At 47.0% G+C, this 144179-nt stretch overlaps 2 protein-coding genes across 5 annotated transcripts; one reads left to right on the top strand and one right to left on the bottom strand.

The window, feature by feature from the left end:
* Nucleotides 1-48302: 48302 nt before the first annotated feature.
* On the bottom strand, nucleotides 48303-138369 carry ADD2 (adducin 2). Of its 4 annotated transcripts, none has more exons than XM_081101356.1 (16): nucleotides 138073-138369; nucleotides 86128-86243; nucleotides 82572-82787; nucleotides 80829-80967; nucleotides 74061-74212; nucleotides 73536-73616; nucleotides 70558-70707; nucleotides 69010-69153; nucleotides 66801-66899; nucleotides 62955-63131; nucleotides 61175-61432; nucleotides 60298-60417; nucleotides 59093-59182; nucleotides 57089-57236; nucleotides 55627-55752; nucleotides 48303-50644 (listed from the first exon to the last, which is right to left on the bottom strand). In XM_081101356.1, the coding sequence occupies exons 3-16, from the start codon at nucleotides 82752-82754 to the stop codon at nucleotides 50337-50339; spliced, it is 2175 nt and encodes a 724-aa protein (XP_080957482.1). In that variant the 5' UTR covers nucleotides 82755-82787; nucleotides 86128-86243; nucleotides 138073-138369; the 3' UTR covers nucleotides 48303-50336. The 4 variants fall into 4 exon arrangements, with proteins under 4 accessions (XP_080957482.1, XP_080957480.1, XP_080957481.1 ...); XM_081101354.1 differs by having other exon boundaries at nucleotides 137962-138294; XM_081101355.1 differs by lacking the exon at nucleotides 138073-138369 and adding an exon at nucleotides 137683-137911.
* A 3735-nt stretch (nucleotides 138370-142104) lies between these two features.
* On the top strand, nucleotides 142105-143322 carry LOC308525974 (short transient receptor potential channel 2-like; the record flags this gene model as incomplete). Its single annotated transcript, XM_081100868.1, has 1 exon — nucleotides 142105-143322. One exon carries the CDS (start codon nucleotides 142105-142107, stop codon nucleotides 143320-143322), a length of 1218 nt encoding a protein of 405 aa, XP_080956994.1.
* Nucleotides 143323-144179: the final 857 nt, after the last annotated feature.

Genomic DNA, 144179 nt, shown 5'->3' with positions numbered 1-144179 from the left:
GCATTGCTGACTCACAGAAACCACCAAGGGAGATAATAAAATGATTGTGTGTATGTTTTAAGTCACTACATTGTGTTCACTGTGTTCCCCCCTCACCCCCCAAAAAACTATTAAGGTAAAATTGACCTGTAAAGAGCTGCACATATTTAATGTACACAACTTGAGTTTGGGGATAAGTATACACCGAGAAACCATCATCATCATCAAGGCCATAGACATGTCTATCACCTCCCAAAGTGTTTTTACACATGCTTTATTGTGTGTGTGTGTGTGTGTGTGTGTGTGTGTGTGTAAGAACACTTAACATAAATCTACTCTCACCAACTTTTAAATACACAGTATTGTTAGTTATAGGAACAATGCTGAGCAGTAAATTTTTAGAACTTATTTATCTTGTGTAACATAGGCTTTGCACACTTTGACCATCGTTTCCTCATTTCCTCCTCCCCCAGTCCCTCAAAACCACCATTCTATTCTCTGCTTGTATGCATTTGACCATTCTACTTGTAAGTGAGGTCAGACATTATTTGCCATTCTGTGTCTGGTTTATTTTACCTTGCCTAAGGTTCTCACATCTATCGTGTTGTCACAAATGGCAGGATTTCCTTTATATTAAAGGCAGAATAATGTTCCATTCTATGTGTCTTAGTCTGTGTGGGCTGCTATAATAAAATACCAGAGACCGGTAGCTTATAAATATTGTAGAGGGAGGGAAATCCATGATGAAGGCACTGGCAGATCCAGTAACTGGCTAGAATCCACTTTCTAACTCAGAGCATTATTTTCTCTCTTCCTCCCTTCTTTTCTATAAAATCAATAAAAACATATCATCGGATGAAGATTTAAAACAAAAAAAGCCATCCTAGTAGGAGTGAGGCAATATCTTATTGTGGTCTTGATTTTCTTTTTTTAAAAATATATTTTATTGATTTTTTAATGAGAGGAAGGGAGAGGGATAGAGAGTTAGAAACATAGATGAGAGCGAAACACCAATTAGCTGCCTCCTGCACACTTCCCACTGGGGTTGTGCCTGCAACCAAGGTACATGCCCTTGACCGGAATCGAACCTGGGACCCTTGAGTCCGCAGGCTGACGCTCTATCCACTGAGCCAAACCAGTTAGGACTGTGGTCTTGATTTTCACTTCTCTGATGATTAGTGATGCTGAGGACCTTTTTATATACCTGTTGGCTATTTGTATATCTTCTTTGGAAAAGTATATATTCAGGTCTGTTACCCATTTTAAAATCTGGTTATTAAACACCTCTCTCTAAAAACCAATGGAGCTTGTATTCACAAGACCCACAAGCCTAGAGCAAACAAAAACACAGTTCTTAATAGGCTCCTGAAGGCTCACTGTGGCTATCGAGAGAGCAGACAGAAAGGCCAGGCCTAGTCTGTCCCTGAAAGAGGCCCATTTGCCTACTTCTAAAGCTGCTGCTTGAGTGCCTGCCTTCTAATTTAGCACAAATCTAAGGGCTCTGTGTCCCATAGAGGCTGGGGAGACTGGTATGTAGAAAGCTCTTGTAATAATGCAGGCAGAAGAAGATGGTTACTTGGAATAAGTGATCTTGTGAGGTTGGTGAGAAGGGCATTAATTTTGGGAAAATTTTGATGATGGGGATTAGCTGGTGGATGTCTAAGGAAGATTTTTGGCCTGAGCAACTGAGAGGTTGGAAATGCCATTTACTGACACGGGGAAGACAATGACAATTATGTACCAGGCATTGTTCTAGTTGCTTAGGAACAAGAACAAGTTTTTTGGGGGGATGGGGGTGGGGGAGGGGAAAGATCCATTTTGACCAAGCTAAGTTTAAGAATAGATAGATATCTAAGCAAAGATGTCATATAGACAGCTGAATATACAGTGGGGCCTTGACTTACGCGTGTAATTCGTTCTGAGACCGAGCTCATTAAGGAGCTCGTTAACTCAAATTACTCTGTCAACTCAATGCAAAACATCTGCTGAGAGACAGCTGGTATCTCAAAAAACTCGTTAGTTGGGACACTCGTAAGTCAAGGCCCCACTGTACCAGTCTAAGCTGGGGGTATAAATTTTAAACCTTCGTGAAACAAGGTCTGCTTCATCAGCTGGGATTTTGTCCTACTCATACTGAAAACAAGCAGGAAAAGACAAATTATCACTGCTGTAATTAAAGCTTTTAGGGTCTGGCTGTTTAGTTTCCATCACACAGTTGTAAACAACAGATTGCTCCCATCTGGGGCTCCGCCCGTGCTTCAGACCACAACTGTGTTCACCTCAGCATCCACAGGAATTGCTCTCTTGCTCTGTAACACTGAAATGTGTTCTAGACACACATCAGTATCCAGTTTGCAACTAATGGGATTTGCAACCTGGCATATTAGTGAGTTACGTCAGAGTAATGTAGCTGAAGCCGACAAATATCCTTCAGACCAATGTATTCTGGGAAGTCACCATAGATGTTATAGGCCTTTGTGATAGCACGGGGACCATCAAATAAAGAAACTGAAAATTTTAAAGTATTATTCATCTATTCTAGAATTGTTTCTATGCCTTTCTGAAACCTTTAAGAAAAAAACATGAGGGTCAAGTTAAGGTCAGAGGACTTCCAGCAGTCTGTGTTGGTTCTGATGTGTATGCCTGTGGGTATCTCCAGTCTGTCTTGCCATCTCTGGCTTCTAAAGCCTGTTTTGTGTACCATGGGCAATACTAGGGTTTCATGAACACAACTGCAGCTCGTAATTAAGGGTGACCCAAATGACAATTGGGCAGTCATGGAGGTTGTGCTGCCACCTGACACTTATGAAGAATTACTTTCTATAACTTACCCACACTCTGCAGTCTGTCCACTCTTTTCACCTTTGTCAACTTTTAATTTGCATTTCTTTCAAAGAGTTTGCAGAAGTTGACCATGTCTTCCATATAGTCACTGGCTGTTCTTATTTCTTCTTTATATCCTGTCACTTTCAACCAAAATTCTTGATACCCATAGTCTATTGGTTTTACTTCTAGTAGAGCGTGAATTGAATTTGTCTTTCCTGAACAGGCTTCACTGTGTTCTGTCCTGTTCTAACTGGTCTATGAATACACCTTAGTACTCTCTTTATTTCATTTCTGGTGGCAGCAGACTTACGTGTGTCCCGATGTTTTAAACAAACTAACTTGTCATGAATGGCCAACTGGAGCACATGAAGAAGCCTTTTCCAATCTCCTCCATTGTTGATGCATTGGCTCCATTTTTAGGGTTTGTGTAACCCAACCAAGATACCCGTGGTCAGATCCTTCTGTGTGGCCTCATGACAAGCTGTATCTGTGCAATGCTATTTAACCTTATCAACTTTTTTACATTTAGAATTTTGCAGTCTTCAAAAGTAAATGCCTGAACTCAAACACCTAACTCACTGTCTGCACACCTTCTGACATCTTCTCTGCATTTGAATGGGTGGACGTGGACTGGATGGTGAAGAAGTGACTACGAGGAGGTAATAAATGCTACCAAACTCAGGATTTCTGGAGGGAAATATAAAGCTATTTAAGCAGACCAATCACACCCTCGCTGTCACTGTAGCATAGGTATTTCCTGAACAGCGAACAGCAAGCCATCACAAACCCCACAAGCTCTTTTAGAGTTGTGGCTGTCTTTGTTCAGCTGAGATAGTTGTAAAAATAATCTGGCCTCCACCATCACACAGAGTCCACACAGTGCTGCACTGTTTCATATCAGCTCTGCAGTCCTTTTGGGGTTATAGATACCGTTGCCTTGGCGATTGCAAAAACAAAACTATTTCAACTGAAGGCGCCCTACATAATGCCATAAATGGTTCAAAGATAAATGTAGCCTTCTTTATAAGCTCTCTAAAATGTCCGTGATAATATGCTTGATAGCATGTAAGGGTCAACTGAAGAACAGCAACAAAATCCTGCTTTGAACACTGCAGAAGAAAGGATGAAGTATTAGACTCTCTAATAGGGAATAGTGCCATGTTAAACTGTCAATCTGACCATCTGGTGTTAAGAAAGAAAAAAAAGTGGTTAACACTTTAAATTCATAAAGTCACTTTCCAGTTTTGGGAGCTGATGCTTAGAGACGCCCTGATAGACATCAATGGTGCCCAGTAAGTAAGTCCCATGATAAACTCTCTCCCATATTCCCCCCACCCTTTCTGTTGTTTCACAAATAATGCCACTTACTTCAACGGCAGAGAGTTGATCTCTCTTAGTGTGCAGCTTGAAAACAATTCTCCTGCTATTCATCTCTGCATCTCTGCCAACGAAAGTACATATATACATATATGTATATATATTTATAAACATTCATTATGCTTATTGTATACTAGAGGCCCAGTGCATGGATTTGTGCACTGGTGGGGTCCCTTGGCCTGGCCTATGCCCTCCCGCAATCTGGGATCCCTCGGGAGATGTCGGACAGCCGTTTTTGGCCTGATCCCCGCAGGCCCGATCCAGATGGGGGGAGCCCAATCCTGTGCATTGAGCATCTGTCCCCAGGTAATTAGTGTGTGTCATAGCGATCGGTTGACGGGTCGTTTGGTCATTTGGTTGTTCAGTCACTTAGGCTTTTATATATATAGATATGCATGTGTATGTCCATATAATAAGATGATGTCTTCTGCCAAACTTTAAGCCAATATCTAAAATCTGCAACTATGCTTGGGTGATGTTTGTTATCTCCAAACATCACCCAAGCATAGTAGTGCAACAGGAAGCATAAAGCTCATAATTTCCCTTCCTATGATCAAGCTGATTCAGCAAGCTGGGGAGAAGAAAATCTGAAAATTCCAAATCGGAAGACAGAGAGTGAGAGCTTCTTAAAAACTTTCGGAGTTTGCCCCGGTCAATGCCAGCTTAGTTGGTTGGGTGTCATCCTGTGTTCTGAAGGGATGCCCATTTGATTCCCGATCAAGACACATGCCCAGGTTGCAGGCTCAATCCCTGGTGAAGGTGTGTGCAGCAGGCAGCTGATCATTTACATCAATGTCTCTCCCTCTCTCTCTTAAAAAAAATCAACGAAAAATCTTTTTTAAAAAGCTTTCTGAGTTTATGTGCATCTTTAGATATGTCTTTGGAGAGTAGCCCCAAGCCTGACAGTGGAAACCCTGGGATAAGTTGTTTGATGTTTTTAAAGAGGCTGTGATGTCATAGAGAATGAGGCAAGTCTACGAAGCACATTTCTCTGTCTGAATATCCTGGGCAGGAAAGGGGTGAAGAGTCGAAGGTTCATTCTGACTCTTTTGTTTCTTAATAAACAGCTTCGAGTCAATATCCCAAAAAAGGCAGCTTAAGGATGGCAAACGTTGGTTCCCTTCAGTTGTTTAAAATTCTCAGTCTGATAATTCCAAAATCCCTGTCATGTCTGGTTCCGATACTTGCTCTGCCTCTTTGAACTGTGCTTTTTGCCTATTGCTGCACATGGCAATTTTTTTTTGGTAGCTGGACATGATGTCCTGGGCAAAGGGAACCCTCTGTACACAGGCCTCTGGCAGCCTGGTGGCGAGGTGTGGGGGGAGGAGGCATTCTACTGGTACAGCCCTATGATTAGGTCTCAACTTTTTAGTGAGCCTGTCCCTCTGATGGTGAACTCCACAAGTGTTTTAATGTCTTCTCTTTCCCCTGAGGTGCGGGAGGATGTCTAGAGCTGACTGGAGTTGAGTAGTTCCCTCCCCCCAGGTTGTTAGGCTCTGATTATGCTCCACCAGGGCACACCGACCAACTAGTTTCCCCTGGTGACAGGTTTGTCAAGAAGAACAGAGTGCTCTCTGGCTATTTCAAAAATGGCCATGTTCCTCTGCTGGAAGCATAAGGGTATCTTTCTCCAAGATTTACTCTGGGAACCTGGTTGAGCTCCTGGAGGAGGTATATCTCCAAAATTGTGTCCCCTCCCGTGACTGGCCCCCCGCCCCCCCCCCCCCACCCGGAGTCTTTAACTCTCAGGGCTGTCCCCCCTGAGCCTCCGGCAGTTTGTCAACAACAGTGCAGGTTTCCCCGGCACTGTTTCCGGGGTGTTTCTGCTTGGGAGCCTGTCCAGGAAGCTGAGCCTCCCTGCATCACCGGCCTGTCTCCCCAGCCTGCGGGCAGCCGGTGCCCTGTGTCCTCCTCTCTCTTAAGGATCCAAGAAGAGTTTATTTTTTCCATCTGTTCAGCTTTTGATTTGTTTGGATGCAGTAGCTACTTCCAGGCTGCTACATACACAACTGAAAGTCCCACACTTCATTCTTAGAAACGATAAAGAAGATACAGTAGGAAAATGTGTGGGGAGTGTGTGGGTAGGTGCTGTCACACGTGTGTGTGTGTGTGTGTGTGTGTGTGTGTGTGTGCCTGCGCCAGGGCGCCTACTAGAGATGGTCCTACCAGCTAAGACCTTAAAGTAAGATCCCAATGGTTTAAAAATCCCTGAGGGGCTAGTAAAATTGTTATTTTTACTTTCCTGAGCATTTTTAAAAAAATCAATCTGTGGCTTCACATTAGGAGTGTGAAGTGGTTTTCTGATCTCTTTGGGAGAGAGGGTGCCTCTGAGGGTGCCCACGAGCAGCGGCTGCTGCAGGAAGCAGAGGGGTGGCCGTCTGAGTGTGATACATGTTTTCCTGAGAGTTTTGGACCTACCATTTCCTATTTTTCAATTCTGTTAGAAGGCTCTTTATTTTATTTTTGTAAAAAGAAAAGTCATCAAGCAGCTAAGACAAGAGTGAGAGAGAGGCAGGAAGGGAAGGTGGTTTGAGGCTGGTGACACTGGTTCAGATGTAAACCTCAGAGGAATTTTAAACCTGTTCTTGGGCTTTATGCCTACATTGTGGAGCCTTTCCTCCCACTCCCCTCCACGACTCTCCCAGAAATAGTAATTTCGGACTGGGGGAGGGGTGAAGTGTTTTCTGAGAATTAGGTTGGGTAATCACAATTTTGTGTAAGATCTTTCAACAAGTTAGGAGGGTAAGAGACTTTGAATGTATTCATTTAGTTTAAACATAATGGCTGCAGGCTTACTTGTGGAGTAAGAATGAAAAATCATAACCAAAATCATCTGTGGTGGTGGGCTAAAGTGGGTAGTTGATTAAGGGACTTGTTTGATGATGTTAACTTTGGGTGTGGGGCAACAGAATTAATTAGAAAGATATGGCCAATGTAGTATGCTACAGATGTATTTTCACAGTTTTAAGACTTCTGTTCCTGGTTGGAAAGTTAAGGTGCAAATAACTCTTTGGGACAGAGTAATTCCTTCCGTGGCTCCTGGCTTCCCTTTATGCATTCAGCAAACAGGACACAAGCCTCATATCCTGAAGGAAGGGGAAAAGCAAGCCCTGGCTATGTCCCACGTCTCCATGTTAGGACCCACCCCAATTGTTGCATCTCTACAAAATTCTCCACTTATCCACAAATGCCCTGGACATGGACTTGGGAAGGCTTTTGTTGGCCTTCAATTGCCACTCAAAGGGCTTCTGCCTAAGACACCAGGACCCCTCACAACTCAGTGCAATGTGGGGCCGATGTGATTCTCAAATCATCATGTCTGAGGAGCTGAGTAAGAAGCAAGGGCTGCTTCTTCTCCTTCTCCTTCTCCTTCTCCTTCTCCTTCTCCTTCTCCTTCTCCTTCTCCTTCTCCTTCTCCTCCTCCTCCTCCTCCTCCTCCCCCTCCTCCTCCTCCTCCTCCTCCTCCTCCTCCTCCTCCTCCTTCTCTTTCTTTTAATAAAACAATCTATCTGCAGTGTTCAAAGGTGAACCATGGGCCCCACTCTCTCCTAGGCTTTGATGACCCCTAGTAAATGGAATTAAATCATATCAAATACTCATTCAAGAGCACATTGGCCACCTTATTTAAAAGATGCTTGTGAAGTGTGTGGGTGCAAGTTGGCCTTGCACAGTAGCAGCCAGGCATAGCAAGGGCATGTTATCTCCTTGACCTTCAACCCTCTGTAGTCTCTAAACCTGGGTTAGCCTGGATTCTTTAGAACTGGGCTAGAAGGAACAAAAAACAATGTTTGTAAATAAGTGTGGAGGAAATGCTAGCCTCAAAGATGATCAAGAGACAACCTACCTGTAGACCCCTGTATAAAATGGAAACCTAGCCCTGCTGGTGTGGCTCAGTGGTTAAATGTTGACCTACGGACCAGGAGGTCATGGTTTGATTCCTGGTCAGGGCACATGCCTGGGTTTCGGGCTCGATCCCCAGTAGGGGACCTGAAGGAGACAGCCAATCAATGAGTCTCTCTCATCATTGATGTTTCTATTTCTCTGTCCCTCTCCTTTCCTCTCTGAAATTAATACAAATATATTTAAAAAATAAAATAGAAAACTGGGGGCAGTTAGGAAGGGGAGAGTGTGTGTACGTGGGATGATTGCAAATGGATACAGGGTTTTATTGGGGGGTTGATGGGAGTATTCTAAAATATTAGATTATGGTAATAATGTTTGTACAACTTTGTAAATTTACTAAAAAGCATTGAGTTGCACACTTATGGTATGTGAATTCTACCACAATAAAGCTGTTAGAAAGAAAGAAGGAAGGAAAGAAAAGAAGGAAGGAAGGAAGGAAGGGAGGAAGGAAGGAAGGAAGGAAGGAAGGAAGGAAGGAAGGAAGGAAGATCACAGAGAGCTATTATAGAGGCAATGAGTGATTGACAGCTTCTATTTCTCCTGCAGGATGGTGACTCCAGCAGAACCAAAGCTGCAGCAGAACAATTAAAAACATTATTTTTCTCTCACTAAGGCCAGTGAATGGAATCGAGGGATGCAAATTTTGCCTTGATATTAGGAGGGGCCTGCTGACAGTTACACAGGCCCCATATGAGAGACAGTGCACTCCCGGCCCTGGGTTCAAGCACAGAGCTCTACAGGGCAGGGTACCTGGGACTGAGAAGCCCGCTGGGGGACTTGCTTCCTAAGATGGTTTCCATCACTGAGCTCCAGGGACTCCACTACTGGGATGGGAAATCCTTTCTCTCCGAAGCTGTGCTTGTTCATCTAAAAGTCAGATGTTTTTTGCCCCATTTCTAATTCACCCGGAAGGGGATGTTTGTCTACTGCTCAGAGATTTGCTGATGAAAGAGACCAGAGGGGCACAAAGACTCCCTGAAGACTTAGATTCACATAATAACAGGAACTGGGTAACTGACAGACTGCAATTGTGCCTCCATAATAATAGTAATTAATGCAAGAATAATAACTTCATTTTCAATTTCCTATTGCCTCTTTTGTCCTGGGCAGCATACAAACCCAACAGAGAGGATTTTAGCCACCTCCGTGGTGTGACCTAGTGTTTGTATGTTTGTTTTTAGCATTTATGGGCGGTTTTTAGATGATAAAAGTTCTGTTGCCTGTAAGAAATTTGGAAAAGGCAGAAAGCATAATATAAATTAAATATATTATGAAAGATAATATAAATTAAATGGGAATGTCACAAGCCAGAGATAACCACTATTAACATATATCTCATTATATTGTGGTATAAAAATAAAAATATGATACATGTTGTTTAGTAAACCAATTTCTAATTTAACAATATAAATTAGAAATAAATTTTCTAATTTACTAAGCATAAATTTTCCAAGTCACTAAGTATGCTTCTAAAACATGGTTTTTAATGGTTGTATAGGGTTATATTATACAATGTATATTAATATATTTAATCCACTCCCTATTGTTGTAATTTTAGATTGCTTCTGATTGTTTTTGCGTTGATAGTGTAATTTTTGAAGTCAAAGCCTTTTTTGAAGCCAAAGTATATATTCTTCATATGAAAGTCTAGACATGGGCCCCAGATATAGAATTTCTGGTTCAAAAATATATAAACATGATTTGGGGTTTTTTATATTTATTTCCAAATTGTCCTTCAAAGAGTTTGTGCCTATTACTCAAACCAACAGGTCATGAGCATACTCATTTCCCCATATGTTCTTTCATTCTAGTTATTATTATCATTAATACATTGTATTTATCAAATTGGTAGGTATACAGTAGCATCTCATTTTTCAGAAGCTTGAATTTTGCTGGGCATTATTGATCTTGACCATTTTTCAGTATCAGCATTTGTTTGTATTTCTTCTTCTGTGAGTTGCATGCTCATGTCCTTTGTTCATTTTTCTGTTGGACAATTCATTTTTTTCCTATTGGTTTAGAAGAGTATATGTATATTAACAATATCAATTCTTTGCTTCCTTTACAAGTTGCAAATATTCCACCCCAACGTTGTTTGCCTGTTAATCTTATTTTAGAATTTTTAATCATATTTTTATATTATGAAAATTTAACGATCTAGTTTCCTATAATTCCTATCCTTGGTATAATTATTAGAAACTACTTTCCTACTCAAAATAAATATATAAAAACAATTTCTTTATTTTCTTAAGGGTTTTTATAATTTCACTTTTTTCATTCACATCTTTAGTCTACCTGGTAATGATGTTGATTTATTGTGTGAAGTAACCATTCCCACCCCCCCCCCCGCCCCAAATCATTAACCATTTTACCAATTACTGTATCCTTTATCTAACTGGTTTTTGTTGTATATTGTATTGTCTAGTTGGGCAAATTGCCGCTTATTTTATATGAAGTTTATTCTTAGACACTTCACAGTTTCTGTACCTCTATCATTGGGAACCTTTTTCCATCAGATATTTTAAACTAGTTATTGCTGATGTACAGTAAAACCCTTGACTTTTAAATATATGTTTTAGAGCATCATGACTAACTAACTCTATTAGTTCAAGAATCCTGCTAGAGAAAGCAGGAAAATAATTTATTCCCAAAGATTTCAGACCAATGCTGAAGATGGAGTTTGGTGTAATTCCATTACACAGGGGATCTTTCCTCCAGACATTTCTTTTTCTGATTGTCCCACTGGAAATTGGACTAAACCTTATCTGGACACTGGGTGGCATGTTTAAAAAAATACACTGTTCAAAAAGATGTTCTAATATTTTATGTAGTAATTATCCCCTTGTGTTGATAAAACAAATTGGTTTGTAATTTTTGTTGTTATTTTTGCCTTCAGGGGTATATTAGTTTTATTTTATAAATTGAGTTTTATACATCAGAAATCTTTTACAGTTTGTATTCTCTAGAGCAGTTTAAAAATTTTTTTCCTTAATTTTTATTTATCAATTATACCTCAATAAAGCTGGGAAAAAGTATATACAAACTGTGAAGGCTGTTGGGTAGAGGCTGGTGAGTAAAGAGGTGAAAACACCTTTCTAATTACACAGAAAGCAAACAAACAAAAAATAAATTTAAAGAACTTTCCTCCTTCAGATAAATACTTAATTCATTTATTTTCATTACCCCTTTATAAAAATAACAATAATCTCATTTTAGAATATGATCTTTTTTTCTGCGTATAACTTTGTCACATGTCAGAAGTTTTGAAACCTAGTGTTATTATTGTTATTTTCAAAACACTATGTAATTACATGTTTTATTTCCTTTCTTACCCAGGAGTTATTTAGAAGAATATTGCTTAATTTCCTGGGATTTGGATTTTACTATTGAGTATTTTTCTTACCAATTCTTGGTTGTGCTGGATTATAGTCAGGGAGTTTGCATCTAAGAATTTATGGAAGTTTCTTTTATGATCTAATATATTAACTTTGTTTATAAATGCCATATGGCCATTTTAAAGGACTATTAATTAGGTATTTGTGGACGATAAATCATGAAAAACTTAATTCCTTTGTCCACTTGATTCATCAAAGTGCATGAAAGAAATAAAGATTACCAGTAAGATTACAGTTCTCTCAATTTCTTTCTGATTTCTAAGACTTGTATTTTTAACATTTAGATGATATTTTATGTAGAACATCAACATTCATGAGCTAAAAGGTTCTTTGTGACTTGCACCTTGTATTGATATAATATTCCATATAATGTTTTCTTAAATTCTTTGTTTGATATTAAATCACCATCCCTACTTTAGTTTTTGCTTTGTTTTCATTCATGTACTGTCTTTGTCATCTCTTTGGGAAAGAAAAAAAAAGGTTTATGGGTCACTTTGATTTAGGCCTGCCGTTTTGTAAACAATGTGCAGTAATCAGATTTCTGCGATGAAACAGAAATCACCTTATGTGTTGAAAGTGGAAAGGGATTTAACGCAGGCAATTCCGCGCTTACTGAAACGATAGGGGCGGCCGGAGGAGTAGAGATTGGGGGCCTTCGCTGGATTATTGACTCCAAGTTACTGTATGGGGATCAGGAAGCTAGTGCTGCTGAGCCACCTCTCACCTCTCACCTCTCAGCTTGCCGAGTTAGTGACCAGACACAGGAGCACACTCTGGCTGTGGCCAATGCTCGCGTCTGCTCAGACTTGTGTCCTGTCAACCAGCAGCAGGCAAGCGGGCCTCCACCTCACCTCCATCTACCAAATGCATCTTCTTCGCGTGCATCTTCCTCAAGCGCAGCTTTCTGGCGCAATCTGATTCACACCCAGCACCCTCACCTCGAAGGCCTTTGAAAAAGGTAATTTTTAGTTTCGCAACCTCTCCAAACTGAAGGAGGACGGAGTGGGAGTTCAGAGAGCCAATCCAACAGTCCACCACACTCAGCAGCCTTGGGTTGATCCTTTTGAATCCTGAGAGCCCTTCTGTTTCAAATGGGGAGTACAGCCCAGGCAGAGTTACTATGATAACTGGCAGTATTGATTTAACTGTTAAATTGTATGCTAACTTGCATTTCTCCTCTTCTTTTCTTATCTCTTCGTGTATTGGTCAACTTTATTTGCTCTTTTTTTGCTTTGTAATTTGTAAGTTTTAGATCCCATTTTATTCTACCACGGATTATCTTTAAATTAAATCTACATAAAGGACTATATATTTAGGCTACATATGTAATTTTAAGTTAAATTTATATATTTATACATGTACATGTACATATATATCTTTTTCAAAGTCAGGCCTAAATTAGCATTTATTGACAAGTGATCGCTTCTCGGCCTTTTGGCTAAGATCAAGTGTAGTATTGACAAGTGTGCAGGGCTCTTGTTCGTAGATAAGAGAAGCCCTCTGCTAATTCTTTTTATTTTAGTAGAAGGATATTTGGTAGATTATAGAATTGGTGGGAGGCCTGGCCAGCGAGGCTGGGGTCAGGGCGTAGGGAGCAGGAGACCAGGAGCCTGGGCCCAGATCACACCCAGGACCAGCCTGTTCAGTGTCCTTCCTGCTGCTGCCACCAAGCCCCAGGGCACAGGCCTTCCTATCTCCCTTCCTCTAGAGCAGCGGTTCTCAACCTGTGGGTCACGACACCTTTGGCGGTCTAACGACCCTTTCACAGGGGTCGCCTAAGATCATCCTGCATATCAGATATTTACATGACAATTCCTAACAGTAGCAACATGACAGTGATGAAGTAGCAACGAAAATAATTTTATGGTTGGGTCACAACATAAGGAACTGTGTTTAAAGGGCCAGAAGGTTGAGAACCACTGCTCTAGTTAAATCCTGGGCAGGCCTTCCTTCCAGCTGAACGTAGACCACCCACCTGGGCTCTCATCATAGGGATCTGGAAGGACAGTGTTTGGCTTTTCTAACTTCAGGGAGAAAGGCGGGCCTCACGTCCACTCCCCGAACCTAGGAGGTGTGAGAGGCTGCGTCCCCAAACTGAAGCGTCTCTTGCACGCAGCCCTCACTGTGACAGATGCGAGGTTTGGTCCCTTTCCCTTCTCGCTTATCTGTAGTCGGGTCAATAAGCACTACTGACTTCTTCATGAATCAGACGCTAGTGTAGGCACAACATTTGGAAATCAGAAAGCCAATTTCTGTCTTCAAGGAATGTATAGTCTGGTGTGGGAGAGTTAGGTACTTAAAGGTGTTGTTTTACTGTCATGAGACACATGCTAGAAACATGTATGTTCACGGGTGGGATTGGAGCAGAGGAAATGGACGCTTGGCCCGTCTAAGCAGGGACTGACCTGATTTTAAAAGAGGAGCATTTTCCAGATGTGCAGGAGCGAGGAAGCCACACGGACCCAGAAGTCCCCCTCAGTGCACGGGAAAAAGGGCAGGGCATGTGGTGCCAGGCAGAGCCAGGGCAGCCGAGGCCTAGGGAGCACCCTCAGGAGAGGAGAGTGGCTGCAAGAACATGGTGGTGCCTAGTGACTCTCTTTCTCTCGGAGATCTGCTGGCTCTTTGGACTCACAGAGCTTCTAACCCTGCCGGAGCCTGGAGAGATGGCAGAGCTGCTGGACAGGTGCCCGCAGGACAGCTGCAGCCCTACCATTTGTCTCAGCAAAGATACCAAGGGTCTCCCATCAGTCAGTAGACAAAAGAGAAGGTGGCTGGGTTTGAGTAGTCTTTTGGGTAAGGGGTCCCCATGCTCATCTCTTAGGGGAGAACCACTTGCATCAGAGAACTTGCAGGGGCGGGGGGTGGGGGCTTACTGGCCCAAGAGAGGACAGCATTTGGGTGCCTGACCCTCAGGCCACCAGGCCCATCAGGGTTACCTAGAAAAGCAGCAACACCCACAGAGGAACCACAGGAGGGACCTCTTCCCTGTCTCCCCTCAGGGTTTGGGCTCACACTGGGACGGGTTGGGAGGTACGTGAGAGGCAGGCTCCATTCCCCAGCCCTCCCGCTCACCCCCCAACTCTAAGCTCCTTTACAACTTTAGTCTGCCCTGCAATTTTCAGTACTGGAGTAAGACTGTTTTAACAATTTAAAATGTTTTTTTTAAAAAAAAAAAACAAAAACTAATTCTGGAGTTTTGACAAGCTGTGGCTAGGAGAGCTGCTACCTAATGGGAAGGGGAGTGTGACACAGTTGGGAAGCAGTTACAGGAAAAAATAAAAACCCTTCGTGTCTACACCCCGATGAGCTGGGCCTTCTCAATAAACTAGTTTGGTTGGCATTTGCTGGTGGCTAATTGCTGACATGAAACACTGCAATCCTTCCTAAAAATTCTCCTTAAAACCTCTTTTCTCCTTCCAGGAGCTGCTCAAATGTCAAATGCCCTGCCCTTCTCCCCACCCCTGCCGTCCCCCCCCCCCCCAATCTTTTCCCTCCCTGTTTTCTTATGTCAAGCGATCCGCCAGCCCCACCCACCAAACCTGTCTTGTCGGGACCGACCTCAGCAGGCTGAGTCACACCGGCATCGCTGTGCATCATCGCTGCGGCCCAGTCCGCATCCCGCTGCCGCTTCCGGCTCCGACCCCACGGTGAACGCCCGCGCTTTCTCTCCCACCTTCCGAATTCGACTCCCCAACAGGAAGAAATCAGGCTCCCTGGGGAAATTTAAGTTTGCTCTTAAACTTGACCATTAATTGTTCCTCCATTGTCGGAGCCAGCTGTTCCTGCCTTTCCAAACAGCGCTCGGCTGTGCCCTGGAATGAACTGCAGCAGCCGTCCTTCGGTGCTGACCGCACACCCTGTCCCCTGCTTCCCTTCCCCTGGACAGGCAGCGGGGAGCCCTGAATTCCAGCACGTCTCCGCTCTGCCCCAGAGCCTTCCTGGGGCGGGCAGGCGTTCTGCCACACTGCTGGTCTCTGTGGCTTTGTGCCCACAGGTAATTATTAGGGCTGAGCCTTGCACACCCTCTTCACCTCCTCTCCTTCCAGCCTGCAGTGTTTGGAGGAGTGTCTAACCACAGACGGAACGTGTGGGACAGCAGGTGGTCTGCTTGATCACTGGTCCCTCTGTGACCTTCTTCTCTCCAGCAGCCGGACAGGGGTTCCAAACATGCCCAGTCATGCCTGCCATTGGCCTCCTCATCCATGAGATATCACAGGATCTGCAGAAATTGTGTATTTTATATACGAATGCCCAGTATGAGCTAACACTAATTCCCAGCCTGTACCTTCTATTTTTTATTGATTTCAGAGAGGAAGGGAGAGGGATAGAGAGAAACATCAATGATGAGAGAGAATCATTGATCGGCTGCCTCCTGCAGGCCCCACACTGGTGATCGATCCCACAACCCAGGCATGTGCCTTGACTGGGAATCAAACCATGCCCTTCTGGTTCATAGGTCAATGCTCTACCACTGAGCCATGCCAGCCAGGCCCCAGCCTGTACCTTTTGACAGATTCTCTCAGCTTAGCTTACATAAACCCACATAAGGGTATTTTACCATTTCACACATCTGGGCCCTAAAAGTCCATATCCCTCCATGGTTCTGATTCTGATTTCAGAATAGCCCCCACCTTTTCTCTCTTTTTAAAGGAGGCTTTCCAAGGATTGCACAACTCCTTTTTGGCTAACCTTTGCTCCCTGGCACTATAAGTAAAACAACTGGATGGTCATCGTGAAAGCTGATTCTTGTCACAGTTCTAGGGACGTAATTTACCGAAAGTGTGAAAACCCAGACAAGCCACCAAATATGACTTGAACATTCCAGGCTGCCTAGCATACCTTTGTCATGATGCCACAGTCAAATAAATACAAATCCCTCCCCCCCCCCGCCCCCCCCCCCACACACACACACAAAAAAGATTGATAAGTACTGCAGGTCTTACTGAAGTTTTCTTCTAGACCCAAAAGAGAGGGTTACATAGCACATCATACAAAAATACTTCTAAATCCTCTCTACACAATTCCTCTTATGCCCAAACTTTGATTTCTCATCAATGTCTTATGGCAAGTGCTCTAAATCGAAATATCTCCAGTTTTTCTCCCTTTTATCTGCCTCCCCAGCCCTTGCTAGACTTTTTTCTGCTTTTTTCTCTTTCCCTCTCTCCCTCTGTTCTGTCCGTTTCCTTAGCATTTTGTCACATCCGCTTCTCTGACCAACAAATCAAAACCATCTTCCTTGAGGTGACTTAGAGCATAAAAGACAAATGTTGTTCTGCAATTACTTTTTCAATTAATCCTTTTATTTGGAAACTAGAGGCCTGATTCATGAAATTTGTGCAAGGGTAGGCCTTCCTTCCCCTGGCTGCTGGTACCAGCTTTCCTCTGGCACCTAGGACCCGGTCTTCTCTCGAAGCCCTGGCTTCATCTGGAAGGTCGTCTGGAAGGACATCCAGAAGGATGTTCAGTCTAATTAGCATCTTATGCTTTTATTATTATAGATAATCATAGATTCACATGCAGCTGTAAGAAATAATGAAGAAAGATCCCCCGTACCTTTACCCATTTCCCCCAGTGGTGACATCTGGCCAAACTATAGTGCAAGTTCACAACCATGACATTGTCATTGACAGTCTCTAGGTACAGAATACTTCCTTCACGACAAGGATCCTTCCTGTTCCCCTTTCATAGCACCCTCGTTAGCCCCTGGCAACCACTAGACTCTTCTCCATTTCTGTCATGGTACCATTTCAAGACTGTTATATAAGTGGAATAATTTAGTATGTAACTTTTTGGGATTGGTTTTGTTCACTTAGCATAATACCCTGGAGATTCACACAGGTTGGCGCATATATCTGTATTAATAATTCCGTTTATATTGTTGAGTAGTTTCCTTAGTTAATTTGTGTTGCTATAATGAAATGTCACAGACTGCATAGCTTATAGATGAGAGAAATTTATTTCCCACAGTTCTGGAGGCTGGAAGTCCAAGGCCAGGATGCCAGCATGGTTGTGTTCTTGTGAGGGCCCAATCTCATTTATGGGGTTTCACCTTCATTGTTTCAGTACCCCTAAAGGCTCCACCTGCTCATCCCCCTCACCTCTTGGTATTAGGATTTTAACATATAAATTTTGGGGGGACACAAACATTCAGACAGTAGCGGTAGTATTCTATGGTAAGTAGTATTCCAGTTTGTTTAACCATTCATCTTTTGAAAGACAACTGGGTTGTTTCCAGTTTGGGGCTATTACAAATAAAGCAGCTATAAATATTTGTGTACACATTTTTTGTGTGAATATAATCAATCATTTCTCTGGAAGAAAATGATTGCTGGGTCATATGGTAGTTGCATGTTTAATTTTTAAAGAAACTGACACATGTTTTTCTAAAGTAGCTATACCATTTTTCATTCCCATAAGCAATGCATTCAGTTTCTCTGCATCCTTGTCAGCATTTTATGGAGTTACTATGTTTTATTTTGGCCATTCTGATAGGTGTATAGGGACATCTGGCTTCACAGGAAAGGAGGAAGCTGGGAAAGCAGCTAGATGGTGGGATCTTGTACTCATTTTTTTAAAGGTAGAAGTGATTTCAGTGTTCTTGTGGGGTGAAGGGAAAGAGCCAGTAGAGAGGGGGAGTTGGAAAATACAGGAGTGAGAGAGGGGTAGATTAGGGAACCATGCTCCCAGGTGCAAGGGGCAAACAACCAATCAGGAATGTAGCTGGAGGGTTGGCTTTGAGCCCCCGTCCAGACACCTGGTCCTCTGAGTCTAGAGGTAAAGAAGGGGCTATGTAGGAATAAGTTCACAGACAGGAAACAGGGAAGTAGTTTATAGGTGTCTACCCCAACGATCATGATAAAGTAGGTGGTAGGTTCTCTGCTGGCATAACACCTATGTGGTTGATTGAATATGGAGACGGTGCTGAAGACTTGGAAAGAGAGAAGGTGCTGACCATGGGCGAGGTAAAGGGTCATCAGTTATTCTACGGACTCAGCTCAGGTTGGACACATGGAGCCTGCAGTGGCAGCCTCACTGATAAGATCTAAGGTGATTTCCAACTGAACTCACAGGCCAATTTTCACTATATTTTAATTTGTGACGTAAGGGCTAGGACAGATATAAACTCTTGGCAAAAGGAAGAAATGAATAAGACATTTGGTGATAGTCTTTCAACACAGAAAAAAATGCTAATGTGAAATTTGGTCTGTAAGACATCCATTTGCAAATACCACTGGTAGCAAGCATGCTTGTATAGCTTGTGTAATTACTGAGAAAGAAGGAAAGAAGGAAAGAAAGAATTCCATGAATTGCCTATATTTCGTGTTTTGGGCACAGAATCAACTGAGGTCAGGTAATAATATGCTGTGCCAATGCCAGCCTTATTCATCCAATCATCTCTTATGTTGCCAGGACAATGCTTCTCTTTATGCCACGTGGAGGCTGAACTCTGTGATTGTAGGAACTTCTGCTGACTCAGCACATGGCTTGGTGACCCAAGGGCTCTCAGGCCACAAAATCAGAGACAGCTGGTGCCACGGACACATCCGCTGTCTTTCTCCCCACGCGATGGCCATTGAAAACCCCCGGGTATGGATTCACGGCAGAGCCCCTATTCAGCCTGTGCAGAGCCCCCAGGAGAACAGAGATGACGTCAGCCTGGGACCTGAAAATGAAAGGCCCAGACCCAGAGAAGGCAGGCTGTGTTCCAGGACGTGACAGTTTCCACCGAGAGAAGATCTATGGCCTGCTTTCTGCTGGAGCGTGGCTCCGGCCGGAGGAGCAATGAAGATAGCCTTCTGAGGAGTTCATGCATTTATTCAGGCAGCTGCGGGGAGAGGCTGAGATGGCAGAGGGAGAGGGAAACACATTGTATATTTTCAAGCTGAAGGCTCTATTGTGCAACCAAATTCTACTTAGATGAAGCCCTGGGAGTGGCCATCCAAGTAAATCCAGGAATGAGAGGAGCCCAGCATGGTCAGGCTGTCCCTAGTTAGTGTGAAGAGTCCTCTATTGGCCCTAAATTGGCTTGTGTCATCTCCTCCTCCCATTAAAGAATAAAAAAGAACAGCATTTGCTTAATAATGTGCCGTGGACACATTCTTGAATAGGCCTTCCGTAATCTTCACCATACCCGTGAAGCAGGTCTGAGCATTCCCCTTTTAAAGATGGGAAAGTGGGAGTCAAGTGGTCAAGGACCTTACCTGTAGGCCCACAAATCCCAGTGGTGGGGGTGGGATAAGGACCTATGCTTTGTGACATGGAAGCCGACTAATGCTCTTCCCATTATATCCAAAGAAAGCCATAAAGCATGTGCTTTGTGTTTCCTTCTGCTCAGAGTACCTATTTAGACATCATAAAATTTTGCAGTTCAAGACTGAGTGACCTCAGAGGGCAAGTGGGTATCGGCCCAGTGGCCTAGGGGTTGGGAGGGACTTTTTCGCTTTTATAGGTTTTGGACTAGGTACAGCTCACTGTCTTTGAACTTATGATGCTCACTGTCAATAGCATCCATCACTACACTCGTTCCTGCCCTGACTCGGGTGAGACCCTGGAGACGGGGCCTCAGTTCTTACATCATTTATAGAGCAGGGTGTTGAAGTATTTATTTTTTTTCTGAATCAAAAGTCAGGACACATGATCTGACCAAGATAAATTTTTCTAATTTATAAATCTGTACGAATAAAAGGAATAACAACTCAACTCACTTACTTGTACATTTAATCAAGGATTTTTACGGGAGGATTCACAATTATGAGTCATCTTGGCTGTGCCTACAGTGATAACATCATGCTGAGAATAAGGGAGTCCTCGAGACAGCTATGCTTAATAGAACTACTTTGAATTGAGCTGCACCACTGCCTACCACATGGGAATGCCCGCACTGGCTTTTCATGTGGACTTCCAGCTCCTTCCGCAGTAGAAAGATGGCGGTCTAAAACCACTGTCTATGAATAACCATGAGTGGGTGCTATCCTGGAAGTGTTTCTTCAGAAATGTTGCTTATTCTCTCAAGAAGGGAGCCTCTTTGCAGCTTCTGAGCCTCGTCTCCCAATCCCAGGGCCTGGTGCTGGCGCCCTTAGCACAAGGTCTCCAGGTATATCTCTTTGGGACACCAGCCTGACCATCCCCTGAAAGCTGCTTGTAACCCTGAGCAAAGACTTCATGCTGCTCACCAGGCCCATGACCCACGAGCCTTAGCAGGTCTCTGCTACTCCGGCCTATCCACAGCCTTGATCCTCCTCCATCAGCTTCTCCCTGCCGTGGGCCAGTCTCCTTTGCCAACAAAACATTCACTCCTGTCCCTCCCCCACCACTCTGATTTCTTCCCTGATTCTACCCTCCATGGATGATGTCCTTTTCAACCCTTTCCCATAATGGGAATAATCCCTTAGGATATTGATCCATAGTAAATTGTCTTCCCCTACCCCCATGTCTTCAGGCTCTTCACATAATGTTTTTACCTTCTTCCTTGAAAAGCTAGCTTTCTCTGGGAAAGCTGGGGCTGGGCACCTCCAGGTATAGCCTGGGAAGTGCTGTGTTCATGGCTGAGTGAGGCATCTTGGTGGGTGGACCTGAGGACAGTTTCACAGAGGCATTTGCCCTCAGTGTGGTGCAGGGAGGTGGGCAAAGGGTCAGCAGACCCAAACAGGCCCAGTCCTTGGACAGGGAATATAAAGGTTGTGTGAACCTGACAACTGGTAGCTTCACCTCAGTCGCAGATGCAGCTGGGAAGCAAGAGGATGTCAAGACCTCATGGGCAAGTTTCCTTCTGTTATTGATTTCTAATTTAGTTTCATTGTGGTCAGAGAACATATTTTGTATAATTTTAATCCTTTTAAATTTATTGAGCTTTTTATGGCCAGGCACATGGCACATCCTAGAAAAAATTCCATGCACATTTGAGAAGAGTTTATATTCTTCTGTTGTTGGGTGGTGTGTTCTACACATGTCTGTCAGGTCTAGTTGGTTAATAGTATTGTTCAAGTCTTCTATGTCCTTGATGATCTCTTATCTAGTTGTTCTATCCATTTCTGGAATGTTCTCCAACACCACTGAGGGATTCTTCAATTCTCAGTGGACACTGACTAGGCCTCCCACAAATTCAACTCAATTCTGACACTTTCTATCTGGAAATAGTGGCAGATTCCACAGGTTAAGGGCTCAGTCCCTCAAGACTGCTCTCACTTCAGCTGCCAATCTTAAGTCCAGGTTGTCACCTGTGCTTCTGACCAACCAGCTATAAATGAGAAGTTCCCATGCCCTCCTTCTCCAGTTCGATTAATGTGTTAGAAAGGCTCACAGGATGCAGAGAAACATTTACTTACACTTAGCAGTTTCCTATAAGAATGTAGATGACCAGCTAGATGAAGAGGTGCACGGGGAAAGGCCTAGAAGGATGCCGAGTGCAGAAGCTTCATACTACATAGCACTGGAGTGTGCTACTCTCCTGAATGTGGATGCATTCACCAACTCAGAAGCTCATCAAATCTTGTTGTTCGGAGTTGTTTATAAAACTGTAAACTCTAGCATGCACCTCCTTCCCTGAGATTGGTGAGTGGGGTGCAAGTTCCAACCCTAAAACAACTTGGTCTTTCCGATGGCCAGTGCCATCCTGAGAGAGGCTGTGTAGGGACCCTGCTGTAAGCTACTTTGTCAACATAAATTCAAGTGTTCTAAAATCATGCTCCTTATGATAAAGGAAACCCCAAGGATTTTACTAGCTTTGTGCCAAAACTGGGACAAAACCAAATATATTTCTTATTATACCACACCATTATTAAAAATGGGGGGTTGAAATCTCTAAGTATTATTACTGAATTGCCTATTTCTCCCTCCAATTTCATCACTTTTTGCTTCATGTATTTTGGGGCTCAGTTGTATATATATATATATATATATATATATATATATATATATATATATGTTATTTCTTCTTGATGGATTATCCTTTTGATCACTATAAAATGTCCTTCTTTGTCTATAATAACAACTTTGGCCTTAAAGTCCATTTTGTCTGATATTGGCATAGCCACTCAGGCTCTCTTTGGTTACTGCTTGCATGATATACCTTTCCCATCCTTGTACTTTGAGCCTCTTTGTGTCTTTGAATCTAAAATGAATCTTGTTTAGACAGCATATAGATACATCTCTATCCTTTTTTTTTAATGTTCACTGGGGGACATTTTTTCCATTGCTTTTAGAGAGAGTGGAAAGGAGGAAGAGAGGGGGAGAGGGAAACATTGATGTGAGAGAGACACATCGATTCGTTGCCTCCCACACGCATCCCAACCAGGGCAAAGAATTGAACCTGCAACCCAGATACATGCCCTTGACTTGGAATTAAAACCACAGTCCCTCAGTGCACAGTCTGGTGCTCTAACCACTTAGCATACCAGCCAAGGGTACATCTGTCTTTTAATTGGGAAGTTAATCTTTTTAGATTTAACATAATTGCTGATAAGGTAGAATTTATGTCTGTCACTTTGCTATTTCTTTTCTATATATCTTACGTCATTTTGTCCTTTCCCCCTCTATTTCTGCCTTTATTTGTGTCATATATTTTTTAGTGTAGCACTTTAATTCCCTTGGCATTTTTTTTTTTTACAATATATATACTTTTTGTATTTTCTCAGTAGTTGCCTTGAGAATGATAATTATCATCTTAATTTATAGCAGTCTAGTTCATATTAATACCAATTTAATTTCTTTTTTGCTTTGATTTTTTTTATTGTGGTAATATACAGTGACCCTGCCCAATAACACACTAGCCTGGCCAGTTTCCAAGGTTTTAACCAATTAAATTAGCAACTTCTCCTTTCTGGAGGAAATAGGTTCGTAGGCAGGTTGGCAGAAAAGGGGTGGGAATGCAGATACAATCATACTCATGTAACTTGGAGCTGGAGGTTGTAAAACAATGCTACAGGCCTGAACTGGACATGGGCATGAATATTTGAAAGGAGTAGAGAAAATGGTATTCCTTTTGTGGCTAGACTAAGAGAATGGAAAAGCTATTACATTAAGTAGTCATTCTTTGTCCACATTTCAGTTGTTTTAAATTTCAGAGGCTTCAAATGCTTTTTTTTTTTTTTCTTTATCACAGAAACAGTTGCTGACTCAAAGTGTGGGATGCAAGGATTTCCAGAGGGTTTGGGCTCATGATTATGTGAGACTGCCTTGTCCACAGGAAATGTCCTTTTTAAAAACTTTGCCAAATATGATAGCTATAAATTAACATTTCATTATTTTTAGTGTGTGTGTGTGTGTGTGTGTGTGTGTGTGTCTGAACAAGTGAAGTGAACAGAAGAGGGATTAAAAGCAAGGGCTTCGGAGCTAGAGCTGGCCAGCGCCCAGCTGCCATTCTTCTGCCCTGACTCATCTTTCCCCCGGAGTGAAGCAGGGCCTTCCTCCCAAGACTGTGAAGGCAAAGGGTGCAACACCTGGGAAGCGCTGCGGAGGGCTCTGAGCTATCAGCCAGGCTGGGTGCCAAACACTCACAATGAGCACTCCCTTCCCAGCCTCTGGAAAGCACAGTGCCTCTTGGGCTGTCTCAGTCCTTCCATCTGACACCACCTCTGAAAGCTGCCATTAGGTGTCTTGTCTCCACTCTCCCGCCCACCTGTGTATGCACCCGGATCTTGAGAAGTCCAGCCTAGAGGGGAGTTCTCTCTCTCTCTCTCTCTCTCTCTCTCTCTCTCTCTCTCTCAGCTAATTCTGTGGCCCTTCATTTCATACTGCAGCTAAGCAGTGACCCTGGTGGGCTGGCCTGGCCCTGGACACTCTGGCCACCAGTGCAGTGGTGGCCACTAGGCACACCCGATGAGATCAGCCCATCGGCCTCAGCACTCAGCACCATCCCCTTACAGGTAGTCCAAGCACAGTTATGGCTATAGTCCATGTTTCTAGATTCCACCACCACAAGCTTTCCCCTGCGGTTTTAGCCTCTTCCTTTCAGATGTTTGTGCCCAGAGCCACTCCTTTTGAGGCCCGGCATATGGAGCAGTAAAAACTGCTAGGGAACAGGTTGGGACTGAGTCGAGTGAGCCAGGCTGCAGTGTCTCCCATGACACCCATCATATTCACGCGGAATTATTTAAGACCCAATAATTCAGAATATACCCATCCCGTATCATTGTGTTCTAACATGACTGTCTGCTCAGGGCTCACTGCACAAGACCACACCCTTTGGTATGAGATAACTTTTTTCCCTAAAGGAAGCAGAATTTTCTATTGTCAACCATCTTGAGATAGGAAATGAGGAGGCAGCCCTCAGAGGAAAGAGATTCAAAAACCCATTCCTCTCTGGTTCTTGTGAGAGTTGGTTTGAACTTGAAGGTTCAAGTGTAGGGCTGTGGCGAGAGAAGCTTTCTCTGCCGCACCGAGGCGAGGCGTGATTCTGAGGCTGGGCCATAATTGGGGGCAGTTGTCCCCTACTCTCTACATTGTCTCCCCCATCTGCCACACCCTATATCTGAAACTGTAGTTCCTGGCTTAGCCACTACTCCAAGGAATTAAGGGATGGCTATATGCTCACACTTGGGAAAAAGTGGTTGAGCCAAGAGCAGGAACAGATTTGGGGGAATACCAGCCAGTGAGCAGTGTGCTGTGGAAGGCTCGTGTGCATCAGCCGACTGGAAGGAGACACGGGCCTGCAGCAATCAGCACCCGGGAGAGCTCTGTGAAACATGATCATCGCCGCTTGAGCCTCGGAAGTCTTGGGGGAAGGAAGACAGCCAGATAAACCCTGAACTTCCTGCAGGAAAGCATCATGGGGATGGAGGACCATTTTAATTTTGAGGATCAACGGAAATAGCCTCTCATAGGCTGAGAATGTCTGGGACATGCCAGTTACAATGATAAAAGGGATACTTGGAAAACGGATTTTTAAAGTGGTATATTCAAACAGACAAAACACGTTTGCAGCCAAACCTATGAAAGAAAGTTCAAAACCTCAAAAATTAATTTCTGGTAACGTGGAAAACTGGATAGCTTGAAAAATTCTCATGGTATATTTACAATAGCGTTGAAAAATATTAAGTCCCTCGGAATAAATCCAACCAAAGGTATGTACGATATCTATGGAGAAGGTTATTAAATTTTATAGAATGACATTAAAGAAGACCTAGAGAAATGAGGATTTAAAACACATTCATGGATGAGAAAACCCAAAATGATAAAGATTTCATATGCCCACCTAGATTCTACTATTAACGTTTTATTATATGCACTTTTTGCTTGTCTCTGCATCTAAGCATCTCTCTATCCACCCATCAATCCATCTTATTTTTTGGATGCACTGCAAAGTACGTTGCAGGCATCTCTCTATATACTTCACCCTAAATACTATGCATAGCATTACTTAGGAGGCTTGAGGATCTGTGAACTAACCATATGGATAGTGTGATTTCAGGCCCCAAGCTATATTCAGGCCAACTTTTATTTATAAATTCTTATGGGAGAGAAAGTCCTTTTTTTTCTTTTTCTTTTTCTTTTCCCTCTACCTAGAGCCAAGGCTGACAGACCTATGTTCTTGCTGCCTTCTTTTTTGTGGAATCAAAATTTTCTCTTGTTCTTTCTGTAACTGATGGTATGGCCCTTGGAAGTCACTCCTTTATTTGGGTCTCCAGCATGATGTTCCAGCCCGGGGGCATTCTGTCCTGCCTGTGGCCGTACAAACGAAGTTCCAGGTCATGGGGAATGTCATAAGCCCTGGGGCCGCCATAACTTGATTTCTCACCTCCCTGGATTCCTGCTCCTGCTCGTTTGGGGCCTCTGGAGGCTTTCCTGACAGCATGCATTTGAAAACATCTTAAATCCAGCATTTCATGGTGATTTGCATTGTGCTTTGTGTTGTACAGGAAGTTTGGTTATAAATTCATACACACTATCCATACAGCTGGGTCTATCCTAGCGACTGACCCTTTATCTGTCAGTATTTCCATCTGTTGCCATCATGAGCTTACCAAACTCAGGATTTCAACATTCTGTTTAACCAAATTCTAGAAGCCTCTCCTTTCCTTTCCTACTTCTCTGTCTCTTCCCTCTTTCTTCGTTTTGGCCTAGCACACAGTAGCAGAATGAATGAAACACATTCCAACCCTCTGCATAAGTAACACTCACAGAACCCTTAGCTCCAGAAGGAGTTATAGGGTCAGTCAAACGACACAATGCCACTAAAACTTGCTCCTAATTTGTGTGGAGGAAGGTATCTGGCCCTTGAGCTGGTGTCCAATGACCTCCACAATGAGTTCACTCAGGCATTCAAACTGTACACTCCAGCCCAGCCCCTGTCTATATAGACACTCACAGAGTGTGCCAACTACTTCACATCTTCAGCAAGGCTCAGGCATCCAGAGGTGGGAAGGACCCCAAGAATCCTTCCCTACCTGCATGTTCTGCTGATGACTCAGGAAACCCATACCGGGTATCGCCCAAGGCTCCCCAAACCCATAAAGCATATTTACACACCTGAGCTGCTTCAGCTAAACGCTCTAATCCCACATTAGCTGAAGTCTGGTGACAAAGTTTGTGAAGGGTTAATTACTCATGGGGTTCTGCTCTGCCTTAAGAAAGGTAGGAAAGAATGAGAGCAGGTGAAAGGAAGCTACCAGTAGGCACGTGGCTTTCCATGACGGTGAAATCTCTTCCCAGGTAGGCAGCCCTTGCTGAGCGTCAGGCTGGAGGTCAGGGTTCCCCTGAGACTTCCCCTTGCTTCACTAACTAAAGGTAGAGGGGTCCTCATGGGGCACTTTCCTGGGGAAGGAGCCAGGTGTGAGCTCTACCTGGCTAACCACATCCTGAGGTCATGCGATTCATCCGGTGTAAAACCTCTTCTGGGAATTTTCTATGAACTCAGTGGAGTGGAACGATTAGCTTGCTCTCAGATTGCCTGTCATAGCCGGACAGGTCAGTCTGACATCACATCTGGAAGCCGGGCAGTAAAGTCCAGGGCATGTTGCAGCCTCCAGGTTGGCAGCTGCAGCACGTGTGTCCCGGTAGACAGAATGGGAAGTGCTGAGCCCGATACTCTGCATGGCTCACTCCCTGAAGCCAGGCTGGCCTTTGGGCATGGGAGGTGGTTTCACCCCCTTCTCTATGAAACTGGCCAAGCCTGCCTGTCAGCTACTGCACCCCAGGCAGGGCAGAGCATAAACAGGCGGCCTTGGGCACACCATCATGGAAGGCACGGGGGAACTCCTTGGTTTGGGACCCTGTGCTATTTGTTCTCTGAGAACAGATGATTCAGAAAAGGAGCCCTGTACTTGTCACAGAGCGTGGGCATTTCCCATGTCTGAGCACCAAGCTCTTTGGGCCAGAACCTGGGCCCCACTAGGATAGAAAGACCAAGCCTCCCTTTTCAAAGAGAACATTAGAAGCTGGAAAGAATGGCCTTTTGTGTAGTAGTTACTGCAAAATGTCCAGGCTAAGTCTGGGCATCAAATGTCGTGAACCACTCTCTTGAAGATCACATTTTCTGAAACAGAAATCAGCAGATAGGAGCTGGCAGGTTATAATGTATCAATAGGTCAAGAGGGCAGGGCTCAGTACATCAGCACCATCCTGGAAAATTCTGATACTATAGCAGCTGGCAAAGGAACTTTCTTGTCCACTGAAAGATGATAACTTGCTAGAGAGATCTGGGGAAAAGGGTGCTAAACTGAGCTAAGTCATAGACTGGCTTAAGGCATCTGTTTTCCACCTCTTGGAAAAGGGCTCGATGATACCAACTGCTTGGATGTGTGCTGAAGTATTTAATTAATGTTTGCAAATCACTTTGAGATGCAGTTGTAGGGCCCACAGCCAAAACCAAGGCCAGCTTGTTTAGATTGGCAGTAGAAAAGGTAAGCGTTCTTTACTAATTAACACCCTATTAGTATAACAGCAATATCCATGTAGAGTTACTCAAGATCATGTTTATTTTCAACATGCTGTTTAAGTTGGTCTCCAAGTTAAGGAAATCTGAACTTACCTGATGGTGTGAGGTAATGAATAACTGAAACCTCCCTTCAAGCCAAATTCAACCAACAAAGAAATATGCTAAGATGGGTGCTTGCCAGGAAATGCCAGTCAAACAGGTGCCTGTTGGGGAAATATGATAACCAGAAATCCCAGGCTAATGTTTCTCAAACCAAAGTTCCCTTGGACTCCCGGAATGCACTTCCCAAAGAGTGAACACAATGAGGGCGCCCTCTGCTGGAATCAAAAAGTATTTTTAATTATTTGCTTGCCAACTTGACTGGTGTACAGGAATAGAATTTGAGAGGATTAGAAAAGTTCAAAGGAAGCTTATTAGACTGCCTTCATTTTTATAAATGCCGATTAAATCCATCCATTATGATAAAGTAAAATACACAAATATAGGTCTCTGTTCTGTAGTTACTTGGAAAAATTTAGAGGGGAGCAGAGGTCACTGTTTGAGGCTAAAAATCTAGCACCAGTAATGGCACATGGATCAATTGTACTTAATTTGGCACTTATGTTCTCATCTCATTCTATCTTGCAGGTAAATGTATCTTAATTTAAGGCAATGACCAATTAGAAATGTCTACTCTGGATTTAGCAGAGTAATAAATTCTGCTTACATTAATTTTCATCCAAATCCAATTTGGTGGCTTAAAACACTTTTTTGGTATAAGATAAACCCTAAAGAATTTATAAGATTGAAGGTAGGACTGTCAACATAGGCATAATCCAATAAGTAAGTAGCTAATCATTGCTGGACAACAAATGTATAAATAACGAAGCATTAAGAGCCAACATTCACATACACACACACACACACACACACACATACACACACACACACACACACCCCTCTGAATCAATCCATCCTCAACCAAGTCAAAGAAGGTGAGGAAGTGAGCCAGGCAGATACTTGAGAGAAAAATGCTCAAGTCAGAGGAATAGTCATGCGAAGGCCATAGGAGGAAGCACTCTCGAGATGTTGAGGAAGCGCAGGAAGACCAGTGTGACTATAGCAGAGTGAGCAAGAGACACACGGAGCCATCCGGAACCCAACCAGAAGTCTGCAGTCCAACCTGGCCCAGCTGACCCTGGCCAAACCATAGCCACTCTATAGACTTGAGTGCAGAAATAAATTACTGTGGTTGTAAGTCACAGCAAGCATTGTATGGCAATAGCTGATGAATAGATTAATCAAGTAGTCACACAATTAAGCATAGTAGCCTATAGATCAGACAGGTAATGGGCCAGATTGTGTAAGATTTTACAGCCAATAATGGGGGAGAAAAATAAGAGAATGGTATTTAGAGCCAAAGGAAGAAAGTGTGTGTTAAAAAAGAGCAACAAATGAACAAACCAGAAAAACAAACAAACAAACAAACAAACAAACTCATAGACACAGACAACAGTATGGTGGTTACCAGAGGGAAGGAGGTGGAAGAGATAGCAAAGGATAAAGGGAGTCAAATACATCGTGATGGAAAAAGATTTGACTTTGGGTAGTAAACACACACTGCAACGTACAGATCATGGATCATAGAAATGTACACTTGAAACCTGTATAATTTTATTAACCAATGTCACCACAATAAATTTAATTTAAAAAAATTGAAAAAATGTAAATGGAGTGGTCTTGGGAAATAAATAAATAATTATTTTAAAATATTTTTAAAACTACTGAAAGAAAAAAGCTGTTGACCCAGAATTCTACTAGTGAAAATGTCTTTCAAAAACAAAGTCAAAGTAAAAACTTTTTCAGAAAAACAACAGCTGAGAGAATTCATTGCCAACAGATCTGTAGAAATGATAGAAAGTTCTTCAGTTAGAAAGAATATGATACCAGACAGAAACTCAGACCCATAAAAAAGAAATAAAGAGTTCCAGAAATGCTAAAAAGGAAGCTAAAGTTATTCTTCTTAATTGCTCTAAAAGATAATTTCTAGAGCAAGGGTCAGCCAATGTTTTGCTAAAGGGCCAGATGTTAAATATTTTAGGTTTGCGGGCTATCTGGTCTGTGTTGTAACTACTCAGTTCTGCCATTGCAGCATGAAAGTAGCCACGGACAGTATGTCAACAAGTGGGCATGGCTGTGTTCCAATAAAATGTTGTTTACAAAAATGTGTGGCTGACCTGAGAGTTATAGTTTGCTGACCTCTGTATTGTGGGGTTTACAAAATATGTAAGAGTAAAATGTAAGACAAAAATAGCACAAGGATAAGAGGAAGGAATTGGAAGTACACAGTTGTAAGGAGCTACACCATTCATGCAGTGGCATAATATTACTTAGAGGTAGACTGCAATAAGTTAAAAACATACATTATAAATTCTAGGACAACCATTAAATATCTATTAAAAAGAGGTATGTAACTAATAAGCTAATAGTGGAGATAAAATTAAATTATTAAAATAATCTCAAAGCAAACAGGAAAAGATAGTGGGAAAGGAACAAAGAAAAGATGGGACAAACAGGAAACAACTGTCAAGATGGCCAAGTTAAACCTAACCATACCAATAATTAGATTAGATATAAGTAGTCTAAACAGCTCTATTGAAAAGCAGATTTTGTCTACAGGAAGTCCACTTTTTAATGTGAACGTATAGATGAGATAAGAGTAAAAGGATGGAAAAAGATATACTAGGCAAATACTAATCAAAGGAAAACCTAAGTGACTATATTAATACCAAAGAATTCAGAGCAAAGAATATAAGTAGGGACAATAAAGGGAAACATTACAGAACGATAAAGGGTCAATTCACCACGAAGACATAACAATCCCCAATGTGTGTGCACCTAACAACAGAATTTCAAAGGCTATGACAAGAAACTTCAGCACTGAAAGGAGAAATGGACAAATCCACAATTATAGTTGGAGACTTGAACACTCCACTCTCAGTAACTGATGGAAAAAATGAGCAGAAAATCACCAACAGTCTCTAGAAGACTTGATCAACACAAACACCCAACTTGATCTAATTGACATTGATAGGAAACTCCATCTGGCAACAGCAAAATACACATTCTTTTTGAATGACGGAGAATGTTCATCAAGATATAACATAATCTGGACTATTGAACACACTTCAACAAATGTAAAAGAATCAAAATTATAAATGTAACCTAAGTCAGCATGGTTTTCTGTTTATATCCAGCCTAAATCTGGTTTAGGTAAAGTAGGCAGAGAATTGGATTTAACTAGGTTTGGGATTTTTCCAGGTGAACAATGTGAAGAGATAGAGTGTAAGAGAGTTTTAAGGGATTTTAGCATTAGATCATGACATGTACACCAGGTAAGACACAAAATAAGAACATGAGGAGCAGTGAAAAGATAGTAGGATCAATGGACTAGAAGATCTGATAAGAATTATTGGAGTTTGAGTGCTAGAAGAAGTAAACTAGACATTTAGATGATGGTCACAGAATAAATTTATATTGTAAAAGAAAGTGAGAAAAGGACCATTGGTAGAAGAGAGGTTTGACAAGTTTCTCATAGATGGAAAGACAATGTAAATGGAGTGAAACAAAGCATCCCAGAATATGCAGGAGAAACAGCAGCAAAGGAGAAAGCCAATGGCCATGAGAAACCCCAGAGGGGCTCCAGGAAGAGGCCATAGCTGGCATGTATGATGGAGGGCAGGGATAAGAAGGAGAGTCCCAATATGAAAGGGTTAATTCAAAGTTGTCCCTTCTACCTTCCCCTTTCAGCTCTACTGCAAAGAAATAGATTATAGGAAGCTCAGCATTTTCCTTCAGGCCAAAAACTATATGACACTTTTCTAAAAATACTGAACTTACTTCCAGGGGCCAAATAGGACTGCCAGGGTGGGCCCCAGCACGGGAGAGTAAGGCCCTCCACTGATCATTAGGGGAACCCCAGCGTAAAGTCTGGCAATGTACATGCTAATCCAGTGAGTCTGCAGCTGAGCCTGCCAACACCACAGAGCAGCCAGGTAGCATAGCTACTCCTAGGAAACACCTAGGGAGAAAAATAACACGCCTCTACGAAGCAAGGAAACCCATAACTGCTCCAGAGAAAAATCAACACCATTCCCCATTATTAAGTAGGAGTTGACAATCATCAGGTAGAAGACAAACATCTGAGCATGAAATGATAAAGATATACAAATAGAACAAATCATTTCAAAAGAAACAGGTAACTTAGTGAAGAGAATTAAATATAAAAACAAACAACTCTCTTCACTGAGTTACCTGTTTCCTTTGAAGTTGAGCATTGACCCAGGAAACGAGAGGTCACTGGTTCAACTCCCGGTCAGTGCACATGCCAAGGTTGCAGGCTCAATCTTCAGTAGGGGGCATGCAGGAGGCAGCCAATCCATGATGTGTCTCTCTCTTTGTTGTTTCTATCTCTCTAACCCTTTCCCTTCCTCTATCTCTAAAAATCAATAAAAGACCTACTTAAAAAAAATAACTCTAATAACTATCCTCAGAGTTTTTGAGATATTGTATGGATGTGGATAAAAACAAGAGCTAGATGCTATTATCGAGGAACAATCAGAAAATTAATTAGGAAAAACTTAATAGACTAGCTGGAAGATAAAGCCAAAGAAATTTCCTAAGACATAAGTCGAAGAGATGGAAACTTGGGGGGAAAAAAGATAAAAAGCCGTAAAGGATCAGTCCAGAAAGTGAGTTATATAATTGAAGTTCCAGAGGAAAAAAAAAATAGAGAAAAGTGGATTAAACAAATAATATGAAAACTTTCTGAGGGCTCAAAGGAAAGCATGGTTTTCAGATTTAAGAAGTTCACAGCACTGACAGCCAAACACATCTTTAACACATTTCTACACACTGAGGGTTGGGTATATCCTAAAACAGAGAGAGGGAGAAGAGAAGGGGAACGGATAGAGGGAGAATAAGAGAGGATGAGAGAAGACGGGGAGAGAAAGTGACATTCTTTAAAAATCCAAGTCAGATTGACACCAGACTTCTCATCAACAACTGGATTCTAGAAGACAATTGATCCAATTCCTTCAAAATTCTAAGGGAAAATGATTTTGAACCTAGAATTCTATATCTTGCTAAACTGTCAATCAAATATCTGGCTGAAATAAAATGTTTTCATAGATGCAAAGCAAAGAAAAGTGTGTCTGTCGCAAGAATGCATCTTGTACAGCTCTGATTATGGGGAGTATAACTGACATGGACCCCACTTTTGTGCCTAAAATCCATCGACACATTTGTCAGCCAGTGACTGAATGTAGCAGAGATACGAAGGCAGATCTGTTTCTGTAAGACAGGGAACTCTCCAATATCTCTGCTAAACCTACCCGTTGACTAAGTGGCAGTCTACCCAACCTTCTCTCGCCCTCTCCATCACTCAAGGTTCAAACTGCCTCATGGTTTGATAGCTCTCCAGGCCTTACCCAGCTTCTTCCCTAGTTTTCCATATACAGGAGCATTTAATTCTATCTTAAAATCCACTTCTCAGTGGACCCAGACTAATAGAAAGTTTACCTCTTATGCCCACTTCTTGAGGAAAAGGTAGCAACAACAAGGAGAAAAAGGAAAAGGAAAAAAATCAGAATGAGCAATACATGAGATATAAATGGAAGGCTGACCAGAGTTCGGTAAATATGAAGTTGTGCAACAGGCCTGAAAAAGGTCTTGTTTGAAGATGGTTGGTCAAAGCTACCTTTCCCCCTCATTCCTCCTGGCGTTTATCCAAAAGCAGCAAGGAGAATGAGAAACAAAGGTGTAAACTCCATTTAAAGGGAACGTTGGAGATAGCTAAACCACCAGGCCATGTGATAGGGGAGAGGACTGCCGTCACAGGGAGTGCGAGGAGGGTGTTTGGGATGCTGCAGAGAGAAGGTGCCTTGGCCACAGCTCTCAGAAAAAGCCAGCAAAGCACCCTTCTAAAGCAGAGAGGCACCCTTGACAGTCAACCTCAGGAAACAAGCTATGCAGCAGGTCTAGAGCGCAACCAGCCCAGATATGAGAAAGCAGGTCTTCATGAAGGATGGTTTCAACAGCAAGAAAGAACAATTAGATTGCTTGATGTTGTTGATCTTGTAGAAAAACGTTCTGTTTGGGGAGTTGTGGGGTGAATTAGCAATGAAGTACCCTCCCCCGCAAAAAAAGTAACTTAAAAAATCAAGACAATTATTATCTACAGATAAAACAAAAATTAAGAAAGGAAACATAATCTCAGGGCACTGCAATGCTCAGCTGTGAATAATATTTGTGTAGGCACATCATGTCAACAGCAAACATCAAGCTAAGAACTGTAAGCTAACGACCTGGGCAGGTGCAGTGGACAGGAAACAGGATAGGATGGGGGTGTAAGCGATCTAGATCCTCATCTACCATCAGAGGAAGCCAGTAGACAACATCTAAAATTGATAAAGTAAAATATAACAGCAAATACTTGTTATTCAGAAACATGGAGATAAGTAAACGCAGGAAAACAGCAGTTGACAGAAGAGGCCTCTGGGGAGGGGAGCATGTGGAATGGGGGGCGTGGGACAGGGAATCATATTTTATGATAAATATTTTAGTCAATTTGATTTTGAAACTCTGTGTGCTGTTAAAAATTAAATGAAAAAAACGGATTAATTTCTCCTAGCACCCTTGCTTACAACTCTAGTGGCCGCCTGTCTATGCTGTGATACCTTTTCCTGGCTGCCCTGAACCAATGATAAGTCTTAGAAAAAACAACAATCCCACCTCCCTACACTCCCCCCCCCAAAAAAAAAACCACACACCTATTTTTCTATATGTGTATGTCCCTTAAAGTGTGATGTTATTTCAAAGAACTATGCCCTATATAAAATACATGGGGGAATGAAGAAAGGGATCTCAGACAAGAAAATTATAACTATAATTATTAAGTGTTTGAAGGAAACACATGCAAGTTAAACACCTTCCTGAACAGCAATTTAATTTATCATGTAGCTAATTTCCTTTTAGTTTTCCCCACTCACATCTCCTGGATGGAAGTCCAGCTCTCAGTCTGTTGATGGCCTCCCGTCTCCACAGGACCTGCTCTGGGGGACTTCGTGGGGCCCAGGCTCCTCCTGGCCTTAGCCCATGTCCAGGCCTTTCTAACACACTCATATTCTCTTGGAGAGACAAGGTCACACCATCCCCGAGAGCAGCATCCTGTTCACCACCCAAAGTGAGCAGATGGGGCTCCGGACGTGAAAGCCCACGGTCCATATCAGTGCTGAGCAGAGTTGGTGGGGGGTTAACTGGAAGCCTTCCCACTCCCCCAAATCGCCTTCTTTGTACAAAAGGCTTCGTCCTCCTATGCCCCTCTCATTGCTTTGTTCTTTAAGAGTGCAAAGGCCCCTGGGAGGGGTGACACCAGTTAACACAAAGGCTTGGGCTATTGCTTTTTTTTAAAAGTATTTTTATTAATTTCAGAGAGGGAGAGAGAGATAGAAACATCAGTGATGAGAGAATCATTGATCAGCTGCCTCCTACTTGCCCCACAATGGGGATTGAGCCCGCCACCTGGGCATGTGCCCTGACCAGGAATCAAACTGTGACCTTCTGGTTCATAAGTTGACACTCAACCACTGAGCCACGCCGGCTGGTCACGCGCTATTGCTTTCAGAAGGACGATGCAACTTAGGACACCGGGGAAGAAAGGGAGAGAGGAGGGGAAGTAGAGGCCTCAAGACAATTTCTCCTCCCTCACAATTATGGGGAAGGCTGAATCACTAAAGATGTGAATCAGGTTTGTTCTTGTGGCTTTAAAAATAAACACCAAGTGGCCAGCATGACCTGACAGCCTGTTCTTACCCACAGAGGCCTGTGGTCTCAATTTTTAAAAAGACAGCACGTTTCCGCCCAAAACATTCTGTCATTCTGAAAGGATGAGTCCATCATTCTTGCTCTGCCATGGCAAGAGAAGGACCCGTGACCCTGGGCTCCTGATTCTGTGTCCCTGTGGGCCCGGTTGGGTCATAGTAGCAACTGGAGGGTAACAGGCCGTTGGTGCAGGCCAGAGAGGGCCCGAATGACAGGACGAAGGTGAGCATTATGGGAATGTTGTATTGCCACCTGCTTTTTCCAACCTCCCAGGCATAGCTGGGACCCTGAGATATTGGGGATGCTGAGGCATGGAAAACATACCTGTGCTCTTAGATGCAGATGAGTGTTTCTATCCTCCAATAGCCGCCTTCACGTCTGAACTCATGAGTCGAGGATGGAAACTCACGAAGTGTGATGGAGGGATTTCAGGGGCACCTGTCTTCCACACGGCCCTTCCCTGAATTTGAAACTCTCTCTCTCATTTACCACTTATTCCATTTATTTCACTCTCAAAGGAAGGGGAGGCCTGGGGGCCAGCAAGAGCCATGGTGAGGCCAGGACCCAAAGGCTGGCCCCCTAGACTAGATACAGGGAAACTATCATGTTCTTCCATCATAACAAACTTCAAAGGCAGCGATAAGACAAAAATGCTGGGTAATGACATATCTGAGCTTCCTTTCATCTGAGCATCTAGGATCTACCTAAAGCATTAATTACGCCCTTCTGGTGGAGAAGGACCCATGTGGTTGTCCCCATGGCAGGACATCTCAGCTCACTGGGAAAGAGCCCTGGGCTGACGGGAACCAGGAGATGGCCTCTGCCCTGTCAAGGTAGTGGTTTTTAGGCAGATTCCCTCACCAGAATCTTGGTTTCGGGAGAAAAAGAATAATAAAAATAAAAAATAAATAAAATAGTAATAGTAATAAATAGTTGTTTTTATGAAGCACTTGCTGGGACCAGGTATTATGCAAGAGCTGCCTTATTCCGGAGGCAGGGACTACAGTGGAGCCCTTTGCGCTGATGAGAAAGCCAAGGGCTGGAGAGAATGATTGACTTTGCTAGGAAGTTGCAATGCTGCTATGTGAAAGCCAGGGCTGATAGGCAGATAAGAAAACCTACTGAGACACAGTATGTAGAGGTGTTTGGAGAAGCTCCACATTACACAGAGGTGAAGGGGAGTTTCAGGCCTGGCGTTTGGTCTGGGCTGCCCTCCTGTCTTCCATCCCAGACCGCAGACTTGTATCTCTGGATCCAGCTTCCCTGCTGCTGGTGTTTGTGCGAGATTTAGTCAGACTTCCAGTGGCTTATGTGGGAGGAACAGCCTAGAACGTCCTAGATTAAAATGTTTTGTTCCGTTCAAAACCCTCCATATGGCTTCTGAACCCTTCAGTCAAGGAAAGCCAACCCATTCTAGCCTTAATCAGTTCTGGAAAAGATATCGTCAAAGTGGGAAGATAATTGAAAAGGATGAGTATGCTGTGTGTTGCTTTCTACCCCTTCCCAGGGCTTGAGACACATTCTCTGAGAGTGGAAAAAAATTGGGAGTGGGATGTGAAATGTCTTTTCTGCATTTGTTATTGAAAAGATGGTTGATTGTGTAATTAACGATCTTTAAATTAGTGACATCAAGATTCCACAGAACCTGGGTATCCGTTCTCAGCTGAATGCCTGAGAATAACCAGCTAGGAGAAACATCTCCAGGGCCCATCGCACCCCCTGCAATGGAAAAGGCAGCACTTCTAAGCACCCTGGGCTCTCAGTTCTCCCTCCCTCCTCACAGGTTCCCTGGGCCCTGTGCTGGGTGCTGCAGTTACAGGGAATGGAGGATGGGGAGACCCCTGCTTTTGGTGGTGAAGCATAGAAGCACACATTTGCTCTGAGTATTGAAGGACAAGGTGATGAGTAGGTGAGGGGCCATGGGACCATGGAATCCAGCAGGTGATGAGGAAGCCTCTGTTCAGGCCAGATCCAAAAGGCATATTTGTAAGTCATGTGAAACAAGTGGTGTGATCCATGGGGAATGGGCAGTTTCTCTCAAGCAAGAATGTAAATGAAGGAACTGGATCCACGTGTGGTAGGGCGCCCCCTGGAGACCGCTGGGCAGTACAGCGAGCTGGGAACCGGTGGGCTGCTTCCCCCAACCTGGGTGACAGGTCTTACCCAACTCACCTGGGACCCAGATGCCGATGCTATTTTTAACATTTTTGTCAAACTTTCTGCAAAAGCAACTGCTGTAAAACTTTCTGCAAAATCAACTGCTGAACAATCTATGTAGTTAGTGAGAATTTAGGACATGAAGCAAGATTTCTTCAAAAGTAAGTCATGCCCAGCCTGTGTGGCTCAGTGGTTGAGTATTGACCTATGAACCAGGAGGTCAAGGTGTAATTCCTGGTGAGGGCACAAGTCTACGTTTTGGGCTCGATCCCAGTCGGGGGCATGCAGGAGAAAGCCAATTGATGATTCTCTCTCATTATTCATGTTTCTCCCTCTCCCTCCCTCTCTGAAATCAATAAAACAAAACAAAACATGTTTATTCAAAAGTAAGTTGTTTGTGATTGCTATTAGGGTCTTGAATTGCAAACTTGAGCAGATGAAATCAAACATTCTTCATGGGATTTTAAAATCTTTTTGAAAACATATTGTTGATGCTGTTCTTCATTTAGGGGTTCACTTGGTGATAAAATGACAACAGTGGATACTTATAGAGAGCACTTACTACATGTCCTGCTGAGTCCTAGGAGCTTTCACCAAAACCACTCATTTAATATTCACAACAGCCTACGAGGTGGCACCATTATTATCTCCAGTTGACAAGTGAGGACGTTAAATAACCACACAGATAGTAAATGAAAGACCTGGGACTTGGACCCAAGCAGTCTGGCTCCAGTGCCACCTCTCAGCCACTTAACTGCCGGCTAATCACCTGACGTGTTCAACACAGACCAGCATTTAGGGGCACTAAATACAGGTGTGTTCTTTACCTGGGAGCATATTCGCAAGGTTTTGTGTATATGTGCATTTTTCGGGAGAGAGTCTTGACTCTTGGCACCTTCTAGATCTCCATCACTGAGTAGCCATGTGACCTTGGGCAAGCTGCTTCTCTGTGCCTCCGTTTCCTCATCTGTAGAACGAGGGAGGGGCAGTAAACTGTGAGATCACAGCGGCTGCTTCCAGCTCCGATATCCCACTGCTCTGAGTTAGTGTGAGAGGTATCTGAACCTACATTACACGGGCTGGGCTGCCTTGGGGAGCCCTCGATCTCTGCAGGGATTGGCCAGTGTCAGAACACCTCTGCAGCGGAGGTCAGGCGTCCATCGGATCGTGTGGGATCTGTCTCACAGCCACACTGAGCCTCAGTAAAGTCACAGCAGCAGAAGTGGATTCATGCCTGGCTTCCTAGTGTTTGAATGCTGGGCTCAGGCCTAGTCCTCCCCTCGGGGCTGGGACAATTCTACATGTGCCGAGACAGCTGGCAGAGGCCTGAAGCACAGAATGCTGGCCTTTCTGCCAACATGGTCCTAAGTAGACCGAAAAGTCAATGGGAAACAATAAGAGACGTGATCACTCTGTACCCCGAGCTCAGTTGTGGTTTATGGGTGGTATTTACAGACAATCCAGTAAGGCTACCGTTCTAGTACTAGAGGCCAGGTCAGCAAATGCCACGGTCAGGAGTGACACTACCAAGACTTGTGATGCAGAGGCTGGGACGAGAGGCCTGCAGTGTTCTCCCTGGAGCAGCCTCAGTGCTTGGGAGACGGTGCCTCCCTTCATGTCACCAGGAAGTGGCCACCTAACAATGCAATCTGTGGGGAATAAGCTGTCTTCTTCAGCCGGATCACTCCTGGGTGATCTGATAAAGTCAGTTTTCTGGCCTTAAAACGGGGAGAGCCTGATGAATGGTGAACTAACCAACAGGCCAGTTTCCTATCTGTATTTATCATGTTTCAGTGGCCCAGAATGAGGGGGATAGACTGGACATGGCTCACCAGTAAGATATTAACACGGTGAGTGGGTTCCATGTCCCGCTCCCTTCAGTATCACTGAAAGGCTCCTCCTGTGTTTAGATCCCAGAGAAGGCAAAGGAGGCTTTGGTTCTTTCCGCCCCCGTTACCTCGGCACATCAACCAGCCACCCAGGACCAGATCTTGTTAAGTGTTTGTCTTCCCTGCTTATAACAAAGCATGTCCCACCCAAAGCCATGATCAGCTTTTGTTTCTTAGTTGTTGTGCTCAGGAACTTCACAGACGGGAGCCACTGCTTTCCAGCTCCTCCTTAGGACTTAGGACAGCTATACAGCCCTGGGCCCTGCACCACAGAGGGTTCTGCTCTGACCCTTTCTCTGGCCACACCCTCCATGGGGATGGAGTTAGCAGGGCCAAGGGAACATGCCCACCTGGTGCTGCCCCAAGCTCTGGCTATCCGGGACCCCAGGATGCCCTGCCCAAACAGACCCTCACCTGCTTCTACAGGCTCTGTACAGGCTCTTCATGGAGTTGATATTCCCAAGGACCCAGAGTGGTCCAAGGACAGCTGTTTGTATCAGGGGGATGGACAGAGCCTGGACATGAGTGCTGTCCATGCAGGTGCACACAAGACCATTTTTAGCAGGGATGGACCCCACATTGGGAACAGAGGGGTAACAGGACTCAGGATAGTGGTTAGAGGCTGGGAATCAGCTCTCCCAACTCTGCCACTCTCCTCTGTGGCACTCCAATGAGACTGGGAATTCTAAATTTGAACCTGGCCTTCCATCTCCTTATGAATATACTAGAGGCCTGGTGCATGAATTCATGCACATTGAAAGGAAATTAATTAGAAGAAATAATTTAGAGGCTGGGGAGGGACCGCTGGAGGTTGACTCCAGGGCGTGTCCAGCCTATCTCACCCAGTCCCTATTGGCCGGAACCCAGCAGCAAGCTAACCTACCGGTAGGAATGTCTGCCCCCTGGTGGTCAGTGCACATTATAGTGACTGGTCGAGTGGTTGATTGAACGGTTGATCGATCAGTCGAATACTTAGCATATTAAGCTTTTATATATATAGATATTTATAAAGGCAGGAGGATAGAACATACTTAAAACATTTAACTTGATTTAAAATGTGTCAGTATTTAGAGATACAGTATGTGAGCTTCCAAGTATACTCTGGTCCGGCACCCCCAAAGGTTTAGGCAGCCATGCTGGTCAGGGCAACCTTTGCTGCAGGCTGAGATTGTACAAGGCAAAGACCCCCATCAGTGGGAGACTCTTGCGCTTGCTCTGAAGACAGGATCTTTTGAATAGATCAAACCCTGGAAAGGGAGATAATAAATTTTAAGTTTTTTTAGAATGATGCTGGGAGTGCATGAGTGTGACTGTGTCTGGGGATGCATGTGGTTCTGTGTATGTTGATATGTGTGGGTGTGTCTGTGTGTATGTTTGGTTATATGTTAAGCATTCGTTTTAAGAATAGACGTCTGAAGCAGTGAATATTTGTATGGTGTGTCATCCCCCCCCTCATGTACAATTCAAAAATCTTAAATAATAAAAAATTAGTCCCCCCAAGTTCTGATTTTTCCCTGATGATTGATTATTTCCTCATTTTACAACTGAGGAAACTGTGTCTTGGAGATGTTAAGTGACTTACCCAAGGGCACAGAGCCCACAAACCTTGGCCAGGAGTCAGTCCAAGCAGCACGGCTCCAGAGCCCTGGAACCCTGCTCACTAACTCATATGACCTCTTGGCTGGGGGAACAGATCCCAATGGGCTGGCCATGGGGCAGGTTGCCCAGAGATGGGGACTCTGGAAACCAGGCCGGGAGTGCTGGACCTAAGTGTGAAGGCATTTGGATAGGTTCCTGGTCTTGGGTGAGTAAGGAGGCTCACTGCTCATCCTTGATCCCTTTGCTAGTGACAAAAAGAGACGAAAGTCCACGACAGCACTGCTGGGGGCCAAAAAATAGAACCAGCGCTGCTTGGGACTGTTTCTGCAAAGTGGAAGCAGAGAAGGGAAATGTCGCCTCCTGGTGGAAATCCTCGGTAGTGTCAGTAGGGTTCCTGCAGAGTGAATCCTGGCACCTGGCTCTTGAGGCCAGGATAGGTGCCCACCACATTTCCCCAGTGTCCCTGCCCCCTGCACCGCAGCCCACCCACTGCTACCGGCTGGCTCTGAGCACCCGAGTGGGAGCTGGTCTCCACTACGCTATATACTCGGAAGAAATTCCTCAGCGTTTCTGGCAGGCAGAGGGCACCCTGCTCCCATGTTTGCATCACCACCTTCCAGGGCAGCGAGCTTTACACAGGGCGTCAGCACACTGCCTGGTCGTCGGCCTGGTCAGTGAACACAGCTGTGAGATTGCAGAGCTGAGAAGTGCTGTTTACAGGCAGTTTTCTCGAGGACTTCAGGAGAGAAAAGACTGATGGCTTTGGGGCAGGGGCGGGCCTGGGCTCCTTGCCCTTAGGCCCACAGGAGCCAGGGAGCTGCAGGGTGTAGCGTCCCTGGGTGCAGGGTCTCTGGTGTAGGGAACAGGTCACCTGGAAGCAGTGGGCTGGGAGTGATGATGGGGACTACGCCTGTGGAGCAGTGAGTGGAAGGGTGGAAAGAGTGAGGGGCTTGGTCACCTGGAAGATTTGGGTTTGAATTTGGGCTTCGCCACATATTAACCTGTGGGGCATGAAAAACTCCTAGGACAGAGCCTTAACTGTAAAGCAGGTAATAATGACAGGACCACCCGCAGGGTTTCAGCGGGATTGAAATAAAGTGCTGTGTATAAGACACGAACGCCTGACCGATCTGTGTGGATCCACAGTAAGTCCTGGGCTCCTTGTTTGTGAAGAGCCGAGGGGGGAAAAATGGGCTCTTTCTTCTTTGTTCTCTCCCCAGTATCTCCATTCTGGGGGGGGAGAGAGAACCCTTTGAGGGCTCTCCCAGGCCCTCTGGTTATGGCCTGACACCCCTTCCCTTCCCACCCCCTGCCCTCCAGTCTGCCCCTGCTGCTTCCCCTCGGGACCATCTACATGTATGTTTTTGCAACTCCTCCCCCCCCCTCCCCCCTCCCATCTAAATCCTCCTCCTCCACAGAGCTGTTTGCAAACCCACATGCCAGACCTTCTCAGGGGTCTGGAGCAGTTTGTTGCCTCCCTCCCCCATCGGAACTCAATTCACATGTTCAGCTTTCCATGCGCGAGGAATGGTTTCAAGGATAAAGGTGTGATCGGATGTTTCCATGAATGGACCCCCTCTCTGGCTTCTGCTGCCCTGGGAGCTGGCAGAACTCATGGCCGACAGAGACGGGTCACACACCGGGAAGCCAAGCAAGGTAGATTTACTCGGGTCATATCTGCGGGTGAGATAACAGCACGTACATACAGAAGTCCACGGGCAGAGGCACCGCCCGGCACACAAACACCAGAGATGGGGGAGGGGGGCGGGGAGGGGGAGATCCGGAAGTGGCTTTGGGGCATTCTCTTGAAAATCCAAGGGCAGCTTTGGTGCTCAGAGATTCAAACAGAAGACGATACAAAAACCAACCCATAAATATATATATATTATATATGTGTGTTATATATATATAAAATTGCAAAATAAAAGCCCAAGAAACGAATCACCAATCTGCACATCAGTGGCTCAAAAAGTGTTAGCGCAGAGAAAGGCAAACCCATCCGTGGAGCTGCTGCGTGTGGCCGGGGCTGGCATTTCCATAGCAGGAAGGGCATGTACATGGAACCCTATTGGAACCGTCACAACACGAGGGCAAGTTAACACACACAATGTATGTACATGGGAGACGATTGTCAGACACAGACATTTCACCAAACCATCCACAGCTTTAGAGAACACCAAACCATCCACAGCTTTAGAGAACACCAGACCATCCACAGCTTTAGAGAACACCAGACCACCCACAGCTTCAGCGTACACCGCACTCTCTATCCAGACCCCACGCCCTGGCCAGGCCAGCCCAGGCTCTCCCTGTCCCTTCTCCCCGGGGGGAGGGTGACCACTACGCCCACAGATCCGGGGAATTTAAAGGTGGAGCCGATCACCGAGATCAAACAATTGCTCACAAAGCAGGCCCAAGAGGCATGAGGTGGAGTTGAAATGTGGGGGTGGGATCCCCAAAATATATTTCCCTTTTTGTAAGGGCTTTGATGTATTTAAATGTGGCCCCTCCATCCATGGTCCAACTGTGGTCCTCTTCTGATCCACTTTGAAAGGGAAGACGTGGCCTTTGAGCTTCTAAACGTTATACAAGGTGATTTGCTGGAGGGGAGAACGGTTTAGGGTTCTTCTATTGTTACTCCCCACCACCACCACCTAAGCCCTCTCGACATTTTCTTTACACGACTCAGAGACAAGGGACTTGCACACGACAGCTGGCCTCATCCCACCGCCGGGGAAACGGGTGAGCCAGGAGCCAGGGGCAACTACACGGGGACTTTCTCACACTGAGGCTCTGGCTCTGGCTGCCCCTGAACCCCTCCCTGTGTCAGTAACAGTGACCATTTCTCCTTCATCTTCAGGCTCCAGTTTCTCAAAGCCATGACCCAACTTTTGGAAGCATCTAGACGGAAAATGGCACCAATCATCATTTTGACAAAAACCTGATACCACTTAAGTATGCATCAATAAGAACCATTACCTCCGTATTTTTTTTCCGGCTGGGGGTTCTTTCTAACTGTGCCTAAAAAGAGAAGCCTGTCTCTCCATGACAATGATGAGTGGAGCTTTCTCCACTGAAGAATGACTCCCCACCCCACGCTGACTCCTGGCTGAGGGTGGCTTCTCACTGTGAGAGGCTCAAGAGGGTTGGGTGTGCCTTGGTGACAGGGCTCTACATGTGGGCTCTTATTTCTGGCGATATAGATATCTCCCATCCAAGTGGGTGTAGGTTGGTTAACAGGACATTTGTATATCAATGCTCTAAAGTGTATGCTTTTTGTATTGTAGCGTGAGTGGACCCGTGCAGATAGATAACCAAAGAGCACATTTTATTAGAGTCAGTTCAAGGCCTCTGACTTAATCTCACATTACATTATCCCTTCCGGGGTAGATGGGGGACACTGGCAGTAAGATGTGCCAGCAGGTTTTGAGTTGTGAGGTGCCCTGTCCTTTTTGTGGGTGTGCAAGGCATGGCTTTGTCTCCTCCCTCATTTCTTCTCAGACTCTTTGAGTGCTGTTGTCTTAGACCAGCAACCCCTTCCACAGGGGTCGCCTAAGACCATCCTGCATATCAGATATTTACATTACGATTCATAACAGTAGCAACATTACAGTTATGAAGTAGCAACGAAAATAATTTTATGGTTGGGTCACAGGACTGTATTAAAAGGGCCAGAAGGTTGAGAACCACTGTCTTAGACAATTTGCTTGGGCTCTATTTCCAAAGTCGGCTGTAGCTGTGCCAGCCAGCTCATGGGCTTCTGCTGGCCTGTGAAAGAAACAGGAGCTATGCATTTTCTCACTTGTCCAATAGTCAGAAACTGAATACTCCCGGCCTGGAACTAGAACATAAACATCACACTTGTGCGAAAGATGGCAGGCGTGTGGGGTATGTGTCCACCTATCCCTGCGTGTATCTGCCTGGAAAAGCCCACACTTCTTTTTCATCTTTCTGACTTTCTGAAGTGAACTGTGCCCTTAAGCAAACGGTTCTTTCAAATCCATGCAATCAGAGAAGTGGCTTTCTAGCAGTTTCCCCCGTGCTGACAAAAGTGGTAGCCATCTGTTATGACACTGACAGATGACAGCTGAGTGACTATATTGCCACATTCAGGAATGAGTGGCCCAGTATTAGACACAGGAAGCAGGCTTCCAGGCCCAGTATAAGTGCACATCAGTGGTATAAGGACAATGCTTTCCAATGGAGTTCATCCAAACACACCCAGTCCTTCAAAAGTAACATCTCTGTTTGCAGAGGAACCCTGTTTTTGTACAGAGGGGTTGAGGAAGGTTACTCTTATCTGTGTGTAACCTGGCCGAAGTAGGACAGTTCCTTGGGCCACCTGCAGGCCAAGGAGCTCCTATGGGGCCCAGATCTGGGCTGTGGCTGTACCTTGGCTGCACTTTTTGCAGTTGGAGGAAAGGTCACAGGGTGTGGATGGTTCTCCCACAGCACTGCTGGGTGCCAGCCACCGAGCACGGAGGATGGCTGGGACTACGCTTCTCTCTCTGTATCACCCCTCCCTCTGCCTCCCTCCCACTCTTGCCCATCTTTCCGTGGAAATAGCCTCAAACCCTCTCCACTTCCCATCTCAGCTGGCCACAGCACAGCAGACTGGTTCCATCATCTCATTCCTTTTCTGTGAACTATTGCCTACCGATTCTGAGCTCTCTGTACATACATTTTCTCCAGACAGATTCTGGTCCAAGATTTCAGCCAGCTTTTAACTAGAGCCAAAGACCGCATCCCCACCTGTCACCCTAAAAGCCTCTGGTTCTGTTTGGACTGAACATCTGCTTCAACAGCATCCAGTGCACAGCCACAGGCCTGGAGCTAAGCACGCCACATCAATACAGACAGGGAAGAGCAACTCTACATAAGCCAAAATAGAACCGGAAACCGAGCTACTTATTTGAATACTAGAGGCCTGGTGCACAAAATTCGTGCATGGGTATGGTCCCTAGGCCTGGTCGGCGATCAGGGCTGATCTGTGGGGTGACCGGAGGGGCAATTGGGGAGCCCCCGCTGGCACCCGCCTTGGCCGGCCTAGCACCACTTGCTCAACGGCCCCGCACCCCACCGCTGCTGCCGGTCGCCTCTCTCTGTGGGAGGCGACCGGCCAGGCGATGGGGGGAGGGGGGGCAGTGCCAACCCGCTTGCCGGCGAGCCCCACCCCCCAATCGCCCTGCCGCTTCTGCCGGTTGCCTCCCTCTGCAGGGCAACCAGTGGGATGATGGGGGAACCCCCCCTTGGGGACCCCCCTGGCACCCACCTTGGCTGGCCTGGGGCCTGTGGGCTGGGGGTAGCTCCTGCATTGAGCGTCTGCCCCCTGGTGGTCAGTGTGCCTCATAGCGACATTCTTCAGTCGATTTGACAGAGTAGGCTTTTATTATATAGGATTTCCCTCTTTTTGTCAAAAATCTTTCTTAAGATGCCTTATCCAAATCATTTGTTGGAAATGAATTCTGTGCTGGAAGCTCACTTTTTGCTCTAAAGGAAAATGTAGTGTGAGGCAGGTCACCTAACATGGTTTAGTAGTGACGTTCAGAAAGGCCTCCTTACAAGAAGATTGTCCATGCCTCCAGCCCACTCCTCTTTAAGTCCATTCTCCACTCAGCCACCAAAGGTTTCCTAAAACCCGGGGCTGATCATGACTCTACCCTGATTAGAAGTCCTGAGTGGCTCCAAACCCCTTACATGATAGCGTCTGGTTCCTCCATACTTTCTACAAGTTTCTTTATGATTCGGTCCTGCCCACCTGTGAAACAAACACCCCATCTCTGCCTCCCACCTTACACCTAGTGCTCAGTGCACACATCATGGAGTCTTATGCTTCTGGGCCTTTACACGTGCTCTTCCCTCATCCTGGAATGGCCTGCCTAACCTTTTGTCCTCCTAGGAAATTCCTCTTTTTTTTTGAAAATCTAACTCAACTATCATTCCTTTCAGGAAGGTTTCTCTGGTCCAGAGGACAATAAACCATTGCTTCCTAAAGCCACCTCTGCACCCCTGCCTGTTTGTAACTTGTCTATGTGCCTCCTTTACTTATGAGGTGCCCTCAGGCCTGGCCCATAATCCAAGCTCATACATGTGTTTTTTTAATGTACAAAGAATGGACAAATGGGTAAATATGAGGTGGACTCCTGGCATAAAGTCCAAGGACGATGCCCAAATTCCAACAAGCTCTGGCATAGTCATCTGAATGAGGCCTCTCTGTTGTAAAGGGAATAAAGAGAATTTGTTGAATGCAGAGTCAATCAACATATCTCTAAGCCACAACCACTCACACATAAAAAGCTGCATCAATGGTTGTGTCCACTCCACCCTTTTCTTAACATTGCTTGCCACTTATTATTCTAGTCACAATGATTGTTTTCTTTTAACGTCAGCATAATGCCTGACATTTAGTGGGTGCTTAACAAATATTGTGAAGGGACCAATGAATGAATGTGAAGTCTACTTTTATAAAGAAGGCATCAAAGGATTGGCGTTTAAAGGCATTTCCTATATCACAGACTTTTCTGAGGCATCAGTGCCCCTGATCATTGGGTTGTCCATCACAAGACCCAATCAGAAAGCAGAAAGGGGGAGGGGTACATGGGGGCTGGGGTAGCAGTTGGGAATCTGCATTGGAGAGACACAGCATTGGGTTTTCCTTAGTCTTATCAGTTTTCTTTTTTCTCAAGAAATAACCCAACTATGAATGGTATTTCCTGCCCAACCAGAAGTTCCCTGCATCTCCTTTGTCAGAGGTCCACACTGGCCTGGCCACAGTCCACGTTAACCAGGAACTTAACATGCACAGATGAGGGAGAACACGGGTAATTTCCTGTCTTCATTTCCCGTACTGACATTATTCAGTGGAGACCAGTCACAAAAATGGGGCCTGGACTAAAACCACCCCCCCTGGGGATTAGAGATTTTTTGATCACCACGGCTATTAAGAGCAAAGGCTCTGGACTCAGGCTGACTTGGATTTAAGTCCAGGCTCTGAATCTTTCTAGCCAAGCCACCTGGAACATGTCAATTTTCCTTTGGGGGGCTCAGTTTCCTTTCCCATAAAATGGGACTAATCTTACCCATATTATGTGAGGGTTAAAGGATGTAATGTATATAAAGCCTACACAGTGTCTCTATATACAGTAAGTGCTCAAACATGGAAAACTATGATTAAGAACTTTCAAAAATACTTTTACAATAATCAGGACAAAGAGGGAAAATATCCTTTGAAGACACTGTGCTTTAAAGAGAATGGATTGTCTATTTTTTTTAGGAGCTAACAATGCTCATTAATCAATACCCCATGGAAGAATATGAAAAGACAGGGTTAGCATTTAAAACAATAGCTGTGGCCAATACTAGGCCCCAGGATGGACATAGTGACAGGGCCAAGGACACGTAAGCCTCTCTGATTAATCCTGAAAGGTTCATCACCAGAGTGACTGAGTTGGAATCCAAAGGACCCAAGGCCAAGGTGCCTAGGGTAAGATGCCAGTTCTAGTCCATGAACCAGTGCTTCTGGGTTTGAGGGAAAGTCAGGGGACCCCTCACTGCCAGGCAGAGTGAGGTGGGTAGAGCTGCATGTGTCATGCAAAGCTAGAAAGGGATAGTATTGTTTATCATCCTCATATAACCCAAAGCCAACCGAGGACCTACCTTCCCCCAAATGTCTGCCCTGAGCATGAGACAACTGTTTTCTAAGCTAAATTTGGTTTTACTGTGGAAGCTCCTGAGATACACAATTTGAATGGGTCAAGCTCCTGGCATCTTACACTGATTAATTATCTCCCATTCCATGGACAGCTTGGCTTGCCCTGTGTCTGCCAACTTTTACAACTCTTCCATCCATAATTCAGGAGGTTCCATGAAGAAAGCTCAAGGTTAGTGGTTGGGGAAGCACAAGCTAAGCCATCAGTCCTTGGGAACAAAGATTAACTTGTTGTGGAGGGGACAAGTCAATTTGTCTGGTTACTGTGAGCAGCAAGGCAGGGACCCTATGAAAAAGAGGAGAGAGATTTCTAAACATAGTGATAGCTCCGTTAGTAGGAGATTGGGTTCCCATGAGGAAAAGGACCTTGTTCAGGGGAAGCCTTGACCTGATTTTTAGTCTGAGCCTGTGAGAGCTTGTGGCCCACTCTTGCCCTCTTGCCCGAGGTTCAGCTCAGTGGACAGCACCCTCACAAAGGCAGCCCACAACTAGGCAGTGTTGGGTAGTAGAAAGAGCACTGGACTGGAAGCCAGGAGACCTGAATTCTAGTGCAGGCTCTGCCACTAACTAGCTGTGTGACCTTGGAAAGTCACCTGATTCTCTGGGGCGATTGTAAATGAGGGGTTGGTCGGGCGATCTCTATGTTCCCCATCAGCGTGTGGTCCAGGGTCCTACTCTATCCCTCCTTGGCCCTGTGCTTCCAGGGGCGGAGATGGGAAGAAGGGAAGGTGGGAGAGAGGATGCAGATGGGAGCCCCAGGGTGCTATGAATCAGGACTCCACCTTCTCCTTCTTTTTGCTCTTTTTCAGGAAGGATGGGGTTCGGAATTTCTTTTTCTTCTTTGAGGGAGATTTGGAAGGTGAGCCCTCTGGGGACATGGGGCCGCTGGTGACCGACTCAGTTTTGTCCTTAGAGGTGTCAACTTCCGTGTCAGCATTGGTGGTCATCTGGCTCAAGCCTTTGCTGAGAATTTCCTCTGCGGTCTGCTCGTCCTCCCTCCCGTTGACCACCACCCCTTCTGGCTGCTTTGTTTCGGGCTCTGTGGTGGCTTTGCTTGTTTCTGTCTCCTTAGCACCTTCTGGAAAAAGATCAAAAGACATGACCCATAAGATGTCATTCAGGTGAGAGCTTCCACCTGGGGTTACCAGAACTTCTTCTAGGCAATTCTACAAAGTTAAGTCCAGAGCAGTGAAAGAGCAGGCTGATGTTGTAGGAGCAGAGGGTAGGCAGAGCTCTCATTCAAACCTGCACCCTTTCCACACTGCCTGGCCTGAGAACAAGCCCTTCGCAGGTCAGTGACTCTGGGCTCTTGTTGACAAATGCAAACAGGTAATGGTGTCCAAATATGGCCCAGCTAGGGGCCTTTCTAGGCACAGACAGAGGAAACAGACACAGGCAAGGACAGAGGCTGTAGGAGCGGGGCGAGCAGTGTCCTGTACAACTCAGTGGAGACATCTAAGAATTGTAACTGGTGCAGTTTCACCAGTAAATATATGGAAATTATATTTTTTCATACCATTTTATTTCCTACATGAGGGAGGAACGAACTTTTAGAAGAATGGAGAGTTGCCTTCTCTGTAGGCAGAGAGGGGAAGGCAGAAGGAGGATGGAATTCCTGAGTGACATGAACCCTGTGTTTCTAAGATAAGGATTGACCAAAAGGGGAAGAAGCTTGGTTGGCCCAGGCTAGAAGCCATTGCCCCAGTTCTTTAACCTGCCTGGAGGGAGCCTGTTAGGATTGGCACCATCTTCTAGGCCAGAACTGCCCAGACCCCATAAACAAAACCCTCCTGTGGCCCTTTCTCCACCCTCCCACTCTCACTCCACTCTGCTTCCACTGGGGCTCTGAAATACCTCAATGGGGAGGCAGGAGAGAAAATTACAAAACCATGGCAGGAGGGAAGTAGAGAATATAGGAGTCAGGAGCACTGGGGAACTCAGTAGTTATATAATGACTGGAAGTGGGCTGGACAGCAGGAATGGGAGCTGATGGCCAAGGTCTTTGCTACTAAAAGAGAGGCAGTTCTCAGAAGTTACCTGGCAGCAAACCAGCAGACACAACCTTCTCCCCACCCACTTTCCTCACTTCACCTGCTATTCGGCCTTATCAATCTCTGGTCCCTTGACCCCTCTCTGTCACCCCGGCCTTGTCTCCCTCTGTCTATAAGGACCTTCTCTCTCTCCTGTGTCCCCAACCTTCACCCCATACAATGAATCAACTTGAGTGTTATCTTTTCCTTCAAGTCTTTCCTGATCCCTCCCTACTTCCAAGTAGAATTGATCACTTTCTCTTTTCTTCCCCCACTATATAAACTTCCACCATAGACACTGTAAAACAACCACACTTTCTTTTTTTATGCTTATCTCCCCCTCAAAACTGAAATAAATTAGGGCAAGGCTGTGTCTAAATTATCTATGTAACTAGCTCATAGAAGGTACTCAGAAAATGTGGAACCCATGAATGGTCAAATGCACGAGCTAACAAATGAATGTGTGAATGGTTTTATTCTAACCAAGCCAACACTGTACCTCATCTTCTTTCTTGTCTGCCCCAGCCTGAGCCTTCTAAGCTGATCTGGACCAAGCCATGTACACAAACAGCAGCCCTGAGTGCTGGCCTTTGTCTCCTGTACCTACTCCCCTGCTCCTCCTCCTCCTCCTCCTGGGCTCATGTCCTCCCATGGTTCTACAACTTCAATCCAGTTTCTTGCTAAAGTCCACTCTTTTGGATGACCCATTAGGACATGTTTCTCAAGCCTAACCCTCTCAGATGACTTTGATACTTGCCTTCTAGCTCCATGATCATAACTGTGGATAAGAGGGACACCTACTTTCTGTCCACGTGTGCTTTCCTTCCCTCGTGGATGGGTATCCTCACCCCAACAGTGACCTTCATCCATGCCCATCACCCATACCCACCTTACTGTCAACCTCACCTAAAGCCTCAGCCCCTGGTCTGTGTCTTGGGTTAGGAGGGTGGCACTCAAACTTCTCACTATCCAGAAAATGAGGCCACACCAAGTGCACCCATCAGGATCTCAGAGCTCCCAAACTATCAATTGTTTAGGGGAGGAACAGTAAATGAAAGGGGGGCTAGTGGAGGCACAGTGGGCCTTAGACTCCAAAATGAGGTCCCCAGCCCCTTGGCGACAAGGGACAGAGACCATTGGAGAGTTTGGGTGGCCAAGAGAAGGTGCAACAGGTCAGGGCTCCAGAAATAAGCACTTATTAGGCTCCATTAGGAAAGTATCAAAGACCAGCTCTGAGAGCCCAGACTCCTCCTCTGTTAACATCTCCAAAGAGTTAAGGCTGGAACTACACAGAGCTCTCAATTGGTCTTCAGTGAATTGAGGACCAGGCTGGGAAGAGGCCCAAGAAGGAGGGGCAGATAGGAGCTTGTCTTCTAAGATCCCCTAACAACAATCACTGGCTTTCTCTCTTGGGTGAGACACTTAGAGCTCAGGGGACAGATGTGAGGGTGGGTGGAGTGCAGCAGAGGCTGAAAACTGAAGGCTCTGTCCAAGGATGGTGTCCCCAGGAAGCAGGGGATGGGAAAGGGGGATCCAGAGAGTGGGTAATTTGGAACAAGACTCAACTTGGAAGCCAAGGTCCACATCCAGACCCCTGTGAATGCGGAGACCAAGGGCTGAAAAGCTTGCAGAGGATGGAGGAGAAGAAGAGGTGCTTCTAGAGGGAGGTCCTGAGCGTGTTTGGACATTCCATCTCTCATTCCATTTCTCACCATCCCTCAGCTTCCAGATACTCATTGTCTCTTGATCTTCCTGTGTCTCTTCCAGGATGTTCACTTCCCCAGCTTTCTAACCACAACCCCTGGATAGCCCACTCTACTCCTGTCTGCCCGTCAAGTATACATCGTCCCAAGGTCTGGCTCAAGCCCCTCTTGACATTTGACAATGATCTTGCCCTCCTCTAAACCTACTGCAAATATATTCATTCTACACTTGCATGTCATTTATCTTTTTTTAAAAGCCCACACTTGGGTGTGGTCCCCTCCCACACTAAATCGGGGCTGGCCCTGTGGCTTGCCGTAACCAACAGAATGCAGAGAAAGTGCCACTGAATCAGCCTCACGCTGAAGACTTGAAAAAGCCTAGCAGCATCTGCTTTTATAAGTTGGGGAGCCCAGAGCCAACATGTATAAATTCTGACTACCCTGATGGAAACACATATGGCCTACAACCACATGGAGAGAGACAGAGAGTAGGTATGCATGCCCTGAGGGATGCTGAAGACAGAAGTCAAGCCAGGTGCTCTATGCATCCCTATAAGATAGGAGTCCCTAGAGTCATGCAGACTCTGGCCCATAACCCCAAAAGAGGCCATGGCTCCTTAGAGGTGCCCATGCATTCAGAACAGGGATATATGTACTCGTGAGGGCCAAAAGCACTCTACTACATGGAATGGCCAGGAGCTGACCCCACTGCCCATTCACGGTGGGGGCTTGTTTTTTCTGGGTGGCATGCTCTGTAAAAGTATCGGTGTGTGTTTTTGCATGTGTGTCCTATGTATGTATATCCTTCAGGGGAGTCTTGTTTATGCATAGGACATATGAAATTGATCATGACTTTTATTGTCAGGAAACCTCCCAAAGGCAGGATTGTGAGTTGCAAAAAAAAAAAAAAAGAGGGAGGGGGAATAGATTTCTTTTGAAAAAGTCCTCCCTCCCCCATTGCAAGTGTGGAGTGGGTTAGTAAGCAGCCTCTCTATACTTACTACAGAGACAAGTATTCAGAATCGGAGGAAACTCCTTTGATGAAGGCACAAATGGGAAGAGAAAGGAAGACATTGTGGAGACAGGTTGACAACACCACGATGAGACACAACGAACACAAACAGTTGGGGGACATCCACTTGGGACTCTGGCCTCAAGCAGATGGGTTTCCTCTGGCAACCCTGGGCCTGCACTTGGGCAGCAATTGGCCTCTAGAGGGAGCTAAGGGGTTGGGGCATTCTAGCAGCGTCCACAATGTGGACATTCTACCCAGGAGGGAGCAGATTCCAGCAGGTCACCAAGCTGCCACTCCCTGCATGGTGGTCCAGCCCTCTGTGGTGAGGACTCTGGGGGTTCAGGGAAGAGTGTTCATGCCCAGGTGTGATTCTGGGAGCTCATTAAAGACACTTTTATAACCTAGGTGGTATGGACTGTAATACTATTACTATCTGTCATATATATTATTAATCATAACCACTTTTACTCTTTCGAAGTATTTTTCATTTACAACTTCCCTTACACATATAAGAACCTTAAAAAAGGGAAAGAGTGGCCCCATTCGACAGACAAGGAGACTGAGGCACAGAGATGACCTGATTTTCTAAAATTAGTAGTTGAATTATTGTTAGTTAGCATTGGAGTTGGGCCTAGAACTCACTTCTCTAAACTAGTAGCTAGTGAAGTGGTTCTCAACCTGGGCTACACGTTAGATTCACCGGGGGGATCTTAAAACCCCAGGCTTCCCTCCTTCCCACCCCCAAACTATTTAACTCAGAACCTACGGGTGGGACCCAGCAGGCATCTGGAATGTTAAAGTTCCCCAGAACCCCCATGATTCCCAAGTGCAGTCAAGGTGGAAAATGACCTCATCAGCCTCACCTGGGAGCTCCTTGAAAATGCAGTCTCAGGGCCCACCCCAATTTTGCTGCACCAGGATCTTCATTTTAACAAGATCCCTAGATGGTCCCGGGGCACATGAAAGTCTGAGCCCTGGGCTGGTGCACCTAGAAAGGCACACCTGCCAGCCCAGTCTGAGGTAGAAGTGAGAAGGCTCTGAGTCGGTCGTAAACTTATTCATCATTGCTTAACCTGGAAGCTGTATGGTCACAACTTGTGAACGGAACAAGCTTCAGTGAGTAACCCCAATTTCAGATTCCCTAGAAATGGCAGAGGGGAAAGCTTTTCTGGTTGGGGGGGGGGGGGGAGGCGGGCAACACCTGTTGAAAGGCAGGTGCCTGTAGTGTGCACGCCGGCCCCGCCTTCCACGCAGATTCCTTTCTCCGCCTGTGGATGCCCCTTCCTCCCTCCTGGCTGCTCAGCTGACTCACCGTCTAAAGACTTGGAGGGAGAGACCACGGGGCTCTTTGTCTCCGACTTCACTGGACTCTGTGCTGCGGAAGCAGGTGCAGACTTGACAGGGGAGCCAGGCTCCTCTGCAGCGGTTTCTTTCTCTCCTGAAAATACAGAAAACCACCTCAGGATAGGGGTCAAGCAGAGGAGAGAGAGAGAGATAGAGAGAGAGAGAGAGAGAGAGAGAATATTTACAAAAATTGCTTTCTTCTACTTGGTCCTCATTTCTCTCGGCTGGAGTTAGCTGCTCTCCTAACCGTTTGTTATTTCTGCTACATCCTGGGGGAGTCAGAGTCATGTTCTGCTTCCTCCTCCATCAAAGCACATCCACCTATTGAATATGTTGCCCCTGGCGCAGACAGCAAGCTGCAGGAGAGTTCCCACCATGATTGGGTGGCATGCAGCTCATTTTTATTTACTGAATTTACAAGTTCAGTGCCAACAATGCCTAGGGATGGAAATCACCATATTTTTCCACCTACTTTCTCAGTTGGCACATTAGAACTCTGAGCAAGCCAGCGAGGTCCTTCTGGTGCCTGCTTGGCGCCTGGGAAGATGTCTGACGCTGGGCGGGGAGGGAGCCGGTGGAGGAAGACCCTGCCCTGAGGGAATGAAAGCTGAGCTGGTGGACAAAACCAAGACTTGAGTTCTTGGTCTCAGACCCCAAGTGCCCCTGAAGCAAAGAGAAGGGACAGCTCCGTGTGGGGGTGGGGAGAGGCAGCGCGGGCTTCCTAGCAGGAAAGACTTTGAGATGGAGCCTGAAGTGTAGATAACTTCGGATCAGGCTGGCCTGGAAGGGAAGCCATGCCAGGAAGGGACAAGGGCATGAACAAGAGCATACAAACTATCATGAGAATGAATATCTACCTGGGAGTCAACAGAGAGAGCTGGGCTTAACTAAAGATTCTGAAATAAAGGAGTGAGAGAAAGACACACAGAAGTCAGCTAGTGGAGAGTTTTGATTGCCTAAAACGTTTATGCCAGATCTGAAAGAGAATTAACTATTGCCACTGTTATAATGATCTATTATAGCCAACATTTATCTGGTGGTTATAGACCTACGCCATATCCACAGGCACTATGCTAAGCATTCTGCAAGGATTAACTCTCTCCACCCAGCTGAGAGGGTCGGATGAAATCCTGAAGACACCATGCAGCTGTTAGGCATTGAACAATGAGGGTCATTATTGTGATTAATAGTAACGCTAATAAGAATATTATTTGGTGATTGGGAAGGCAGATCGGGTTGAGGATATCATGAGAAGAGAGAGAAACAAGTGAGGATTAAAAATGAAACCAGAGGCTAGATTGAGCCCGGGGCCCTGCGGGGTGGGGGGAGGCCTGGGTTCCAGGGCTGCCCGTTACTCTGCTCCCTCTCTGGGCTTCCCCAAGCTCTCCCCTCCCCTCCACCTGAAGAGCCTGAAGCACTGGATTCTTTACCTTCCAGCTCTAGTTTCTTCCTCTCCACCTCCTTCTTGTATTCCTCCAGCTCCTGGTCAGTGAGTTGGCTGAAGGGGTTGGGCACCGTCTCTTCTGACTCATCTTTGGTGTCCGCATCGCCCTTGGCCATCAGCTGGCTGTCTGTAGACTGAAAGTTAACCACAGAGTGTGTGTTGCTCTCTGAACGCCGGGGCGGGGCCCGGGCCCGAGCTTCCTTTCAGACTCATGTGGCTGCCAGTGGCCTGGCTGGGACCGCGTGGCACGCAGCTCCTCCGAAACAGCACAGGGCCTCAGGGCAGGACTTGTGCACTCCTCCCTACAGCTACCTCACCCCAGACCCGGATTCTGGATTCTTTGCCGCTGCCTAGAATGCAGGGGATCCACCCTCTTCCCAGGAAATAAAATCAAAGGATGCTCCCAGGCAGAAGGAAGACACACCTTTATTGCAATCGTGCCTGTGGACGCTTGCAAGCCATCCCTCTGCAAGTACAGTCAGCGGCCCAAAGCCAGTCAGCCAAATCCAGCAAGCAAAGCTTGGCTCAACCCGCTTCATGCCAGCTGTTCCCACCATGCCCCCCACCCCCTCCCACCTCCACAAAGCAGCACAAGCTGCAGCACACAGCAGTGAAACACACAGCGGCTTCAGCGTTCTCGGTCCAAAGGGTTGGTCCTGTTTTGCACACAGTCATAAATGACAAGGAGACCAAGGTCCTGAATCTCGTATCTTCAACGGCCTGTACTGAGGTCCCTGTGGGGACATTGGCAAAAGCACCGTTTCACCACCTCTGGGGAGCCCCTTGCTCTGGGGCGCTCACCAGCTGGGTAAGCTTGTGTAAGCTTCAGGGACCCTTTGACCCCCAATAGCTCAGGACAGGTACTGAAGTTCAGGCTCCACACTCCTTTTTCCTAAGCCAGCACCCTCACCTTGGCCCTCGTGACTGCAGTGCTGTGACGCTGAGGAGGAGCCAAAGCAAGGAAAGCCCAGGGGAGGGGAGCCCTGAGCAGCTGGCCATCCTTCTCATGAGCTCCTTCCAACAGAGGGCAGCCCTGGTAAATCTTATGGAATCATGGGGCTCACAAGAGAGGCCAAGACAGGATTCCAAGAAGAGTGACTCCACGGAGAGCACTTGGTATAAATGGTGGAGTTTTTCACAATTTTGCTCATTGTCTTGAACTCTCACCTCCCCCCAGTGTCATGCAATATTTCCATCCTCAACCCTGTGGCACATTTTGTGTTCCTCATCTTGGCTGAGTGTGGGGGGGGGGGGGACATAACCTTCACATTTTTGTCAATGGACACCCACCTTATGGGCTGCAGCCTGACCAGAAATCACTGCCTCACCTGTTTGCTCAGCAGAGAGGAATGATTCCTGTATTTCCCCCTTTCTTCCTGCCAAGGAAGATGCCATGCCCACCGCTAGTTTGCAACGAGCAGCAATTATTTCCAACATGAGCCAGAATTCTGACCTTGACCCCCTTTGCTAAGCACTAGACAAACACTGTTCTATCTCAAGCACAGAAACGACGACTTTATACTTTCTCACTCTATGTGGGTTTGTGTGCAACTACCTGCCCCCTCCCTTCTGTAGGAGCACTGGTCCTTATATACACGCCTCCCCTCTGAGCATCGTCCCAAAGCTACAACCTCACGATGCCGTATCCATGCAGAGGCCAGAAAAGCTCAGGGCAGGCAGGCCTGGGAGCTGCCAGCCACATTTCTGTGACCCCCACTTTGCAAGAGGCTAACAGAGGGCAGAGTGGAGTTCCATGGGGGAAGCATGGACGTCAGCAGGCAGGGCAGTTGCTGCCCCACCCAAGGCCCACAGGGTGGGGCAGACACTGTCCCTGGTCCTCACAGCATCTGTTTTGCAGCAAGAGCACCAGCACCCAAGATCACAGGGGAGTGGGCATGAGGACTCAGGGGTCCTGCCGCCCAGCCCCAGGCATTGCAGACTCGGAAGGCAAACATGTCTCCCCTCCAGACAGGGGCCGCCTCTGCTGTACCGGGCTTCTGCTCTTCTCAGCGATGACGCTCGCCAGGAGCTGGGACTGGGGCCCCGCCGACTTCACATCCTGTCGGTTCTGTTCGCGAATCTGTGTGGAAAGGGAGGGGGAGAGAAGCTCAGTGTGCAGTGTCAGGCTGGGGACGTTGGGAGGGGCATCCCCAGGGCATCCTGGTGTCCAGTGTGGGCTGTGACTTGGGTCTAAGCAAGTCCTCTAGCGGTGGGGAGCCTGTCTCCCCTATTTCCAACACAGCCTGTCCACTCTGACACGGTCCCCTTGTCTGTTTCAGAGTGCATGCACGAGTTAGGGACAACACCCGTCTCATTGACTCGGAGAAGGTACCCGAAGGAGGTGAAGAGTGAAAGGAGCCATCTTCAACCCTGGAGGGAGATTCTCACATTTTAATATTCCTATGAAGCCCCTGAGGGGTTTGTTTAAAATGCAGAATCCTGGGGCCAGCCCACACCTACACAATCTGAATCTCTTGCGGGGGAGGGGACCCAGGAATCAGCATTTTAGACAAGCACTGCTGAGAGGCCTCGCCCACACACTGAAACCCAGATCTGGGAGTGTATCTGACCTACTGGGGGTGGTCAGCCACAACTGCAGTTCTTTTTTTAAAAATATATTTTATTGATTTTTTTACAGAGAGGAAGGGAAAGGGATAGAGAGTTAGAAACATCGATGAGAGAGAAACATCGATGAGCTGCCTCCTGCACACTCCCTACTGGGGATGTGCCCGCAACCAAGGTATGTGCCTTTGACCGGAATTGAACCTGGGACCCTTCAGTCCACAGGCTGACGCTCTATCCACTGAGCAAAACCGGTGAGGGCCACAACTGCAGTTCTTAACGTGACATTCGACATGTAAGTGAACTGTAAAGCCGAGGTGGGGCAGTAAATACCAAGGATTTTGAAATCTTGGCCAAAAGGATAATAGCATAAATAGTATAAACTTAACTAAAACTCAATTGGTGGGCAGATCTCTTAGACACATCTAATGCCTGAGGCGGGCACCTCTCCTGGAGGAGGGTCCGAGAGGGTCACCTAAGTACAGCCCTCGGCACAGGGCCTGGGACAGCGCCAACAAACAGCAGTTTCTTTCCTGTGAGAGGCAGCAGGGGTGTTGGTACGTCAGGCGCATCCTCACCCCACCCCCACTCTCGAGGGAGAAGGGATGGCGAGACAGCTGGCTAGCACCCTACCTTGTTCCGCATGTCCAGCACTTCTTGGGGGTCGGTATAGAGAGGCACAAACTGGTTTGGGTTTTCGATCCGTATGGGCATGCCACTGCTGGATTTCTCCACCTCGTCGGCCTTCATCCACTGAGCACACACAAGGCCAGGCGGGTGAGCAAAGAGGAAGGCCCACGTGTCCTCCCCCGTGGTCGGCCCCAGGGGATCGGGGCCCACCGGCCCACACGGGAGGTCAGCAAGCCTCTACAGACATGTGATCTCCCCTCTGTGACGTCTGTCTCCCAGAGCAGGAGGGCAAAGAAGACCCCAGGGCAAGAGCCGTAAAGAACACGTTAAGAGTAGGGGTCAGCCCCTCGGTAACCAGCGCTGGCAGACAGGTGGCCACTGCAGCTACGCATCAGATGGCTCCATGTTAATTTGCAGGGCTTCTTCTTCTTCTTTTTTTTAATGAAAAGCTATTCTATTTGGCTGCCAGCTACTTTAATGTTAATGAAAAATCAAATTACGAGTTAGGATGTGTGTGTGGCGGGGAGGACAACGTAATAGAAATGAATATCCCACCCGCCTACTGGGTTTGCATCAGATGTGCACTTCAAATGGTGGATACCCATCCTGGAACTTCCCAGGATTCCCTTCTTGATGTGGGAGCAAGAAGCAAAAATCAATTGCTCCTCGCTTTTGTGCTGCTGGGGGTGACCTGGTCCAGCCATCCTCTGGACCCCAAAACTCAGTGCAGAGGTACAAGAAACAGGTGTCCAGAGGCTCTGTGGGCACGAACAACTGCTCCATATAGTGAACCCTAAGGGGGGCTTATAGCCCATAAACGTAGCCAGGCACTCTCCCCGCACCCGTCTCCCCCAGCAGGGCCTCCCTCTGCCCGCCTTACTGTGGTCTTGGGCCGGGGGCTGCCCATGCTCCTCTGGACCTCGTCAGCCACGTTGACCCGCAGGTAGGTGTTGGGTGTGTTGAGCCAACGGGTCTTCTCCTTCTGCTGCTTCTGGGCGTGCTGCCGCAGGGCGGGCACCGGGGTGCCGTCCTCCTCGAACACGAAGGCTGTGACTGTGGCCGGAATCTCCACCTCACTTTTGTGTTTGGTTTTCTCTTGAACAAAGGGGTGGCGGTATGTGTAGCCTGTTCTGTAGCCCTAAAAAGGACAAAAAGAGAAACACTTCACGTGGGGAAATGGTGTGTATGCACCTGCGCGCCCACCCCCTCCCCAGGCCCTTCACCCCCTTCTATCTCATGACCGGGTTTAAACCTACATCTCCACAGCACAGCCTGGGCCTTCTGCTTCTCTGGTGGGTCTCGGAATTGGTCCTCTCTTGGTGCCCCAACCGCTCCCTTCCTCCACCCCAGCGAGCCCTCTGATCAGGGCTGAGAAAACTGCTGGAACCTTCTGAGCGTGACAGGACTCCTTACCTAAACACAGCTCCAACTCTGCGCGGCTGCAGTGGGTCCCAAGCCTGGCTGCACCACGCTGGAACCACGTGGGAGCTTCAAAAATGCGGATGCGGGGCCCACCTCAGCCCTGCCCGCTTCGTTGGATGTGGTACCATCTGGCTACAGGATTTTTAAGTTTCCCAGCGGGTTCTGACAGTCAGCCCTCCCTTCCTCAACGCTAAGCCTCCTTAACTATTTCCCTCTTCGAACCCCGAACTCTGACTACAGGACATTCCTGTCTCCTAAGCAAGACCATGTCCCACGAAGGCGGAACCGAGTGCCGCTCAGTGACAACGAACACCCGGGAATCTTGGCGGCTGACAGAGCAATTCTTAGCTCTGCCTGTCTTCCCTAACTCTGTTTTGCTCTTTTTTTGGATTACTAGTAAAACCGGATGTTTTAAATTACATTTAATGGCCACTCGAATCCCTTCCTTTGTAAATTGTGTTCTTGGTTCATTTTTCTGCTGAGATGTTTTTCTTTTTCACATTGATTTGTACTAACTCTTTACAGCACGTTGACCATCATCAGTGTTACAAATATTCACCCCCGTAGTTTGTCTTGTCGCTCTGCTTATGGTGGGGGGAGTGGTTTAGAAAAATGCAAATTTTGAATGGTAATGTAATCATAACAGTCAGTACTTGTCATCATGACCTCAGACTTTCCTGCCATGATTGACAAAGTCTGCCCAGGACAAGAGACTCAAGAATGTTAATCTGTTTTTTTAATACCTGTAGGAGTTTTTTATGTTTTAATTTTTGATAAATCAGGGATTCGTCTTGCTGAAAGGAATGTGGTAGCAAGCCACCTAAGTTTTCTTCTCCAAGGGGCTAGCAGTCTAGGTTTTCCCGCTGCTTTATAAGACACCTGTTTGCCCTGTTAAACGCTTCTGGATTCTCGAAGCTACCACACTGACTTGCCTGGCCGTTCTGCACTACCGCTCCTCTGTTTAATTACGCTTTACCATGTGGTGGGACGAGTATCCCTAATTTATTTTTTATAGGATTTTCTTAGACATTCTGAATTTCACCTGGAAGACCATTTTGCTACATCCTCACACATTCCCTGTTTTTAAAGGAATTACACTAAGTTTATTGGTTAATTCGGAAAAGTGACCTCTTTTCCCTATGCAAGCTTTCTAACCAAAAAATAAATTATAGCCCTTCACGGGTCCTGGGGCTAAGCCTCAACAGACTGGCCTCGGAGGGCCACGGCAGGAGACTCACCAGGTTGTCCAGCATCCTCATGAGGGCCTCGAACTCGTGTTCCCCCAGCCGGCTCTTCTGCATGGGCCCGAAGGTGCTCCCTGCCCACTGCACAGAGCCCACCTCATGGGGGCGGTGTTTCTCCTGCTCCAGGAGGATGAGGTTCTCCACTCCCCCCGCGCTGGACAGAGCGGACACCTGAGGCAAGAGCAGAGGGCCCTCAATCGTGTGTGCGCGCATGCACATGTGTATACACCCGTACACACACACACGCACACACATACACACCCCTCTGAACACTTACCTAAGCTCATGTGTGTAACGGAGAGTGGGGATAAGGGAAGATTAGGAACAGAAATGGGCTGGGAAGCTGAGCTATATTTGGCGTTTTTTCTCCCAGAGGAAAGGCCACCCCCAATTTGTTGGGAGGGCACCCATTCCAGGGAAAGAGCTATTAGAAGTTCCTTTCTTAATGCCACTTCTTAGAGATTATAAAGGACATAGCAAGTGTTAAACCTTAAGTATAAAATAGTATAGAAAACTGAGAGTGACCTGGGTTACAGACCAACTTCAGACTGTGGTTGTTTCTGGGGAAAGTGGGAGTGTGGGATTAAAAAGGGCTCTAACGATGACGTAAAGTCTTGTCTGTGATATTTTATTTCTTTAAGAGGAAAAGATCTGAAGCAAAAAGGCTGTTAATATTTGTTAAATCTGAGTGGTGGGTATCAGGTATATGCTATTATATTATGCTCTGCATTTTTCTGTGTGTTTGAAATATCTCCCATTAAAAAAAAAAAAGTAACTTGAGAGAAAAAGGCTGGCTTCCAGGCCATGAAATATGAGTGCAGCTCAATGGACTGAATTAATAGGTCAAAGGAAGAAGGTGTTGTCCACGATGGGATCAGCCAGTCAAGGAAACCCAGAGGAGACGAGGGAATGCTGACGGCGCACAGCCGGGCGCTGTGCAGGCGGACGCAGCTCACCGGCGGACTCAGAGTCTTTGTCCCACTGTCAGGCTCCATGGGGAGGGGACGATACAGGTGGTCACAGACTTTGAGTATCAGGGCAAGAGGTGTGTGTATACAGCAGGCGATTTTAGAATGATCCTAAACACATTCATCGATCTAACTAATTCCCTTATTTCTAAGTCCATGCTCGTCTAATAGTACATTCTGTTTACTCCTCATAGCTGCCACTCGGATATAATTGGTTATGATTTGGCTTCCTGGGCAAGTTCAGCTACAGAAAGTAGCTGAGCCAGGAGTTTTGTGCTGTGTATCAATACACTAGATTCTAATTGATGTTTGATATCCCATGTAAGCCTGCTTATTACAGAGGAGCAGCTCCTACTTATAAGCCTTCAGAGTTTCAGTTTTGGTGACAGTCGTATTTTTTTACTGAAAATGAAAGGAAACAGCTTGCTGATGAACACAGGTCTATGAGCCCATGAGGACCCAGACGTGCCCTGGAGTGTTAAAGTCACCAGTGTAACAAATGAGACTTCTTGGAAGCAACCAGGCCACCTTCCCAAGGAGACGCCATCACCCTGTAAAGAGGAGGAAGCTAGAACCCTAACTTTCCACGCCCTTTATATCCAAGACATGTGCCCAGTGGAAGGCTCTATTTTTAACCTTGGGAAGACGGAGACTTCAGAGGTGCTTTATTCCATCCTCCTTCCAACAGTAAGAGTCACGGTCTGATTTCCTGAGAAGGTGGCCAGCTCCATGCTTGGGAGGCACTCATTATACAGCTGTCCAAGTGTTAGAGGGTCGCCGTGAGTTGACATAGGTGACAGTGAGCTGAAATCTACTAGTCCCAGTCCCGCCCTCTGCTGCCATGTTTGCTAACTCTGAAGTCCCTCACGCCCAGCACTCAGGCTCAGCACACGGAACGAGCCCTCACAGGTACTGCACTCCACCTGGCTGATCAAGTTACCTAGTTCCCTGAAGAGAGGTCCTGTCGGCCGACCTTTCCCACCAACCCTCACTGCCCCGAGAGGCAGTGCAAGGCGGTATAAGAACACAGACTCAGGCCCCAGGCTGCCTGGGTTTGAATCCGGGCTCTGCCACTTACTTACTGTGTCACTTTGGGCAGTGATTTGCCCTCTCTGTGCCTCAGGTTTTTTTTTTTATCTATAAAATGCAAATAGTACTACCTATCTCATGGGGTTTATTGAAGGTAATATTTGTAAAGCACTTAGAATAGCACCTGCTGCAGATGGAATGCAATGTAAGAATTTATGACAAATAAAGTACGAGGTTTTAACATGGAAGGTTGAGAAGCACTATCCCCTGGTACTTGTCATTCACGGAGGAAAAGAGAACTGCCACATCCTTGCAAGAGCTGCCTCCTCCCAGCTCTCTCATCCTCCACTGGTTTCCATGGCGATGGGTAGCAGATGGAGAACTGCCCGAGCTTCTCCCCATCTGCCTGTGAGCAGAGCAGGGAGCTGCCTCTCTCAGCTGGGGATGACCCAGTTTCCTGGAACCTCAAACTAATGGGGAGCAAAGAGAATACTGTCCCAATAGAACAAAATAGGCTCTGAGTCTCGAACCACTAAAATGGCCACAATCACAGTTGCTTGTTTGCCAAAGTCACTGAGGGAGAAAACTAGACCCACAAAGGAGAGAGAATTTCAATGCTGGCTGTTCAACCAGCAATGACCCAGCCAGATGCTGGGATCCCAACAGCATCTGCCCATTGCCAGTACCTGGGATCGTCCATGTCTTACACCTCGGGGCTAACCTTGCTGGGCTCCCTCCACCCTCCCAGCCTCATTCCTCCCTCCAGAAGCCTCCCTGCCCCACCAGTTAAAAGAAGCCACGGGAGCTTCTCCAAGGTTATCTGCCTTCATCGCCTGATGCGCGTAAACAAGGTCACATCACACCAGTCTTGACTGAAAAGAAAGTGACAGCTGGCAGAGCCAAGAGAAGCAGCTAGTGAGCTGCCAACAGTGCCATCCTGCCTTTGGCGAAATGGCACAGTGCCCATTTCGGAGGGTCTGGAGCCTGGAAGAGACACCCTTCACCATGGCGGTGGGGCGGGGGTTAATTAACATGAACATCTCCCTCCATTCTTAGGGCTGTGCTATCTTTGCAAAGGGATGAGAACTGTTTCTCATGGCAGCCTCTTCTTCAGAAGGAAGGCAGGGAACTCTTAATGAGCTCAGGTGTGGGGTAGGGAAAGTGGGCATATCAGAGGCTCTGCCAGGGTCCTGCACCAGTCAGGGGTCAGAGCTCAGGGCCAGTGTCACCGGTTAGGGGGCAGGGGGGCCACCACATCAGAAAGCACTGCTTTGGCCCTATTCCACCTTCTCCTGTTCTGACCACTGTTGGGTTGGAGGGGAGGGGAGGGGAGGGGAGGGGAGGGGAGGGGAGGGGAGGAGAGGGGAGGGGAGGGGAGGAGAGGGGAGGAGAGGTGAGGGGAGGGGAGGAGAAGAGAAGGGAAGAGAAGAGAAAAAGAAGAGAAAAGAAAACCTACATGTGTGGTGTACTGGGCATAGCCAGATGTAACAGGTATATCCCAGGCAATATGTGAGCATGGTAAGAACTTTTATCGTCCTACTATGGTTTCTCCTGCTGTCCCAGTGATGAGCCCAGGCAGCTCCCCATTCTGGACAATGACCCCCAAGAGTTGGGTGTTGGTTGTTAGACAACGGTAATGCATCTTTCAAAGCTACAAAATTCTTCTAAGTGTGAAACTTGAAATGAATAAGGTGGTGCCAAAGCAAAGAAATAGGGCCAGGCTTTTAGATGGCTAGGCTCACAGACCTCCCTGAGTCACAGCTAATGGCGGGGGTGAGGGGTGGCCTTTGCCCACCGGCCACTGTCAGAGCCGCTCCCCAGAGTCCCCAGGGGACTTGCTCACCTGTATCTCACATGCAGCCTGCAGGTGGAAGATCTTGTAAAACGCCTCCTCCACAGTGTCACCGAGAGCAACCACGCCATGGTTTCTTAGCACCAGGATCTGTAGAGGAGCAAATGGCCAATTAAAACATTAAGCCTTCTAGTTAAGAGGGAGGGAGTTTCATTTTATTCAGATCAAGTTCCATATCTAATCCCGGAGCACACACCCCTGCAATCCCTTGTTCCTTCTCCCGACACACACATCCAAATGTAACATCACGTGTGATTTGAACCCTAAACAATCACCTTGAGAAATAGATGTTTTTTAATACTGAGACTAAGTAATTGGGTCGATTTCTTTGGGCAAAATCTTTGGGGTTTTAGGCTTTGGCGAGCTTAGAAGTCTAAGAACTAGTATTTGTGTTAAAGTAAATGGAATTATTTGATGTCCAGTATGAGGATTCAACCTCAGAAGCAACTTCTTGCCCTGTGAGTTGTCAACCTGGGAATCAAAACCCGAGGGGGTGGCTCTGTAAGAGGCAGCTCTGCAGAAACAGGTGGGGAACCTGAGTCCCTGATGGCCAGTCACGTGACCTCTCTGGACATTGGCTTCCCTCTCCATAAACTCAGTGAGACCTGGGCAGCTCTATGAATGAGGCCCTAGTGATCTTCTAGTCTAAGCCACTGGCTTTATGAGAGCGGAAATAGAGGCCTGAAGAAATGGAAAGTTTCCCAGCTAGTTAGGGGCAGAATGGGAACTAGAACCCAGGCTGACTCACTGTTGGTGCGATGTTTCTGACTCAGTGGGGGCAGGCAGATAAAAGGAGGGGAAAACCCAGAAGTAAATTTATCCCAAGAGCTTGACTCTCCAAGGTTCAGGTGCCAAAAATCCTTCTTGGTTGGCTTTATGCTCGAGAACTCTCTGCAACCAGCCAATGCCCATCTGGGAGCTGGGGCACAGATCCATGTACCGGATCTGTCCCTGAGGACCTGGGCTGAGGCCTGATCATCACATCCTCTCTCGCTGAAAACAGCTGGAGGTTTCCCTCTCAAGTGCCTGAGAATGGAAAGAGATGATGGCTCTGGCCCACTAAAGATGCTGCAGAGAACAAATGCCCATCATTCGCACTCTTGTAGCAGCTCATGGGGGTGAGCAGCTCATCCCTCTCCAGGCGCTGCTCATGAGGCTTTAGAGAATGTCAGGAGAGAGTGGCAGGGCTTTCTCCTCTGCATCAGAGACGGGAGGACGGGGGACTGTCAGATGGGAAGTGACGGTGAGTGCCTTTCGAGGATGGGAGCAGGAGTCAGCAACCCAAGTTCAGCTCCTGAACTTCCTGTGCTAAGCTGACCACCCCCAAATATGAACTGTTATAAAATAGGTCATTAGACTTTAACCAAAACAATAATAAGGTTCTGTTTTCCTCTATCAAGTTAGAAAAAAAGTGATAACGGTCAAGTCTGGGGAGACCACAGAGAAACAGCATTCTCATATACTAGACGTTGCAGGGCAAACAAAACAATTTGGCCAACGTGATTTGGGAATTTTACCCTAAGGAAATAATATACAAAGATACAGGGGAAAGGATTTTCATAACAGCGTTGTTCATATCAAGAGAAAATTCAGCCAAAACCGGTTTGGCTCAGTGGATAGAGCGTCGGCTTGCGGACTGAAAGGTCCCAGGTTCGATTCCGGTCAAGGGCATGTACCTGGGTTGCGGTCACATCCCCAGTGGGAGATGTGCAGGAGGCAGCTGATCGATGTTTCTCTCTCATCGATGTTTCTAACTCTCTATCTCTCTCCCTTCCTCTCTGTAAAAAAATCAATAAAATATATTTAAAAAAAAAAAGAGAAAATTCAAAAGAAAAAATAAAACCCTTCCAATGTTCAATCATAAAGGTCTGTTCAGGTAAATGGTGGCGCACTCATTCAATGAAATATATTCTAATCATTTAAAATAGTGACGTAGAAAATATTTAATATCATACAAAGGTGTTTACTGTATCTTGCTAAGGGGGGAAAAAGGAGGATATATTTTATGATCCTAGTTTTGTAAATATATGTGACCATATTTGGGGAGTGTACCAAAATCTCAGGGTAGTGCAAAAGAGAGAATTTTATTTCATTTTTTATGTATAATTTTTAAACATCATCCGATGAACATGTGTCACGTGTAACATCAGCTTTTGATAATCCCCCCCTGAAACATCTTCCCGGAACAGCTGAGCCAAACCTTGCAGGTGGGTCCAAGGCACTTCTGCAGGTTGATCCGATCCGCTTCCTGCTCCATTTCACCATTGAAGTTGTAATAGGCCATGTCCCCCACCAGCAGGGCGTTGTGGGAGACAGGCAGGAGGCCCCACTTCATGGCTGACACCTTCAGAGGGAGGACAGAATGGTTAGCGCCTGTAGCTCCCCCAGCGCCTCCCCTCAGAGTGGCACAGTCAACTCTACTGTGGCGATGGGTGCGGGGACCCTTTGACTCTCCTTGGCTCTGGTCTTGCTTTCTGGCTGCTTCCTCTAACATCCTTCCATCAGTTTTCACAGCAACCACACTGATATATCACCTTCTAAAACTGCTGCAAAGGATGACTCGAGAGAGCTATACCGCTGCCAGTGCCCTGCATTGCTCTTGTCCAAGGACTCTGGGAAGAGGCGGGGGGGGGGGGGCGGGGGGGGGGGGGGAGTTGGCAGCAGGCTGGGGCAAAGCAGGGCCCAGGGTCCCCTGGGGTGGGTTGGTGGAGACCCTCAGCCTTGAGGTCAGTGCAGAAACAGCCACAACTCCTCACCCACAGGGAGGCCCATTGCAGAGCCGCATTTTACTAGCAAGGAGGCAGTAAGAGTGCCAGGGGACAGGGTTAAAACCCTATTGCAAGCCACGCCCCACGCTCTGCCTTTTATTTAAAGCCAGAGGTTTGGAAGAGCCTCGTGGCCTCCTTCGCTCATTTTGCCCCAGGGGTAAGCCCAGGCTCGGCACACTTGGCACAAACACATCATCCAGTCTTGGTCCAAGTTCTGGAAGGCCTCTGCTCGTAATGAATGGGGTTTTGCTGAGAAAACCGAAAACCAAAAACCAAAAACCACAGGCCAGTGACAAGTCTGCTCTGCCCTGTAGGTGTGTGGCCTGTGGGGTGGGCATGATGGGGTAAAGGTTGAGAAACCAAAACTGCTTGCCTGCCGTCTTTCCAAGCGACGTTGCAGCGCCTTAGGCATACGTGGAGAAATTACCCAGAGACCCCGAGGGAACAGCCTGCTTCTTGGGGGGGGGGGGTGTCTTTATTCTACTCCCTCCCAGTTTTCCTTGCCCCACCCCCAGATCTCAGCCCACCCGGGCTATGAAAAGTGGGCAAGTCCAGGCTCCCAACATCGTGTCTTCTATCGCGATGTCTCCTCACCAGAGCCTGGGCTGGAGAAAAGGAGTGGGGGCAGGCGCCAGCCCTCAGTCCAACAGGGTGAACAGAGAGACGGAAGAGGAGGCATCACCTGGTGTGTGGTGCCAGTTTGCGTAAGTGGCAGGGTGGGGGGTGCAGTGGGGCAGACATCACACATCTTCACCTTCTTTCCCTAAACCAAGACTTCTGTAGTCAGAAAGGTGGAGAGGATTAGGAACCCACACTGGGTGTGAGTTCCAGGAAATCTTTCCAGAACTGTTTAAATGATGGGATTGTTACTAGCTTGGGGGTCTTGGGTCTTAACTCAGGGGGCCTCTCAGAGCAGCAGGTCCCATGGGTCTGCTGCCCGCCTCAGGGAGGGAAATGCTGGCTGGAGAGCCGACACTCACCGCGGCCGTGGCCGGCGTGTGCAGGTGGATGATGCAGCGCACGTCGGGTCTGGCTGCGTAGATGGCCGAGTGCAGACAGAAGCCCGTGGTGTCCACCGGGAAGCAGCTGCTGCCCTTCTCCACCACCTCTCCCAGGATGTTCACCTTGATCTGGGCCAGGGAAGGAGAGAGGCTTACGGCTACAGGACAGGCAGAGGCCCCTCAGGTCTCTGCCCAGAAGTGAGCCAGCACATGGCTACCCACTGGTGTTCATTCATCCACCACACCTGAGCAACACTGTGCTTGGTGGTGGGGGAGAGACCCTTCCCCGCCCCTTCCCTGCCACAGACTCGCCCCTGCATCTGACAGTATACTAGCTAAGGCAACACCTCCTTCTCAGAACACTCCCCAAAGCACCCAACACAAACCCAAATCCTGAAATGAATCCCCTCCTAACACCCTCTGACGGAGGTCCCCAGGGTGCAATCTCCCTGCAGCTGGTATAGCCTAATTCTTCAACAACAGGTGTGCCCTGGCGTTATTAACAAGCTAGAGTTTAGTTTCTAAAAATCACAACAGCTTGGGCCCTTGAAATTGTACCACCATGACATTCTGAATGCAGCACACTGGGCAGTTCCACAGACTTCCCACCATCCCATTCCAGAAGGCCCAGCAGACAAGGTGGTACCAAAGGAAGGGACAGACTCGTGTGGAGAAGGGACAGGCTATTGACATCATTTGTTTAAGCAGAACCATCAGGAAGATGTTCAACAATCCCCTCTTATAAAATTCATGTTCTATGAATGAACATGACTTCAAAGCGGCTGACCGCTGGAAGTAGCAGCAACACTCCCATCTCAGGTACCTCCCTTCAGCCCGGCTCCCCCATTTCCTCAGAGGTGTGGCCTGCTCAGAGTTTCCTCTGATCTCATGCAATCCTTATATTCGCCTTGGATGTGTGTGACCTGTTGTCACTTTAAGAACCTCTATAGCCTTGCCTTAGCCAGGTGGCTCAGTCGATTGCAGCAGCATCCCATACACCAAAAGGTTGTGAGTTTGAGTCCCAGTCAGGGCACATACCTAGGTTATGGCTTTGAGCTCTGATTGGGGCATGTATGAGACACAACCGATCAATGTTTTTCTCTCTCTCTCCTTCCCTCTCTCTCTAAACTCAATAAAAACATATCCTCGGATGAGGATTTAAAAGAAACAAATCTACAGCCTCATATAATAGCCACGATCCCATATAGTGCTTTCGTCCAAATGAGAACAGCCCCCCCTTGAGGACAGTACCAGGGGCACAGGTCTTGGTGTGCGGATGGCTTCCATGGAGCAAATTTGAAGCACAAGCCCAGGGGAGCACAGGTTGGTTTTCAGCCTTCCCCCTCCCACCAGCCAGGCTCTCCTGTGCAGTGCATGACCCGTACAACCATACACAACAGCACTAAGTCCACACACGCGCCCTGAACATCTCATGCCCATGACTCTCAAAGCTGTATCTCTAGGCCATAGCTCTTCTGAGCCGGGATAGCCAAATGCCAACTGACTTCTTTCCTGAACATGCCACCAGCTCAAACTCAACCCCACACCCCCAACCCAGCTGGCTGCCAGGCCCACTAAGGCTGCTGGACCAAAATTTCCTTCCTGGCTGATTGTCACAGCCCTAACTGGTTGTCGTGATGACAGTGCCTCCACACCGTTGTCAGAGGGCAATTTATACAATGGAAACCTGATTGCATCACTCGTCCGCTGACAATGCTTGAGAAGTTCTGCCTGTCCAGCAGAATAAAGCTGAAGTGCCATAAGAGGCCTGCAGTGCCATTTATCACCTTCCCTGCCTGACCTCCAGACTCAGCCACTCACCTGTCCTCCAAGTGCACTGGGACGTGGTATGCACTTGGGCTTGGTGCATGACGCCCTCCTGCTGAGGCCATGGTCCCCTCTGCCCAGTCCTCCCCTGCTGCCCTGGTCTTAATCTGCTTATCCATAGTGAGCTCCTGAGGACTCCATTCCCTCGTCACCATTTCAACCCAGGAGTTCCTCCTTTGCCACCTCTACCCCCTCCAGCACCCAGTGAGCACGGTGCCTCTTCCCGAGGCTCCCCAAGCTTCCTTCGTCCCAGGGCGCTTTTCAGTTGGAGTTTAATCACTGATTGCCCCCCCTCATCCCCTGACTCAATCATGAATGCCTTAAAGACAGAGCCTGTGCCGTCCTTGTATTCACAGTCCCTGCCTGCTCTCCCATGGCCTTCTTGGGTGGCCTGTGCAAGTCACTTATCCTCACTGGGCACCAAAGTTCTCTCCTGCCTGTAAGGTGGCCTTGGCGGTCCTCGAGGCCCAGCCCTGCCCAGATATTCTGTGACTTTGTGCTCTTTAAACTGAGTACCTGGACTCAACATCTGAGTGTCTCAAGCCTGGAGGCATCTGAGTGGCAAGCTCCTCCCCCAGGTGCACCAGCTGGTACATCAGCTGTAGCCCACGTATCTAAGAAACATGGGGCCTTTTCTGCTTCTAAGACAGTCCTTTCTAGTGCTTTCCTTCTCACACCCAGAAATCTTTCTTGATTAAAATCAGCTTCTGGAAGTTTCTCCCTAACCCACGTAAAGGAGAACTGAAAGAGGTCCCAGAAGCTGTCTCTAATGGCACCAGTGCTAGTCAGGTCTTGCATTGCTTTGGGACAAAGCATTGGCTGCCATTCTAATGTATCTCCCAGGCAGAAAGGCCTTCCTACTCCCAGCCTTTATGGTACAACCCCAGGCTCAGAGGACCGGGCCCACCCCTTCCTCCTATTGCACTTGCTGCCTGCACCTCACATTTGGTCTCGTGGTGGCATCATGCTCTGGGCACTCCATTTGTTTTGGTGCCCATGTGTCTTCTTGCCCCACTAGATTGTAAGCTCAATGAGGGACAAGACAGCAGTGGATAAATTGGAGATGACCTATCACTGTAGGAGCTGTCATTTCGATAGGAATGAGCAGTGGGATGCTGGACTGTACTCACCAGGCTGGATGCTGTGACTTCACTGCAGGAAACTCCCTTCGGGCTAATGAGGAAGTGGTCCTGCTCCTTGCTGACTCTCATCTGGAGGAAAGACACATGTTCTCAGGGGCAAGAAGGGAGTGGGTCATTTCCAATGATATTCTGCTTGAATCCCCTCTTTCCCTGAATCTGCTACACCCAAATCTTCCTCTCAAGAACCTTTATCTCCCCACCCCCAACCTCGAGCCATGAGAGAACTTAGTCTTTATTTGGAACTAAAGAAATGGAGCTATAAGAAGAATGTCTTGATGGTCAAGGGTAGCCCTAGAAATAGGATCCAGGAGTCCCCAGCTCCTCATCCAGAGAAACATCCATTGGCCAGGTTATTTCAGGTGACCACAGTGGTTAGAACCCTTGGGAGGACTCAGCATTTTGGCCAAAGGCCACCAGCAGTGCCATGTCCATGCCAACAGTCAGGAGTTCTCCCTTTGGATTTTTTGGGGACCACACACAATGCCGCACCCCACTCCAAGACCCTCTCCTCACCGTGACGTAAGTGTCACTCAGCTGGGCCCAGCCATAGAGGTCCAGAAGCCGGTAGACACTGCTGATCTTGCACCGCATGAGCCGCTCCCCCTTGGCCAGGTTCAAGGGGTCGGCTGTGTGGAGGTCATTGATGGGCGTCATCAAGGAGAAGTCTGCACGGGGAGAGGGTGAGGACACGGTAGCTCGCAGGGTCAGGGGCTCCCATCTGCCCCTCCTTCCTAGCCCTGGTCCTTTCCTAATCCTCACTGGCACTACAACTGCACGAGATACTTCAACAGGCAGGGAAGTCAGCATTCTTTCACCTTTACCCAGGTGAGAAAATCCAAAAGTCCTCTGCTTATCTGGGTAAAAATTGTATTGCTTTAGGTAAAAAAATCATGACGAGGCTTAAGGTCACAGAATGAAGAGTTCTCAGAAAGCCAAGCTTACCACACATCCTAAAGATGGGCATTAAATAAAAGCAAGAATAAGTTTCAGGGTTCAAATATGGGTATATTTCATCAGTTAGTTTTCATGAAGAAGTTACTAATCCTTAGACTTGCTATTATTGTACTATTTTAACTATACTATGCAATATAACTTTTTCTCTGATTTGGAAACACGGCAAATAGAACACCAAAGTCACCCAGAAAGTAAATTCCTCAACTTTTTCTGACAAGTCATAAACTTCCGGAAGTCAGTGTGGCTATGTTTGGCTGAAGGGCTTCAGGCCTTAGCAGGCCTCATCTGCTCCCCTCTGAATGTGTCTTTTGGTTCTTTATGGTTTCTCTTTGGGAATTTTGGGGGCTGTGAACGGGACTTGGAAATGGACCTAGAGGGTCTGATAGTCTTGTCCTCAGGGCACCCAAAGGGTCTAGGAGTTGAGGTCCAGCCTGTCTCATTAACCATGACGACTGCTGCCTACAGGCCTCAAGAAGGCAAAAGGGGGTGTCTGAGCCCCAGCACTACAATTCGCCAGTGTCCAGGAACCAATACGAGAATCAGCAGGAAAGTGTTCTGACTTAAAATGACATCTGGCTGGGAGCCTCCTGATGCTGCCTCTCCCGGCATCCCATTAAAAGTTTAATGGATTAAAATGCTCTTTGGGAACTTCCGCCATCGCTGTAAGCCTCGCTACTCCACAGTGTGATGTGTGTCCTGGGCCAGTCTGCCATTAGTTGAAATAATGAGATGGTGTGTGAAGATGAGGGTGGACTGAGTGTTATTGGCCCAACATAAAGCAAGCACGGCAAGCCTTGAACACCCACATCAGGAAAATGCACCCAAAAGGGTGGTACACCTCCAGGGCATGTGTCCAGGGACAGAAGTGGTCCGAAGATCCAGTTCAACAGGCAAGAAGAACAATTAAAAAAACTCCCAAGTCAACAATTTCTAATTCAAATGGACCAGTCTGGGATCCCTTCCTCCTCTTTGTGCATCGCCCTGACAAGAAATTGCCTATTAGCTTCACCCAGGCAGCAAGAAGGGAGGCATATTGAAAAGATAAGGTCCCCAGACAAAGCCGGGGGGGGTGGGGCGGCTACTATTTGGGGGAGGGTCTTCAGATCCAGAGTTATTTGGGTCCTTCTCTTACAAATAATGATGGAGTCCCACTGATGCTCAGGAGGCCAGAATGGGTTTTAACACACCTATCACGTCCCCCACATCCTGTATCAGAGGCTCCCCCCGACCCCTTCTGTGAAGATTATTCTACCCACAGTCTTGAGGGCAGGAGAAGAGAATAGAGGGCTCCACAGGAGTCCCCATCCTCTGCCTCCAGGGTCTTAATGAAAAGAATGCTTATTCTGACGAGCTTCACAAAAGCTAGGATGGCTGCGCACCAGGTTTATGACTCAGATCTAGTGGAGCCATTTATTCAAATTACTTAAGAAAACATAAAAAAAAGATGCAAAACCCACCAAGCCTCCTGAAAGCTAAGACTAAAAGACATACTACTGCATTAAAAAAAAAAAGAAAGAAAGAATGAAAGAAAGAAAGAAAGAAAGAAAGAAAGAAAGAAAGGAAGGAAGGAAAGAAGGAAGAAAAGAATTTCTAAGGCAAATGGAGTGGGACAAAGAACCTCTTGAGCTTGAACTCGTGACTGCGATTTCCCTTCTCTGCATTCCCTGACTCAGACACCTGGATGCACACTAATCAAATTTCCAGTCATCCAACTGTCTTCCCGACAGACAAGAAGAATGCTGGTCAGCCCGGTTTCTCTTTCAAATGGAAGAGTATAAGGACAGAGACATGAAAATGATGAGAGAAAATATGATGGATATGGGAGACAAATACCAGAGAGCTAGCATATAGATGATCAGTACTGATCTAATAGAAAACTTCTGGACTGGAAAACAGCATATATATATATATATATATATATATATATATATATATATTATATATAGTATTCGGGAAGGGGGTGGAGTCAATAAAAAGAAGAATAGCCTGGGCCAGTTTTGTTCAGTGGTTAGAGCATTCTCCCGTGGACCAAAGGATCTCGGGTTCCATTCCCAGTCCAGGGCACATACCTCAGTTGCAGGCTCCCCAGCCCCAGTAGGGGTATGTGTGGGAGGCAACCAATCAATGTTTCTCTCACATTGATGTTTCTCTCTCTCTCTTTTCCCCACTCCTCCCTCCCTTCCACTCCCTGTGGAAATCAATGGGAAAAATATCCTCCAGTGAGGAGGAGGAGGAGGAGGAGGAGGAGGAGGAGGAGGAGGAGGAGGAGGAAGAAGAAGAAGAAGAAGAAGAAGAAGAAGAAGAAGAAGAAGAAGAAGAAGAAGAAGGAGCCTACAATTATAAGCTTCCTGACAACATATCTGGAATACCAAGGTAAGGGGAAAATCCACATACATCTAGAAAAAAATTTCCGGTTGCCTACAAAAGAACAAAAATAGGTTGTTTCAGATTTCTCTACAATAGCAATAGATGCCAGAAGACAATGCTATAGGAGGTTTATAAAAAAAACCCAACACCACACTAAAATAAAGTAACATAAAACTGGTTAAAGTAAAAGAATCATCAGAAGTATGCCAGGCAAATATAAACAAGAATTAAAGAGAGGTCATAATATTATTATCGAAGTAGAAGTCAAGGGAAAACAATATTCTTTTGGACAGAGGGCTATTTTGTAGGTCATTTTACATAGATTAAAGGTTTAATCCAAAATGAGGCTATAGCTATAAAGAACACTCATGCCTTCAATAACATTTCATCAAGATGTCCAAAGCAAAAGCTATCAGATAAACAAATAGCAATGAACAAAATTCAAATATAGTGGAAGGCAACACAACTCTCATTTATTACAAAATCAAAAACAATAAGTGAAGATATAGACTAAATACTATGCCCTAGAGATAGAGTCTATTCATATACCATTTTTAAGTGATATTATTAGGCCACAAATAAAATCCCAATAAATCCCCAACACAGACAATAGACCACATATTCTAAACATAATGCAATAAAATTAGACATTATCAACAAATCTTTAAAAGAATGCAAATTCAACCATCTGAAAATGAGAAAAATACATTCCCAGAGAGCTCTTAGAATAAAAATAAAATTATACTAGTAATCTCCTACCTAGAAATTAGCAATAAAGGAAATACAATGTATCAAAATTCATGGAATAAGACCAAACTTACACTCAGAGAAAAAGAATTCATAGCCTTAAATATCTTTATTATTGGATTAAATATAAAAATAAACCACCCATTTTATTCTTCTCTAGAAAAAATATAAACAACAAAATAAACTAAAAGAAAGTTATGGAAAAGAATTAATGAATATAAAAACAAAAGCAATAAACTGGGAACAAGAAAATTAGTAGAACCAATATGAAATCCAAGAATTGGCTTATGTGAGAAGATCTATGAATAAACCAATATCTGGATTGGCCAATAAAGAGAAAGTGTTAATATACAGCACCAGGAATGAGAATGGGAGTCATCTCATTCACAGCAGAAAGTTTAAATGATAAAAATAATATTGTAAATCACGCTAATAATTTTGTAAAGCTCCACAAAATGGATTATTTTATACAAAATATATGACCAAAGTTAACTCAAGAACCAGCCAAATAGATTTTTTTTAAAACCACATATAAAACAGAAAAAAAAGTTTATAAAAAATATTCCAGATTTAGATGTCTTTCCAATAGAATAATAAATATTCAAATAATGAGACTTCCTATCTCCATTAGGGCAAAGAAAATAAAGATTGCCCAAAAAGCGAACTGCTGACTAATCTCATGTATGAATATGGATGCAAAACTCCTTGATAAAATTCCAGCGAATCAAATCCAGAAGAGTCTTTTAAAAAGAATATATCAAGACCAGGAATGATTTATTTTAGGAATGAAAAAGGAGGTCAATATACAGAAATCTACTAATATAATTCATCTCATCAATAGTTCAAGGAAAGGAAAATCAATAAATGCTCAAAATGCATTTTATAAAATTCTACATCTATTGCTGAGAAAAACCCGATCGAACCAGAATAAAAAGATATTTCCTGAACATAATAAAGAACAACCATCTCAAGCTCTTGTGGTAAAAGAATTTCCATTAAAGTCCGAAACAAGACCAGGATGATTGCTCTCTAACCTATTACTGAACATGTTCTGAGAGTTCTAACAATGGAAAAACTGGAAATATAAACCAAAGAGTAGATGTTGGAATGAAGGATGCAAAATGACCATTACTTGCAAATTATGTGATTTTTCTATATACAAAACCCAAAAGAATTGAATGAGAAGATACTGAAATTTAAGAGTTTGATAAGGGGCTAATATATATATATATCCAATGATTCCCCTGGGTTACAGCAAAAACAGAAAGAAAATTAAATGGAGAATCTTTTGAAATAACAAAGTTACATAAAATTGTCAGGATAAACTTAACAAGAAATTAATAGCAACTATATGAAAATAATTCCTAAACTTTTCTGATGCACATTAAAGAAAAAGTAAATAAATAGAAGACATATAACATTTCTGAAAAAAATTTAAAATTCATTTATGCAAATATTTTTATGGGTTTTTAAAATTGATTTTAGAGAGAGAGGAAAGGAGAGGGAGAGAGAGATAGAAACATCGACGAGAGAGAAACATCGATTAGCTGCCTCCTACATGCTCCCTCCTGGGGATAGAGACAGCAACCTGGCATGTGCCCTGACTGGGAATTATGGGGCGCGGCTACAGTGTCTTGGCCAGGTCCAAGCCTCGGACTAATGAAAGGACAGGGTCCTCTCATTGCCACGTGCAAGTCCCAGCTGGAAGGCAGGGCCCTCCCAGCACAATCATAGCCAACGGCTGTGGTAGTAAGCTTGAACCTATGGTCCGAACACGTGGCCCCACGTGCCTTGTGGTAGAGTTCAGGTGCATGTAGTTGAGTGAGGCTGAAACTCACGAGAATGCTGTAAACAACGTGATCACGCCCCTACTTTGCCTCGTGGCATCTGCTATAAAATAAAGACACGGCTTGTGGGCGCTGGCGCTGTCTCCTCATCAGGGAGCAGCATCCCACAGAGACCCAGCTTTCATTCTCTTATCTGTCTTTCCTTAATCCTTTCACCCCCCCCGCACCGCCCCCACTCAGTTTACCTTTGGCCACAACAGGGAATCAAACCGGTGACCTCTGGCTGCATAGGTCGATGCTCAACCACTGAGCAACATTGGCTGAGCCATGCAAATATTTTTTAAGCACCTACTATGTTCAGAAATGTACCTAAGTCCAGGGTACTATATTCTAGGACATAAGACATACAAATACCTTTTCCCCTGTGGAACTTACATTCTAACATAAATTATAAATTTAAAAATTCTCCACCAATTTAATCTATCCATTTAAAGTAATTCAATCAACATCCCAAGAGAAAATTTTGAGGTGAAGGGGAGACTTGACAAATACTTTTAAAGTTAATTTTAAGAATCAACTGGTACAAATAGTTGAAAAAATTGGCAATTAAGGGTATTTGACTAAATGATAAACCACAGGAAAGTGTTTCTAAGCATGCAATCAAAAGCAGAAAACAAAGGAAAATAACAATGGATTCAACTATGTGGAAGTTAAAGCGCTCAACAAGACAAAAACATCTTAAACAAAATTAAAAGGCACGCAAGACACTGGGGAAAAAACCTGCAATGTATTTGACAGATAATAGAGAAATAATCTTACTTTATAAAGATTTGAAAATCTATAAGAAAAGAATAGGTGAGTAGGAAAATCAGCAAAGGGTGGGTATGACAATCAATTTACTACAAAAGGAAAATCACGTCCAATAAGTGTATGAAAATACATCCAACTTCGTTAGTAACTGCACATTAAAACACAAATAAAGGATTTTTCATCATCTGCCAAATCATGAGGATGAAACAAACGGTAATACATGCTGTGGATCAGAGTGGAGTAAATGGGCACTCTAGTGCATGGCTGCGGGGAATGTAAATTGGTTCCCTCTTTCTCCGGGGTAATTTGACATTATGCATTAAAGTCTATAAAACATGCATATACTTCAATCTAGAAATTCAACTCCTAGTGATTTATCTTAAGAAAAGAATCACAGATGTAGTCAGATTTATCTACACGGTTGTATATTGCAGCAGCATCAGAAGCAGAGCCAGGTACCTCTCTGGCTGCTGCTCGGCTCCCCCAGGTCTACTAATGCAACTGCAGCACTCACCCCGTAGCCTGGCAACCAAGCTGCCTCTGCTGCTCCTTTCTCTCGTCCCCACCCCACTTCCCCAACCCGCTGCTCCCGGCAGCTCCCCTGCTCCCCACGTACTCATGGAAGATGTTGGGAAGACTGCGTGGGAGGTGCTGGCCATGAAGTCCGCGATCTGCCGCAGGGCCCAGATGTTGGAGGAGTTGTTCCCCTTCTTCATCTGCTCCTGGATGAGGCCTTCCAGCTCCTCCCTGAAAGACTACAAACAGGCCAAGGGGCGCTGGTCCCCCAGGGCACCTCAGGCAGGAGACCACCGACCCTCTTCCAAGTGCCCACCCCACCCCAGGTCAGTAAGGCCGGGGCCACACTTGGGATTCCTGGGCCCCAGAAGGCATTGGGCAATTTCACTGGGATTTAGGATCCTCCCCAAACTGCTACTGGGGGGGGGGGGGGCAACAAGGAGATGCTGAGGATGGATCCTGCTCACTTTGACCTGTGGGCAGTACTCCGATTCCAGGTAACTTCCTGTGTCTCAGTGATAGTCAAGGTTGGCAGGGCTTCAATTTAGTCACTGAGACATTTAAAAAGCAGAACTGAATGAGAAAGCATGCCCAGCTTCCATTAGCTGTGCCTATGGATTTTTTGAGCCTCTCAGTTTCAGAAGGATTTGATGACTTCGGAGTTCTCCACGTCTGGTTTCCCACTACGTACAGTACTCTCAGCCTGGCTTTTCAGAACCCGCGGGCTATGAACAAAGCATGTCTGTCCACCAGGTGGCAGCAGGGAACACGCGTGTTGGTGACTATAAAAGGGGAGAAGCAGCCTGAGCTCCCCCCATCCCCATCTCCTGCCCGGGAATCGAGTCCCATCGTCTCAGGCTCCAAACCTGCCTTCTCCTCCCACACCTGCCTCCCCTCTTACACTCTGGGGTTTCTCCACCGCCCCCGTGCTTTTAGCACCTGCCATAGTCCTTCAGGCGCCCCAACACTGTGCCACCTGTCACCAAGACCGCAGGCCACCCTCGGTGCCCCTCTGTGAGGCCTGAGCATTCGCTGTGTGCCCTCAGCTGGGGCCACACATGCCCATGCAATGCCCTGGCTCCCTTGGGGCTGAGGCAGAGCCCATCCGGCAAGCACCTGGAGATACCAGCTCCACCCCGAGCTTCCTAGCCCTTGGGACCATGCACTGTTTCCTGAGGACCCCTCAGCTCTACCGCCCTCAGACTCCCATGCTCTTCCTCCCCCGGCCCAAGAGTGTGTGCCCCCTCCCACGTCAGTGGTCCATTAGGCCCACATTATGTCCTTGCCTCAAGGATGAGCTGAGTCCATGCCAGGCAGACACCAACTGACCTCCTCTGGAGCTCTGGTGGGATGATCTTCACTTGCTCTCCCTTCCGGGGCCCCTGTCCCATAATCCCCTGAATTATCGACTCCCCCGACCTCCTGGGGCTTTGCGGCTCTCCTCACCCCTGCCCCGGGCAGGTCAGCCTTATTGCCCCAATTGTGAGTCCTTTCTGTTGTTGGGGAAGGGGAGTCTCCGGTCTTCCACGTGGCGCCCTCTGCTGGGCTCCGGTTTACGCACATTTGTTCATTGTCAACAGCTTTTGGCGAGGAAGGCTGGGAACTGAGGCTCAGAAGGGGCACTGGAAACGGATCGGTGTCTCTCAGACTCACCGACCCAAACCACCTACACCTCAGCCAGGTTTTGCCACCCACCAGCGACCAGAGAGAATCAAACACCCTGCTCTAGCGCAGCTTGAAATCGCTGAGCGCGTGAAAGAGGAATTCTCTTCCAGGTTCACCCAGACGCATCAGCGCAACCCCCTCCACGCCCGCGGGGCGGCCCGGGGCAGACCCCACGCACCGGGCTCTGCAGGATCATGGTCACGCGCTTCTTCTGCTCCATCAGGTTGAAGTCCTGCCGCAGGTCCGCCGCGCGGTGGCGAAGGCGCAGGTACTCCGGGTCGTCCTCAGAGAAGCGGTCAAAGTAGTGCTGCCCCTGCGGGGGCGGCGGGGAGGCGGCCTCGGGGGCAGGCTCCTCGCTCATCGTCCTGTGGGTTCACTGTCCACCCCTGGAGCCCTGCGGAGAAGGGAAGAGGCAGGACGGGTTGGAGCTCCCAGACGGGGTGCGCGGGTCCTGAAGCAGAATTCACAGTGGCATGCGGCTATTCCCAGGAGGCTGTAGGCGGGGCCGCGGGTTAGAGGGCAGGGCACGCCGACAAGTGCCGATCCTTAGGGGGCGCTACTGCATCCCTGGACTAAGTGAAAATAAGGCCCCGCCCAGGTGTCCACCACCCTTCCCCGACTAACCCGCCAGCCTCACATGGCCACCGTCCAGTGGAAGTGGACAGTCCCCCCAGTGCCGGCGAGGATGTCTGTGACGCCTACCTTACACAGAGTAAAGCTATTTACTGGGAATGAGCACTTCAGCTAAAACAGCAAGCCCCTAAGACGCCTCCTAAAAAAAATGTTGGCGGGAAATTCACAAAAGAAAACTGAAAAGAGAGGAGGACCATGGAAAGGTGGGGATGCTTTTCTGCACAACTTTGACTTGCTCTGGCCTCTGTAAAGGATGGAGGATGCAGATGTTTCTCTGTGGGCATCTCCCCCCACCCCCCACGCCTCCATCCCCAGTGCCTCTCCCTCAAGCCAAATGCCCAAAGAGAAACATCTGCAAAGAACACAGATGACCTACTGACAGTTGCCTTGTGGGTTCAAGCCAATCCCACGTGGTGGGGTGAGCTAAGAACCTTTCACCTAGCCTCATCCCTGGAACTTGGGGCGTAAGGAGAGACTGACTGCAAGGTCAAACATAATGGGAACGCATCAGAGCCATGCAGACAGGCAGTCACCACCCAATTCTTCTGGGCAGACGGCGCTGCAGACCAAAATTCTCCCAGAGGCATCGCCCACTGCTCCCCATCCCTTTTAATACTCCTTGGCCCTTTCACAGCCCCGGATCCTTTTAAAAATAGCAACAAGCAACTCCCCCAACAGTAGGTGCATTGGATGTGCACCTAGAGACCCCTGGGCTCCTTATGACTGCAGGTTCCACCAGCTGCAGAACCACCTGAACTCTCTGCTTCTCTGGGACCAGCACAGACTAGTCCGGAGCCTTCCTGGCCTGGATCCTTTCCATCCTGGCAGGAAAGGCTGGTTCTCTCAGCTCCCCTGTGGAGTGGCGGCAGTTCCCAGGCATGGGTCTGAGAGGCTCTGAAGTAGCTCTCCACGCCCTGAAGCACCAAGAACAATGGCCCGCACCACCATGCCCCAGGCCTGCCTTCCCCTCTCAGCTCAGCCCAGAGGTGCTCTGGTGGGTGTGGGGTAGGAAGTGCAAGCACTGACTCTCTCACCATGGCAACAGGGGCCTGCTCAAACCCTTTGACTTTGTGAACCAGAGGTATCCTTTTATGCTCCTCCCTTCCCTCCCCACCCCCCTTCCCGCAATGCTTCCTTGGTGATCAAAGTTGTGTGCGGAGTGGCTTAGTGGTTAAAAGGGCGGACTCTGGAGTTCAGATTCCAGCTATGCCAGTTATCAGCTGTGTGATCTTGGGCAAGTTGGCTAACCTCCCTGTGCTTGTTTCCCCGGCTATAAAACGGGGATTGCAACTACTTAGCTACCTCTTTATGTTGTGTGAGGATTAGATTAGTTAATGTACATGAAATACATTCTTGAAATAGTGTCTGGTGCATAGCAAGTGGTATTAAGCATTCATTTAGAGGCTAGAGAATCATCATAGCATTAAGAACTCCGGTAATGAGAGGCTATGATTCGAGTGTAAATAGGTGCACACTAAATAACTGTAATTATATGTTTTAGTCCAAAAATAATTCAATCTTGAGCTATATGAACAAAAGGAAGAGCATGCAGAAAAGACTGGTGAGGATGCCTAGTTCTCTGACCAGACAGGGGGTCACGTCCACCTGGAGATACAGGAAAGAGCGAGCAGGATGCTGAGGATCAGAGGAGCCAGCGCTGTTATACAGGCGGGACAACGCACAGAGTATATCTGGTGGGTGTTTGTCCCCAGTTTCTGGGACAGAGCTTCAAACACCTCGGGACTTCTAAAATGTCCAAAGACATTGGGAATGTCTTCTGTTATTCATAATGAGCCCCTTTCGCCAAACCTGAGTTTATGCTCATGAGGTGGCTTACAGTGGGCCCTTAGATAGTTTCAAGGGAGGGACTGGCCACCAGGAAAAAAACCAACCCTTAATTAGAGTGTTGCAATTTCACCCCAACCACACAGGAAGGGAGGGAGAGGGGCTGGAGGTTGAGTTCAATCAAGTGGCAAATGATTTAAACCATTATGTCTTATAAAGCCCCCTTTCCCAATAGTGACCCTGCCCCCCATTAAAAATCTCTGGACACAGGCTTCCTGGTTGGTGAGCACATGGCCGGGCTGGGCTGTGACACACTGGATTCCATGAGGAGAGGGTAGGAGGCTCTGTACCACATCACCAAGCCCCAGACCCTGCCCTATGCGTTGCCTCCATTCGCTGTTCCTGAGTTGGATCCCTTATACTAAAACTGTCATCAGACTCACAGTGTCTTCGGTGAATTCTGTAATTGTTCTACCGAATTCTAGAAAGTGAAGGGGAGATATGGACATCCCCACATCTACATCCTAGTCAGTGAGAAGTGTGGGTGGCCTCTGAAGCAGGGGCCATCTTGTGGGCAACCTTGCCCTTTAGCTTGTGGCAGTTACCTTGTGTGCCCTTTGACTCTGGGCAGTGTCAGAACCGGTGGCTTCGTAGGATGCCCAGTGAGTGTCAGAGAACTGGGGTCAAAACGGCACCAGGCCGCTTCTATTCATGATTTATTTTCATTCCCAGAACCACTCTATGAGACAGACCTTATTGTCCCCGTTTCAAAGGTAAAGAAACTGAATCAAGAGGTTAACTAACTTGCCCAAGATCGCAAAGATAACAGTGGAGCCCGGGTTTCAACCAGGACTGCCTCTGGCTCCAGATCCACACTCCTCCACTCCAGTGGCCCCAGGCACATGCTGGGCTGCCATGTGGAAGAGATTTAGGCTGACTCCTTGGAGCCGCAGGAGCCAGAACCAGAAAAGCCAGTGGTGGCTGCAGGAAAGCAGTTCTAGCTGAGGGAGCGAGGGAGAACCTCCTGCCAGCAGGAGTTGCTCAGTGATGGGAAGATGGGACAGGCTGCCTTCTCGCAGGGGAGCTCTCTCCTTGCATCGGGGTGACTCTGGAAGCTGTAGAGGGGCTCCTGCCCTGGCTGGAGGGTTGGCCTAGTGACCTCTAAGATCCATCAGATTCCATGGTAGCTCTTGCGTGAGCAGGATTGGGGGAGTTCACGCAAGGACCTGAGTGTCTGGAAGCTCATGCTGGTGAGATAACCCCCAGCTAAAAGTGTGTCCCGCCCTCATCACCACCAAAAGCCACCGAGTAATTACCGGGAGGCGGGACCAGCCTTGGCCCAGCCTGCGTCTTCTCAGCGGTCAGCCTGTGCAGCCTGCTCCGCTCAGCGACGCCGTCCACATCTACGGGATTTCAAACATCTGAGTGGAACCTGAAACACACAGAGATGACACATATGACTCTTGTACCTGCTTTCACAGCACCATTAGGTGTGGATTTACTTTAAGGACTGTTGGGAAGTTCTTTAAAATGAACTCGAAATGGATTTTTATTTTAAAAGCAAATTATGTCCATAGAAAGCTAAAGAAAGCTTCATTGTCCTTGTAACTGAGGTCAACATTCCTTTCAGAGACAGGAAATGAAAAAGCCCTTTGCTGAGGGTCAGCCAGGGAGGCCCAGGGGAAGGAGTGGAAGGTGAGCTCAAGAGACAGAAGAAGCCTGAAGAATATCACACCCCAGGCGAGTGGGAGGCGTTTGGCGTTGCCCAGGCCAGGAACTGGTAGATTCAAGGCAATTTCATCCCCCAGTGCAAGGAGACCAAGGGCTCCCAGCTCACACCCGGGAAACAAGTCCTAAAGAACCACTGAAGGAGGAATGTAAAGTTGTTAATATCTTACAAACAAGGGCGACTTACTACTCCAAAAATCCTGGGGATCAAGGTCTTCAAACAGTTAATCATAGAAAAAAAAATTAAGGCAAGTGACAATTGTCCATTTTCACTTGTTGTTCAGACCCATAGATGCTTGTGTCATCCCTGACCCCACTCTCACCCCACCATGGCCCTGCCTGTCCTGCCTCAGTGGCCAGATCAGCTCCATCCCTGATCTGGTGCTGCCCAGAGCAGAGCACCTGGAAAGACTTGTCTCCCCATTGAGGGGCAAGGCGAATTCATTTTGGTAGGAATGTTGTGCCTAAGGGAGCCCAGGACACCAGGGCACCCAGGGCACCCAGGACTCAGCATTCCTGTATCTAGGTGGCCCCTGATCCCAGTCCCAATGCTCAGGCCTCTAGTTAGGGACTCTAGATAGAGACCTCCAAACGCTATTCCCTATGCTCTGCATGTCAGTGGCCAGAAGACCTTCCATTGGTCTTATTTTCAGTTAGAACAGCGTCATGGCCCCAGCTTCTGTTCGATGCCCACCAACGTGGGAGCCCTCCCTTCCAGGGCTGGCTGGCTCCAGGGTGGGGTTGCTGACATACCTCTGGATGCTATTCTTTGGATGGGTGGCCATTGACCCGCTCTCAGGGACAATCCTGCAGCCAGGTAAGTTGTCTTACCTGAAGCACAGCTTCCTCCCTTTCCCCAGGTAGCCCTTTCCACAGAAGTGTGAGGTTGTCCCCTAAGCTGCTAAGGTTTTACTTTTTAGAGTCTGAGCTATTTCTTATGTCCACTGAAAGAATCAATCCTCTGCCCCCAGAAGTGATTTGTACCATTCATGTAAGAAGACAGACATCTGACCCCCGGATAAGTATACACCGTACACAGAAGCTCCCACCCCAGTCTCCCCGTGGTGAAGTTCCACTGTTAGAGCTTCATTCCTTGGTTTATGGGTTTCCCCTGATTAAGATGAAAACAGCCCTGCGAGTTATTATAGGCAAACGTGTAATTTGTAAAACACTCTCCTGTGGTACCCAAACTGTCAAATCTCTGATCTCAGGGTCAGGCTGAGCAGTGGCAGGACAGGCACTGGATCAGCAGGTCTGAATAGGGAAAAGGGAAGAGAAAGAGTGTGATGCCAGGGCCGCTCAGGAGGGTCCAGCATCTTGGGCAGGGCTGTTGTCCTCACTGAGCCTCTGGGGACTCTGGCCTGTCAACCCTCAAGGCCGGCATCGCCACCCATTTAGCCTTTGGTTCCCCCAGCATGTGCTTCCCGAGCCTAGCTCGCCCCAGCTTCCAGCCACCCAGGCCATGTGGGCAGAGCTGAGAAGCAAGGGGAGGGCACCCCATGCAGGGAGAACAGCATCCACCCCCAGGGCGCCTGACCCCTCCTAGAAGGCAAGCTCCTGGGCTGCCTGCTCTCAGTGTGCAGTGAAGCTGGGCTGGAGATGGAAGAGTTAGGATGTGGGATTCCAATTCTAAGTGGCTGTCCACTAGACTAAACCTGGACAAGTCACAGGTGCTTAGGGGCTTGTGCCCACCTGGATGTCCCACTGCCACCTTGAAGTCGACCTGTGGCCAACCCTGCACCAGCCAGCCCTTTGGATGGGTGGCCCCTGACCCTCCTTCACCCAGATGAACAATCCTGCAGCCTCCCTTCCCCAGCCAGCCGCTCCTCTCTGCCCCTCACCCAGCTAACCACCCACCAAGGGTCCCTGAAGGCAGCCTCTGACTCTTCCCTCTTCTCACCCTGCGCACCCACTGTCACTAAGTTCTCTGGTTTTATGTCCTGAATATCTCCCCATCCAGAGCACCACATCCTGGATCAAGCCCACATCCCTCCATCCTTTCATGGTCTCTACCCAGTCTTTCCTCTCTCATACCCCCATCCAATCGGTAGCCAGAGTCGCTGCTCTAGATATGCAAAGATGGCCCATGCCTGTCACTGCCCTACTACACACTCACCTGGGGCCCCCATCACCTGGGGCAGTGCTCCTTTCCCTTTTTACTTTTTCAAACCAAACACACGGTCCATGTTGAAAATTCTACACCTCTCCTCCTACCCCCACCCCCAATTCTGACCATGGGACTAGGGGACTGTGGCTCCTGCTCTGGCCACTCCCTTCCTCTGGAGAACTGCCACACTGTAGAATGAGGTCTAAGCTCTTAGCTGGCACACCAAGCTCCATGGGCCTCTCAGTGCCCGCCCCCACCCTCCCAGCCTGTCATCGGTTCTCCAGGGATATTCCCAGGACCTGGAAGGCACCAGCTGGTTCCCACCTTGTGGGTGGTCCATGCTGATCTCCACCTGGAGCACTCTCCGCTTTGCCTCTCCCTTCAGCTCGAACTGTTCTCTCCCAGAGTCTCCCCCCCATACCTGTCCCTTAGGCTCTCAGGTCACCGACACTCCCCTCTTTCATTCCACCTAGAGTCCAATAGTAACAACCTACTGCCAGGAGCTCCTAGTGGGCAAGGCCTGTGCCTTCAGCATTTCTCTATTCCCCGTGTTGCCATAGGACCTGGTGCCAGGTCAGTCCCAAATAAATGTAAGTTGAACTAAAACTCAACTAACAGTGAATTGGGAGAAGTTAGGCTGGTTCAGCAAAGCAGCACAGCCAGGACCTGGGGTCCCAGAGGTGAGCACAGCCCCAGCGGGGCTCACAGCAGCCCCTCTCAGGGGAAGGTGCTGAGTGTTAGTGGAGGCTGCACGGCAGGTGTCCTAGTGCCTAAATCAGCTCCTCTGAAACAAAACATTCTTTCCTTCCATAACCCACTCTTCTTGCCTATTTTGAAGCAAAATTCCGGCAATGGATTACAACGTTCAAACTATCAAGTTCAACTCCACAGTGTAACATTGATTATGGGGAGACAAGAGAAGATTATGTTATATACCAACATCATGCACCACAACCCCCTTGGCTCGCCCCGGTTCAGCCCTGCCCTTGATCTGTCTATCTCCCCTCTTCCCTCCAACAGCCCTCCTCTGTCCCTGCCCCAGAACCCTCCCTCTTTGCTCAGGGGAGCCCCGGAGCTCCCCCTCGGCCTCTCCAGTTTGCATCCTCACACTCCTGACCCTACTCGGCCAGGGCTCTGTTGGGGATTCGCCGTCCTCAGAGAGCAGCTGGGGACGGCAAATCATGAAAGACGTCCCTGTCACAGGTCATTTTCCTCCCTGTCCCTCTGAAGACCAGGTATATGCAATCACTGGAGTGTGACAGCGCATTTCTATGGGCCATTCCTTGTAGCTATAAAAGAAACAGAAGGTCTGGAAGGGGAATAACAGATGCCCAAGTTGCCTGACTTTTTGTTAAAATCCGTTTAAGCTTGTGAGCACCAAGGAAAGGCGGGTGCCTGTCTCCTGCCACATCAGCCAGAGGTGTCCGGGCAGAAGCAGACAGGCGATCCCCCAGCAGCCTGAGTCCCACGTGGAAAGATGCGCCAAGTTGTCATTTCCCAGCTGCTCCCACCACTGCCCTGGCACCCACCCTGTGCTGGTGCCAGCCTCTGAAGGCCCTAGTCCCAGTCCCCTTGTCAGCTCCAGGCAAGGGCGGCACAGAGTTTGCTCCAAGCTTTTCTCTGGAAGTCAGAGCCCAGACTCACCGATCCCTGCATGACACTTCCAAACCTGAGGGAGGAGCTGGCTTTGCTGCTGCGACCGAGCAGCGTCAATGAAGACTGTTGAATAAAGGGCTGGACCACACCCCGCCTGCTCTGTTCAGATAAAGAGAAAGCTCGAACCTCTGGGTGGTGGGATTATGGGTGAAGCTTATCATCAGCTTCTTCACACGCCTCTGGCTTTTTCAAAGTTCTACACTAGGTATTAACTGCTGGAACCATTTAGGACAGAAATAGTTTAAAAGAAGAAAGGGAGAAGGAGAGAGATGGTCAAGCCTCCCTCGGCCCATCTCTGGAAACCCCCTTGGCTGGAAGAATCCTTGAACCTGCTGACTGCTGCAAGCCCAAGAAGCACTCATTTCTGAGCCTCCCACTTTCCTATCAAAGGCCAGGGAATAGCCTATGTTAATAGCCTTCTAGCAAAGGACCCCAAACCTAATGGTTGGTAGGCATTTTTTCCCATTCTTCTGTTCTCCAGCAATTGTAGGCCCAGCATTCCTTCTCACCACTTGGAATCAGCTCCTTCCCTCTCGCCAGCCAAGTACAATCATCTGCTGGGTATCTACTGGTGCCCAGGAGTAAGAACTGGAATTGTGTATGAGAAGGAAGATTCCCAAAACAAAGGAGATTTGGCCCCTGCCTGCTAGAGTCCCACAGTCTGTGAAGGTGAAAAATACATATATTTCCAACAAGCATTGATTACATTCATTTCAGAAGACCTCTCACATTCAGTTTCAGTCCCACTGTATATATATTTAACTGTTGAGTTCAACACAATACAGGAAACTGAAAATAAATGAAAGTGCTCAATGTTTTTTAGAACAGGAGACCAGAAACCTTGGGTCCACATTTATGAGGGCCACAGTCCTGAGTTAGACTCTTAATGAAGATATTATTTAAGCAATGAAATTCATTAAATAAATTAGGTGCTGGTGCTGAGCCGGGCCCTTCCCATCTGTGCTGCAGTGAAGGGCCCATCCTCCTGGTTTTCAGGGGAGGGAAGTGAGGCTCCAGGCAACGGGGTGGTTTGATTGGGGCCACAGAACTAGCGAAGGGCAGGGCCAGGTGTGATCCCACCTGGTTCCAGCACCTGTTCGCTCTTTTCACTTCGCCACACGTTCCTCCCCTCGTCCAAATGAAGGTGAGCAGACGGAAATCATGGAGGGTTTCCATGGAAGGCAGATGGGAGGCGAATGGAAATCAGTAAATGGCCAGAGCCCAAGGCTCAGGCACCATAGTCCTGGAAGAAGCTCCAAGGATTTAGCCAGCTCCTTAAAGAAGAATTCTGGTTCCTATTTCTGTCACAGGGACACGAAAGGATGTAATTCACAATATCTGCTCTCAAAAGGCCCATGATGGAGTCGGGGCAGGAGGAGCTCATAGAGCAGCGGTTCTCAACCTGTGGGTCGCGACCCCTTTGGCAATCAAACGACTCTTTCACAGGGGTCGCCTAAGACCATCCTGCATATCAGATATTTACATGACGATTCATAACAGTAGCAACATTACAGTTTTGAAGTAGCAACGAAAATAATTTTATGGTTGGGTCACAACATGAGGAACTGTATTTAAAGGGCCAGAAGGTTGAGAACCACTGTCATAGAGAGATCATTGCAATACTGGGGTGGAGGGGGAGGGGGCTGGGGTGAGGGGGAGAGATGGTGCTTCAGTAGAGGCTCATGAATGGTGGTTTCCAGGGAGCTCTCAATCTTAGGCTCCAGCATTAAGCTTCAACCCACAGGTCAGATACTTCTGCCACCAATTATAAAACATGTGGATTTCATACCTTCAATAAAGGGGAAAGAAAGAGGGATTCAGGAAGCCCTGGTGACACAGAGACAGTGCTGAGCTAGCAGGATGGCTGGGCTCAGCCATCAAATACTCAGTCCCTTCAGTGAAAAGGTCAGCCCAACTTGCACACAATGTGGGTAAAAGCTCATCCAAAAGGCTGTCTAATTGAACTGACAGGTTCTCTGATCCACTGGTCCACACCTCAGGCTGTCCTAGAACCTAGTTAGTCACAGACACTTTTAAGGGTTATCTTATCTCCCTGTTTCCTTCAGGCAGATTATACCTACAACCCATGGAGCTACATTTTGGAAAGTTTCACCTTGGTCAAGGTCAAACATAAAACAGTTGATTCTGCTTTTGGGCCTAAACTGTGAGCATATGTCCTTCAATAGGTAAGAAAGTATAATCCACTGAATCATGTGGCAGAACTACCCTTGTCCCCATCCCCATCCCCAGTCAACAAAGTCAGGAAACAGCTATTGGATGGCGTGGACTTATATGTCTAATAGAATAAACCATATCCTAGGCCACAGAGGTAGAAATAAATGCTCATTTAGCACCTTAAGGTTAAAGTTGTTTTGTTGTTGTTTTTATTGGTTTTGTTGGGGGATTTTTCTCACTAAGTGGGAATTTGAGAAAATTGGGAGAACACCTTGCATCTAGGACTGGAGAGGGGTCTGAGGCCATCCCTCCCCTCCTCAGAACGAGAAAGCTAGAAAGTTACAACTCCAATGAGCCCCGGGACTTGCTGACTTGGGGGAGAGAAGGGAGGCAAGTCAGCAGGCCCAGGAAGGGGGGAAGGTGGGAACTGGAGAAAATATGTTAAAGGGCCATGATGTCTAAAGGCTCACACGGGAACTCTGCTGGCCTCGGGAACATCTATGTGGAAACACCCCAAAAGCCTGACAAGTGAGGCTCAGCCTGTCACCGAGTGTCAGGAACAGGAGAGAGAAGATAGGAAGCATGTTGTTATGCGTTCCACTCCTCTCTGTGATCCTCCCTATGATGTCGTATGGCTTGGATCTGATCATGATGATATTAAGGAAAGAACTCTTTCACCCTCTCTGTATCCGTACGCATGTTTGCATATCCATGTGTCAGGGATAATGCCATGTGTTCACCGAACCCACTTCCTGTTCTTCCGGGACACCCACATTTCCCAGCCCCCCTTCCATCTGGATAGGGCCACATGGCATGGAAGCCAACGGAATGTGAGCAGAAGTGATGTGTGTCACTTGCAGCCGAGGTAATGGACGCAGAGGTGCTTTCTCCACACTTTCTCCTCTCTTGCCTCCCTGCTGGGTACAGAGGAGTCGGTGGAAACACTGGGACCCTTGGGTTGATGCAGCCAGCAAATGGAAGGAGCTGGGTGTGGCTGAAGGCAGCCCACTGGTGGGAGATTCTGCAGTTGTTGCAGCAGGTAGCCTGCCCTGGAAACATATTCACACTTTTTCTTTAGCTCAAGAGAGTCTTCTAGTAACTCTATGGTTGTTTTTTCTATTCCAGAGTCTCCTTCAGGATCACCAGTTTATCCACATGTCGTATCTCTGTTCTCTACTATTTTCATTTTTCCTCTCATTAAAAAAAATATATACTTGACATACCATATTATATTGGAACCAGAAGAACCAGTCCTCTCATTAGTTTTATTATTGACATTTTCCTTGCATTCTGACAGCTTGTCAATGTCATTTCCAACTTCACTCATTTCAATTCAGCAAAATAACGTGGATTTTAATTATAATATTGCACATTTTATCTCTTGCATACTTTCCTTATTGTATCTCCATTTCTACCTCAGACCTTTTCATCTTAGTCCATTCTTTCCTATGTCTGCCCTACTATTTCTTAGAAGCCATGTATTAAGGATACTAAATAGTTTTAACTTTATTAAGGATACCAAATCGTTTTTTGACATTTTTCTTCTGGTTCCTAAAGCAGATTATTATAAGAGGTAAGTGCTTCTTTTGAGTGTTTCAGATCATTTATCTTTCTGTCAAGTGTCTTTTCTCAAGACAGTTCTAATTGTTTTTCTTTTCCTTTATTCTCAAATTAGATGAAATCAAGTCCCCTAAACTACAACCTCCAGGGAAAATAGCTTCTAGCAAAAGGTGATCAGGATACACATGACTTCGGGAAATCGAAGGTGGTCCACACACAATGAATGGTGACTTTTAATGCCTCCAGGCAATGTGTGCCTTGGGCTGACCATGGCAATTACCTTAATAATCAGTCCACTGAAGATCGGAGGTTTAAAAGGGCAGCTATCATGGACACCAGCTGGATTTCACAGCCAGGTTATAAAGTGGGTGTTCCTTCTCTAGAAAACTGAATGAAGTTCAATCAAACTCATTTCAAGGTAGTGGGGAAATTGGTCTATTAGCATCAGACTCAAGGATATAAATACTTATGTGAACCCACATACATTAAAATATGGCCCTCTGCTTAATAACTCCCTGAGATTCCATAAAACTCCGTTTAGAAATGAGAGAATAAAAGTAACCATTGTGGTAACAGTGTGAGGGCTATCAGATGCTGGAGGCTCAGTCAGCCTTGTTCCGGGCATCTCCTGCTCGAAGAAATCACGTGGGAGGCTAGTCACACAGGGGAGCAAAGGTCTCAGAGGTGAATTCAGAGAGTCAGCCCAGGTACTGAGTTGATAGTGAGGGGCAAAAATAAACATTGGCATCACTGTATTTCTTCAAATCGAGGATGTATTGATTGGATTGATTGATACATCATTATTTTAAATATTACTAATGTGGACCAAAAAAACAGGGGATTCTATGGAAAGTAATGTGACAGGGTGATGTGATCATAAATTCCTAACTTGACAGGTCATGGTGGGTGGTCATGCCCCAGGACGATACCTTCTTTAGTGAAAGGCTTTAAGTCAGCCCTGCCCATTATTCTTACACATCTGGGTTAACACACTTTTGAAATATCAGAAGCAATCCCCTTTAAGGGGATATTAGCCCTCAAGAGGTCACATAACCTTAACTATCCTGTAATCCAGCGGTTCTCAACCTGTGGGTCACGACCCCTTCGGTGGTTGAACGACCCTTTCACAGGGGTCGCCTAAGACCATCCTGCATATCAGATGTTTACATGACGATTCATAACAGTAGCAACATTACAGTGATGAAGTAGCAACGAAAATAATTTTATGGTTGGGTCACAACATGAGGAACTGTATTTAAAGGGCCAGCGGGTTGAGAACCACTGCTGTAATCCAATCCCACCTTGCTTTCTCCAATCTTCCTGGGATCTCCTCCTTAATTTCAAATGCATAAAAGAAGTTGCAAAACTTATTCTCCAGAGCATTTGAGATCTTGTTCCCCAGCATCTGTCGTCAGTTTGGCTCAACTAAACTTATAAACATTCTCTACAGATTTGGATGTTTCTCACATTGACACGAAGAAAGGAGAACCACTGCCAAGTATAAGTAAAGTCATCATTAATTGGAAGACATATCCCATTTTCAGAGACATTGACATGTGGGGGAAATGTGTGCCTTAGAATGAATGAAGTATGGGAACCCAGCTTACAAGTTAGTGTCACCAACTTTGGGACTTCCTTTCACAGGGTAGGGGGGTGCAGAGCATCCACTGAGTCAGGAAGCCGAGGGATGAGACAGGAGAAACAGGCCATGGCTTTAGGAGGGTCCCTGGACACCCTGGCTCAGGGCTCATCAGCAGACAAGGTTTGCTGGCTGACAGTCCTGCTTCTTCTAGGTACAGGGTCCTGAGAGCTATGAAGCAAGACAGACAGATGTGCCCAGCTTCCAAAAGGTTTCACTCAGGAGCACAATCTCATAGGCAAGAGCAGACTAGGATAAAAGACAGCACGCTGAGATGGAAATGGAAAAGGATCCACAACCTGAATTTCTGATTGGCTGAGCTGATGAAAACCATGACAAGAAGTATTCTCCAAGACTAGCATCTAGTCCGTGCTGAACAAATGCTAGTTCCCATCCCTTACACCCTCCCTCCAAGAACCCTCCCATATTTGCCATTTGGATCTGCCCTGCATTTTTCCAATGTCAGGAATAGAGAGATTTGAGGCAAGCAAAGGGAAAATTAAGAACTATTGTGGAGGGCAGGGCTAGCAGTGGTAAATAACTCAGTAGGCGTCCAAAGCTATCTCATTATAGTAAGGGCCTAGGTAGTTGGCTCCACCATAGAGCACTGTGTCTAAGAATCCAGGAGACCAGTAAGGGCCCAGGATGGAATTCCAACTCTGCATATTTCTAGCTGTGTGACCTTGTGCAAGTTATTTAACTTCTCTAGACTTCAGTTTCTTCATCTGTACAATGGAGAGAGAGAGAGTACCTCCTCTGAGGATGATGAGGTAATACACAAAGGCACAGGCCTGATAAATAATAAGGGTCAATAAATGTTAGGTGCCACTATTAAATCATTCTGCATGCGGTCTGTGGGCATTGTAACAATTGCATTTTACAAATCACAGTCTGGATTCCATCTGACCAGCAAGTATACAGCTGGGCTGACTATCTCATCAAATGTGCTCAAGGGAATGTCAATGAATCTGTAAAACTGACTTTAATAAGATTAGGCCAGTCATGTTTGCTGCTGACTTTCTGTATTAAAGACACAGGTAGATTTTTGGCTGATAAGCAGTTTTAAATGGTGGGTTCCTTTTTTTTTTCTTCATCTGAGCAGGGAATCTGGAGCTTCCAGTGCTGGTCACAGAGCTAATTGCCTCTCTAGTGAACATGCCTGGACGGGGCTGCAGGTTTTTCCAGCTAATTCCCTGACCCCCTTGACCTGGTCATGTATTATGGGAACAGAAGGTTGTGCCCAGCCAGCTGACATGTTTGTGCCTGGGAAAGGGCTTCTGGCTCTTCTTGGCAGTCAAGCTTGCAACTTAAGAGAACGGTGTGAGATGTTCAGTCTGGGAAAGGTGAAGGTGGCAAAGGACTGCAAACCAACACCATGAAGGGTATATGCAAGGGGAGATCCCACTCCTCACCACTCAGAACAAGGGCACTTACAGCAAATGGAATGAGGCTTTGCGTACTGGTTAGTAACCAAGTGGAATAGGTTAGCGGGGGCCCCGTGGTCGGCAAACTGCGGCTCGCGAACCACATGCGGCTCTTTGGCCCCTTGAGTGTGGCTCTTCCTAAGCCTTAGGAGTACTCTAATTAAGTTAATAACAATGTACCTACCTATATAGTTTAAGTTTAAAAAAGTTGGCTCTCAAAAGAAATTTCAATTGTTGTACTGTTGATCTTTGGCTCTGTTGACTAATGAGTTTGCCGACCACTAGGTTAGCCCCAGGCATGAGACAAACTGAAAGTGTATAAACCACACTACACATCCATCTAAAGAGCTCCTTTGACAGTAACCCCCCACAAAGCATGTAGCCATGACAGTGTTAAATGAAAAAGGGTTGGGGGTAAAATAAGTAACCACTGGGGGGCCCCCCAACCTCTCTGCACTGTGGGGTGGGGACAGGACACCTTGGCCTTCTCTATGCCCAGCCTCCCTGGGAAGTGGATAAAGGACTCTGGTGCCATCTTCTCCACCTTTTAAACCCGCCATGGTTTCAGAAGCATTGTGACATATGGGGGAAAGCACAGATCCGGTACCGACTGCCTGGTTTGCATCCGGGGCTCACCTCTACTGTGAGACCTTAGGCAAGTCACCGAACCACCCCAGGCCTGTTTCCTCATCAGTAAAGTGGGAGTAGCAACCCCACGGGTTGTTGCACTCAAATGGATTCATGCAGGTAAAACACAGGGCCATGTTTGTCATAGCAGAGGCATCAACAATGCTTTGTTATGTGGCAGATTCCAGCAGTCTGGGTAAACCAGAGCACCGAGCTGGACCGGCTGAGGAGGGTGAGCACTGGCAAGTGTCTCAAAAGAACACTGTACGGCAATGTTCCAAGAGAGTCTGTGGTGGGTTGAGCGGGTGTAGGTAGTTAGGTAGGCATGGGCAGAGTAGAAATGATAGGCCGGGGCAGAGGGTCACCAAGGCGGAGAGCCTGGGTGCATAGCAACAGGCAAAACTACAAGCCTTTGCACGACCACTCCCTTCAGCATGAACCCCTGGAGATGACATCTAGGCCTCAGCTGTGTTTCAGCTCCAGGCGCAGAGAAGCAGCAAAATCAGACAGAGCAATGCCATGGCTGACCTCAGGACCAGCTGCATTGACTAATGATCCTGTGCCGTGGCACCCACCCATCCGTGGAGACCACGGCCCTGAGGGGGCACACCTGGAAAGGTGATGCATATTCTATTGAGATCCTCCTCCCCCACCCCCACCCCCTCCGCCAAACCTCCAGATAAAAGCCCTTCAGACAGGGCCTCTCCAGGGCTCTCTCTCTTTTTCTTGAGCATGCCCACGCTTTTCCTCCCTCCCTCCCTCCCTCTCTCTCTCCCTCCCCCGCCCGCCCCTAAGCTCCAAGTTTGTTGCCTCTGTAACTCGTTTCCTGAGCCTATTTCTTTTACGGCTCACTTCTACCTCTGTGGCTTTTGAAATAAACTGTCTCTTATAGTTTGAGTTTTAGCTCTGAATTTTTCTTAGCCAGAAATCAAGTATCAAGGTTGCTGAACCGAGGTCTAACACCTGGTGCCATTTCGCCAGCAACAGAATGATGGCCGCTCAAAAAAAGAAGGAAGGAAGGAAGGAAGGAAGGAAGGAAGGAAGGAAGGAAGGAAGGAAAGAAAGAAAGAAAGAAAGAAAGAAAGAAAGAAAGAAAGAAAGAAAGAAAGAAAGAAAGAGAGAAAGAAAGAAAGAGGGAGGGAGGAGGAAGGAAGGGAAGGGGGGTAAAAAAGAAAGAGAAGAAAAGGCCATGTCTTAACTCCCAGAATCCAAGACCTTATTTGGAAAATAGATCTTGACCAATGTAATTCAGAAAAGAATCTCAAGATGAAACATCCTAAATTACCCAGGTAGGCCCTAAATCCCATCACAAGTGTCCTCATAAGACACAGACACAGAGACGGTAGCCTGACACAGTGGAGACTGACGCAGAGAGAGTGAAAGGCCGTAAGTCAAGGAGCTCTAGGAGCCACCAGAAGCTGAAAGAGGCCGAGAAGGGTTCTACCCTAGAGCCTTTGGAGGGAGCAAAACCCTGCCGACACCTTAATTTCACACTCTGGCCTCCAGAACGTCTCAGGTTCTATAACCTTAATGTGCATACAAATCACCTGAGGACCACGCTAACGCGCTAACCTGCAGGTTCTGGTTCAGCAGGTTTGGGGTGAGGCCTGAGGGTCTGCATTTCTCAAAAACTCCTGGCTAATGCTGCCACTGCTGCCGCAGCCTCAGGTAGCAAGAGTTTTTAGAGCAGCGGTTCTCAACCTGTGGGTCGCGACCCCTTTGGGGGTCGAACGACCCTTTCACAGGGGTCGCCTAAGACCATCGGAAAACACACATATAATTACATATTGTTTTTGTGATTAATCACTATGCTTTAATGATGCTCAATTTGTAACAATGAAATTGGGGGTCACCACAACATGAGGAACTGTATTAAAGGGTCAGGGCATTAGGAAGGTTGAGAACCACTATTTTTGAGCATATTGCCATCAGCAGCACCATGACGACAAAGGAGAGCCCTGGAACAAAGGTTTGAAAGTTGTAGATCTAATCAGCCACCTGGCTGGGCCACTGTGACCGCGGAGGAGCCCAGCTCTCAGCTGTGGGGTAAAGAGTGAATGCCAGTCACTGACCTCTGATGGCCTGTGTCCCTGGACTCAGTCGATGCTTCTGAATTGAGCAGCCACTCGCTGGGGCGCTGCTAATGGCTTCTGACTGCTCCTGTTCGTCACTCTCTAACAGGGTCAACGAAGAAATGGTCTCGTCCAGGGGTTCCCAACCTCGGCTGCACATTAGAATCACCTGGGAACCTTTTTAAAATCCTGATTTCTGGGCCTCATCCTCCGGAAATTCGCTTTCTTTGTTACTAAGGTTGTGGCCCCACCCCATAACAAAGAACCAGAATTTCCGGAGGATGAGGCCCAGAAATCGGGATTTTAAAAAGATTCCCAGGTGATTCTAATGTGCAGCCAAGGTTGGGAACCACTGCAGAGGAGGGAAAACACACCGAAAAACAGACTTCTTCATCCCTGGCCCAGAGCAATCACTGGGGGAATGAAAACTTTGGTGACAGAATCCCAGTTTCCTAAGTTAAATAAATTGGATAGAGGCTTGTAACACGGTATTTTTGCCCCAATGTTTTATTGGAAAGAAAAACACTTGTTCCAAAGAGAAGACAAGGATGCACCTCTCGCGTAGCCTGGGCTCTTACCTGAGTGGGACTGAGAAGCTCGGTTTGGTGGACAAGAGAGGAGAGGCCACTGGCATAAGTGCCCGGAATGAGGGCGGGAGAGTCTAGTTTTTTTAAAAAAAATTTAAAGCTGATCCACTAAATCCAATGTAGGAATGGGCAGAAGAAGACACAGACGTTCCTTGGCCTGAGTTCTCACTGCATTCATTTTCCCCCTGATTTCTTCCTTCAGCGCCCCTCCTCCAATCCAATCCACACACACGGTTAATTTCTAAAATGCTTCACAAAAGCATCCACGGCTTCTTGTTGTCTGCAGCCAAGGTCGCCAGGCTGTGTCGTGTACCCACTCCAATGGACGGGTGGCGCTGCCTTCGCAGAGCTTGAGGCCTCCTCTGCGCTCAGTGGGGAAGAACATGGGGATGGGTTTCAGTGTGTGCCGTGGGCTCGGGGAGGGGCCGTGGCACCGTGCCATTGCTTTCTAGACAACAGGATAAAGTCATCTTGGCTATTACGCTCTCAAACTAGCACTGAAATGCCCACTCTTCCTCCTCATGACACGCCCACCCCAGACAGACAGGACCACCCTTTCCACCCCACACCAGCCCCCAATTCCACACGTGACCTGGCTCTCAGGCCACACTTCTCCTTGTCCCCCTGGTCAAGGTCTTTCCATTCTCCAGCGGCTAATTCACACCCTCTTCTCGACTCCAGTACCTCTTGTTTGTCACCAAACTGGCACTTTTCTTGCTATTACTCATCTCTGTATGTGAGTCAGGACCAAAATGATTAATGCATGAGTGTCCCCAGCTTCCCCTCCCCACCTGAGCTCCAAGAGGAACCTGCCGCCTTGGTTCTTTGTGGCTTCATAATGCAGAATTGACAGCGGAGGGAGTGAGATGGGAAGAGAACAAAAGGATGTGACCTTCAGGGAAGCTGGTGGGTTTTTAAAAGGTCTAACACCTGGTGCCATTTCGCCAGCAACAGAATGATGGCCCCTCATTCTGTGTTGAGAGATGAGCAGTCATGGGAAGTGGGAGGTCCGCGGGCAGCAGAGAAAATGGGCTTAGAGAAGATGTTGCTGTGGTTTCCATACACCCCATTCATAGTCAAGGAATGCAGGCCTGGAGTTATTACAAAGAGCTTCTGGTTACTTAAGTCCATCCTTGATGCCAACGTCTCTTGCTCAGAATGGACCTCATGGTACATGGACGCGTAACTGTCCCTTCTATGTCTCCCAGGCCCTCTCCTGGCACCTGTCTGCCAGGGTCGGGGGTGGATCCCTGTGTGGCAGAGCTGGGAAGGCCCTGAGAAGCACACCCAACCCCCTCACTTTACAGATAAAGAGCCTGAAGCTCAGAGAAGGAGGGCCCATTAGCACCTCAGGTTCTGTGGCTGATAAGCGCCTGCCTGTGTGAGAAGAGCGTCTGGAGCTGAGGACAAAGAGTGTGACCACTAACACCACTTCCCCTCCTTCAGGGGGGGGCACCGGAGGTGGAGGGGATCTCGGACCCATCCAGCTGGACAGGTATCGATGGAAGACACTTGGTGTAAAACACGTTAACCATTCTAGGAAAGCCTGCTACGAGCACTGCCCTGTTGTGAATTACTCCATGATGAAAAGCATCCTTACACAGAGAGTCAGCCCCTCTGGTCACGGGTGAAGCCCTCTGTCCCGTCTCCTCGTTCTCCTCATCCCCCTTCTTGTACCATCTCCTCACCCACAAACACCATCCCTGCAGGCTTGCCTGTCCTCCCCGCACAGAGGCAAGCCAGGTGCAGAAAAAGGGTAGGTGCACCTTGGGAGTGTTTGTTTCTGATGGTGGGAGTAGCAGAGTCTCATTAAAGAGCACTCTGGCCTTGTGGGCCTGATTTTCCCATCGGCAAGGACACACGGAACGGAACGTCTCACTTTCATCCACTGTCAGGGTCTCAAGGTACCTGAAAGGCAGCCTGGCCTGAGCGGCTCCCAGCCTAACCATTCCTCAGCCTTCCCTGCCGCTCCCTGCAGGATCCATGCCACTGGTTTCCTGCTGCGTTGGGGACAACAGGAGGCACTGACCCAAGATGCAGGGAGAAACCGGGCATTTCCTCCCTCCCTCTCTGCCTCAAGTGGCATCTCCTCCATTGCCCCAGCTCCTGCCAGAGAGGCCCATGTTCCAGCTCCCGCAGTGACCCTGGCCCCTGGGCTGGGATTACCCCCCCCCCCCCATTCTCCCTGAGACCAAGAGGCTATGACATGTGCTCTGTCCAAAGAAAGACACTCTGATACTTAGTTGTCAGTGACTGGGCCGGGTTCCCTGGCTCTGCCCTCCTCGTCTCTGCAGAAAGTGCTTTGCGCTTTTAAGCCAAAAGAGTTGCAAGTCATTGGGATCCACAAGTTTGAAATACATGACTTCTAAGGAACAACCACAGTCATGGGAACATAGTTTCATAGTCTAAACATGCCCTCTGGACTGGGGAGCAATTTAAACCTTCTCTCTGGGAGACGGAGGTACCCCAATTAGAGTAGCTCAGGGGGGTGACCATAACTAGGTCACCGCCCGCTTCTGTGCCTCAGTTTCTGCCTCGAAGGAAACAAAAGTGACACAGAATCACCATTTCTAGAAGCCGTTAAACATCTCTTAAAATATTCAGCAAATCCAACTCCTCAGATTTTGGGGCCAGATGGTTTCCCAAGTCTGCAAAGTCGGTTTAATTTAATACTCAAACACGCCATATATTTTAAACACACAGTGCTTCTGCTAATTAACACTTCATCATTTCTCAAGAGTCCCGCAGGCAATTGTTACAATTTGTAGCTGGTGAAAGATGGTGTCGAGAAAATGAATCCTATTTCTTTCCCAAATTGCAGCCCTGGGGTAGCAGACATGCAGCACCTCGCCTCTCCCACCCGGTGTGAATGGAGCGGTGGGAGGATGGGGTGGCTCCCCTGGGGTTGGACGATGGGAACGTGTGAGCACAGCACCGCCTCGGGCCCTCCAACAGGGCCAGCGGGACAAGGTTAGTTACACAGGTGCACGTCAGTGGAACGGTGACCTAACAGAAGACACGCACAGGTGTGCACACGTATGTGCACACGCAGCACTTGTAAGAAAAAGCCGGTCAGTGGGGCAAAGCGGCCTGAGTGTGTGTGTCTGAGCCCGAAAAGCAAGGCGAGCCAAGCCACAGGTGAGAGTAGGGGCTGGGCCACGCTGCCCCAGCCTCACTAGGCTGCCTCCACGCCCTCACCCCGCTCCTCCGAGCCTGAAGTTTGACCATGTAGAGGTTCGTTTGGCTAGTATGTCTTCTCTGTTTAAAGGCCAGCCCTCCTGGGAGAATGGATCAGGTATTTGTTACTCCTGCCTACCTCCGCGTGGCCTAAGGAGACAGCTTTTTTCCTGGAGTTTTGCAGAGAGCAGGGGCTGATGGGTTGAGATCATGGCGCATTCGGGAGATGCACTGTGAGGATGCAGCTGCCTTACGTTACTGTCCAGGGGCCCGGGACACCCGGGAGAGGAGGAAATGGGTACTTAGAGGCTGATGGGGCACAGACTGGGAGGGGGTGGGAACGTCTGCTTACCCAGGGCTCTGCCCACGACAAGCCTGGATGGACGGGCTCCCACCGTGCACACCACTACAGCCTCAGGATGCTTCTTCTTTGGGGGGAAAGGAGGAGACTGCGCCAAAGGTTGACACGGAGTCAGGAGACAAAAATGACGGGGAAGACTGAGAGTGATTGGGGGAAAGCTCGTTGTGTGGAACCTTCTTCCTCAAAATTGTAAAAACAACAAAAAATAGACTGGAAGCTCTAAGAGAGAAGGGTCCTGTCTGTCTTTGCTCATGACCGTATCCCTGGCCGCTAGAAAAATAGGCCGTGCTCGGTAAGAATCGAGGGAGAGGGCACAAAGTGCACTGAGATGACACCTCAAGGCCCTTCTAATAGACTCGTTTGACATCCGTGGCTACACACGCTCTTGCTGGGGTCATGGATGGGCCTCCAGGGAAAGGAAAGCCCCTCTGAGACCCCTACAGAGCTGTGCCGTGAGCTCTGCGGGCTTTCTGCTGTTCCCCGGGGTCGCTGCCTTCCTCAGGCAGCATCTGGTACTTGGCCAGCCCACATGTCACATCGGGCAGCCCAGACATCTTCCCTGGGGACGCCCATTATAGGAAGTAGATGCCATACCATCCGACCTTAACATGGTGCTCAACAGGCAACAGGCTCTGAACCAGAAGACACTGAAGGGGGATTCTTTGGGGGCATTTCCACCCTTCATTTTCAAGGCACCACAGGCAAAATGAAATTGCTGATCTTCTGTTGGACCCAATGCCCCAAGGTGATCTTTCTGGCCATATTTTCAACCCTCCCCTCCCCTTTCATTGGGTTCATAGGATTAAATGGCCCAGGCAGCAGGTGACAACCTAGCTATGACTCTGTAGAAGCTAGAACAAAGCTAGTGTTTTGTAACCAAACCAAGAAGCACTAGAAAAATATGTATGAGGCCTGTGGATCTTTACAGGTTGCAAAACCATATTGTCAACCAATCAGAAACAGCCTTGGATTTAGCCAACGACACTCCTACCTAAAGCCCATCTATAAGAATCCAGTTCCACACAGAAGTACTTTGCACAATGCTAATTCTCCAATTAATTTATTTCCAATTGAGAAGCATTTGAATGTCGTGTGTATCTGGACCAATCAAGATCCTATATGTATGAGACAGAAAGCTTTCCTGATCCCTAGATATAATGGAACCACACACCATACCTCACACCACGCCTAAGAGGGCATTTGAGGGGTGGGGGTGGGGGGAGGTGTCGTGGGAAAGAGCTGGACAGACTCCAGAGGCCAGCTAGCTGGATCTCGAGCTAACTCACTGCGTGATCAACAGCAAGCCCCTGACCCTCTCTGGGCTTCCGTTTCCCCGTCTGTGAAGCCAAGGGTGGGACCAGGCAGCCTCTGAAGCTCCTTCCGGGTCAGAGGTGCTCTCTGACAGTGAGTCTGTGATTTGAACAGGTCCATGTGGGAAACACAGCCCCTGGGCCCACCTTCTCCACAGCCGTCCTCAAATGGTCCTCGGGGCCCTAGCTGGTTTGGCTCAATGGATAGAGCATCAGCCTGTGGACTGAAGGGTCCCAGGTTCCATTCCGGTCAAGGGCACATGCCCAGGCTCCCTGCTCAGTCCTCAGTGTGGGGCATGCGGGAGGCAGCCAATCAATGGTTCTCCCTCATCACTGACATTTCTCTCTCTCTCTCTCTCTCTCTCTCTCTCTCCCTCTCTCTTCCCCGCTGAAATTAATAAAAAATATATTTTTAAAAATGGTCCTCAGGGATGTGGGAGGTGGGGACGGAGAGGAAGATCCTTTGCCAGCCAGGGTCAGAGTGTCAAGGTCCCGGGAGCAGGGAGGTTGCCGCTGAACAAAGAACTCGGCCTAGGAAGCCTCTCTAAGGGAGCCCACTGTTTGCCTGGGGGAGTCAGTATCTTTCTTTTGGGGAGATAAACAAAGGAACTCATGGAGGGTCTTAGAATGCCACAGCTCATCCCTGGTGACTGGGGAGGGGGCGTGCAGGAGCTAAATTTGAGCCGCACTGCCATGATCTTCATGAGACGAGAGAGTCACTGAAATGTCCCTTGGAAGGTACCGGGTTCTGGCTTGCCCCCACCTGTCTGTTCCTACGTGTCTGAATGCACCTTCGCCTGCTTCTTAATTCCCATCTCATCACGGTCACTCTTGGCACACGAGTCCCACAGACAATTTCCAATCTATGTTACCCAGCCTCCAAGAATTCCGTGCACTGACACAAACACACGTACAGATTCACTGCTTGTATAAGCCCCTGGTCCAGGGGCCATCTTTATTAGACATACAATGGGCTGCAATTTTGCAGAATCTCTTTTCTGTGCTTTTCCAGCAGCAGATGTTGCTTCTTGCAGGAGACGGGAAATCACTGCTAGCACGTCTTCTCCCCTGTGATCCCATCTGATCCGTGGGCTGCTTTATAAGGAGGCTTTAATAATGCAGAGGAAGGAAAGGGCTGGGCAGCCCATGAATGAAACACCAAGCCACGCTCAGACCTGCTGCCTTGACATCAGGGCTGGTGGGCAAAGCAAACGGACCAGCTTTCAGCCTGGAGTCTCCTGGTTTGCATCGAGGGTGAGGGTTTGGACCCCAAAGCCTTTTCTGAAGATGCCATCTGAGGAGTGCAGGCCTGAGCCAACATCAGCCGATTTTCATTTCCTCCCAGCAGCGTGGCCACACAAACCACGGCTCGCCGAAGGAGGAAGAGATGCCTTCCATTCAGCCTTCGGGAGGGCCAGGGGTGAGCATGCGTTTGACTGACACCTTACAACATGTTGTCAAAGAGGTGTTGCAGGTCTGGTGAAACACATCAAGGGTCAGAGGCAACGCAGGTGGAAAGGCAAGGCAGATTCTGCCCCTGGGTTCCCAGTGTGCAGGTTACATAACCGAGGCCACTGTGCCACCCGGGAAGCTCTCCGCGTTGTTCATGGCACAGTCAGGTTGGCGAGTTTTCAGAAATGGGTTGCTGCTCTGATAAAGAAAGGATCGCCTTTCTCGTCCCCAAGTCCCTGTGCTCTCCACAGGCACACAAAGCCCCCCTCCCCGGGAGCAGATGAGCAGACTCCGTCTCTGTTGTCAAGGAAACCAGTCTGTTCTTAGCTCCGGAATTGGAAAGCCTGGGCCAGGCCTCAGCAGTGCCTTCTGCCCACTCCTCCTGACGGGGCCTGCCATCTCTTCCCCACCAGGGACACTGAGGGCCCCTTCACAGACTCGCTAGCACGGCCAGTGGAGTGGGGTTCCATCGACAGAAGCCAACCGGTGGGCAGGTGCACGGGCTGCACGAACAGATCTATGAAAAAAATTAGCTCATCCACATGAAAAGGGAGAGGACGACTGGCCAGGGCCTGGGACAAGTGCCGAGTGACTGATCCATGTTACTGGGAATGGCTGAGGGAAGTAGGACTGACCACCCAAAGCCAGCCCCTCTAAGACATCCACCCTCACCTGTCCCCAAACGGGAGAGTCAGCCCACTGGCCTCCACCAATGGCTCTCTACTTGAGGAGGGGTGGGGCCCAGGGAAGACTTTGGGGGTAAAGGGCTGGGGTAAAGTGCTCCTGGTGGGTGGGGGTATTTGGAGAATCGGCAGTAGAAGAAGGTCTGGGATAAGAGGAGAGGAGAACCTCAATATTGCCGCCATCTGAGAGGGAAAGGAAACTGGGAGAGACAGAGGAGTGAACCAGCTGCGGGCAGGAGAGGGGACAGGATACCCGGCGTCTTCAGGGATCTGATGCTCTGTGAAAACCAGGGGAGCAAGGTAAGGGCCCTGAGGTGACTCCCATAAGGACAATCTCCCTAAACAAAAAACACCAGTCCATGTGCTTGATCCTGTGAACTCCCTGAGCCCACGCTGTGTCTGTAACCCTTTCAGAGGTGAGCACCCTCGACCTCGAATGGTACCTATGCGGTTACCTGTCTCATCTGTCCTTTCAACCCAAGAGCCCAGGGTATCCGTGTCGGACTCATCTCTCTATCCGCCACAGCCCTGGAAGAACAGCTTGCCCACACCAGGACAGAGGAGGGTCTGCCGAGTTTTCATGAACGAATAAATTCTTATTCTAGACATCGTGAAGTTACCTACAAAGAGAGCTCACCATTGTGATGTGATTATGAGAAAGAATTTTAAGATTTCTATCGCTGGAACTCAGAGTATTAGTTGGGTTTTCATGTTTAACCGTGCTTTACCCGACTGTCACAATTATTATTACTGTTATTATTATTAGTGACGGTGTTGATTTTGTCAGCACAGGGAAGCTGAACAGAAAAATGGGGGAATTAAGAGTGCCCTCTGCATTAAACCCTGAGAGATGTGCCTAATGATGGACTGAAAGAGAACATGACCTCTTGGCCAGTAGGACTAGACTTTAATCTGACCATGGAATCGCACAGCAAAACTTTGTCACACACCTGGGTCCGTCCTGGAGGGATGTCACAATCCTGGGGGCCTTGCTCACGTGACACAGAGTCTAAATAGCTCAAATCCTTTGCTTGAACTTCTCAAACACCATGAAGAATAGAGTTCCCATCCATGCTTTTGAAACCCTCCTTTTCCTTTCTGATCCATTGCACCCACATACAGCCTCCCTGTGCCTTTTCCTCAAGCATCAACCTCCCCCCCAAAAAAGCCCCCACAAAATCTCCTCTGCCCCAGCCAGCATTGCCTTATTCCTACTTCCCTCCTCCCCCTTCCTCTCACTCCTTCCCAGACAGCCTCAACTTTATTGTGCACATTTAAAAGTTCATTCCATTTGCCTTTCCCATACCCCAACCTGCCCATCTCTTCTCTCAAACCCTGTCTCTATTCCCACGCCCCTTTCATCCCAGAAGCCAGAACAGGCCTGACTAGGCATCATGTCTTAGTCCTCCTCCCTTCCCCCAACCACCAGGGTACAACTTGGCAAGGAAAGGAGCTGTGTACACAAAACCAGTCTTCTTCACCTGCCAGGGGAGCAGAGAGGCTGAGCACAATCAGGCAGATGGTAATGACTTTCGTCCCATCACCTAAGGAAAGACTGTGTCCGGAGAAGGAGAACTGGACAGGCATGAAGGCATGAAAGAGACTCGCGGGGGCAGTAGCTGGCTGCAGCTGGGTTAAAGGCCGCCAGCTGGGCAGATGTCCGGAGCACTCGCCATCAGGCAGCACTGAGCTGTCACTGGCACAGTGAACTCCAGTTTACACAGAAACGCAGGATCCGTTAACCAGGTTTCCATAGAAACGGCATGAGTTAACTCAGGTTTCCACACACAACTCCTCACTTTATGATAAAATGTAAACTGGTCCTGCTCCCATGGAGTAGACAGAAGCCTTCTGATGGCTCCTTGGCTGCGCTGACCTACAATTTTATGTATTTTTGCAAAATGCCCCTCTAGGTTTCATGGCATATGCATGGCAGACCCCTGAAGGCTGCCACCACATTCAGTTGAAATTTCTAAACCATATCGGGGCTGTGTACTGAGATCAGTTATTTAGCTTATTATATAACTACTAGAACTTTTCACGTGCCTTTCGAGAAGCTGCCTAGTTCAGAAAATCTTATTAATGCTCTCCTTAGTTTGGACACAAAGAGAATCTATTTCTTCCCACTCCTGCTTTAAAAAAAAAAAATGAATGGATACTTAAATCTCAGCTTGGAGGGAGGCAGAATCATTAGTCCACCCAGGATGCTCATTAAAGACAATTCAGGAGAGAGTGAGACCATCTTATTATAAAAAGGATACTTCAGGCTTGATACTGTTTTGAAACATCCAATTCAGATTCCATTGCCCTAAGAATTCTTCAGAGGATGATTCAGCTTCTCCCCTCCATGTGAGGCCAAAAGGGAGCACGTCTGGCAAACACACCGCAGTTTGCCTCTGCTCCTCACTCCCACCCTTTAGAGTGAAAATTATTACCCCCATTTTACAGAGGAGGAAGCTGAGGCCCAGAGCGCCTGAATGACTTGCTGAGGCGCACACAGCTAATAAATGGTAGAGCCGAGCTCTGGACCTGGGTTCATCTGGTTCCAAAGCCCAGGGTACTATGAGGCCTCTGGTTGTTCTGTAGCTTGTTTATTAAAAAAAAAAAAAAAAAAAAATTAAACACTACTTGGGAGACCTATTTATAAATAAAAACCAAAACCCAGTACGGAATGACCAGAATGTTTTAAATGATTACAAATATTATAAGAAATTCTAGTTTAGGATAGAGCCTGGCCAGCGATTTATAACTCCCCCTCCTTCAACTTTTCACCACAAACCAATGTCAACTCACACGCAAAATCAGATCATAACTCATAAGAGCTCCAGGAATGAAGACTGACAACCGGACCAGAGCCGGTACGGCGAATAAACATTTGCTCATCACAACACTTAGCAGATTGAAAGGAGAGGCACCAATAGTGACTGACGCCGGCACTGGTCTTCGTCACTCATCAGCTGGAAAGTGAGGCCTTCTTGCTCCCCTCTGCCTGGCTCCTGGCTCGGGCTCTGTACCCTCCAGAAATTCAGCAACCTTCCTGCTATGATGTGGAAAGCCCATACCTGCAAATGGTATCTGAGGTGGGGGCAGTCTTGCAGGGCTGAGCCCTTAACGTACAGGGTCTGACTCAAACTCCTAGATAGTGTCCGAATGGAACAGGATGCCCGGCTGGTAGCTGGTGTAGAGAATTGGTCCATGTGGAAAATAACTCAGAAACACTGTGAGTAGAATAAACGAAACGTGTTTTCCTTTTACTCGCCACCCCTCAGCCCTGATGTGGAAGAAGACGGTGAAACAAAGGGATAAATTGCCCTGCAGAGAAGTAACAGAATATCAGAAGTGGGGAAGGTGGGAGACGCAAGGACAGCCAGGGGCATTGGGACGAGAACACAGCAAAGAACAGGAGCCAAAGAAACAGCCAGTGAGCAATGCCCAGCAATGGAGAACGGCCAATCCACGGCCTGACATTGAATTTAAAAGTGGTTTCTGGCACCATACCATAACTCCCTCCTGTTTGCCTAATCCTCTGATTAAAAGTCTGACATGCAGAAGAGCCTTGTGTTAGTGGTGCTTTGGGAGAATAAAGGAGAAAGGACCGTGTTTAGTGAGGGCAGATGTATTAACTAGGAGGGCAGCTCCTCTGGGAGGCAAGCTCTCAAATCTGTCGGACGGACGCCGCTCTTCGCTGGTAGTACCTGCTTCCTCTCCGCGTTTGGGGATAGAGGAGGAGGGTAATTTCCCACCCTCTTCCAGTTCCGCATTGTCATGTGATCAATGAAATGTGAGCAGGAGTTCACCCCGGAAAAAGCATTTTAGATCCATCCCACGCTACTGCCACTAGCAATTTGCAGGTGGTGGCAACTCCATCAGCCTAAGTCTCTGAGTAAGAAAGACACAGGACAGGCCGCTGCCCCCCTCACCCCCAAACCAACGGACGTTTTTCTTCTCATTAAGTGTGTAAAATCTCAAATTTTGTTTTACAAATAAGCTTGTAAAATTCTGAAAGATTTGTCAGTCTTACTTTTAAATTAATCATGTTAAAAAAAAGAGAGAGAAAAACAGTAGAGGCCTCCCCAACGCCATGGCTGTAGCTTACTTAAAGTCATCCCCGTAAGTGGCAAAGACAACACAGCTGTTAAGAAGGGGACAATGGCCCTAACCGGTTTGGCTCAGTGGATAGAGCATCGGCCTGTGGACTGAAGGGTCCCAGGTTCGGATCTGGTCAAGGGCATGTACCTTGTTTTCGGGCACATCCCCAGTAGGGGGTGTGCAGGAGGCAGCTGATTGATGTTTCTAACTCTCTATCCCTCTCCCTTCCTCTCTGTAAAAAATCAATAAAAATATTTTTTTTTAAAGAAGGGGACAATGCCTTTCAAACCAAGGTTTTAGTTTGCCAGGCAAATTGAGACATTGTCTTTAAATACTCAGAATTACTGGTATACTTTGGGCAGTGAATTCCAGAATGTTCATTTTCCATTACAGTTTATTGGCTATTCTAAGGCAAGGAGCTGCTATAAATATTTCGAACGAAGCAAGAAATTATTCTGAGTTTATTTTTTCTGATAAGAAACTTAGCTAAATGCCTCAGAAACATAATACAAGCACCTCACTTGCATGTGGATATTTTTAATAAATCAAAATGGGCTTAATTTGGTAATTTAGGGTCACAATAGTACCTGCTCACAAAGCATTCAACATTGACAATGAAGGTATTTGGACTGAACATTCCAAGCAAAATGCATTTGACCATTTGAAGACTCTGAGTAAATATCTGAAAGAAGGAAAGGCTAAAGAAAATTTTAATAGCATTGTTAAACATTTTGTGAAACTATAAGCACACTGAGAATAATTTCCTGCCCAACACTGATCTAAATTGCTGAGTTGCTCACTCAGTCGACTTCATCGAAATTGAACATTTGGAGAAAAGAAATGAATGCTGTTGTTAGATGTTGCCAGTGGTTCAACTGAAGGGGAAAAAAAACATTCAGCCAACAGTATGTAGAAAGTAGAATGGGGGGCAAAACCAGCCAACATCCCAGCGAGCATGGAAGTTACGATTTGGTGCAGGGAACAGGCCTTGACCAGTAATCACAAAAACTGTTGTCCCTGCACTTGCGGCCACTGCCTTAAAGGAGTGACCCACACAGGACTGGCTAGGGACACCCACCCAGGCAGGCCTCACAGATACTGTGGGTTCCAGTCCAGACCCTGCAATAAAGTCGTTATCGCATAAAGTGAGTAGTAATCTTTTTGCGATGGAAAGTCATGCCTTCAGTTTGTAAAAAAAAAAAAAAAAAAATTGCAACATCTGTGAAATGCAATAAAGCAAACAAAGCACAATAAATAGTGTGTGCCTGTAGCGGGAGAATTTGGCCTCTTGGTAAAGCAGGTCAGAGGCAGCTTTCTTGAGAAAGTGATACTTGAGCTGACACTGTAGGGAAGAATAAGTGTCAACAGTGAAGCAGGGAGGAGAAAGTCTCCCAGGCCAGGGCACCAGCATGTACACAGGGCCAGTGGCACACCAGAGCATAGAGAGCATGAGGAATCAAAGAGAGGCCAGGGGGGGCGACACGTCGGAGCCAAGCAGTGCTGGGTGGTGGCCATCCATTCAGCCATTTACTCGCTCATTCATTAATCAAACATTTATGAGATGAGAGTCTTCTATGCGTCCCAGGCACCAGGGGAGATAGAGCAGTGAATAAGACAGGTAAGGATCCTGTTTTCATGGGATGTACATTCTAGAATCTAGATGGATAATACATAGCAGACTTTCAAAAACTCAGATTGGTAAGAGCGATGAAGAGAATTAAAAGAGAACAATCACTACACTTATACTTAAAAATGGGTAAGATGGAATGTATGTGTATATTACCACAATAAAAAAATATTGAAAAAAATAAAAAATAAACTCTAAACAAATGAATAAAAAAATATGGTTGATGTATTCACCATTTGGCAACCCACATGGTAATAATTATTTCAAGTAAGAAACCTCCTTGGATGCTAAAACTATTGGGAAAACTAGGCTGAGAAATGGGATGTTTTGCACAGTTTCAGATTGTATTTCCACAAGATACTTAGTAATTGCAAGAGATAAACAGGAACTTCGCAGACACCACCTTAACCAAGTCAAATCCATGTGGGCCTCCTGAGAGGGTGCCTGGAGGAGTACAAGCATCGCCTCTCTGGTATGCCTGCCAACAATGCATCATCTGAGCCTAATCATGAGATCACACCAGACAAATCCAAACTGAAGGACATGCAGCCAAATAACTGGCCTGGGTCCTTAAGAAACGTCAAGGTTACAAACGTTAAAGGAAGAGTTAGGAATAGTTGTTCCAGACTGAAGGAATCCAAAGAGACATGATCCTGGATAAAACAAAATGGACCAGAAAGATTTTATTTTGTTTTGCTATAGAGAATGTTAGTGGAACAATTGGCAAAACTTGAAGGAAGTAGATTAGATCATTGGACTGTACCAATGTAAATCGCCTGGCTATGATCATTGTATTTGATCATGTAAGAGAATGTCTTTGCTTTTAGGAAACACACACTGAGGTATTTAGGAGTAAATGGGCAACATCATGTCTGCACTTTACCCTCAAACAATTCATAAAAAAATTATACATGTGTGTGTTAGATGTACATTATACATGTATATTATGAGTGAATATATATATATATATATATATATATATATATATATATATATAGAGAGAGAGAGAGAGAGAGAGAGAGGGAGAGAATGTCCTCTGAAGAAGTGATACTTAGGTTGAGTTATTAGTGACAAGAAAGGGCAGTTGGGGCAGAGAAACAGCAAGTGCAAAGGCCCTGAGGCTGAGAAGCACTTGGTAGGTGTGAGGAGCAGAAAGAAGTCCAGTGTGGCTGAAGCTGAGTGGGCAGAGAGGACTTTTGACTTTTTTCTAAGAATAATAGGAAGCAATAATCAATTTTTTAAAGGAGGACAGCAAGGTCCAATTTGCATATTGAAGGCCCACACTGTCTTCAGCATGAACAACAGAGCAGGGGGTGGGGCACAGGTGGGCATGGGGAGACCAATTAGAGGCCATGTGCACATCCAGATGGGGTGATGGGCTTGGACACCGTGGCACACCAGAGCACGAGAGCGATGGAGAGAGTGCATGGGTGTGGGGATGTTTAGGAGACAGAAAATGAAATGGAACTTGGTGGTGACTTGAATGTGCCCTCTGGTTCTCTACTTTCAAGCTTTGGATCAGTTAATGGAACTGAACCTAAGATTTCAAGGTGACTTATTCAACCCCACCCTTGCTATAGGTTTGGGTTTTGTTTTGTTTCTTACGTCTGCATTCCTTTTCCAGACAATTCCTCAAAATACAGAACTAGAGACGGAGCAAGTTTGCACTTTGGGGAGGCCTTATGTGTATGGAAATGGTTCTTAGACACAAAGGGGCGGGGACACAGGCCACATCTCTGAGGTTAACACGGGTTTCTAATGTCTCTGCACAAAGCAGGGAAATGCCATGTGCTGGGGGCCAGATCCCCTTCCACAGCCGGACCACAGCCTCAGAACCCCTTCCCCCAGGGAGAGCAGCTGCCTGTGCCGCCTGGAAGATGGTCTGCCCGCACCCCCCTCATGAGAAAGCACAGCAGATGCTCTGCTATAATGTCCCATCACTCCAGGGAACGGCACCGTTTTTATGATTAATCAGTTGCATATTCTCAGGGACATATGTGAGGTGAGTATCCAAGGACAACGAAAGGCCCTGCAGAGAGAAGATAAATTGAGCCCAGCCCCGGTAGCTGAGAGTTAGAGAAACAGATTGATTGTATATATTACTTAAATATCTCTCCATGCAGACTACTGCCAAAACAAGGACCATTTTCATCTACATTCAGCAGGAAACAATTTTTTGAAAACCTACAAGTTATGTAAATGGTGGGGGAAAGGTGTCAATAATAAATATCTCCTTGACAGAAGTCAAATAATAAGGAGCTAGTGAGCCTGCAACAGTGATGATCACTTATAAAGTAGCACCCAATAAATTAACCAAAAAAAAAAAAAAAAAAAAAAGCTTTTGTGCTTAAAAGGATTCTTCCAAGAAGGAATCAAATCAAGCGGGAGTATTCCCAGTTGCTTTGCAACGCCCTGCTCAGATGCCAGCCCCTTTGTGAGGTTTTCTGATCTCTCAAGCTGAATTAATAGGCCCGTCCTCTGAGCACTCTCGCACTGCTCAGTGGGTAGTGGAATTATTTATCAGGGTAAGTTTCTCTGATGATTCTCATCCATCTCAGCACCTCGCATACTGCTCAGCTACCTTCTCACTCTGGGCCTTAAAGAGGATGCAAATACGGAAAGCATTTATAGTTATTGAGCTGGCAGCTGCTAACACGGAAGAATTAATTCATGGGGCCAGGCTTTATGCGCTCATTCCTTTAATTCCCACCGTATCCTTAACGAGGTAGGGACCTCAGGATGAGGAAACTGAGCAAGAAAGGAAAAGAGATGTGCCCATGGTCACATGGCTAGTCAGTGGGGATGATCAGGATTCTAATTCAGGCAGTCTGACCCTGCCATCTCCCAGAAGAGTTGGGAACTCACCGGCCTGGGAGTCAAGATACCTGGGTCTCCTATGTATTTGGGAGCTTATTAGCGGTGGCCCTAGGATGCTCACTGAGCCCCCCTGGCCTCTGGGATTTCCCAGCAATCCCAGCGGGCCAGGTCTCATCCACAGTCACCGGCAAGTCAGCAACTGTCCCGACTGGACTTCACACCATTGAGCACACCCTGGGGCTGTGGCATTAGCATTCTAGGCAAATGTTTTTGATGAGATAAATGTTTTTGGATGGCTTTACTTGGGCATCATTGCTTTCCTGGTGCCTTTACTCATCTCATAGCGTTTAAAGACTATGGGGCACTGGGCTACGTGCTTAAAGACAGCCAAGATTTAGCAAAGGGTCCCTGCACTCCAGGAACTAAGAGTCCAACCATGAATTCAAACAGGGGAGCAGCCTGGAGATTGGAATCCACAGCTCTATGCCACGTGCTCTCCCTTCATGCCGCCTGGTTTCCCATCATGCCGCCTGTTTTCCCATCATGCCGCCTGGTTTCCCATCATGCCGCCTGGTTTCCCATCATGCCGCCTGGTTTCCCATCATGCCACAGCACAGTCACCTGGGCAAGAGAAACTCATCTTTTGCTGCATCATCCTTTTCCTTATGCTTTCTAAACACATTTTTTATTTTATTGTTGTTGTTTTTGTCTATGCACTTGTCTTTGTTTTAACATTTAAAAGAATCCCATGTTCATTCTGACAACTTTACCAGGTGTGGCCACCCAGGAAGTTACACACCCACTCAGGTACCTGGGAGGCCACTGCACAGCTGCTGACCTGACCGGGTTGGGTCAAAGGGGCGCCTCTGCCCACAACCACCTGGGAGTTCACCTTCCGCAAGGGCCCTGAGTGCCCAGGCTGCAGGGCGGCGGCACTTGCACCTTGCTCGGGAGGATAAAGCCAGTGAGGTGAGCACGATTCTCGAGGCTCCGTGCGCGTCAGGGTCACGCTGATTGAAGTGGGACTTCCTATACTTTGCACTAAGGGGGATTACAATGTGAAATTCAACTTTGTTTTGTACAGCGGGCCAACTATCAACATGGTACAAAGGCATTTGCTCCTCTCAGCTGCTGCCTTTGGGTGTGAGGCCACTGTGACCTTTGCTTCTGTGGTAATTATAAATGCATACGATTTTAATGGTTTAAAAAACCTTGACATGTTTTGCTGATAGGACAAACAACAACAACAGGTGTTTTGACATCCTCGATTGGTTCCCTCCACCCGGAACTAAGGAAAGAGCTTATATTCACAGCTGCGAATGGTGACCGGCACAATCTCTACGGTTGTTTTTCCCACAGGCCTCTGGGCCCTCCCTTTGAAGGACATTCCTGTTCTCGAGTGTGATGACCTGACTGCCTTCTATGTGGGTCCTTTCCTCCTCCCCCCCATCTCCAGCGGTGAGATTAGAAGTGTCACATACTCACGCAGAGATCAAAAGGAACCTTTTCTGGAATCTGTCATGCATCTCCCTATCTTTGAGGTTATTGTGTGCAGTCGCCAGACTCAGCTAGTATTATGCTGCGGTAACAAGCCTCCCTTCCCCTGGCCTGTGTGCTCTCCCTGACCAAGCAGAGTGAACGAGAAAGAACCCAAAGGAGAGGGAGGCCTGGCTGGCTCCTTCTCCTTCAATAGGCTCCTCACTGCAGGTCCTACCTGGGAATGGAGGCGCGCACTTCGGCTCTCCTGCTGATTAGAACGGGTGGCCACAGCAGCGACCCCCCAGGTCCCCGTGACTGACAAGGTCTCCTGAGCCACTACGGCGGCATCCACGGTCTCTGAGCAGGTGGGAGCCTCTGCCTTTTCATTGCTTGAAACGTTGGCCAGAAGACGGGTTAATGCCTCTCCAGTGCATTCTGAGTGTATGACTTTACACAGGGCAACTCTGCAGTTACAGAATTGGTGTTGTAGAGAAGAAAGCTCCAAATTCCATTAAAGCACATTAAAGAAAATGAAATTAGCTCGGGAGTGCAAACACACATCAAGCCATTAAATAATTTAAAAGGCACTTAGGGTAGCATGGTGCCTGCCATACAAGGATGGACACTCAAACTGCTTGAGTTGTGCTGAGCTGAAGTGTTTGGCAGGATTAAGCTTGGAGGCCGATGCTAAAACCCTGCCGTTGTCTAGGAAACACTCTTGTAAAGGACAACAGGAACAGATTTTTAACAAGGGCAATCTCCTGGTCACTAATGCTATGGGCAATTGCGTGTGGGGCAGTCACTGCCAACACGTAGGCAAGATTCGCCTTCCCTTCTTCCTTCCTAACAGAACCTCACTTGTGTCCAAAATACGCGCCCAATGATAACAACAAAAAACAACCCTGCATTTTTCAGCCTTCCCTGCAGTGAGACACAACCCTTTGATACATTCTTAGTAATGTGCAAGCAGAAATCTTGGGGGAATTTCTGGGAAAGTCTAATCTACTGATAGAAATGCTATCCCTTCTCTCTCACCATGTCCTCTTCCTTCTCTCTGTTGAGAAGGAAGTTGGGACATTGGAAGTGAAGTAGCTGGTCTTTCAAGAGAATGAACATGAGCGGCTAAGCATGGTAGAGCAGAGAGACAAAAGGAGCCTGGCATGTTGGTGCCATCATGAGCTGCTGTGCCAACCCTGACTGCTGACCTCTGAACTTTCTAGGTGAGGGAAATACACCCCTATGGGACTAAGCTTGATTGGGTATCTGTTTTGTGAAGCTAGAGGCAATCTTTAATCAATATAGAGTGTTCCCTGTCCAGTACACTTTGGAATTGGTAGAGGAAGTGCAGGTCCTTGTTACAAGGACCTTTCACAACCTTTTGTATCCTAGATGCTTGATGATGCTTTGAGAGAAGAATAGATACAGTGCCTCCCAAATTCTGTTGACCATGGAAGTTTTTATTTCATGTTACATTTCTTGAGAATAGTGTTCTTCCAGATGTAGTCTGGGAAGCCTCTCTCTCTCTCTCTCTCTCTCTCTCTCTCTCTCTCTCTCTCTCTCCCTCGGGCTCCCAGGAAACAACATGCCTTTCTAGCATGTACAAGTATAAATTCTTAGCAAAAGTTAAAACATAAAATCATTATAATTTTGCATACTGCACTGAATTTGAATTGTGTCTCCCCGAAATTCATGTCCAACTGGAACCTATGACTGTGACCTTAGATAGAATACAGTCTTTGCATAAAGTTAAGACAAAGTCATAGGTGGATTGGGATGGGCCCTAAACCCATTGGTGGTGGTCCTTATAAGGAGAAGGAGATTTGGGCATAGAGAGGCACAGAGGACACACAGACATGGAGGAGAGAGCCATGTGACTATGGAGGCAGAGATGGGGGTGGTGCAGCTGCAAGCCAAAACCCACCAAGGATGGCTGGCATCCCCGGAAGGCAGGAAGAGGCCATGTAGGATTCTTCCCTCAAGCCTGCAGAGCGAGCATGGCCCTGCCCACACATGATTTCAGACGTCTAGCCTCCAGAGCTGTGAGAGAATACATTTCTATTTCTATGCATTTAAGAGACTAAATTTCAATCTGTCATATTTTGTTAAGGCAGCCCGAGGAAGCTAATAGACTTTGTAAAATTGTGACGAAGTTTACATTATAATTTTTCCCCTGTATCTAGGGATGAAAATTAAGGATGAACATGGAGCCTGGCCATCTAGGGCGCCTGCCTCAGCCCCACCTATCTCTCTCATCATATTTCAGATTCTCGTAAGGAACTTCTCCTCCTGTCTCTTTTCCATGACATCAAATAATATCCTGAAAACTCTGACATTAACAATGGAGACTTGACATTTAGAAAGAAATGCCCCAAAGAGCAGCTTTTCAGGAACCACGGGTTTGCCGGTGATCCTGTGCCTCGCCCTGGGCCGGTGCCTTCTCTTCTCTCGGCTCCATTGATCTGATCTCTGTAACTCGGCTGGACTGGAAGATTCCTACGCTCCCTTCCGCTTCGACATGCTGGGGTTCCAGGGAGAATGTCTCCCATATGTGACAGCTGACGCGTGTTCCTCAGAAACATAAAGACAGAAAGGCCCTTGCTAACGCTTAGGGCTCCTTTTGAGCTTTTGGGAGATCATTTGTATACAAGAACCTCGCTTCCTAGGGTCATTCTTTGAACTGAACTAGAGAAAGGAACACAGTGTGGTGTTTGTTGTAGTGTTTGCCTTGGCGTATTGAAAGTTCTAGAAGAGACGACTGCTTCTTAAGAGGAGGCTGTAATGGAAATCAGGAGGACAATAGTGAATGTGCATCACCCCTTCCCACCCTTCAGAGAAACTCACACTTATAAAACTAGTCAATTGTTCCCATTACAAAAGGTGTCTTTATTTTATAAACAAGGTTACTAAAGATTTCCTTTAAAATAAACAACATGGCAAACTAATGGCTTACCCTGCTCTTCTCAACCTAAACAACCCAAGTTCCTTCAGATGCCTCTGTATGAACTAGCATCCATCTGCCTGGCCATGCAGGTTGCTGTTCCCTGAACCCCAGCCACTTGTAAGTGTGATGTCCAACACAGAGCGCGCGACTTTCAAAATGACACACACAAAGGAAGCTTAGGAAAGGAATATATCTCGGAGCTTAACTGTCATTATCTCAATATATCCCACAAGTTACAGAAAATGCGGTGACGTCATGAGACAAGTATCCCTGCTTTTTGCAAGGACACACTAGACACAATGTCTTCATAGGGTACATCACAATATTGTAATTATCAGACATAAATAATTTTAATGTTTTAGATGCTTGTAACCCTGTCAAAGGTGGTTTGAGGAAGCCAAAGAGACTATAAATTCTGTGACACGCACACCCTATGGACATTTGCAACTAATTTGTGCTTAGCAAGGACACAGAAACCTTAAAATAAGATACTGTCTCCATAATTCTCTGCATACCAATACACTATTGACTATTACAGTTAAAAAAAAATAACCAAAATAATGAATTAGATTTTTTTAAAGACATAAGCTATGTAGGGCTATAAGTTATAAAGTTTGTTTACCCAATCCACAAAGTTTTATTTATTGCCTATTATGTGTCTACCTTTTTTAATCCAAAAAATTAAATTAATAATATCATGTGTCTTACAGGGTTGTAATAATATTTAGACTTTAAATACATAAATATACAAATGTATATTGTTGTCTTAATCAGCTTGGGCTGCTATAACAAAATACCATTTCTGGCTTATTTATTTCCCACAGTTCTGGCAGCTGAAAATCCAAGACCAAGGACCTGACAGAGTCAGTACCTGGTGAGGGCCCGCTCACAGTCAGACATCTTCTCCCTGTGTCCCCACATGGGGCAAGAGGCAAGGGAGCTCTCTGCGGCCTCTTTTAGACGGCACTAATTCCCAATACCATCACAATGTGGATAGGTTTCAACATACAAATTTCTGGGGGATATAAACCTTCAATCTATAGCAAACATTAACACACTCTGACATGAGGAAGAACTCAGTAAACGTCGACTCCTACTATCCTTATGGAGCCAAGTAGAAAGATTCAGGATATATATGGGAGGACTGAGCCAATAGAATTTGCTGATGGATTGGATGGGAAAGTAAAGGAAAGAGAAACCAAAGACAATTTCAAGATTTTTGGCATGAGCAACCGGGAGGATGATGTCATGCAAAGAAAAGTGGGTTTGAAGAAAGAGGTTAAGAACTCTAATAGGGTCATTTTAAGTTTGGTTGGAGATGCCTGTAAGGCATCCATGTGGAAATGTCAAGGAGACAGTTGTGTATCCACATCTGCAGGCTCACCACTCAACACTACTCAGAGTGAGATCCCAAGACCAGCAGTATCGGCATCACCTAGGACAGCAGTTCTCAACCTGTGGGTCGCGATCCCTTTGGGGGTCAAACGACCCTTTCTCAGGGGTCACCTAAGACCATCGGAAAACACATATATAATTACATATTGTTTTTGTGATTAATCACTGTGCTTTAATTATGTTCAATTTGTAACAATGAAATTGGGGGTCACCACAACATGAAGAACTGTATTAAAGGGTCGCGGCATTAGGAAGGTTGAGAACCACTGACGTAGGAGCTTGTAGGAAATGCAGAATCCCAGACCCCACCCCCCAGACCAATGGAACCAGAATCTGCATTTTCACAAGGTCCCCATTTGACCCGAATGCATGTTAAAGGGTGAGAAGCATGGAGCTAACGTTCTGGAGAGATAGAGACTTTATACTCCTCAGGATATAAATGCAGTTAAAGCTAAAGCCTGAATGAACTCCCATAGGGAGCTGGGCGGCCCAAGTGGCGTCATGAAGCTCTCCCACACTTGGAGGTCTGGGAGAGGAGAAGGGAGCCCCACGGAGGAAGAGGAAGAAATCCAGAGCAGCAAAGGAAAAACCAGGAGAGGGAAGCCAGGAGAGTCCACCATGTTAAATGTTGCTGATGGGTTAAGGTGAGAACAGGGAAGAGGCCATCGGATCTGGCAGCAAAGAGATCACCACTGACTTTGACAAGAGCAGTCTCAGTAGCATAGAGAGGACAATGGGGAAGAGGAAGTGAGACGGTGAGCAAAGGCAGGGAGTTTTGCTGAGAGAACAAGAGAGAAATGGGTTAGTATCTGAGATGCATAGGTAGGACATACTGGAGCATGCCTGAATGCCAATGGGAATGTTGTAGTTGAGAGAGGAAGGGAGGGAGGGAGAGAGAGAGGGAGAGAGAGAGAGGGAGAGAGAGAGGGGGAGAGAGAGAGAGAGAGAGAGAGAGAGAGAGAGAGAGAGAGAGAGAAAAAGAGAGAGAGAGAGGTGCTGCAAAAAAGAAACCAATTGCTGGAGTGTTGTTTTTGGGAAGATGAACAGGAAGGGGGTCTGAAGCCCAAAGGACGGCCCCTGATAGAGGCAGGGCCACTCCACTCATTGCTTCTGTTTCTCAATGAAGTCCAAGGCATGTAGCAAGGTGGGTGGGGGTGGGGAGAGAAGATTTAAAGAGTGAGGGACTGAATTAGTTAATTTGGAGAGTGAGAAAGTCAACACCTTAGGATTTCCAGGGAGTGCAGGGAGCTTTTTTGAGATTGTGGGCCAGGTGTTTGAGAAACCCCATGCTTTCCCACCATCACATGCTTCATTTCTCCAAAAATGTTCTGTTCTAATGTGTGAGCCATGACTTATGAGAAAGTGTATCTTCTCCATCAATCCTCACTATTCCTGTAAGCAGTTATTATGTTAAAGGTCACCATCAGCAGAGCAAGGCTAGACAAGGGGGTCATCGAAGAGCCACAGCAAGATGATTAAAAAAGGACCGAAGCCTTCTGTCTCCTCCATGAGATTTATGGCTGGCGGTGATGCAGGACTTCTAACGACATGAAAACACAAACTACCTCGAGAGAGGAAGTTTTTCCGTCTCTTCTCACAATTCACAAGAACTGCTGGGTCTCTCGTGAGACTAGGACTTTGGTAAACAACACCACATACTGTTAATTGCCTTCAAGTGAGTTTTGAACAAGCCCTAAGTCAATAAGGCCTCCTTGGTTACCTTCCTTGCAGCTTGGAAACCAATGTCATGGAACAATCACACAATTCTTCGCAACCTCCCCTAATTCCCCTACATAAATCCCATTTCTGTGATCCAAAAACCGAAAATCTAAAGCCTGGCTCTCCCCTGAGCTCACTGTTCTCTCACAGCACACACCCCGCATACTCAGGGCCTGAGCGCAGTGCAGACAGCCTCTTTGTGCCCATACCCACCTCCATTTCCACTGCTTCAAAACCCTCATTGTCTTGGGAGCACACATCTAAAATAGACTTCCCATCAGCCCCCACCCCTTGTGGCTATCCTCTACCTCTCTCCTGGTCACTCCCCTCATGCACTGATGACTCCATCATCTTCCCCTCTACCGTTACCCTTTCTCATTCGTGAAGACTTCAAATACACACCACACAGGCATCCATGCAACACCCAGCCTCACATTTCCTTGGCTTCTAACACCAATCATCTCTCCATTCACCCCAGCCCCAGCCACCCACTCCTGTGGTCATATATCCTAGATCTTGATGTCACCAATAAGATCACCACCTCCAACATCTGGATTTCACATCCTACTCCTGGACCATCCCCTTCCAGCCCACCCACTCCGATACCACCCCCTCTAGAGGCAAATCTCCAATGCCTCTGAGACCTTCTGTTCACTTTTTCACTATCTACCCCCAAACTTCACTCTTCACACCCCTCCTTGTCTAGGCTAAATTAGCTAGTCCGGCTGGGTAAGCATTCCCTTGCAAAACACCTCTGACTCCTCTGTGCCTCTCCCCTCCACTGTTTTCACCTCACAGAGCCCCACCTTTGCTTAAATGTTACATGACCTTGCTGCACGTGTGCATCTGAGCAGTTGACCCCTGCACACAACTGTGTGGACAGGACTTATTTCAAAACTCCCTATACACCTTTCAAATGGTTTCTTACCATCACTGGGCAACCAGCCCTTCCTTAATGGAGACTCTTTAAGATCAGTTCCCACCTTCTCATCTCTCCTCAAATCTCCCCACACCCTCCTCACCCCTACTCTCAGCCAATGCTGTTGTCTCCAATAGGGTAATGAAATGCTTAAAATCAGCTAGCACTACCTCAGTCTCTGACCCAGTCCCACCAACCCACCTGTGTCAGCTGTATGTCACTTCCCCAAAGGAGACTTCCCTGGCCACTCTGGCTAAAGCAGCCTTCTCTGCTCACTCTCCCTCTTGTTACCTGAATTTACCTTTTGCATAACAAGCATCAGTGCCTGGCGCTGTCTGTGTGTTTGAATGCTTAGCATCGTTCTCTCCTTACTACAGCGTGACCTCCTGGCTCACCAGGGCATCCCCAGCACCTGGAACAGTAGTTGCTCATAGAGGGTGGTCAGTAAACGCTTGTTGACTGACTAATTGACTGACATGCATAGGCAAACCTTACAAACTTACCTACCACTGTGATATAGTGCTCATCATTGCTAGTATACCCCAATCACATTTTTAGAAGTTGTAAAGTACACACCTTAACCCTTTTTATGTGTACAGGTCAGTGAGGTTAAATACATTCATAATGCTCTACAACAGCGGTTCTCAACCTGTGGGTCGTGACCCCTTTGGCGGTCGAACGACCCTTTCACAGGGGTCGCCTAAGACCATCCTGCATATCAGATATTTACATGATGATTCATAACAGTAGCAACATTACAGTTATGAAGTAGCAACGAAAATAATTTTATGGTTGGGTCACAACATGAGGAACTGTATTTAAAGGGCCAGAAGGTTGAGAACCACTGCTTTACAACCATCAGCGCCATCCATCTCCATAATTCTTTTCACCAGGTAAAACTGAAACTCTGTAGCACTAAACAGTGATTCCATGTGAACCCCACTCCAGCCCCTGGCAGCCACCGTTCTACTTTGTCTCTATGAACTTGACTATTCTAAGTCACTTATGTAAGAGGAACCATAGAGTATTTGTCTTCCTGTGACTGGGTTATTTCACTGAGTGCATGTCCTCAAGGCTCACCCAGGCTGTAGCCTATGTCAGAACTTTTTTCCTTTCTAATCCTGAATAATATTCCATTGTATGTGCGTACCACATTTTCCCCATCAGCCCTTGAGTCGCTTCCAGGTGTTAGCCATTGTGAATAGTGCTGCTGTTAACGAGGCTGTACAAACATCTCTTCCAATCCCTACATCACTCAAATTTAAATACGCATTTCCTTAAACATATTTTATGTAACCTCCCTTTCACACACACCCCAAATTAACAGTAGGGCTGCTCTCTGGGCCAAATTTACCTATTTGAGAGGGATATTACTGAACTAAAAGTATAAAGAACCGAATTTGGAGTAAGCAAATAAAAAATAATGGAATCAATAGTACAGCTGTCTTCCTCTGTTCCTCCCTCCGTCCCTAAGGAGCAGCCTCTCACAATACAAACCACAAAACCCTCCAGAGAAGAACTCCAGACGCAGCCTGAGCAGGAGGGAAGGATCAGACACCCCAGCGCCTGACTTCGCCCGCCCCCTGTCCCCTCATTCTGCTCACCCTGCCCACCCTCTGCTACGCTTTCACTCCCCCTTTGAGACTAAGAAAACATGCTTCCCCTGTTCGCCTTAGCATGGCCGAGCCTCGCTGACATTTAAAAGACAAGAAACAACCGAAGAAGAGACACTGTGACATTCAAACACATGAAAAGATGCTCAGTGTCATTGATCATTGGGGAAATGCAAATTAAAACCACAATGAGATAATACCCCACCCCTCTCATAATGGTTAAAGTAAATACACACACACACACACACACACACACACACACACACACACACACGCAATTACCCAGTGCAGAGCAATTACAACTCCCATTGCTGGTGGGAATGCAAAATGGTGCATACAGTCACTTTGGAAACCTTTGGCAGTTTCTTACAATGCCATTAAGCATACATAGGACAGAGAATTATAATCTTGTGGTTACACAAAAGCTTGCATGTCAATGTACACAGTACCTTTATTCATAGTTGTCAAAAGTGGAAATTACTCAAATGTCCTTCAATGGGTGAATGGCTAAACAAATTGTGGTACAGGCATCCAACTGAAATTATTCAGCCATCAAAATAAATGAACTATTAGTATCGTAACAACATGGATGGATCTCAAAAATATTATGCAAAGTGAAGGAAACCAGACACAAAAGACTTTCCTATACGATCCCATTTATCTGGCATTCTAGAAAAGGCCAGACCAAAAACAGATGGGCGGTTTTCAGGGGTTGTGTGTGAGCAGAGGCGATTTCCTACAAAGGGGCATGAGGGAACGGTTTCCTATCTTGATTGTGGTGGAGGTTACACGACTGTATATATTTGCCAAAATTCATAGAACTATACATCTAAGGAAGGTGAATTTTACTATATGTACATTCTATCTCAATAATACCCCATACCTCAAGCAACCTGAGCAGGAGGGAAGGATCAGACACCCCAGAGCCTGACTTCGCCCTCCCCCTGTCCCCTCATTCTGCTCACCCTGCCCATCCTCTGCTACGCTTTCACTCCCCCAAATAAAAAAGTATTATTTGACTTACACAAAACACAAATAAATACATTTTAAAATAACCTTTTAGACCTACACCCAAGTCTCTGTGCAGGGAGCCCGGGCTCCAGCTGTGGTCACTGAATAATTCTTCCACAAGGCTATTAAAAATGGCCTCTGTATAATACCGGGGAATACAATAGGAAATAGGCCAGCAACACAAAAAGCCCAAGAAGAAGTCATTTTTTAAAACCTAGTTTCTGATCCTCTGGTAGCCTTCTCGCCTTGAAGGACCCCGTATGCTGCAGTACCTTGCCTGGTGACCCCAGGCTCCTTCCAAGCTGCCAGCTGGGAGCTGGGCCGACAGCCATCTCAGCCCCTCCTTGAATAGAGCACAGAGGACCTTACTCCAAATCCACAGCCACCTGAGCCCTCTGATGGGCAGAGTCGAAATCTGTGACATCCGGGAAGGCAGAGCCCACCCTTGCCGCCTTGTCTAAGAGCCTCACCCACACCACCTGACAATCAGGGCAGCAAGAGCGTCACTAAACTGTGTGCGGACGGACAATGGGAATGACCACATGGCAATGGAGGCCTTGTCCTCCAAGTCTGACTAAATGAAAGTGGGGAACTTCGACGAGGAGGGACTCGCAGGTAATTTCAGATCAGCATGGGGGCCTGCTATGCAAACAGAAGCCTCCCTTTCATGGCCGGCTCCTCATTTCCCAGCAGACTCGATCTCCCTGTAAAACCCTGATGAGCCCAATTCACAACAATAAAACAAGGATGCATTGCCTAACTACAGCGATAGACCTGCTTTATAACATTGTCAACTTAATTAAGTATTGCTTCCTGGGTGTCCCAGTTGCAAGAACTATGAGTTTTTGTCCTGTTATTATAAATCAACCTAACAGATGTGTCCTTTGACAATATTCTCCAGCTATTTTTGTTTGGGGTTTGAAGTTGACTAATGTTTAACATCATGGTTAAGAGGAAAAGCCCCGATTTTAATAAAACAGTAAACAGAACAAAACAGAAGAAAAGTTTTAATTATGGAAAAATGTGAAAGTATACAAAATTAGAGAGCACACTATAATATACCCTGCGTACCCACCACCTAGCTTCCGAGTAGACTGCAGTTTGCATGAGAGAGTCCAGGTTATGCCTCTTTTTCCAATGTAATTGCTAATGACACCTCCTTTCACTTTAAAAAGTGGCAGTTTAGATGACAGATAATAATTCCCAATTCAATAATTATCAGCTTATGGACTTATCTTAATTCACCTCTAACCCTACTTATCCCCCAATAAAAGTGATGATTTTGAGATAAATCCTAGATATTATATCACTTCATCCATAAATATAATAGACTTTTAAAAAAGATTTGGGGAGATATTAATTGGGGAACTTATATACATATATGCATAGCCCATGGACACAGACAATAGTGTGGTGGAGGCCTGGTGTGCAGGGCGGAAGGGGTCAATGCAGAAAAAAGGGAGGATATCTGTAATACTTCCAATAATAAAGATAAATAAATAAATAAAAAGTAAATTCTTTGACATCCTTAATCTTGGTAGATCTCGAGTTCAGAGCTAAATATAACAAGTACAGGCTTCAAAGCCGACAACGGTTTTACAGCCTGTGACTTTAACGGAGTTAAGCTATATATAGCAGGATCCCAAAACTGTTTCAGTCTTGCTGATGATTGCTAAGACTGAAAAATGAAGCAATAATCTCCAAATTAGATGGAAACATAGAGGCAAAGGACATTTCTTGTGCAGATTTAGTTTCTGAACAAAGAGCCTTTGGCACCCTCAGATCCCTCCTTCTCACCCAGGTACAGAAAGCCAGCAGCCCTCCCCCTGTTAGCCTCCCTCCTCACTCTGTTAGCTCCCTTACTTTCTCTGGTAGGCCCTTACTTGCTAGGTAAATCAAGTATCGGCAACTCTGCCATGTGATCTTCCATCACACCTGGGCAGTAACTGTGACCCAGGTCCCTAGGAGCAGTTGTCATCTTCCCTTCACCCTCATTTTTATCCCAATCTCTTTTAGACTATTAGCCAAACTCTTCTTTCTAACTTGCCACTTCCACTTCTCTGGAGTCTCGGAAGAGACCCAACTGAGCTTATCAGAATTGCATGTAAACTAAAAGTCCATCACCTTGGAGTAGGGTAGAAGGTTTCAATGTTTCTGAACTTCTCTAGCTGGGAGAAGATATTGCACTCAAGTTGATAGTATAGCAGCTAGTGGAAGGCATTTTCATAACAAAGAAAAGCAAACTTCACAAGGTTTGCATTTAAATCATGGCCATGCCAGTAGTCCGTTTGATCACTACCATGCATTCCTTGATTGAAAATTAATGCCAAAGATGGCAGGCCTGGCCCACCTATCCCTAGGTTTCATTCTCTCCTTGGTCCCCATTCAATGGGTCATAAAGGAACACAAATATATAATCCCACAATAACAAACTGAAGTCATTTATTACCAGAGGAAGGATTTCAAGAAGTTTCTGGAGGACAAAAAGCAGATGAGGAGCTGGTGACTAATGTTGGAAGCCTCAGCCTGGACTTCAGGCAGAGGATGCTGGGGCCAAGGAGGCAGGTGATGTGTCCGGCCGAGCCCTAAAGGTGTCCCAGCCTCTGGGATGGCAGGGATGATGGAGGACAGGAAATAGAGGGACTGAGTACAGAGGCACAAATTGCAGGCGTCTAAATGGAGCAGTAGACTCTTCCCACTCCCTCTCCTGCCTCCACGTGCAGTGGTCCACAGCCACATACGCAGCTGTCATTACCTCTGTATCTGAAGATAGTCTGCATTTGCTGCTGGTTCTGAACTTACCAACTTGACCACGGGATGGGTCTTCTTAGAGAAGCTGCACGCCATGAAGGTGAACTAGAACAGCTCAGATGGTGCTGGTGCCCCCAGCGAAACAGAAACCTTAGGACTTCACCCTGGGAGCCTTTTTCACCTACTGGCCCAAGGGATGGGGTAATGGAGCCCTGAGAAGGATATGGAATCCCAGCCTGTTATTGTGCAGCAAACAATTTCAACCCGTCAGGTAATGAACACTTCAAGAGTTTTCAGCTTTTAGAATTACCTTATAGACAGATCATGGAAACCAGCTATGACCATGGAACAGATGAATGTTTTATCAATGTTGATAATGCGAAAGTAAACGTTCAGCTAGCATCGGTTCGCAACCTGTGGGTCACAACCCCTTTGGGGGTCGAATGACCCTTTCACAGGGGTCGCCGAAGACCAACGGAAAACACATATATAATTACGTATTGCTTTTGTGACTAATCACTATGCTTTAATTATGTTCAATTTGTAACAATGAAAATATCTGCATATCAGATATTTACATTATGATTCATAACAGTAGCAAAATTACAGTTATGAAGTAGCAACGAAAATAATTTTATGGTTGGGGGTCACCACAACATGAGGAACTATATTAAAGGGTCGGCATTAGGAAGGTTGAGAACCACTGAACTAGAGGAAAGGAGGAAGCGGGCAAGGAGAGGTGGTGGTAACACCCTTATCCTACAGAGTTGAGAGTTAAATGGCCCAATCAACAGTCCATGGAATGAAAATCTGGTTTTAATAAATGCATTGTCTGGAATAGCAAGGATGGAAGGTGGTGAGGAGATGTGAGGTGTAAATAAGCTACATCCTTGACTTTCATGGCAGAAAGTCACTTAGTGATAATCGAAGTTGATAAATTCATAACAGCAGTAGCATCTGCATATTATTTTGAGATACAGGGGGAGCTACAAAAGAATAGAGAACAGCTAAAAGTGGTTTGCCTGTGGATAAAGGATTGAGGGTGGGGCAGGAATTGCTGCTTTTTGTTAGCAGCTCTCAGTCCTATTTGATTTAGTGAATTCGCACTTTGTATGGGAGCAGAAGAATAAAGAAAAATAATGGTATGTTTTATGAAATACGAGAAAGGAAGTCTCCTGCACAGGACTGTTGGAACAGCATGGAATGGGTTAAGCTGGGTACTGCATAACTATGGTAACAGATGTAGCTAATTTAGGACACAAATGAGGGTGTGGGAAGGTTCTGAGAGAAATGTGCTAAGAGGGAAGGAGGATAAGTTCCCAGATAATCAGTATGGATGCTCTGCCATCTGACACAAGTAAAGGAGGAACGAACCAAACCCGCCCTCACTTTTCTGGTGTCTTTTCACCACGGATTTTTAAAAGGAAAAGTCAAGAAATTCTTATATGGGCTCCATGCTGAGCCAAAAAAGCAAACATGATGAAATTCATTCTCAATAAAATCATATGGGTGGGAAATCATGTCCGCTGTTAAATGAAACCCTGTCTTCATTAAGGCCCCATGCATTTCAAAGTTTAATAACTTCATTTGTTCTTGGAGAAAAACCATTTACAAATGACATTCAGATGCACGTGTATTGACTTTCCCTTCCATAAACTGATTCACAGTTCAGCACTAGCACTTAACTACCCTTTCAAAGCTCCACAGATAATGATCAAAGGACCATGAAAATGGGAACGAATCTGCATCACTCCCAGTCACCAGCAAGGCAGCTATCCTCGCCGCAGAATCCGTGAGGAGTCGACATCTTTGCAACATCAGTTCTCCCCATCCAGGAACATGACATTTGATTTCTGGAGTAAATATTGGGAGTTCAGATTTTCTGTGAAAATGGTCCATTTGCTCAAGATTTTCACATATGTTAGGATACAACAATGCATAGTGTTCTTATGATTTCACATCTCTCCTTCTCCCCTCTCCTTTGTTCCACATATCATTCCTGGTATTGTTAAATTTTTTAAATCTTAATTAGGTTTGCCAGCAGTCTGTCTATTTGGTGGGCTTTTTCTAAGGACCAACTTGCAGACAAGAAGTGGGAGGAGGGAGTACAAGGTGAAGAAAGAGCCTGTGAATGATGTGGAGGCTGACGGGGGACGTGGGGGTGGGGTGGGCGTTAATGTCCAAAAAGATGGTGGGTCAGCCTACCTAGCAGGTGGAGTGAGAGGAAGGATGATGTGAGCAGTAGAGGTAGGTAAGGAGTTCGGGCTTTATCCTGAGGGTAGAGGAATGAGGAGATTCGATGTTTGTTTAGGAAGGGTCGCTGTGGATGGATGGAGGGAGGTCCGGCTCAATGGCAGACGAGAGGGGGGAGGCTCTGGAACAATCCAGAGTTCCAGCCAGCAGTAGCCTGGCTGTGAGAAACAGAAACCCAGGGAAACTGGCCCAGGCAGGATAGAGGGCAGCCTCATCAACAGAAGCACAAGGTCTCTGGGCCCATGGAACCTGCTAGAACTGGAATCACTGCGGCCAGCACAAGGGAGACAGTGGCTTCTTCTCTAAATTGGCCACGGAAGTTTCCCCTCATGTCCGGTGTTGGTTGCGGGGGGGAGGGGGGGGGTCATTTTTTTTAGTCTCCTCACCCTGTTCCCCTCCCCTGTTTGGTCTCATAGGCCAAAGGTCCATGCCTGCTCCAATCAGTGTGTGTGTGTGGATGGGCTAGAGAGTGTCAAATGGTCCGTAGAGCTGCCACTAACAGAAGCCAGAGGGATTTGCTACTTGTCTTGGTAAGTTTTTCCAGCCACTTCAAGGCTGGGCCTGGGGAAGTCCATGGCAGATATCACCCGGAGCCCTGAAACTGGTTTCCTGGCAACCATATCCTAAACTCCCTGGCTTCTAGGTCCTGCCTGGGTTTCAGTGGGTAAGGTCCTATGTCACATCAATACATTAGGAATATTTACTGCTGGGTGAGTGGCATTTATTTATGTACTTACTAGAGGCCTGGTGCACAACGTTACTGCACTGGGGAGGGGTCCCTAAGCCTGGCCTGAGCCCTCTCGCATTCCAGGACCCCTCAGGGGATGTCCACCTGCCAGCTTAGGCCCGCTCCCCCCCAGGGCCTAAGCCAGCAGGTGGACATCCCCCAAGGGGTCCTTAGCGCTGCCACAGAGGCAGGAGAGGCCACTGCCACTGCACTCGCCAGCCATGAGCCCAGCTTCTGGCTGAGCGGTGCTCCAGTTGTGGGAGTGCACTGACCACCAGAGGGTAGCTCCTGTGTTGAGCGTCTGCCCCCTGGTGGTCAGTGCACATCATAGCGACCGGTCGTTCCATCATTTGGTCAATTTTCATACTAGGGTTTTATTATATAGGGTGTATCTTTATTTTTAGCTACAACTGTTGGGGTAATTAGAAATGACCAGGTTTTAAGCTGGCTATGTTAAAGCCCTACTTTCCTGGGGGCTCCCTTGACACATGTTCAGATTGGGGGTTCAGACACTCAAGGTGGAGGTGCTGATAGGTTCCTAGAGCCCTGCCCCTTCCTGTCCCCACTAATCATGCCACAACCCATCCAGGCCTGGTGCAGTGAGCCTGAGGTATAGTCTAGGATTCAACTTGCCCAGAAGGGACCCTTGTTGAATCATGAGTTGGCTGATGTTTGTTGGCACCATCTGTACCATATCTTCCAGAGAGTCCTTAAAGAATCTGGGCCCATCGTTCTCTCCCTGTCTTCTGAAACTAAAATGGATCTGTCTTGATCTTGCTTTGCCTGGCACTATCTTGGTTTTAGTGCTGCAAGTCTTCATCCCAGGAAACCCATCAGTCCTGGGCAATCAAATATAAATGTCTGTGTGACGTATATATGTTTATGTCTATGATAAGTATACTGGTATATCAAAATCTACCAAAAACATGATTATAATGGGAGACTAACATATATCTTATAATCTTAGATCACTGAGGTACAAAGAAAAATTTTAAATAGATTTGAATAAAATCAATAAATGTGTTTTAATCCATACAGCTAAACATTGTACTACACAGAGAATAGGCTTTTCTTTCCTCCACATTTCATAAGATTGGCTAACCTTTCATGGGCAGTTTATCTTGCGGAAGACAGAGGCAGGTTTGGGTATTACTGCCTTAAAATCTTTTCAGGGTACAACTATGGCAGTCAAGGTACATGGAGTCAATTATTGGAGCTGCAATTTCTCTTCTAGATATTCAAAATTCTATTTCAAGAATCATGGGTATGGCCTGGTACACAGTTCAAAATACAAAAAAAAACTGCATAGAAATCCCTTTTGAAAGAAAAAATGTTCTCATGGGCCAAGGCTTACCCTAATTCACTTTTATTAAAATGTAACTTAAATATTACACTCATAAAGGCCAGTTCTAAATACTTATACTTTATAGCTTTTACATAGCTAAAATGGCAAAACAAAGATGTACATAAATACAACTATCAAACTTTAAAATGTCAAATTAATAAAATGAATTCACTGCAACACCTTTGGGGTTTAACAATAAAAAGATGTAGTCTCAGGTCAACTTACTACATATTATCATTTTCTGGATTTTGACTTCAACAATCCAAATGCAGACAACACATCAAGCATGCTGTGCAAAACAATATTAGTAACATCAAATATGTGGCTAATTTAAGAGGATACTATCAAAACCATCCTGGAGTGACTACATAAATGAGGTGCCATTTCATACTAATAAAAATAGTAATAATCTCTAACATTTGTTGAACCTCCCTATATGCTCCAAGTCTGTTACGTGTAATACCTCTAATCCTCACAATATAATATAATATCAATACCACATATTTATCCACATATTATCATAAGAAGAAACTGAGGAACAGAGAGGTTAACTAACCACCCAAAGTCTCACAGCTAGTAAGCAGAAAAGTGGATTTGAGGTCAGGCAGTCTGACTCCACTTAACCACTGCACCAAATTACCTATGTCATTGCTTTGGATTATCAGAGGGTTCCTTACTCTGCATTAAATAGAAATCTAATCCAATTAGTGCTGAAACCAGCAACAGTAACTTTTCCATTTTTTCACTACAACACCTGCTGCTAATAAATTGCTGAGACACTGTCCATATGCGGGTAGAGCTGGCATGAGAGCTGTTTTCCTTGCCAATGCAGCCGTGGTCGCCAGGAACAGTTCTTTGGAGTCTGGCAAGCCTGTGCCTGGTGCAGGCTCACCTCTCTCCCCACAGGCCCTGTTCCCACTCCCCTCTCCTCAGCCGTGCTGGGACCTGGCTCCGTGGGAAGATACCGAGGGTCAGGCCCAGCATTGGTTTGGGGGTGGCCGTCAAGATGACCCAGAGCACATTTTCATTATCATTATGTGAGATTATCATTGAAATGAAACCACTAATTTTAGAGAAGACACCGATCCCTCAAAAGACATAGATCCTCGGAACCCTAGGGCCTGAGAGACCGGTGGTGTGATATCATGAGCTCACATGCAGGGACATTACAAAAACACAGCTGAAGGCAACCCCCCCTGTGTTTGACAAAGACATGATTGAAGATCATTCCAAACACTGTATCGTATTTGAAAAAAAATTGTTTATTTTGTTGTTATTTTGTGTTTTTATGTTCTGGACATGTGATGTTTTGTGTTTGTATTTTTCCTGCAGAGCTCTTAGCATAATATGTAATTGCATATTTATTGGAGAGATTTATCATGAATGTCTCTCTCTTGCATTTGTCTGTAAGTGCCATGAGGGCAGAGACCATGTCTGTGTCTTAGAGAATGTGGAATGTTTGTTGAGTGAACAAGTGAGTGAATGAGTTGAAAAATAAATAAAACACAAGTCATGGGCTGCTCAATTTCCCTTTATGCATCAGCTTCTACAAAATTGACAGTTGGATTTGTTTCCCCCTCCTGAAAGGTGTAGAGCAGTGGTTCTCAACCTTCCTAATGCCGCAACCCTTTAATACAGTTCCTCATGTTGTGGTGACCCCCAACCATAAAGTTATTTTCATTGCTACTTCATAACTGTAATTTTGCGACGGTTATGAATCGTCATGTAAATATTTGATATGCAGGATGTATTTTCATTGTTACAAATCGAACATAATTAAAGCATAGTGATTAATCACAAAAACAATATGTAATTATATATGTGTTTTCCGATGGTCTTAGGCGACCCCTGTGAAAGGGTCGTTCGACACCCAAAAGGGTCGCGACCCACAGGTTGAGAACCGCTGGTGTAGCGGGTCTTATGCTTGTCTTTTTGTATTAGCCTCATTCTTAGTAACATTTTATGTCTCTACCCTTAGTTTCCGGTTTGTCTTTCCCATCTACTTCTTAGTTTATGCTTTATGAATTCCTGTAAACTGTCTTAAATCCCTTGTGGAACAAGGTAGGTAATAAATATATTTACCAAAGCCATATATATATATGTATATTTAAAATCTTAACATTAATCTCTGCCAACAAACACATTTAATCACCTGTAAACTCTTAAGAGCAGCTGAGGTTTGCTAATTCCAGCATTACACTAATATTTAAAGCAAATTCGGCCCGAGCCTGAAACTACATGTGGTGTGTCATTCCAGGCAGTGTGTGTGCAGTGTGTCTGTGACAAGTGCATTTCTAACAGGGCTAAGCAATTTGGTGGAGAAGAAAGAACGCAGGGCTTGCTACAGAAATGTTATGGATTTTGGATCAAAGAATGATTTATTGTTAGTGGTGCTCCAAGGTGTATTGACAACATACTAATACTGAAAAGTTTGCTTTCACTGAGCTCTGTTGGGGTGGGGCTTTGGGCAAGATCCAGGTCCACAGGCAATGAGAAATGTCTGATCACGTTGCGGAATGAAGGTGCAACATTATAAAGTGAACACATTAAATGGTCTCACCCCCTTTTGAAAAATCTCTAACATTTGTTATTCATTTGCTAGTGGGCAGACGGCTGCAAGTCTGCAACTTCAGTCCCCTTCTCTGGTTGTATTCATTTAAAGTACCTTCACTTCAATTGTTGACCAACGATGTTCCCCTTAAAATGAAACATCATTTTCAAATCCCATTCCTGAGGACATCCCTCCCTGCCCAAGTTAAATATCTCACGGATCCCAGCTGGACCCACATGCCGAAGGTGAAAGGAGGGGACTCCAACCATTTGCTCCCCTCCTTTCAGGTTACTCACAAAGCACAAAATGTGCATTTTGGAAACCGAGGTTTGATTTCTGATCTTTATAAGGCTCATTTGAGTCCGTTGAATTTTAGATGACAAACGGCTAGAGGAGGGAAGAGTGGGTGTAAAGAAACAGACGGGTAATCATCATGTGTCACAGATAAATGACAATTTTTTTAAAGGAGTTTGATAGGGTGTGGGCTGGTGCCTTTTCTTTCTCTCCCCCCTCCGCCGCGGGGTGGGGGTGGGCGGGGGTGATTAGAGAAGAAAAGGAAGGGGGAGTAAAGGCAAGACAATAGGCTGGACCCCAGCGCCTGATCAGCATCCTGAAGCAGTCTGCCCCTCCCAGCCTCCCCGCAACACCAGGTGGGCTGTGGCCAAGATTTCAAAACAAGCAGACGCCGGCCCCCGCCATCCGGACCCGGGGTGGCTTCCACCCGGGTGCAGGAGGGAGGAGAGGCGAGGGAGGAGAGGCGAGGGAAGATGGAAGCTGAGAGATGAACAGACTGGCAAGACCTCCTGGAGACGCATACAAATCCAAGCCCTCTGACACCCACTCACTCGCCAGCCCCCCTGCTCCAAATGCAGGCGGCTGCCGACGCCCCACCTGCTCCCCGCAGCTGCGGAGCGCGGCGCCCGGGAGGTGGCGAGGCCCGGGAGCGCGCCCAGCCCCTCCGAGCCGGGGCCCCGCAAGGCTCCCCGGGAGGGTGGCGGCCGAGCGGGAAGGGGAAGGAGGGGCGACCGGCCGGGTGAGGCTCGCACCCGCCCGCCCTGCGCAGAAGAAAGCCCCACCTGTCAGGCGTTGTGCTCGGGACCCGCAGTCCGACAGCCCCCCGCGCAGAGGCCCGCGCTCCGCAGCCCCGCTCCGCACAGAGCCTCCCATGTTACATCATCAGCAGACACCTTCAGGCTGAAACACAGCCGCGGGCAAGGGCTGCGCCCAGACGCACTCGCTGCCAGGCGCTCGCCGGCCTGGACCAGTCGGGGTGGAAGGATGCTGTGGGTCTCAAATGCCAGGACCACAAACAAAACCCGGGCGAGCCGCGGCGCCCCTTCCGGAGACGGGCTTACCTTCTGCGCGGCGCGGTCTCCATCTCTGCGCTCCCACCGCAGGCTGTAGTTTTTGTTTTGTTTCGTTGTGGTTGGTTTTTCCCCCCCTTTGGATCTGCTTAATAAACGCACCCAGCTAATGTGCAGAGCAGCGTCGTCTCGCCATCCCGCAGCCCGCGCCGTCAGGGCTGCCTGCCTGGAATCCCACCGGCGATGCAGCGTCTGGCGTCACCGGCGACTGCCCACAATAGAGGCTGCCACTCCTGCCACCAGAATCAAATCCCTTCCCGCACGCGGCCGGGAGGAAAGGAGAGCTCGCCGGCGCTGCGCGCTGACAAAAGGACGCTCGGCGGTGCCCACAGCGCCCCCTCCTGCGGGCCCAGCCGGCCGCCCGGGCTGCGTGCTGCAGTGCCCCCCGCCCGCAGTGCCCCCGCCCGCGCTGCCGCAGTCCTGCCGCCCGGCCTCTGCCCGCGTCCACACCCACCCCTCCAACTGCCCCCACAGCCAAGAGCCAATATGAGGATTCTGTTACGAGGAAGAAAATCTGAAACGTGACCTCCCGTAGAGGATACCTCCCTGGGATTTAGAAAAAGAAAAAAAAAAAAAAAGTCTTACACTTGGAATATTTCTTGTCTAGGAGGGGCAGCTTGCCTTTAGAAGATAACACTACGAATGGTCTTAATAGCAATTGTCTGACCATTTGAATCCCAAGCCGAAAGTATCCCTCTCCTAAGTCTGACTGTTTCTGAAGAGAACAACATTGTTGCCCTCCCCTCTGGGGGATGGGTCCAGCTCCCTCCAGTTCTCACTACCTCCTCTTCTCACCTCTCTCCCCTCCCTGCCCCAGAGGAAACGGTATTTAGTGAATGGGGAGCTGGATGGAGAACCAGAATACTTGGTCACAGTCGCAAACCTGTCATTAACTAGCTGTGTGACTTCAATAAAGTTACTTAACCTCTCTGGGCCTTATTGTCGTCCTCTGTGAAATGACAGTACTTAAAAGGCATCTCACATTTCTAGTACTCCTGGCAGTATTTCTCAGAGAGTAGGGACATCAAGTGGCAGCGTGGGAATTGGACCCAAATAATCTCCACCAGCTCCCCAAAGCTCCCCTAAATCAACTCTCACTGCAAATGTTTCTAAAAATGTGATTTCAGGGCAAGTTTAACTTCCAGAAAAGCCGGCGGTCACTGCCCCCAACAAGGTTACCGTCCCTTTGCTCCTTCTAGGTTCTGGGACACCACAGTCCTTAGACGCCCCCATAGAAATCATCAGACTCCACCGGAGTGCTGCTGCAGAATCAGAATCGCCAGAGGTGAGCCCAGGAATCGGTATTAGTGACAAGCATCCCTCGTGATTCCTTTGCATGCTAACACTCTATGCAAGCTACTACAGTGCGGCCTTGACTTACGAGTGTCCCGACTAACGAGTTTTTCAAGATACAGCTGTCTCTCGGCCGATTTTTTGCTTTGAGTTGCGAGCTAAAATTGGGGTTACGAGCCAGCTTCAGATACCCCACCGCTAGTTGGCGCAGCGAACGTCACAGTGAACGCCACAATGTCAGCCCAGCATCACGTGTCTCACTCGTTCACTTTTTGATTTGGCATATGAGTAATTTGAGTTACGAGCTCCGTCACGGAACGAATTAAACTCGTAAGTCAAGGCCCCACTGGAGAGAGAGAGAGAGAGAGAGAGAGAGAGAGAGAGAGAGAGAGAATGCCTGCCACAGCAATCCTAGAACAACTGGCAGGCATTCCATGTCAGATGCCAGAGTAAATTCTGTCTTTCTGCTCTAGCTCCTCCAATTCCTCCATCCCCCAGTCTCTGCTCCTTCCCCTCTCATTTCGTCCTCAGAATCACTAAGTCCACAAGCACTCTCCCCATTCTCACGTCAAAATCAGCTAGAATTACAAGCAACTCACCCACCAGGACCCGAAGTCTGTCTGGCCAGAACCAAGAAGAGATGTATTTATTGACACACTTTAGTTCGCTGTGCATTATCGTTATGGACTGGTAATATCTGGGAAGTCAGGAACCCCTTCACCAGAGCCCCGAAATCACAAGTATGGTGGGCCCTTTTCTGAAATAAACCCCAAAAAGGAGTAGGGAATTTTTGTTTAGTCCACAAATAGCAGGTTTCGTAAATTTCCATCCTCAAAAATGTATTTTCCTGGGGTATAATTTCATTTTCAAACTAATAATAGCAAACTCTTGTTGGCTCCTGCCACTGTTCTCAGGGCTTTACATGCATTTTTATTCACTTAATCTTCTGAGGGTGGTACTCTTATTGCCCCATTTTATAGAGGAAGAGACTGAGGAACAGGGAGGTTAGGTAACTTGCCTAGGGTTGCACAACGAGTGGATGGCTGAGCCAGGATTCAAACTCAAGTACTATGGCTTCAGAGCTTATGAGCCCTAACCACTACCCCACACATGGCCTCTTGGAGGAGACAAAATACTGACTTTTAAAAGCTGAACTAGTTCAAGACATTGATAAAGTTGATACTCTCCTTTCCCCAAAAAAAGTTATTCTGCTCCTATAGCCAATAGAGTCTAAAAAATAAAATATAAAAATCCCCCCAGTTTCTCCCAGATGCCATCTGAATACAACTTCCGAATATTATGAGTGCTGGAAGAGTAGCACCATCCTGTGGCTTCAGGACTCGTTCAAATGCCAGACAGAAAACAAGACCTTATTATATTCATTTCCATAGGAATTGCCTAGATGGAGTTTTAGTTGATGTTCCTGAAGTTCTCTCTCATTCAAGTCCGAACTCACTCTGAAGCCCACTGAAAGAAACTATCACTGTAGTTGGCTCCACCGACGGTGCTGGGAAGGCCCTGGGACTCGGAGTCCCCGCTGCCTGGCTTTTCAGTAGGGGCAGGACAGCACAGGAGACTCCATGTCAGACCCAGAAAATCACATTTGGCTAGCCCCCAGTGGCCAGTCTAAAATCAGATTTTTCTGACTGATTTGCAATAAAATGATTCCTAATCTCTTTACAAAACTGTTTCTGGGCAGCAATAATTTGTAAAGGGAGCAGATGGCAGTGTAACAGACACCCACAGTGTTCCCACCTCTTGGTGTTCATGCCCTGAGTAATTCCCTTCCCTTTGGTGCTGGCAGGGCCCCTGGCTTGCTCCTAACTAATAGAATACAGTACAGGGGATGGGATGTCACTTCTGTGATTGTGCCACAGAAGATTCCTCACCTTGCTAGCTGACTCTTTTGATTGCTTTCTTGGCTTGAAGGCTTTAAGCAAAGAACCATGTTAGGAAAACGTAAGTGTCAAGGAACTGAGGGTGACATCTGGCCAGACCCTTCCCCGGCCAAGCTTTCAGCTGAGACCCCAGCCCAGGCTGCCACCTTGATTCCTGCCTGAGAGAGACCTTGAAGGAGAGGACCCAACCAAACCATGCTCAGGCTCAATCCTGCCCCACAGAAACTGAGAAGATAAATGCGTTGTTTTCAGTTGCTAAGCTTGTGGTCATTTGTTACACAGCAGTGGATAACTAACAGAGTGTCTTCGCCCTCTGCAGGCCCAGCCAAACTTACCTCTGGCTTTCCCCAGGGTGTGCCGAAGGAACTGACATTCCAGGGGGTCAGCTCTCAACCAGTGACCATCAAGAGTTCATGGATAACATGACTTCTTGCCTCCGAGGGAGTCATTTTTCAGAAAGAGCGGCTTTTTGAGTCCCCAGAACGAATTCCCGGGCTTCGAGAGGCGGAAGAGTAGCTCTCTGGGTCAGAAGGCGGAGGTCAAAGGGCCGAATTGGCGGGAGAATGTGTTTGCGCTCCGCGATCTCAGGCTGCGGTAGCTTCTTAAGGTTCATTGTCCCCGGTGAAGGGTGTTGGGGGTTGATGATGGAAGGGTAGTGGCCGAAAGGAAGGAGGGGTCGCCAGAACAGCGCGTTCCGAGGAGCCGTGGAAGTAGCCGAGCTGCTTAGGCTGTAGAAGTTGAAGAGCCTTGCAATACCTGCACCGCCCCCAAACTGCTTCTTCGGGTCTCAAGTCTTCGGATCCACGTCACACTTCTAGGAGTAGTATTCTTTCTCTTCTGGAAGCTGACGGGACCAAAATGTAGACAGTGCCAAAGTGGTGACAGAAGAAATCTCAGGAGAAAGCATTTTTACCTTGTCCTGGGGACAGCTGCTAGGCCTACCATGGCTCCTGTGAAGATTAGCCACGTGGTTTCATTTTCCTCTCAGGATCCCAAGTATCCTGTGGAGAACTTGCTGAACCCAGACAGACAGAGGGGACCTTGGCTCAATTGCCCTCAGGACAAGAGTGGGCAACTGAAAGTAGAACTGCAGCTGGAAAGGGCAGTGCCCATTGGCTACATCGATGTGGGGAACTGCGGCTGTGCTTTCCTGCAAATTGATGTGGGCCGATCTTCCTGGTCCCTGGACAGACCTTTTGTCACCCTGCTCCCTGCAACCATGCTGATGTCCCTAGCTGATTCAAAGCAGGGGAAAAACCGCTCAGGGGTCCGCATGTTTAAAGATGATGACTTCCTGGCTCCAGCCTCAGGTGAATCATGGGATCGACTTCGCCTGACTTGCTCCCAACCCTTCACACGTCATCAGTCCTTTGGCCTGGCCTTCCTGCGTGTGTGCTCCTCTCTGGACTCCTTAGATGATCCTGTGGTTGATTCCTCAGCCCCTGTGAGCTCTGGGCTGAGCCAGGACTCTTCTAATGCTTCCGAGTCTAGTCCCAGCCCCTGGATGGCTAATCCTTCTATCCGGAGGACATTCTTCCCAGATCCCCAAACGAGCACTAAGGAAATTTCAGACCTTAGGAATATCCTACAGCAGCTGCAGCCGGGGACTTTGGGGCGTTCAGCCCGCATGGTGCTTTCAGCTGCCCGCAGGGCATCTCCAGCCAGCATGGCCAGCCCAAAAAACAGCCCTTCAGGACCAGGTCCCAGTCATCCAGACAGTGCAGAGCCCAGACCAGAGGAGCAAAACTCAGAGAGTGATGTGGGCAAGACGAAGAGACAGAAAGTGCAAGCCCGCCGGCCTCTATCCAACTCAAACTCTCAACCAAACAGGAGGGGGAGAGCAAAGGCAGGGCGGAGAGAACCCCACCAACTGCAGGCCCAAACTAGCAGCGTCCAGGAGAGTGGAGAGTGCCCCATTTGTGCAGGCTCCTTCAGCGTTGAGATTCTTCCCCAGCACGCTGCCACTTATGGAGAGACCTCCCCACCTCACCTAGCCTCTCCCTCCTCATCACCACCTTCATCGCCATCTGTGCTGTGGGTGTCCTCCTCAGAGAGCTCATCACCCATGTCCTGGATCCAGTGCCCTATCTGCCAGCTGCAGTTCTCAGCAGGAGAAGTAGAAGAACATGCCAGCATGTGTGGGGAGGTCCCTCAGGCATGAGCCATGAGGTCCTGTGGTTTTGGCCTCCTTGTCCTCTGTGACTGAAACTGGGGAGTGACAACTAAGAAGGACTGATGAGACCAAGCGTTCTCCTCCCCTCCACTCATTCCCTCAGGACTCTGCCTAATGGCACCTCTGAGCCCAGCCTGCCCCCGCTCCCAGTTGTCAAGGCTTCTGTCACCATGACACCTTATTTTCCCAAGGAGGGAGTCATCCTTTTCCCCTTTGGAACTTCTGGGCTTTGGGACATAGTCCAGATGTCATCCCCTAGTGAGTGGTGTGCATCCTCGTGCCCATTTTCCGGAAAGGAAAACTGAGGCGCCGTGAAAAGAATTACTGCCTAATGAATAAGATCCTGTGGTGGACTGGGAAGGTGATTTCTGAGCATGAGACTGACCTCCAGGATCCCATGAACTTAAAAAAAAAAAAAAAAAGAGTTCATGGATGAAGAGACTGGGTCCACGATCCAAGGTGTTGGGAGGTACACCTCTGGGGCATGTGCCTCCGCAGGACTGGGCCCAGCTGCCCACAGCAGTAACCTGCTCAGTCATGCATCTTTCATAGGCTGCTTCCTTCTGAGCGTCGCTTTCCCTCTCCCCTGTTGATGTTTCCTTTCCTCAAGTAATCCATAAATCATGGCCTACTTTTAGGGGAATCCAATTTAAGACAGGAGATGGGGCCCAGCCAGCGTGGCTCAATGGTTGAGCATCAACCTACGAACCAGAAGGTCACAGTTCGATTCCAGGTCAGGGCACATGCCCAGGTTTTGGGCTCTATCCCCAGTGTGGGACGTGCAGGAGGCAGCTGATCCATGATTCTCTCTCATCGTTGATGTTTCTCTCTCTCCCTCTCCCTTC

The sequence above is a fragment of the Myotis nattereri genome, assembly GCF_964212035.1.
Source record: "Myotis nattereri genome assembly, chromosome: 10".
Lineage (NCBI taxonomy): Eukaryota > Metazoa > Chordata > Mammalia > Chiroptera > Vespertilionidae > Myotis > Myotis nattereri.
This window is presented reverse-complemented; position numbering and strand designations above follow the sequence as displayed.

Excerpts from the sequence above, each read along its gene's own strand:
- ADD2 (XM_081101356.1), bottom strand. The coding sequence starts at position 82,754 with ATGAGCGAGGAGCCTGCCCCCGAGGCCGCCTCCCCGCCGCCCCCGCAG. Across the intron at positions 80,968-82,571 it reads CCATGATCCTGCAGAGCCCG|TCTTTCAGGGAGGAGCTGGA; the intron begins GTGCGTGGGGTC and ends GCCTGTTTGTAG. Across the intron at positions 74,213-80,828 it reads CTTCCCAACATCTTCCATGA|ACTTCTCCTTGATGACGCCC; the intron begins GTACGTGGGGAG and ends CTCCCCGTGCAG.